Source organism: Peromyscus maniculatus, chromosome 5, assembly GCF_049852395.1.
Source record: "Peromyscus maniculatus bairdii isolate BWxNUB_F1_BW_parent chromosome 5, HU_Pman_BW_mat_3.1, whole genome shotgun sequence".
Taxonomy (NCBI): Eukaryota; Metazoa; Chordata; class Mammalia; order Rodentia; family Cricetidae; genus Peromyscus; species Peromyscus maniculatus.
In genome coordinates this window covers 112025791-112167189 of record NC_134856.1, presented here as the reverse complement: position 1 = coordinate 112167189, position 141399 = coordinate 112025791, and the positions used below count along the sequence as shown (strand labels likewise).

General features: G+C 43.7%; 1 protein-coding gene and 2 long non-coding RNA genes across 5 annotated transcripts; 1 reads left to right on the top strand and 2 right to left on the bottom strand.

The window, feature by feature from the left end:
• Positions 1-31304: 31304 nt before the first annotated feature.
• Dusp22 (dual specificity phosphatase 22) lies at positions 31305-89750 on the bottom strand. 3 transcript variants are annotated; one of them, XM_006972289.4, is made up of 8 exons: positions 89592-89750; positions 79988-80021; positions 75239-75321; positions 51453-51502; positions 37589-37663; positions 34615-34786; positions 33744-33816; positions 31305-31841 (listed from the first exon to the last, which is right to left on the bottom strand). In XM_006972289.4, the coding sequence occupies exons 1-8, from the start codon at positions 89610-89612 to the stop codon at positions 31795-31797; spliced, it is 555 nt and encodes a 184-aa protein (XP_006972351.1). In that variant the 5' UTR covers positions 89613-89750; the 3' UTR covers positions 31305-31794. The 3 variants fall into 3 exon arrangements, with proteins under 3 accessions (XP_006972351.1, XP_006972350.1, XP_076429234.1); XM_006972288.3 differs by having other exon boundaries at positions 31305-33816; XM_076573119.1 differs by lacking the exon at positions 89592-89750 and adding an exon at positions 89487-89510 and having other exon boundaries at positions 31305-33816.
• On the bottom strand, positions 43809-51442 carry LOC143273449 (uncharacterized). The gene is made up of 2 exons (XR_013051542.1): positions 45070-51442; positions 43809-44000 (listed from the first exon to the last, which is right to left on the bottom strand). It is a non-coding gene; the product is annotated as an uncharacterized LOC143273449 (long non-coding RNA).
• LOC121829568 (uncharacterized) lies at positions 72478-84236 on the top strand. The gene is made up of 3 exons (XR_013051541.1): positions 72478-73632; positions 76524-77143; positions 83989-84236. It is a non-coding gene; the product is annotated as an uncharacterized LOC121829568 (long non-coding RNA).
• Positions 89751-141399: the final 51649 nt, after the last annotated feature.

Below are 141399 nucleotides of genomic sequence, written 5' to 3'. Positions count from 1 at the left end.
CCTCAGAGGACCAGCTGTGAGTAGTCTTATGAATCCTCTTCAGCAGATGCACACTACTGGATCGGGAACAGTCATAGTGCAATGTAGCCCCTGGTAGTGTGATCAGCTGAAAAAATAGATTCTTCTAAGTGGCATGTGGGCATGCACAGAGGGAATGAGCTGCACAGAGGAAATTAACATGTTGAATTTTAATACTTCATTTGTATAAACTTTTAATTTTATAGCACCTTTTTTTATTGAGCAGGTTCATACTCCTTCCTACTTTTTATCTTGGAATCTATAATGAATGGTCACTTGTGCATTGGCTTATTTACTTCTATCATTTATAAACCGTAAATCAACATTTTCACCATAGAAACTTTCTGGTTCCTTCAAAGTTTTTTTTTTCCCCATTGAAAATCAAGTACAAATCCCCCCAACAAAGTTAAGTTTCAGGATGTGTTCATTCTGACTCCTGTCTTGGATGGCCACTCACTCCATCAGTATGCATTCAGTGGGTGCTAATGCATAAGCCTAGAGGAGTTTTCAGAACACAGTTTGTCCCTGAAGACCCAGCAGAGGTGGCACTATCTTTGACATGAGTGTTGTCAGCCTTTAGTGGCCAGACAGATGCATTCAACAAACCACTGTAGCTTCATCCTCAGGACTCAGGTACCCTGGGGGCATCTGTTATCAAATGAAACTTGAAAATGACAGAGAGCTGTCTGCTGGCTTTTCCATCTGTCCAGCAGGGGAAGACATCTCAACATGCCACAATATTCCAAGAAACTTAACTTTCCGGGGCATGCAGACTCGCTATGGTAGCAGCCCTTTAAAAGATAAATAAGCAGGTGCCTGCACTCTTAGATTTCAGGATCCTGCTTACCTTTCATACTTCCTTCTCTTCTCCTTGATGCCATGAATTATCTTTTGCAAGGGCTAGTAAGCACCTCTCTTTGTTGGCCGTGCCCCTGCTTTTCAGAGGCCCCTTGCCCTGTGTGGGGCTTAGCATTGTTTCACAGGTCAGTGAGATAGTCTACCATATTCAGCTGCCTTCTGCAGAGGTAGTTCTTGCAAAAAACATAGTCCTAAAATTGGTGGCACTGCTGCTGGGACTCCAAAGCTCCATATCTTTGAGGTCTGCCTCCCTCGGTTATAGCACTCTGAGGTCTAAAGCTCAAGCTAGAATGGCCACCTGCTTGGAACACTGTGATGTTCTCCTGAGGTTCTGTGATTTCTCTCAGCTCTTTAGCTCCTGGGAGGTACAAGAGGAGACAATGAGGTATGGCCAAGACCCAGGGTTGTCCAAAAGAGTATGCTGACAGTGACTCAGCTTGGTACTAGGTACATATCACTCATCTCCAAAAGGTGTCATTCTCTAGAAAAGTACCAAGCAGGGAAGGAGTGGAGATGATTGAAAGAACCAAAGAAAACATCAGAAAGACTTCTCTTCTGAACTTCGGACTCTCAGGATTTCAATATAATATATGAAGGAAAAGAACATTCCCAGTTGAGACTAACATGGTGGAAAATATTAAAGTATGACGGGGGATGTTAGTAGAAGAGTAAACTGTCTGAGGTAGGCATAGGAACTGAGGAACTGGAAATGGAAGACCATGGAGGAACTCCAAACTTTTAAGGCACTTGTTTCGGACAGGACATTAGTTCTTCAACATCACAGTGATAGGAAACACTCAGGGGCCAGCTCAGACTCTGGGATTCAGCCAGTAGACGTGGGATCTGTGTCTCTATTGGACAGTAAGGGGACAGGAGTGTGGGAAGTTGTCTCAGGTGGTCTAGGGACCACATACTTCAAACAACACAGTTGGAAAAGAAGTGGCAAGTTTGTGGTTATAAGTGGAATTGTAGGGAGGCAAATTTGCAAAACAAGCCTGGATAGAGGTGCAAACTTTGGGAAGTTAGGACATGCTGTGTGGAGGCCCACAAAGGGTTCCTAGTGAGATCTGAGCTTGCTTTACCCAGCAGGGCTGCATTAGAGGACTGCTTGACCACGTTTGTGGATTCTAGGTGATTGGAAAGGGTCTGCACTTGGCTGTGATAGGGGGAGGTCTTTTGCTCCACCCCTTGGCAGTCCTTTAAAATGCCCTTTAGAAGAGACAGACGGGGCTGGTGGATAAGGATCCAGTCCCTCCCGAGGCTATCCTGTGTTTCTATCTGTTTCTCTCCCCTCTATCATTCTATCTAAATCTCACATCCCTCACTCCTCAAGAGTACCCTGGGGTAAAATGTGGGAGCCAGTCTCCCAGCTGGGCACCCACAATGCTGAAGGAGGACAAGCCTGGGATTCAGAGGGCAAAAGTAAGGGGAGGCAGGACATTAAGGATGTTGAGTGCTGGGGACTGTGGTGTCATTACCAGAGGAAGGAAATAGTGACAAAGATGATATTTAGGATGGAAGACTGGAAGCACGAAAGTTAATATTGATTGTCAGCCCAATGAGATGGAGAAAGAATTACCATGCAAACAATCTGTGAAGAAATTTCTAGATGGGGGTTAATTGAGATGTCAAGACCCATCTTGACTGTGAATGGCATCATTCCATGGGCTGAGCAAAAAGGAGAAAGGAAGCCCAGACTTAACAGGCATATTACTCTGCTCCCTGGCTGCTGCTATAATGTGACCAGCTGCCTCAAGCTCTTGCCATCATGACTTCCCAGAATACCCTGAAACTGTGAGCCTGGACACAGACATCTAGGATGCATCTGCACACACAGAGAGAACGCGAGGATGGTGAAGTATCTTGAACACAGTGGATACTGTGGTGAGCAGCCAGCTTCTCTATTTTTTTGCCTCTGACTGGTTAGGTCGGGGCCAGGGGGAGGTCAGGAGGAACTAGGTCCCGTATGACCATGGACACCGATCACTTCCCCCCACCCCTGCAGGTCTATTCATCATGGCTTTGGAGACTCTCAGGGTGGGAACAGCGAAGGTCACTTCCTTTTGGAGCTTGTACCAGGCTCCTGTGCACAGGAAGGAAATACTGCCTGTCTGGAAGGCACAAGTGCAGCAGCCTGAAGAAAGGAAAACTGATCCTCTTTGGGTGTACAGGGTGTGGGCCACAGGCTGAGGAGTCTTCCTAGGAAGAGAGTGACTTGAGCATTCTTGCCCTGAGTTGGCTTTGAGACATTGAGCTCTGGAAAGGGAACCTGGAGTTGGTGCTCAGCCTGGGGTCTGGTTCCATCACCGAGAAAAGGTCTTGGGAGGCAGGAGGATGCCATGTACCAGCTTTAACCACTTTGGATCTTGGATCAGGCTTGGCATCAACCTGCACAAGGATCAACCTGGTAGCTTGTCTGAGGATACGGGGCTTTCTTCACAGAACTTCAGTGATTTCTCATATAACTGAACATTATAATTCCATCCTAGAGAGTCCAGTGAGGTGAAGGGGGGTTGGTCAACCTCTTCAATGTCAAAAGAACCATCTGGGGAGTGAGGGTAGCCTCTGCCAGCCACATGCCTCATTAAGAAATCCCCCCACATGAACAATAAAGAAAAACACACCCACTCTCATTGTCCATAACTTCTTTGGAATGCTGCCTGCCCCCTGCCTTCCTTCAGACCTTTACTCAAAGGCCACTTCCGAGGGAGTCTTTAGGGGTTCCCAGCACTCACACACTGCTTTATCCACAAAACCCTGGTTGCTGGTCACATTCTGCCTCAGTCACTCTAAGCATGCTCCGCAGTCACTTCCTCTGACCAGAACACAGAGGTCTTTGATTTTCTTGTCCTTTGGAGTCATCTCCAACTAGAATGTGGAGATGTGGAAGGGTTGTTTTCTGAATGAATGAGCAAGTGACTGGTCATTGAAAAGAGACAGCAAATTCACATGCATTAATATGAGAGGAGATGATAACCATGTGGCTGAAAGGGGCATTTTTCTTTCAGTGTCTTCAAAGACACTCATCCCAGCACTGGCTGAGGTGACACTAAGAGGTACTTTAAATACCGAATCGTGGGGGACAACTAAATATGCATCGGCACATCTGCACAAGCTGGAAACTTATACTTATGAAAATTTTCGTTAATTTTGGGGAAAAGCTTATGATTCGAGGTGAAGGGAAGACAGCAGATGCAAAATTGCATGCATGATGTGATCTTAACTCTGAGAAAAAGATATGGCAGTTAGGGAAATCCCCAACATGTTACCGACATGGTTGGGGGTCACACAGTATTTATATAATTTTTTTTGTCTTTCCCCTCCCCAAGTTTAACGCTCTTTGAGGATAAGCACACAATGTCATTAAGCCTATAAAGATATTTCTTCAGAGCAGAAAATTAGTTCTCAGCAAGCTTAACTAATCAGGTTGATTTACAGGGAGCCCAAGGGCAGCTTCTCTACCTTTGTTTTAACAGAACCCTCTTCTATGGCAACCTGTTTCTCTTCCTTTTTGTTCGATAGTTGATTCCTGAAACACGTCAAGATGCCATGATTCTATCTTCATCTGAGTGTCTTTTTCTGGATTTCTTGAAATCTGGCTTGGGCTGAGCCTACTGTCCTGCTCTGTGCTAGGTGTTAGGGGAAACACAGATGCAGTAGAGCGTGGTTCCTGTCCGGAGCACACTCTCACATGAGTGGCTCTTCTGCTCTTTACCTTGGAGGAACTGTATTTACCAAAACCACCAGTGACATTCTTCTGGCAAAATCCCAGTGGCCTCATCCCTTTTCTAAGCCTTTAGACCTCTTAGTGCTTCTGCCAAGGTGGTCATCCCCTCATGACATCTCTCCACTGTGGTCACTGGGGTGTTTTGCACCCTCAACTGCGCTCACGTCATGATCCACCGAGCACCAAACATCCTCTCCTCCTTCTCAGACCTCTAGGCCTCACTAGATAGCCCAGTAGGTCCCAGGGAGCTGACTCAGTACCTGAAGGATTGCCATCTCCACCATGCTGTCTTCACGTCTGTTGACCTTCGCTGCTCATCATTGTCCCACAGAACCTCACTTCTGCCTCTTGCCTCCAGCCATCCCACCTCCTGGAGATTCAATGCTCTCTGCAGAGCACAAGGCAGGCCTCTCACCACCCAGCTCAGGCTCTACCACAGCTTCCTTTTTCTGGATGGTGCTGCCTAGCCTACTCACCTTTAAGGGTCACCTGAAGTTAACATTTATAGAGCATGTCGTATCTATGGGTACTCTGAAAAATATTTGCTAGCCAAATTGAATTTTTTTCTTTTGAAAATTTATTGTATAGAATAATGGATTCCATTATAGATTTATATATATATATATATATATATATATATATGTCATTTTACCTTGCCAGTCCACTAACCTCTTCCCATTCCCTCATCTTCTGCTTTCATGTGATCATAACATATGTTTGCTCATTTGTGTAATCTTGCAAATGATTTAAAAGCATATACTATATTGTCTTCCTTCCTTCTCCTAATTAACCTCTCTTGTTCACTCCCTTTAGACTTCTTCCACCTTCTCACAGTATCCCCTCTTCTTCTATCCATATATAGTTATTAATATTACTTAGACTGAGCATATGAGAGAAAATTATGTTATCTCTCTTTCTGAGTCTGGCTTAGTTTGCTTAACATGATACTTTACAGCTCCAGTCACTTTCCAGCAAATGACAGAATTGCATTGTTCTTTCTGGCTGAATAAAATTCTCTCTCTCTCTCTCTCTCTCTCTCTCTCTCTCTCTCTCTCTCCATATATATATATATATATAATATTATTGTTAATAAACTTTCTATTTATTTGGCAAAATGTATGATATAATTAACTTCAAAGGAGGAAAATTTTGTTTTGGATCCTGAGTCAGTTCATAGCTCCTGGCCCTGTTTCTTTGGTTCTAAGATAGCAAAGCATGCCATGTAAGAGTTCTGTAGGGGAAGGCAGCCCTATCACGATAGCTGGGAAGCACAGAGACAAAGACTTCTGCGTCAATAGCCCCTTCGAGTGGTTGTAACTATAAGTGGCCCAACTTCCCTCCTCTAGACCCCACCTGCTCCCTTCCAATAGCTGGTGACCAAGCCTTTACACATGGGCTTTGGGAGACATTCCAGACCTCAGCATTTATGGTGCATGGTAGTGTGTGCATGTACTGTGGAGCAGCTGAATTAAACTGGCTCATCCGCATTTCCTCACTTGTTTACTTATTTACCAAGAACACTTCTCTACTCTTCAGCAATTTTCAAGTATGTAATTCGTTGTCTTTAACTGTAGTCACCGTGTAGCTCCCATGAGTTTGCTCTTCTTTTCTGACTGACATTTTGTGTTCTTTAACTAACATCTCCCCAGTTCCTCCCCACCCACGGCCCCAGGCTCTGGTAACCACTCTTCTGCTCTTTGCTCCTGACTTGGATGTCTTTGGCTTCTGCACATAATGTGACTGCAGTGTTACCCTTCTGTGCCTGGTCTGTTTCACAACATGATGGCGTCCACATTCATCCCTGCTGTTACAAACAGAAGGACTTCATTCTCCTATGAGCCCACCTTGTATTAACCCTATTTATCACACTGTGCAATAGGACACAAAATCCCCCCCCCCCCCGTAAGCGAAATTCTGTATCCCTTCACCTACATTTCCCTCTCCCCTGAATCTTTGTATCCACCATCTGCTTCTAAGAGTGTTAAATTTATCTGTCTATCCTTGGGCATTTGTTTTAACATGATGGCCCCCAGATTCATCCACATCATCACACATGGCCAGATTTCTTTCCCTTTGAAGGTTATATATTATTCTATCATGTATGTTCATTGTGTTCCTCATCCAGTCCTCTATTGGTGGACACATAATTTGACTCCATATCTTGGCTATTGTACATGCTGAAAACATACATAGGAGTGTACCTATCTCTCTGTCATGTTCATTTAATTTTTGGATATATATTAAATAACAAGATTGTTGACTCTTACATACTTTAATTTTTTTCTTTTTTGAGGAATTTCCATTTTAGTTTCCATAATGGTTGTACTAACTTAACTTCCCACCATCAGTGGGCCAGGGGGTCTTTTTCTCCTGTGGGCATTCTTCTTATTTTCTTAAAAATTTCTTTATTTATATTTTATGCATGTGAGTGTTTGCTTACATGCATCATGTGAACCATGTACATGCCTGGTGGCCTACAGAGGCCAGAAGAGGGCGTCAGATCTTCTGAAATTACAGTTACAGGTGGTTGTAAGTGTAGGATGGATGCTGGGACCTAACCCCTGGTTTTTTGTAGGGCAGCCAGCCAGCCAGTGCTCTTAACCACTGAGGGATCACTCCAGCCCCAGGAATTCTTTTAAATCTTTGATCTGTGTATTTTTCTTGCTATATCTTATCCCACCCCTCTGGGAAGTTCCAAGAGCAAGGATCATACTTTTTATTTATTTTTTTAAAGCAGACTTAAAATAGTATCATGCACTGAGAAAACTACTTGCCAAAAAAGAAAAAAAAAAGGTAAAAAGTTGTGTACTGTTTTTAAAATTCTGCTTTATTGTATTTTAATTAGCATACAAAATAATGGGTTTCATTATAACATCTCCATGCATGTATATCAACATACCCCCCACATCATTCACTCACCACTACCTCTTTTGCGCATCACACCTCATCCCACTAGTTGTCCTCCTTCCCTCGTGTGTGTGTGTGTGTGTGTGTGTGTGTGTGTGTGTGTGTGTGAAATCTAGATTCTACATATGAGAGAAAATATGCAGTATTTGTCTTTTTGAGTCTTCTATTTTAAGAGAGGATCTCTAGTTTCATTCATTTTCCCACAAATAATGTATTTAGTTTTTGTTTATGGCTGAATGAAACCCCATTGTGTCTTGCTGACAAGCTTCAAGGCTGGCTCCACACTATACCTGTTATGAATAATGCAGCAAAGAAACATGAATGTGAAGTATTTTTATGGTATGGTGACTTAGACTCCTTCAGGTGCCTACCCCAGGGTAGAACAGCTAGATTATATAATGGTTACATTTTCCTTTTTCAGAACTGCATACTCATTTCTACAGTGCCAGTTCCAGTTTACGTGTCTACCAGCAATGTATAGCGGTTTCTCTCTCCTCACAGCCTCAGCACTATCTGGTGGTGTTTTTTTGATTACAGCTATTCAGTGGGGCGAGAGAGACTCCCAATGGAGCTTTGTCTTGCCTCTAGGAGATGGCTAAAGCTGTGGACAACTGACATGGACCTCCCAGTCCTCTGCTCTTCTTTGAGAACCAACCTTCAACCCATTGCCCACTCATCAAATGGGTAGTTTGTTTCTTTCTTGATCTTTTCTCCTTTGGTGTTTGTTGTTTCCTTACAGATTCTAGATATTAATCTGTGTCAGATGCTTAGCTGACAGAGATGTCCTGTTGCTCTGTGGCGGCCTCTTCACTCTATTCTTTCCTTTGCTGTGGGGGAGCTTTTAATTCAAGCCCACTTATCAATCCTTGGGCATATTTCCTGTGCAACCCCAGGCCTTTGTGGAAAAATCCTTGCCTGTGCCTCTATCTAGAGTGGTTCCCTCTAAAAAATTTTCAGGTCTACATTAAGATCTTTGAATTGTTTTATTATATCATTGTTGTTGTTGTTATTATTATTATTATTACTATTGGTACAGAGAGACAGCAGACCTAGTTTCATTCTTATACATGTGGCTCACTCATTCTCTTTTGCACAGTTTGTTGAAGAGGCTGTCTTTTCTCCACTATACGTTTTTTGCACTGTTTTGATGGTCAAGTGGCTGTAGCCCTGTGGATGAACAAGGCTAATTTTAATATGTTCTTTTGGTTTCATTATCATACAGTGGCTCCACTTGGGTACCTTCTCTTTTTCTGCTTTTACTCCCAACACCAATCCAGAGGTTTAGGTGATGCTTAGCTTCTTCCAGGACTTCAGAACATCCCAAATTATTTTGATGACTTTAACTGTGAGTGTGTGGTGTATGTGTGTGTGTGTGTGTGTGTGTGTGTGTGTGTGTGTGTGTGTGTGTGTGACAAGATTTTGGTATGTAGCCCAGGCTGGCCTCATTGAACTCATGGTGATCTTTCTGCCTCAGCCTTTTGAGGACCACTGTGCACGGCTCTCGTTTGGTTTTGAGGGGAGCAGATCAGATTTTTTTTTTTAACGGCTGGTCCCTCTGGCGGTTTTGGGTCCTCTCTTGTCATCTGTGCAGCCAAAGCTTTTGATACCACTAGTCAGCGATTTTGCAGAATGCCTCTCCATTGCCTGATGTTTGTTCTGGTTCCGTTGAGGTCAGTGCACTTTTGACCAAAATCCCACAGAAGGGATGCTGTGTTCTCAGTGCATCCCGGCCATGGACATGTGACAGTAACGGGGTCATTAGTGTCACTGTCAACCTTCAGAGTCCAATTAGGGTTATAACTGAAGGGTTTCCCCACTGATCAGTGATGGGTTTTTCTTTCTAATCGGTCTCTCTCTTGGGAGAGATAAGTCCAGACTATGCAAATACAGTCTTTCCCGCGTGCTGTGCCTAGTGATTCAGTGACTGTGGGTGGCCTGCCTAGAGTTATTACTGTCACATGCAACGGTGATTTTGTCCTTTTCTCGTCTGTACTTCCACAAGCAGGAATGCTTCATTTTCCTACTTGCTTATTCATTCAATTGCATGTCAGTTGGGACTCACGGCCATTTATTTTCCTCCCTGGGTTGGACTATAGTGCTCTAATAGTTTGTTGTTCAAATTACACCAGTTTGACCCTGATTGGCTCTGCAGCCTCTTGACATGGCCCTTCCTTTCTGAAACCCTTCCTGATCCCCTGGCTGCAAAAAACATCTCAGGCTCATCACATATTCTCTCCCTTTCAAGCCCTGGCATCAACCACTCCTCCCTAAAAACCATCCTGTGTTGGAGCTTTTTTAACATCATCATTGGTTTCTGTCATTACCTTCTGTAGGAAATGCTGAGCACCAAAGGGCAAGGAGCTGGCTGTTGGGACCCAACCACAATCCACACACCACCTAGAGCAGCTCCCACACGGCCTAGCAGCTCCCAGAGTACTTACTGAGACCAGCCACTCCCATCTCCTTTAGTGGCTTTTGATCACTCAGCAAGAAGTTCTGGAGAATGGCCAGAGAAAGGACCGTGAGGCAATTCCAGCTCCTGCCAGCCTGTGGAGCCTGGAGCTAGGAGTCAGACCTCTGTCCTCATTTTTTCTAAAATTAGCTCTTAAGGAAACAGGATCCAGGACAGGGCAAGCCACTCACACAGCTGAGTGCAGTGCAGGGAGCCAGAAGACAGGACATCCACCTCAGCAGTGGCACTAGTGGACACAAATGTGTAAGAATTTGTCAGCATGTGTTTACCAAATACATGCACAAATAACTGAGGGCCAGATAGGGAAGCGCTCAGCAGGCTGGGGACAATAAATGCTGGAGCAGGCTGGCTGCGTGTTAAAGCGAAGCACCTGAAAACAGCATCTCGTGTTTTGTCGCTTGGCAAAACCCTCTAAGCAGGTGAGTGAGCTTTTCTCAGATTGCTCTGATCCCTTCTCTCCTATTGCTGTCATTGCATCGCTGACACTCGGAGATGTTCTGCTGGAGTCACAAAAATCCCTGCAGTGTGGCACAGCAAAGTGTGAATAAATTCATATTGTCTGAGAAAAAGCCATAGGTTTCATAAAATCATCCAGTGCTCCTCCGAGTCACTCTGGAGTACAAGAACTCGGGGACCTATGGAGACTCGGGGATACCTTTGGAAGCTTGTGGGAAATCAGGGGGTTACCTTTAGAAGCTTATAGGAAATCAGGGGGTTACCTCTGGAAGCCTGTGGGGAATCGGGGGGGGGGGGTTACCTCTGGAAACCTGTGGGGAACGGGGGGGGGGGGGAAGCGGTTACCTCTGGAAGCTTATGGGAAACCAGGCTTTGAAGGTGCAGCCTGCTCTACTGTCCACTGCGCTTCTTCTGTCCTCGTCTGTTTAACATGATGCTAACACGGTCCTGCCATACACTCCTTTATTAAGTGGAGACACCATAAGTAGCAGCCCGTGGGACAGATGAAACCCTTCTCCCTCGGTCCCAACAGGCTTTGCACTTTTTCTTGTGAATGCCAGGCAAGCGCTCTCCCACTGAGCCACACCCCAGCCCATTTGTTTCCACAGCAATGTGATCTTGAGGAACTTCTACACTACCAGCTCAGACCCAGGGGTGGGATGGTATCGCTTTTGCTTGGCCTGGTTCTTGCCAATGGGAGCTCCTCCTGGCCAGCTCTTCACCTTCAGTGAGCACACCTTCCCTGATGGTTCTACAGAGAGAGAGGCCAGGGACTCATCAAGCTTGACCCAAGGGGACGGGGACGGACGGGAAGGGCCCACAGGGGAGCGAGAGAGGCTTGTGGGGTGGAAAGGAGCTGCAGAGGGGAGAGGGTGCTGCCTTTGAGGAACCGAAAGAGTCGCAGGCTGTGCCGGTGGGCAAGCGGGCAAGCGCCGAGGAGGTGGGGCTCAGTGGGTACTGCTGCAAGAGGCTGGCGCAAGGGAAGGCACTCGGATGCCTTTCAAGGGAATGGAAGCCTGCGTGGGCTCCGGGCCTGGCTGGTTTAGGACGTAAAGGTGATAATCTAGTGTCGGTGCGGCCACCGCCATGCAGGAGCTGTCGAGAGAGGGATGCTGCTCTTCACTGCCACAGCTGCTGCTGTCCCTGCCGCTGCCACCACTGTCACCTCTGCTTCTGCGGCCTCTGCCAGTAAACTAAATGCTTTTCTCTCCTTCCCCTGTTTCTGCTGTCTGTCGCTGGCATTCCTGATGGCATTCTGAGGCTGCCCGCTGGTCCTAGCTTCCTGCTGTGGCGTCTGCCCTCTGATGCAATGGCCACTGCCCACCAGCTCTCTGTCCTCGGCACTGATCTCTACTCAAGAAACTCTAAGAAAAGTCCTTTATCTGGGATCCTGTTGCATGTCTGAAGACTAGATCCTAGACACCCCTTAACTCTACCGATAATTTACAGGGAAGGTGCTTCGACCCAGGTAAGGGGACCTTGTCTCCTGGCCTTAGGAAGCCCCACTTTGGAGGCCTCAAGTGACTAGAAGGCAGTGACTCCATGTAAGCCTGTGTTACCTCCAGCACATGAGCCTGGGCTTCATGGAAAGTTGGTTTCGGCCCCAAGTCTTCACTTCCTCAGCAAGCAGGTGCCAAATATCCGTGCCATGCTAGGACCAGCCCCTCAGAGCTTGCATCTGAGTGAGCGGAGGTGTCTCAAAATCTGCACATCTGTTTATCCCTGTTGTAATGTTAAGTATTAAAATGTAAACTGAAGTAATCCTTAGACTCGACAGAGACAGCAGCCTCACATGGGCACCTGTGAGGTGTCATGTGTCCCAAGAGAAGGCTCTATAGGGAGATGGCTTCTAAAGGCCTGCAGGTGGCTGTGGAGTCTTCCCCAGGGACAAAAGTGGCTCAATCTAAGTATCCTTCTTCAGTGGAGCTGTGAGGTCCAGTTTTAAGCAAACAATCCCCAAATGAACTATTCAAGCCAAGAGAAATCAATCCTTATGTTTGAAATGCTCACAATAACTGTTTGATATTGACTCTGTCTCACAGGATAGGGGTGGGAGCTTAACTTGCCACACACACACACACACACACATGCGCACATACACACACATATATACATTCACACACATGCTCACAGATGCATACACACACACACATACACACACACACACACACACACACACACACACACACACACACAGTCTGCTGTGTGTAGAGGTTCAGAGCCCATGGACTTAGGAAAGCCCCACATTCACTGCATGAATGATCTGTTCAACAGCATTTACAACAGGCCTCTTTTGGGAGGTTGGCACTGATAAGGAAATCACCATCCCTACCTCCCAACACTGAGTTTTTCTGCCCCCTTCAGCATGGTAATGTACCATACAAGAAGAGTTTCTTTGCTTCCACACAGATGAAGGTTTGTGGGGCAACAAAGAATGCATCTGGGGATGAAAGAGAGAGTTCTGAAAAGCTCAGCCCTGGGGAAGAGGGAGCCAGTAGGCTTCCTGTGAGACAGGACTCCAGACCAAGGGCCAGCTCAAGTGTTAGCTGGGGGAGGGAGGCATCTACGTGGGCATGGCATTCTAAAGAGAGAGCAGAAGTTCCAGCATGGAGGCTGGAGCCCTGGAGCTCAGCAGGACGGGCTCCAGGCACTGCTCCATCATGCCACAATGCAGCCTGGTGTCCTGTCCTAAGCAGCCTGTGTCAAGGGACTGAAGGCCTGTGACAAGCACAAGCCAACTCATTTAGATAATTACCTGCGGACTTTGGGGTTTGTAACTGAATTTCTCAGGGACCCAATAGTCTGCACTGTGGAGCCAGGCCTCATGAAGGGGCGGTGGCATGCAGTCTCATTCCTGCTTTAACCTACCCCAGGCCTTGAGACCCACCACTCCAGTGGCTTTGATCTACACCTCCTATGTTAACCTTTATATGTGCACTTATAAACTAGCTATGGCTTTCTTTTGCTTGTTTGGAAGAGTCTATGGACATTCGCTGGGCTTGGTGGTACATGTCTGTAATGCCAGGGGCCATGGTAGGGGACCCTGACCTTGAAGCCAGCCATAGCTATAAAGTGAGGCTTATCTCAAAACACAACACAAAACACCGAACATGAACAGGAAAGGTTATAGAGAATATATTTGAAATTGACAGTAATTGTACTTATACATTATACACATTTACTTTTACAAAAAGAGCAAACATGACAAAATATGATCGGTGATTAAAGTAGGATCCTGACTGTAATAGTATACGTTACAGATTTTATATTTCCTTTCATCAAAACAAGCAAATGAAGGGGCTGGATGACTCAGTGGTTCAGAATACTGGCTGTTTATACAGAGGACATGGGTTTGGTTCCCAACACACACATGATGGCTCAAACTGTCCATAACTCCAATCTCAGGGGACCTGATTCCCTCTCCTGGTCTCTAAGGAAACCAGGTATACATGTGGTATGCATACACACACAGAGGTAAAAACACTCTACACATTTAAAAAAAAAAATCCAGTAGAGCTTGAGAACCCAGATGGCAGACAGTGTGGGCCCCCAGCTGCTCTATTGACTTTCTGGAGACAAGACAGCACACAGACCTCCTCAGCCACTCCTCTGAGATGTCCTGGGGCCCCTTCCATGGGCAGGCGAACCACAAATGTCTGCGCTATGATGCAGGATCTCACGGGTAGCTTCTGCATCAGGGCTCTGGTAGAGTCCTTGCTCTGTCATGCTTAACTAAGTGACCCTGAGCAGGTTTCCTGTTGGTTGGAGAGGAGACATAGCTGGAGAACTGGACTGGATGATTTAAGGTCTGAAGTCCTCAGCCTGCAGTGGGCAGGAAGAAGTGGGAAGAGGCACTGTCTTCCTGTCTTCCTCCGCGGTCATGCTCTCCTTCTGATGAGACGAAAAGGAGACCAGTCTCTTTCCCTTTCCAGAGATAAGGAAAACATCTCCCAGGACAGGGACAAGAGTTCAAAAACTGCACTCTGAATGCTCTGTAGAGGAGTGATCACTCCAGCTAATTGGCATACATGGCGCCTCATCTACCTACTACTTTTAAGTCTACAGTACATTAACTATAGTCACATGATATGTGATCAATCTCTTGAACTCCATGGTATGTACATATTTCAAAACATCTCAAACACAATATTTTGGTCAAATTAAAAACAAACAAACAAATGAAATCATAGGTTAAAGTGCGCTGTGCTCTTCAGTAGGAGAGATACGTTTATAAACACAGGACAGTGTATCCTCTTACTTGGCAGCTTGGGAACCAACTTCAGGCAAGGGCTGGAGCCAGATGGGAGTTTGCCAATTTTGAATGACCCCCCCCCCCAGTTGTACTTTAGGTCAATGTAGGCCTCTTCCAAAGCTGGCAAAAACATTTCCTGAGTGCTAGAGTTGCACCTAAAAATAATAGTAACCCAAACCCTCTTATCTTCAAAATCAAATGTCTCCAGAGAAGAAAGGCACCCTGGAAGGAAGATTAAGAAGCAGAATACATGGCTGGCTTCATCTATGAATTTGGGTGAGGTCAGGAGACAGGAACCAGGCTTTGGGGGGAGGTTTAAAGGTAATAGTCTTCCTATAGGGCTGAGGCGGGTTCTGGCTTAGAGATCCATTTAGTCTCCATTGGCAGTAAAGGCTTCCAAGGAGACAGGCTGCCCCTATCAGTCACAGAGGGACAGAGTTCTTGAGGGAATAGAGTAACTGCAGAAAACAGGGCCTCCTTCATGGGGCTCTCAGAGATTCACCCACCCGCAGACTCTGGAGGGAGAAGAGAGGCGCTGAGGATTCTCAGACCGACCCCACCCACCAACACCTGTGGCCTGTCCTCAATCAAAATGCAGTTTCCTAGCAAAAGTATAGAGGGAAGGAGGAAGGAGGGAGCCGAGCTGCATTTCTGTTTTTCAGCTAGAAGGGAGTGAGAAGGAGCATGGAGAGGAGAGGGAGGGGACAAGCCTGTTGGGCTCTGTTGTCACACACTAATCGCAGTCTCATTCTGTCCTGTGTTTCTGGAGGACAGTTAAATGTGCAGCTCCTGTCTGGAAAATTACCTGAAGGAGAAAGTGCCACTTTCCCAAGAAGGGTGCGGGCCAGCGCCCACCCAAACAACAGTCCCTCCTTGACTCTTACTTCCTGTGTTGTGGTATACCTCCTCTCTCTTTCCACTCATGTAGGTACCAGGTCAGGGACCAGCTGGCCCACCCGCACGCTGAAGAAGATGCCACGCTACAGCCAACACCTGCTGGAAGAATCCGTGATGCTAGAAAAATGGCTCCAACCTCAAAGAGAGTACATATCGAGCAGATACTGGTTGTGAATCCACACAACCATTATAATGACACAGAATTAGACATGTGGACACAGAGTGCCAACGTGCACTGGTGAGTGAGAATGGCCTGCCATAGGACAGTGTCCGTTGACAGTATCTGTGTGCACCTGTCCATCTGTATCCGTCTGTCCAAGCAGTGCTTGGTAAGCTGCTGGGGGAAGACTGACGAGATGTTGAGGTTGCTTCTCTCTCAGGAAGGCTGGAGAAAGTGCTTGCTTTCTCCTTGTGTTTCATTTGCACACGTGCTGCTCGGACAATACACACCTGCTATTTTTAGTTTTAGAAAAGGTGTTGATTTGAAGATGGAGCATTAGGTCATTACACCCCCCCCACCCCCCCACCCCCCCCCACCCCCCCGCCCACTGTGCAGCCAGCCCAAGGAGGCCTGAAAGTTCCTGAAACCACAGCTGGAATGTTTTTCTATGTTTGACAGAATTGTATATTTTAAGTTGTGTGTGTGTGTGTGTGTGTGTGTGTGTGTGTGTGTGTGTGTGTGTGTAGATACATGAGTATAGGTGCTCTCAAATCCTCTTGAGCTGGAGTTACAGGCAGTTGTGAAAACCACCTGATAATGGGTCTTGGCAACAGAACTCAGGTCCTCTGCTTTTATCCACAGAGTCATATCTCCAGGCCAGAATTACAGCTCCTTTTTTTCTGATTTTTAATGATGTGGATTATAATTTTATTTTTCAGCCTGGTCTATGGGGATGTAAATATGATTCAATATGTTTTACATGTATGTCAAATGCACCTTTAAATAAGAATACTGCTTTTTTAGTTGTTGTTTTAAAATCTTACATTTTAATGAAGGCTTTTGCCCCCATTTTTTCCTTTTTATTTATTCATCTCTCATACAATACATACCCACTGCAGGTTCCCTTCCCTCAACTCCTCCACATCTTTTTAAAATCAAGAGTTTCTTTTGTATTGCTTCTTCCTTTGGAGTTTGGATTTAGAGAAAAATGGTTTCAGTTCAGACTCTGTGTCTTCAGGCTGTGTAAGTAGCTGGAGAAAGCTTTCTCAACAGAACACAGAGGCAGTGTGTGTGTGGCCAAGATGGACAGTGTGCATACTGCCTTCACTTATGTAGGAATGTATGTATGTACATGCATGTGTTAGCACAGGTAGCTGGTGTATGCAGTGTGTGTGTGTGTGTGTGTGTGTGTGTGTGTGTGTGTGTGTGTGTGAGAGAGAGAGAGAGAGAGACAGAGACAGAGACAGAGACAGAGAGAGACAGACAGAGACAGAGAGAGAGAGAGAGACAGACAGACAGACAGACAGACAGACAGACAGACACAGACAGAGAATTGCCCTCAGTTTACTTCCAGGATATGTTTTTCCCCCCTCTTTGTGGTGATGGGGTTAGAACTCAGGGCCTTGTATACATTAAGTAAATGGTCACCATTGAGTCAGACCCATTTCCAGCATTTGCACAGACAGGGCTTATTATTGCTGTGGACAGGGGAGGGGGATAAAGGTCATCCCCAATCCATGCTCTTTTGCTTCTCTGCAGCACATTTACGTGCCGGCTGCCTGTGTTTTCTTGTCACCACTGAGCCTCACAGGGCTGAGGTAGAGCTGCCCACTGGAGCAAAAGAGGGGTCAGGGCGAGGAGAAGCTGCCCAGGGTAGCCGAAAGGCTGCTGTTTACCCGTCAGATTCCCAAAGGTCCCTGTGCCGGGAGGGCGCAGCATTCTGACTCACACGCATCAGCCTCCTTTTATGTTAGTGAGCTCCAAACAGAGTACTTTGTTGCTAATTCATCATTGCATAAAGCCACAAAGAACTGGGAGATAGAAATCCACCTCTTGGCATCTCAGCCACCCTAGAGAGAAGACTGAAGCAGCCAGCAAGTCCCTGGTCTCAGATAAAAGAAATATTTTAATTCTGGCTGATTTCTTCTTGCTCGCAGAGGGTTTTATGCTCTGCCAAATGCTTGGTGATAAGAGCTTTAGTTTTGTTTTCTTAGATCTGTTTTCTTTCCAACTCCACCCCTGTGCAGACTTTATCTTTTCTCATTGAGAATAACATGAATCCAAAATTCTCACTGTTCCATGTCATCTTGGGGTTTTATCTGTACCAACCAATACTTGCTATTTTAATATTTTATTTTTAATAGTTTAATAATAAGATCTCAACCAGAAGACAGGAATTATTCATACCTCCCCCCACTCCCCCCTCTGGTGATGAGTATATACAATAGAATAATATGTCAAGGGATTCTAGAACTTACCCAAATGGCTTAAAGAGATTCATTTCCCAAGCATCTGTGTTTTAGACACACATCAGAATCAGACAGAACATCAATGCAATGACACTCAAGTCCACTCAACGGGAAGGTTAGCACCACGTCCCTCTACTTTACAGAAGTAGCCCTAGTGAGGACTGGGAACCCAGGGGAGGCTCTCCGCGAACCCAGTGCCGCTCACATTTGGCCAGGGAGTTCTCAGTACTGCTCTCATTTGGCTGTTCTTTGTACTCCTGAAATCAGCAGCAACCTGGCCTCTATAACAGATGCTAAGAGCATCCCCTAGCCCCGGTGTGACAAGCAAACACATCTCTACACATTGCCACATGTCCCCCCAGGGGGCAAGATCAGCCCCAGCAGGGAGTCACTGGTCCCACCCACTCATCATGAATCCAGTGAAGTACAAAACAAACAGAACTAGTCAAGGCCAAGGAAAGGCCTGCTGCTACAGGCCACAGCAGGGAAAATCTCGGCAACCTCACACGGGCGACAGGATGCAGGATGCCAGTCAGGGACACTGCACACCGGTGTGCTGTGTGACTCCATGGCAGTGCAATGTCCTTGAAAGGCAACTCCACGGGGACAGAGTTGGAGTTTGGCTGGGAAGGCAGGAGGATTGGAAACTAAGCGCAAGAGGGCAGGCCAGTCTTGCTAGGTGGATATGTTCAGAAATCAGACTCTGAAGATGGCCAAGCACCTTGGCAGACTTTTTGCAGTCACTGAATTTACACTTTAAATGGGTGAGGTTTCTGGTATTTAAAATCCTACTAACCAGTTTTTCTCTTTTAAGTGAGGAAAACAGGAGGTTGACCATAGAAGGAGAGGGTCAAAACTGGGACATCCTTCATGATGAACTGTCTCTGTTAACCAGGGGTCAGATTCCCTGTGTTGCTGTCAGCCCCAAAGACGGTTAAAAGCAGCTCACAATATTTTTGCTGGTCCAACAGCTGCAGTCTGTTAGCACCTGATGCAACCCAACGGGCTGTTTAATTAGCGCTGGCCTGCATCTTTCTATGGAAAATAGTGTGTATGCATGGCCACTCATGTTCAACATGGCCAGGACGGTGGCAAGCAACCAGCAGGGGTGTGTCTTACAGGCAGCCTGTATTCTCTGTTAGGATAGGAATTAACTCAAACTAGTGATCCAGTCTATCGTGTACCACATGATATCTGAAGAGGAAAAAGGGTTAGAAGCCATGCAGAATTCCCCATTCCCCATTCAAACCTCGCCGTAGCCAGACAAAACCAAAACCAAACCCCAAACATGGTTGTTTTCTCTTTCTCTGTCCTTTGGTTTAAATGGCAGCTGCTGTCATTATTCAAAGAAACTCTGGGGACTCTCCCTATAAACGGTGCAGCACAGGTCGTCTTGGAGAATGTTAGCTGTTGTCAAAATTATTATAAAAACATTCAAGGTGGGTGAGTGATAGCTGGGATGCTAGTGGAGTGTGTGTGTGTGTGTGTGTGTGTGTGTGTGTGTGTGTGTGTGTGTGTGTGTGTTTCTCCTGGGAGGCCTTCTCCTAGCCTCCTTATAGACACTAACTTGATTGAAGACACATAAGAGGGAAGTTCCCCATAAGAGAGAACACTAAGTATTTTTAGCTTATTCGGCCTGATCCCTAAACAAAGTGAGAATGAGTTAGCAATTGGGGCTTAGAGTTTTTTTTCCCCCCCAAGACCTCACTTTGGTAAACTTTAAGGTTTTTTTTTTTAAAAAAAAGGTAACCAAGGAAAATTCATTTCGTCCCTTTAGTTGGAAGCTATTGTGGACATTGAAGAAAAGAGTAAGTCAGAAAGCTCTAACAGTCACACAAAGAAAGACACTTTCTTCTTTTGCTGTCTATCTGATATGTTACTAAAACTGAGGAAGGCGGGCCCCACAGCTCTGCAAACTGAGGCCCACAGCTCTGGGTCTGTTTGAGGAGGAGGAGGCAGCCAGAGAGGCACAGAGCCCACCTGGTGTCTGCACCACTTCAGAAAAAGCCGATGCAGTAAGACACATTCCTCATTAGGCCTGATTAGGAAATCTAGAGTTAGAGGAGGACATCGGCTAAGTCACCAGATCCCATCAGCTTCCTGGGAACATGCCATGAAGGTGTTCTTTCTTATTTTCATTGATCAGCAGCTGCTATGTGTTCTGGTGGAAGATCTACCTCAACTCCCCTCCCATATCTCTTCCCCCAAACCTACCTCTTCAAAGCCTGCCAAACACAGCTCCTCCCTCAGAGAGGCTCAAGCCACTCCACAGGGTATATAAGCTGCATCCCAGAAAATAGACATGTGGTTCTTCTGGTCTCTCCTCCTGGTCTCCCCTCTGAGGGGCCGGAAAATCACCCGGGAATGTTTTACCCATTAAACCTGGGCTTTTCCAATTCGGTCTGATTTGGTTTAATTTGAATTGCTGCGTCGCAGAGAGGCCTTCAGGGTGCAAAGACTTAACACTATGATTTCCACACAGCAGGGCTTCTCCCTTGCATTGCCTGAAAATGCGTGCCTCAATTTCCTGCTGATGGCTGTTTTCTTGGGCAGGATTCAAATGGTTTAGAAGCAAAGGTCTCATAAAACACAGAAACATCATGAGACTCCTAACTGTAAGCTTTAGAGGTCACATTGGGAAGTTTCACATGGACAGTTAGTTATCAAGTGCCACATTCCCTTCATGGATTCCTGCCTTCTGCACTGAGTGGACCCCCACAGGGGGCAGAGGTGCATGCTGGGTGCTCAGGCACTGGCATAACATTAGCAAGAGCCATCCCAGAGAAGTGTCAGGGGCAGATTCTCCATTCTTAGCCATTTTCTCTTTAAAACCGTTCATGTCATAACTCACCTTGAGACACTGCTCCTTTTCTTACCCAAGAATTTCTCTAAACAAGTCATTCTTTTTCAGGGACTCAAGGTTTTTGTTTTTGAGCAAAACAATGTCACCTCTGAGGTAGGAGGACATTCACTGTGGTTTTACAATTATTTTCAGTTAAATTTGATGGCTTTGCATTAGATAGTATAGCTTTCATTTCTGAAAACATAGTCAGGGCATTGTTCTCTCTGACAGTGTGGGGGTAGTCCAGCAGGCATCCTGGAGCTGGGGCTACTATCTGACTGACCCAAGTCCCATTCCGTCTTCCCTGTCTGAGTAGCTCCTCGGCCTTGGATCTCACCCACACCCTGCACGAGTGATCAGTGGCTTCATCTGCTGTGTGTGTTTATTGACTTGGAGATCGTAGGTGTAACTGTGTGGTGCTCACAGGCCTGTTGGAGAAAAGGACCAATCAATACGTGCGAATGTGCTCCACAAATGGAAAAGTTAACCGATCATACAGAATGGACCAAACGAAATTAGTTTTCTCAGTCTCAAAATGGAATTCTTTTATTTTAGAAAATTAAAAAAAAAAATTAGAGTCTCAGAAAGAAGTTGATGGCAGGAAACTCAGAATTCAGGCTTTTTCTCAAAGACCCCTGGGTGAAACACACTGCGCACAGCTCTGTCTGCGGGGGGCCTGTGACCCTGCTGTGTGACAGAGCAGAACTCAGGGCGTTCCTAAAGGAAAAGCTGCTTCAAGGAACGCTGGGAACTGGCACAGTGACCTCTGTTCCCAGCTAACTTCATAGCAACAGGCTCTTCTGAGGATTAAGCGCAGACTGTGAGAGAGGCAAGGAATGAACACAACCCGGAAGCTGAGGCGATCACAAAGTAAGCGCAAGGTGCCAAGAGGAATGTCAAAGGTCTGGTAGGAACTCAGCCAGAAGTTAGGGAAGCCAGAGTGGGGTTGTTAAAATGGAGCCCATGGCCCTGGGCTTCCCTCTGACCCTAGCTGTAGCCCTGGGCCTCCGCTGATTAATAAATAAACCATCTGAGGGGATCTGGTGGGCTGGAATCAGTGCACAGCGGGGCACCATTCACCTTAACTGACAATAGGTAAAGGGAGGTGGGCCGCGGAGCTCTGGAATTCCTTCTCAAGCTCCTCTCACGTCCCAGGCCATTCTAAGTAGTGGCTAAGACCCAGGCCCTGCCTTCACAGGCATGAAGGCTTTGGGAAGGCTGGTGGTATCCTACACCATAGATGTCAATAGATGTCAATTCCAGACTTAGGAACTCAGCTATTTCTGGGGCGGGAGTGATAGTCTAGATAAATTATATCCTCACAGAATGATTCTAAATGTGAGCCTGCAATGTTCAAGGGAATATAGACATTTTAAGCCACAGCAATAGGAATTCTTTGACCAAGAGAAAGGACCAAGGGCCAGCCTTCCTTCCTGTGAGACCTAGACATTTCTATGCCTGCTCTCTTCACTGAGGGGAGGGCACTGGAGCCCTGCACAGGGCAACGGCAGTGTTCTCACCAAGGTCTCCGTAATAACCAACGTAATATTCAGTTGTCTCTGAGGAAGGGTCAGGAAAATGAAAGAAAGGGCATGTGAAAGAGTCAGAGAATTTTCATTTCTCTCTGTAGAAACAGTGCAAGGGAACCAGCTGGTCAAATCCTAGGTGTCTGAGAGCTCTAATAAAAGCAAATGAAAACAGAAAGATGGCCATTCCAGAAAATCCCGTGAAAGGGGGTTAACAGGAAAGTAATACATATGCACAAGGAGTTTCTTTTGTTTTTCATGAAGGAGCCTGTGAGGAGAGGTGTGGCAGGTACATCTGACATCCTGCGGTGTGACAGTTATCAGTGATCACAAGTGAAACCAAGGATAAGGGACACAAAAGAAATGCCCACAATTCACAGCAGGCAGGTGGCGCCGAGCCCTACAGTTGCCTCCCTTCTTGCCTGTGGGTCACAGTCACTTCCGAACAGGCCCACAGGCAGTGCCCAAGATGTTGAGCTCTCCCTTCTGCATGAGGTCCACTCTCAGGATGCCCTTGGCCCTTCTTCCAAGTTCCCCACCTCCATGCTCAGTACGTGTCCGAAGACAGGCCCGGGAGGGCCTCGTGCTTACATCCTGAGCTTAGTGTGTCCTCATGAAATACTCTGCAGTCAGACTGATCAAAAAGTCGGTCTCTCTTGTGGCAGACTGCACCTGGCGTGACTTGGAGTGATGACTGAGACAGTGGACTGCCCGATCCCCTACTCTGTGGAGGGGAGAACTTCCTCGGAAGATGCATTCTGGTTCACAGCAGATGTGCTGACACTGCTTACCCCATGCACTTCCCCTGGAGCGTGTCACCACTCCAGAGAGGGTACAAGAAAAAGCACAGGTTGGAGGGGCCTAAGACAAGAATGCTTCTAGAATGCATTTCATCTGAAGATGAAAGCAGTTACAGGAAAAGCTCCAATGAGCACGTTCTGGAGCAAATGTATAGCAGACCAGAACCCCACCCCAGATCACTTTTAACTGTTAGTTGTTCGACTCCAAGGGGTTTCTTGGAAGCTGGCAGCAATCAAGACTGTTATCAAATCCCTGACTCCATCCAGGAAACTGCTAATCCCACCCAGACCAAGCAGACAGGAGGGCACCAGACAGTGAGCTTCTGTCCATCCAGCTCTTCCCCCTCACTGCACTTCTCAAGGGGTATCCTGTGGACACCTCTCCATGGGGGCCAGAGCTTACCAGGTTCTGGGGACACCGTCTCCTAGCTCTTCCCCTTGGCCGCAGGGGTGGAAGGTTCTAGCTGCGGGTAGGTTCTAGCTGCAGGTAGGTTCTAGCTGCAGCAGCCCTTGCTTCCTTTGGCTTGGTAACCGTCCCTTCATTTGAGTTCTCTGAGGGGAACTGTTTTCTGGTAAGAGTCTCCAAGTTTCTACAATCCGTTCCTTACCTTGCAGTAACCATGGAGCACGGGCTGCAGAAATCTTGTTTGGTCATCTGGAGCCAAGCAAGCCCTCTCTCCCTGCACGCACGCACGCAGGAGGCATCCTTTGCAGCTGGATATTGCTAGCAAGAGTCAGCTTCTTCCCCTAGATGGTGTTGGCATCTTAAATGGACTAGACCAGTGGTTCTCAACCTTGTTAATGCGGCAACTCTTTACTATAGTTCCTCATTGTTGTGATGACCCTCAACCATACAATTATTTCATTGCTACTTCATAACTGTAATCTTGCTACTATTATGAATCGTAATGTAAATGTCTGATGTGTAGGACATCTGATATGTGACCCCTGTGAAAGTTGTTTGATCCCCAAAGGGCTATGATCCACAGGTTGAGAACCACTGGACTGGGGGTACCTCTAGCCAGCAAGTCTCACTGCTTGCATTCTAGTCCTGACTTCATTGTTTTCTGGCTGTGACACTAGAATTAAATTTAATTTGTTACATGAGGATAATAGTAAGGCCCATCTCACAAGACTGCCATGACGATATTTCAGAAGAAAAGGCTCGGAGGGTACACATTTAATGCTCAATGATAGCTGGCCATTATTCAGTGACTTTCCTGCCCTCTAGAGGGGAGGTGTCTGGGGATGAGAAAATTCACATATGCAAATGCTACCTAGGAAGCTGGTTCTGACCACATCATTGTTCCAGTAGACCGGGCATCATCCAGCCCCTCTCTTCTCTCAGGGAATTTCTGTTGCAGCAGGCTATAGTAGAAGTTCCTCACATGGATGGGTGGACTCCTCTGGGACTCCCCCAAGTGTTCCAGAGAACTGGATCAAACTGGGCCTCAGCCAAGCCTTCCTGGCCTGTGATTCCCAGGCCTATCTGGTCAACCCCAAGAGTCTCAGTCCATCTGCTAGGGAAGCACTTTCACTATGCTGTATCATCGCCTGGACCGATGCCTCTCACTCCTGGGCAGGTAGATGACTGGAGGGGCTCCGAATGCCCAGAACAGGGCATTCTGTAGGACGGCAATGACTAGAAAGCTGTGAGGCCATTTTAGGCCACCCCACCCCACAATGTCAGACAGAGCTGAATCTGCAAACAACCAACACCCACAGCTCAGCAGACTTCCCCTCTCCTCACACCTCTGTCTTCTCTCTGCCACCACCTCAGTATGGCTTCACACAAGACCAAGGAGGATCCTAACCTTGGGGCCCTGACACATGACAGGGTTCTTTCTAAACTCGAGGTCTGAGGGAAATGTGTACCCTTTGGGCTTGGAGCCATGAAGGACACGCCCTTTGCAAAGCAGAAAGTAGCATTTCTCTGATGCACATATACAGCTTTTTGACTATCATTTTCCATTTTCCAACATGGCTTCCCACTGGTGTTCTGGGTTTCCTCAGGACAAAGCGTTTCAGCAGAAAGTCTGGTTCCTGTTTAGACCGTCTTAGCAGCTCCTGGGGATAAGAGCTGGGGCTGAGAGCAGAGCATACAATGCTAGAGGATTCTGAGAGGTAAGACAGTCAGATGTCCTGTTTCTGACATGTTCCATGCACATGGAGTTTATAATTAAGATGTGTGCTGAGCACCAAGTAGCGGCTCTTGTACATTTTTTTTTTTTTTTTTTGGTTCTTTGCGCCAGTCAGCATGGTTCCCCAGAATGACCCAAAGGGCATTATTTCTTGAAGGAACTGTCCCAGTAAGACCCTTCCCCAGGCCCTGATACCATGTTTAAAAACAGACTTTTGCACATGGGTATGTCCAAGAACGGTCCACTCCAAATACCTCTTGCAGCAACCCAGCCTGTAAGTCAACAGCCAAGACCTCTCACAATTAGAATATTGAACTGCCCATACTTTCAGACACCTGCTGAAATAGTTCTTTTGGTGACCAGATTCTAATATGGAACTAAAAGCTTCAGGAAAATTAACTGTGAGCTACTAACTCTTATGATCAATAGTTTGCATAGAGACCTGGAGCCAAAATAAACCTCAACTTGCAGATGTTCAAACATGTACTGGCAGGTCTTTCCCATGATGGAAAGATGTGGGCTCGGTGCTCAGCACTCAGAGCACTATCAGATGTTTCCTGCAGCCCTCTGAATCTGAGCTACAAAAAGAGACAACACCAATTGGTGATTCAGTGTCACTGTGACACTGAAATACTCTCACCCTGTTACTTGGCATCACCAGTCTCAAGGTCTTGAGCTAATACAGGGAGTCAAAAAAGCAAAGTGGCCAGTCCTCAGGGCATGAGATGGTGCCCATGTGTAACACTGCCCATGTCCTTGGTTGTGTTCCGATGCCACAGAATCAGGAGATGCCACTGAATGGAAGAGGGAAAGAAGTTTCCAAGTAAAAAGTCAAGGGCACATTTCTTGTTTCTCCCTTTCTCTAGCAATAAGGGAAGCGGAACCACCCTTTGCAGTCTTGGTGATTTCTTGTTAAGTACGTATATAAATACCAGAGTGTTGAAAGCACATTCTTAATAAAATTATTAATAACTCAGGCTCAGGATGGGAGGAGCCAGCTGATGTGGGATGGCAAGGGTGTGACTCTCTGTGTGTTCCCTATTTCTATGACCCTCAGAGGTTGGCATGCAAAGTGACAGTTGGTGACCAGCTCTGGCTGTAGGATATGGGCTCACATGCTTCCTAGGCTATTGACAGGTACCAACCAATTGAGGGCCTGAATGTCCAGGTATTTGAGCTTGATATGTCCTAAACATGGCACATGTTACTCCCCTAGATGTTAAGGATTTCTTTGAAATGAATAAACAAACAAAAATGCACCAATAAAAACAAATACCTTGAGAGTGTGCATGTGTGCCCCCAACCCCATCAACCGAATTCATCTGTGGATAAATAATAGGTTTTCTGCCAAGACAGAAATGAGAAAGAATCATTGCTCAGTAAACTAAAAAGCCACTAGTAGGAGCTTTTCCTGGGGAAAAGTGCAAATGCTAAAGTTTCAGGTTGCAACTGAGAAATGACGGACTGTCGAAAGCTATGGTAGAGTATGTGGCATGAACTTGGTGATCTGCCTGCAACCTATCAGAGATGTCTTGCTGGAACAAGCAGCCTTGTCTGGCAAGGGAAGATGGAGCCTTCAGTAAATTGCAGGTCTTCCCTTCTCCAACCCAATCTACAGTATTGGCTACAACAACAGCACTCTGGCCAGGGTACACAGCCAGGTCCGGGCAAGGGCCCCAGCTCTCAAGTTCACATTCCGACTCTCCATTCTTACTGCACAGGCCTGTCCTAATTTGTTTCCTGTTTGCTGTGATAAACAGCACAACCAAAAGCAGCTTGGGGAGGAGAGGGTTTATGTCATCTTACAGCTGTTGTCCATCATCCTGGGAAGTCCGGACAGGAACTCGAGGTAGGTATCAGGAGGCAGGAACTGAAGCACAGGCAACCAAGGAATGTTCCTTGCTCACTGGCTTGCTCTGTTTACTTTCTTATACACCCAGGGCCATGTGTCCAGGGCTTGCATCACCCATAGTGAACTGGGCCCTCCCACATTAATCAGGAAAATGCCCCAGAGAATTACTTATGGGATAATCTGGTGGAAGAGTTTTCTCAAACTTTCTTCCCAGATGACGTCATCTTGTGTGACACTGACAAAAAAGTAACTAGCACAGTGGCCCAAGGACTAAGTTGATCTCCCAGGAGTTCTGACAATGGGAGATAGTTGGCCAGGAGACAAAGTCAATCTTTAGAAAGCCAGTACTTCCTTCTCAATAATTAGAAACTTGGAGACTGACTTGTACATGAAGGTGGATGATTCTGGTTCCTGGGACTGTGTTCTGGGAGGGTGGACAAGCTTGAGTATTTAGTGTGCAAAGCTGTTTGTACCAATGGTGGCAGCAAGCTCCTAGGGAGCAGACAGGCCACTAAGTCCTCACTTCCTCCACACAGTCACTCAATTCTTGTCTCTCCTAGTCTCCCTCAACTCCAGTCTACTTGCTTGCTTGGTGGTGCTCATCACCATTAGCATGACCTGGCTCGGGGTGCCCACCTTCTCTCATCTGGATGGCGATCACAGCTGCCTCCTCATGGGCCTCTAATCCATTCTCAACAACACCTGAGTGAGAAATGAAATTCTCTAGATTGAGTGACGGATGGCAGACAGATGGAATGCTGTAGACCCAGAGCTGAAATCATCTTGGGCTCTCTTTAGTCCCCAAAGTAGCCAGGTATCACCCACCTCTACATCTGGCGTCATTCTATCAGGCCAAAACATCTGGATTAAATGATTTAGCAGATCAGTAGCTTCCATCAAACTCAGATACCATCTGAGAGCTACAGCAGTGATCTCCCCACTTCACTGAAACCTGTACATCTGGTGTTGCTGATGGGTTTGGTATCTGCGCTAATTTGACCTTCATTTTTTAACTATAAAAAATCATTAATGTAACTGACTCCATGGTGGAACATGTCATTCAGGACAACCTGAACCTGTTCTTGAGCCATGAACAACAGACTATTTCATATTTCATTTGTGTGGGGCAAAGGCTTTTTTTGTTGTGTGGACACTGGAGAGCCTTCCACATGCACACAGACCACACACCTGCTTAGTCAGCACCGTTCTATGAGTTCCTGCAGTGTCCAGGGGATGCATCTCCAGCCCTGAGCTCCTTGTGATGCTCTCAGCTCCGGACTAAGCCACAGAAGGTGAGAAAAGGCCGGTGAGAAGTGTGGGGGCAGAGGGGCAGCTGGCTGCCACTACAGGTTGACTGCTTTTAACCTAAAACATGTGAAAGTCAATGGTCCCAGATCCAACTTTGTTGAGCACTGGTATTTTCCACAAATGGAAAATCCTGTATTTGATATCTCAAGGAAAAAGCAACATCAAAATACAGATGTGCTGACAATAATGTATAAGGAAATTACCTCCAGACTCTGCACGTCATGTCTCTGTGCTCGAGGTACATATGAAGCTAATTATTTTAGGTTTATGGAGGGCCCTGTCCCTATGACAGCTCATGATGCTCATGAAAATGTTCTACTCAGTAAACCACCCCAAATCCCAACCAGTTCCAGTCCCCGGCATTTCAGGTAAGGGATGCGAGCCTATACCAGCGCTGGACTGGCCAGGCCAGGCCTTTCACAGCCTGGTCTATAGTTCCTCACCATTGCCTTTGCTTTGTTGCTCTCTAATCACTGGGGGTGGCTTCTGGCTCCCAATACTGACTTCTCACACCTTCAGGTTACTGGGGGTGGCTTGTGGCTCCCAATATTGACTTCTTACACCTTCAGGTTTATTCACATGTGCAGTCCCAGCTTGGGCTCTCCTTTCTTCACATCAAACTGACACTATGACTTAGGTGTCAGGTCTCAAATGAGGCCTCTCTATTTTCAAGATGCTTCCTCCCCCTTAACACTTCTGTCCCCTAAAATGGGATTAGTGTTTCTACTTCTGCATGGCACCAGAGGCAGCTGCTCTGGGTCCACCCTGTTGTGAAATAATCTTTTTTTGTATGCTATAAAGATGTATCGTTCTGACTGGCTTAATAAAGAGCTGAACAGCCAATAGCTAGGCAGGATTTTCAGGCACATAGGATGCTGGGAAGAAGGAGGGAGTCGCCAGCCAGCCAGAGAGGAAGCAGCATGGACAGTACACAGTAAAGGTAATAAAGCCACTAGACTAAAAAGTAGATTGATAAAAATGGGTTAATTTAAGTTGTAAGAGCTAGTTAGTAACAAGCTTAAGCTATAGGCTGAGCTTTTATAATTAATAGTAAGTCTTCATGTCATTATTTGAAAGCTAGTGGTGCCGATGAGAAGGTCTGATTACACTGCTTGGCCATCACTACCCCAGCCTACTGTCCTGGGGCCCATTTGTGATGAAGACAGATGCATCAGATCAACCAAGGAATAAGGTGAATTCTGTTTCTGCTGTGGGATAATGTTTTTGTACACTGGTTTAATAAAACGCTGATTGGCCTGTAGCAAGGCAGGTGGTATAGGTGGGATAAACAGACAAGGAGAATTCTGGGAAGAGGAAGGCTGAGTCAGGAGATGCCAGCCCACCGTCCAGGGAGCAGCATGTAATGGCACACAGGTAAAGCTGGAACATGTGGGAACATGTGTTAACAGAAATGGGCTGAGTTTAAATGCAAGAGCTAGTCAGTGGTAGGCCTGAGCTAATGGCCAAGCAGTTTTAATTAATATAAGCTCCTGAGTGATTATTTTATAAGCAGCTGTGGGGTCTGTGGGGCTGGGCAGGACCGGAGAAAACTTAAGCTACATGTTTCCCCTTATGGATAGTGATGCTAAGTTACAGGCTGCAATAGATCTGTGTTTGCAGAAAACTAGCCGGAGAACTGCACTGGACCATGAGCCACCTAATCTTACAAGCCAAAGTCCCAAGTCTGTGTGTAGATCCCAGGTCTCATCTTCACTATCTTGTACTACCTACAAGTACTTGGTTTGGTCATGAAGAGAAGGTGTTTGGGCCTATAGTCTAACCACATCAATGCCATCCTAAACAGGGAGCTTACAGACAAAAGATAACTGCTACCCAGGAACTTACCATGAGGGTGGGTGCAAGCTTCAGGTTCGGGCCTTCAGTGAGTGAAATGTTTCCTTTTCTAAGTTTAGAAAGTGTAGGAGTGGTGGGTGTGAGCATCAGATGTGGTTACATGGTTAGAAATAGGCAGGAAGGGACATTAGGCTACAAGTGGTATTGGCTCAGGTGGACTGGGTTTGTGGCCAAAGAATCTGTTTTCCTGCGGTACTTTCTTACCTTATTTAGGCACAACAGTTCTCCTGAGATGGTGCTGGGGCCTGGCTTCTGCTGCCTCAGTGTCCCCTAGTCTCACAGCTGGTTTGGGAGACAGGTCCAAGGCTCTCCATATCACCTGCCTTTCCTCCAAGCTAACCCTCACCAGATTTAGACAAGGAGAATTTAGTGGCTAGCTTTAAATTTCTCTGTGAGTTCTGAGTTCCTTCATACTAAGAAGTGGAAATGGATTTGGAATGAGTTTGTGGACTGCCTGGACAGCGTATCCCTGTGGTACATGCAACTAAGCCCAGAGGATCAAAACTCCATCTTCATTCTGCAGGGAGTTTCACTTCTGTGTCTGAATTTCTTCACACTCACAAATGATGAGGTTTTCTTTTTGGTGCTGGAGATAATAGACAGAAGGTAAAGGCTTTACTCTGAGCTACACCTCCAGTCCCAACAATCCTAAGACATATTTATCTTTTAGTCATCATTGTGTTATGTGCCCCCCCTTTTCTTTGAGACAGAATTTCTCTGTGTAGTTTTGGTGCCTGACCTGGATCTCACTCTGTAGACCAGGCTGGCCTTGAACTCACAGAGATCTGCCTGGCTCTGCCTCCCGAGTGGTGGGATTAAAGGTGCGTGCCATTATTGCCCAGCTCTATGTGCCCTTCTTAACATGTGCTATCTGCCTTCTGGAGGGAAATATGTCTTTTGGGCCAAGACCAGGTGCACTGTGATCCTCCACAGAGAAACAGACATGACCTTCACATGTCACATAAGAATACACTGCACATGATGTTAGACTTGGTTGACTTGCTCTTTATTAATGGAAGTGAGTAGCTTTTGGTAGTTCTACCATGGAGAACAACAACCATGGGTAACACACACTGAGAGATGTCTCTTGGGCTGGAGAACTTAACAGGAGGGTAGAGTTCGCACTACACACTTCTTAGGTGCCAGCTTTCCTCCCTGGGTAGTGTTCAGGACAAGTAGTTACTATTACAAAACAGAACAAGTAGTGTGATAGAGCTCTGGAGAGTGTTCTACAAGCATCCGTTGGGTCGAAGGAACAACCACAGCAGTGGAGTTAAGGCAAAGATATTTTCTCTTGCTACAGAATCTCCATAGTTCTTAATGTATTCCAACATGATTATACATGCATTCAATTTAAAAGGAAAACAAACAAGTTTACAAATTACTACTGGACACTTAAAAATAAACATTATGTCACTTTTCTTTTTGGCAGCACCAGACTGAACTTTGCATTATTTCAGAAACTTCAGGTACATTACAGTCTTCTGAGAAAGGCCCAGTACTTCAGAATTCCCGGGGCGGCTGTGGAGAAAGAACGTTACTGGCAACAAAAGTTAAGACAGTTGAGCACCTAGGGAATCTAAGGAGCTGTCCCACGTGTGCACACACATCCGAGCTTCCCTCACTGCCCTACTGCTTTGTTTTCCTCTTTCTCTCTCCAGTGCCAGGACCTCACTCTGCTCTGCAGCCCGCTAGCAGCCTCCTGCCTGCTTTTCTAGCCAGCACAGTTATGCTCCTTCTTAAAGGCAGGCTATTATAGCTGAAGATGTGAGTTCATGGACACCTTTCTCACTATACACACAGGGCCTCCATACGTGGAGAATTGGCAACCCCACTTTCCCTGGGCCCCAAAGGGCCCAAATTTGACATGCTCTACACACACAGGAAGATAGCCCTTCTTATCCGGGGGCTCTTTTTGTGATGGAATTCAGAAAAACCTGCTTACAGCATCTTTTTAGGGAGAGGTTGAGTGTATTTTTCATTCATATGGCTTAAGACATGTGAGTTGGCATGAAGGACTGGAGGTGCCTGCTGCCACAAACTTCAAGCTGAGGAGTTCTCATGGCCAGAATCTGGGGTTTGACCTACTGGAAAACCTCATGGGAGCCCAAATTGAAGATTTTAAATAGCTCAATGACATAAATGTCTTTCTCTTTGGTTTCAAAATCAAAAGCAACATGATTAACATTTTCAACTAAGAAGCAGAATTGACAGGAATACCAAAGAAACACTAGCCTTAAATAAGAAAGAGAGAAATAAATCTAATGAGGTAGCTGAGGTCAAAGATCAAGTCCACAGCCTACACCAGTGAGCTCAGGAAATGCTCAGGCATTTTTCAACACAAACTGCTGTGGTGTTTAATAACTGTTCTTTCTTTCCAATCCCTGCAGGTACATACAAACCTGAGATTTAGTCCCTGCAACATGAGGCCCTTCAGAGGCTGGAGTGTGTAAAAGCAAACAGGAAGCAGGCTAGACCTCTAGTGCAGGGCTACTGTGGCTCAGGTCCTCCTTGTCCCCATGGAACTTACATGATGCTGGTCCCACACAGAGCAGGCACCAAGTGGAACTCAGGGATATGACTGGCTGGCAAGTGGAGTACATCTTGAGGCAGCAGAGAGGCTAGGGTCTGATATACCTAGCAGGCCCGAGGCAATTCTCACAAGTCCCCTCCCCTGTCCCTACATACATAATTTTTGGTAGGGATATGTCACCCTTCCTCTGGGGAGTCCTGTCCCTTCCTCCTCTGCATCATCTCAGGTTCTGAAACACCACTGCTTCCAGCTGCTCATACCCTGAGTTCTCACTGATCACAGGTATAGGCTGTGACTTGGTGAGTAGCTTTTCAAGGTTAAGTTCAAATGACTTCCATGTGGAGTTGAACAAAAATGTGGCCGTCCCAATTTTGTCAGCAGGGGATTTATAACTTTCAGCACCACAAACATTCAGTTCTCACGTGCCGAGACAACATTACACGTATACCCTTTCACAATGCATACATTTGTAGGCACATAGGCACACTCTTACACACATGCATGCACATACACACTCTTACACGCATACAATTAATACACTGCAGCCCAGCGGCATCCCAGGCACAGCAAGCTCAGGTGAGGCCAAGATTGGGTGAAGATGGGCAGAGTGAAAAGGCCTTGAGCAGGGCAGGGAAGGGTTGCTGGGGAAGGAGCCCTGAGTGGTCCACCTCGCTGTGATCTCCTTCTGTAGTCCTCAGAGGCAGTAGCCAGCACACCAGGCACACCAGCCTGTGGGCAACCCAGAAGACCCGCAGCAGGAAGGAAAACACCAGCGCTCTGTTAGGTCTCTGTCGTGTAGTTATTGTAGGTCAGAGGAGACAGGGCTGAAAAGCTGCTCCACCGCCTGGTGCTAGGCCGGGGCTCCATGCGCCCTTGCTCTTTATATTTACCCAGAATACTTTTGGCTTCTTCTGCATCCCGCAAGGGGTTTTCTCCATATTCTTCTTTCAGCCACTGCCGATACTGGAAAAGTTGGAAACAAATCTCCAATGTCACCCACACCCACACATGAATTCCCAGTGACTTTCACTTCTTAAGCAATGGTGAAGTTTTCACATGGAAGCATGGAAATCAAGGGCATCAGGCGATCGCAGCTTTGCGGTTGACAGCCAATGGCAGGCAAGAGAAACAGCTGTCCCTTCAACGATCTGGGTTCAACACTTGAAAAATCTGCTGAACTATCCATCTACTTAGCAGACTTGGAGCAGTTAGTGTCTGCTGCTAAGGAATCTAAAATGGATGCAAGAAAAATGTGTTCTTGTGCCATCTGCCTGTGACAGCAAGGACTGACGAAAAGAGTCCAGGGAGGAAACAGGAAGAGTTCAGGTTTGCAATTCAGAACCATCTCATAGAAGGTGATCCCGTTTACTCCAGCCAAGAACCTAATACTCGAGTTCCCATAATTAGTATAAGAACTACCCCCTTCCACTGTCACCTGGTTGATCGTAACTTTAATAGCTTAAAGTCTGAGATGAAGTCAAAGTGAGAAAGAAAAACAAGAAGAAAGTAGGCCAAACCAGGAAATGGTCACTACACCCAGAGGGAGAGCAACCCGCTGGTATGGAGAACCAGGCGCCGCACAGCGGCAAAGCTGCGGCACAGGAGCACAAACACGCAGGAAGACTCTCAGGGATGGAGGGGGAAACCTTGGACCTGATAACTTCTGTGGGCCTTTCAGTTCCAAGCACCTCAATACTCAAAGTGCAAGGCATGGCCCGGGGTGGCTGTCTGCATCTGAAAAGTTCCCTAAAGACCACTCACCTGGTGCACTTCATATTTCTCAAATTCCTGCAGCTGCCTTTGGAAGCCCAGGTTGGGGTTGGCACAGGACCTCCCTGCTCGAACGGTGTGCAAGGCATCTTCCCAACCAAAGTCGGTGACAGTCATGATGTATGCAATCACCAGTGTCACACTCCTGGAGACCCCAGCCAGGCTGCAGAACCAAGACAGCTACATGTTGCAAGGACAGTCTGAGGACTACAGATCCACCACTCCACCCATCCAAAGGACCTCATTCTGGAAAGTCTGTCTTCCTTGAGGTTTTCATGGAAGCAGGCAAGGACTTACTATACCAAGAACTTTGCGTGACTCCAGCTCTAGTGGAGTGGAACCATTCTAGAGGCATTTTAGCCCAACAGTCTATAGTTTTTCTATAGCATATGGCCTGGATATTTTCCATTTCTTTGGCAATAATGTAACTGCAGCACAGTGAGTGGCTTAGGGCTTCCAACCCTATGCAACAATTCCACTCAAAACCTGAAGGCTTCATGGCTTTATTAGCTACCATATATAACGGGCAAGTCTGACTTTCAAAGCTCATGAAAAGTCTGGGAATGCAGCTCAATGGTAGATCACTTGGCTAGTATCCTCAAGGTCTGGGTACGCATCTTCAAAATGGACTACAGAAGCCTTTTCCAAACCTTAGCTTCTAGATTTGTTTTGATCTAACCAAGCAGAGCATATGGCGGGCAGACTGAACACTCCTTGCTCCAAAGCAATCGCCAGGGTACATGCAAGCACCAGTGGTTGGTTGGTTGGCCCTGTCAAGGGGTTAATTTTGGATGCATATGTAAGTTAAGACACAAGACTGGGCTTCCTCAGAGTGCTCTATCAATGACTAAACATAGGGAAGCTTAGAGAATGTTCTTGTTTTTTGAAAAATTTCAGATATACACAAATATATTAAACAGGAATTCTTAGAATATCAGGCCTAGAATAGTCTAACAACAACAATAATAAACCCTCCTCTTAAGCACTAGCTCATCATCAGGGCTTTTTATTAGGAACTGCAAGGGAATTTTAAACAAATATATCCTCTTAGGCTACAATTCTTGATATGAATTCAACAGAAGCCTGGAGAGTCCCTAGGACTGGGGTTTCAGAATCTCTATCAACTGCCTCCAATTGCACACCCAAGGCACTTTAACCCAAATGTAAGGGGAGGTTGAAACAATTATCACTTCTATTGGTTATGCTACCTACTTTCTAAAACAGTAAGCAATAAAAAAATACTGCACATTATTTAATATATAAACATAAATCTGTGTAAATCTGCAAAACACCATTCTTAAAGCTACGGAAACATCTCATGTCCTTTTTCTGCTTTCGTGGACTACTGGCCCACAGCTTGTGGATGTGGTTTCTCTGTCTACTGTATTCTGGCAGGGCCACCACCAGCTTAAGCACCAAGAGTTACCACTTCACACTGTTTGTGCTGCGGGGGTTGTCGGGAAAGAGGAGGGACCTGCTTCTATTCAGTCAAAGACTTACACTTTCAGTTAATTAATAGCACACATCATTCAAGACCAGGGATATGATCAATCTCTGCTTTAACTATGCAGAACCACGGCTCCAAATGTTGCAAGCTATTATTATTACTGCCAATGGTAATACTGATCCAGAACACACCAGGTGAAAATCAGATCACTATACAGACACTACACTTAAGCATGCTGGCTTGTCTTTCTTGTCAGTGTGTGTGTGTCTGCATGCATGTGCAGGTGACCTTTCTGATCATGGGTCACTGGTCTCAGGGCTCACTGTGGACACCGGAATCCATGGTGTTCAAGGTCTCATAAAGGGCAGGGTACTCGGTGCCGTCTGTGTATTTCCTCCCAAACATTTTCAGGCATCTCTAGGTGACACCGAGCACACAACAATGCAAGTGCCAGCTGCTGCTGTTGTCCCATATTGTTTAGGAAATAAGGACAAGAAAAACGAGTGCATGTTTCATATAGACACACTTTTCCTAGATATTTCTGAGTCATGGCTGAAATCATGGATTTGGAACCAATGGATATAGAGCACTGACTTTCCATTTATGATACAAAGTACAGCAGACTGAAGGTGGGTCCCTGTAAATAAAATATCTAATTCTAAGTCTGCTTGGATCAGTTTAAAGAACTAGAGGCAAACACACACAACAAAAGCCCCAACCTCAAAGGGGAAAGGAATTATTTTGGTGTTATAGAAATGTATCTCTACACAGTCACAGTTGCTACCAGAGTCGGCAGGAGGAAGCAGGGCTTTGAAATGGCCACCTTGGGGGTCTTGTGTGAGTCTAGCAGGACCAGCTGACACATAGGTGCTGTTTTAATAAAATGTCAAGCTAGTAATGACAGTGTTTTGTGTCTACTAATCTTGACAACAACCTCTAGAAATCCTAAAGCAAAAACAAAAGCAAAACCGGTCAGTTTTCTTTCAGCACAAGGAAATGAGGACTAGTACAGAGCAGCGCAGCAGTACGTATGCATTGGAGAGTCAGAATCTACAGTGCTGTTAGCACATGCACTAATTAACCGCACAGAGAAAGGCCCTCATAGGCTCATATACTGAAATTCTTGGTCCCCAGTTGGTGGAACAGTTTGAGAAGGATTAGGAAGTATGGCCTTGTTGGAGGAGGTGTCACTGGGGATGACAATGACTCTGTCTGGGCTCTGAAGTTTCAAAAGCCCAGACCGTTCGAGTTAGCTCTCTGCCTCATGCTTGTGGATCCAGTTAGGAATTTCCAGCTACTGCTCCAGCAGCATACCTGCCTGCCTGCTGTCATGCTCCTTACCAGGATGGTCACGAACTCTTAACTTTCTGGAACCATAAACCCCCAGATAAATGCTTTATTTTGTAAGTTGCATTGGTCATGGTATATTATTACAGCATTAGAAAAGCAACTAAGTTAAAAAGACACCAATTATAAATCAAACTTATGACAACATTATAGAGAAAGAGTCAAACTTACCAGTGCACAAGACAGCCCTCACCCTGGAGTCGGCACTCATGAATGAATTTAATACTTTCTTTAAAATGTCTTGTCCTATGCAGAAAAAAAGTGAGAAGTGACATTTACTATTTAACATCTGATGAAAAGAAACATCTTCTGGGATTTACTAAGATGTCTTAGAGCAATGCTTGTCAACTTTTCTAACGTAGACCCTTTAATAGAGTTCCTCATATTGTGGTGACCCCAAACACAAAATTATTTTCATGCTACTTCATAACTGTAATTTTGCTACTGTTACGAATTATAATGTAAATATCTATGTTTTCTGATGGTCTTAGGTGACCCCTGTGAGAGGGTCTTTCAACCCCAAAGGGGTTGTGACCCACAGTAGAGTCTGCCCCATCTAGAGCCAGGCCATCCTGGGATCAGCACAGCTTCAGCCGTAGTGGATCACAGGCATACTGAGGCTTAGAAGGCCTCCAATCATCAGAATTTTCCAGAATTGATATTCAAGCCACCCCTGAATCATATGGGGTTCCTACTGACTGATATACAGAGTTCTTGCTTAAGCTCTTATGTTCATTCTGCCCCTCACACTGGCTGTGAACACTGTACAGCCTCAGAGCTCAGATGAGGAAGGCATCTCTGTTATGTGGTCTTCCCAAGTTCTAGAAGCTGGCTTATTTCTGACACCCTGGAGAGCTTGGAGGCACTGGCTGTAATCATCTCCCTAGAGACCTCGCTGGTCATTCTTGTCACTGGAGCTGTGGGGAAAGGAGAGTTCAGTTTCAACTGTTCTGCCACTCTGTATGGCCTTCAAAGCATGACTTAGAAAGCAAGAATGATGGCTCACAGAGGAGATAAGGTAAAATATCAGAAAGCTTTGCAAACTCTGCAGTTCGCAATGATGGTGAATGTTGTAGTTCGTTCTTCTGACCCTACCTTTTGGGTCACTTCTTTTCTGGGCATTTATTCAGCATACAACTATTCAGGAGATCCACCATCAGGTTCCCGGCAGTGTGCCTGCCTTGAACCACATGGACAGAGATCTGCACTGGAGCACAGGCCAAGTACAGGTTGTGAGGTGTAGGCCCAGAACCTTTCAGCAGGTGTATTTTACCTTCAAGTGGTTTCTAAAGCACTGAAATACCCAAAGCTGCCTATGTGCCCAATTCATTTCTCTATAAACACTGAGTACTGGCCATTTTCCAGGGATTATGACAGCCTGTGAGACAACTGTTAAGGAATAATTTTCCCTGCAGAATGACGGGGCAAATGAAATTTGGTTACTGCTACAGAAGAACTCAGTGGGGTTATGCTGGCAAGAGGCAGTGTGGTTGTTTGAATAGGAACGGCCCCATAGACTCATGTGTTGCATGCTTTGGCCCATAAGGAATGGTACTATTTAGGAGGTGTGCCCTTGTTAGAATAGGTATGGCCTGATTGGAGGAAGTATGTCATTGTGGAAGTGAGTTTTGAGGGCTAATATATACTCAAGCCACACCCAGTGCGAGAGTTTACTTCCTGTTGCCTGCAGATTAAGATGTAGAACTCTCAGCTCTGTCTCCAGCACCAAGTCTGCCTGTATGCTACCATGCTTCTCACCATGATGATAATGTACTAAACCTCTGAAACTGTAAGCCAGCCCAATTAAATGTTTTCTTTATAAGAGCTGTTATGGTCATGGTGTCTCTTCACAGCAATAGAAACCCAAACAAGACAGAAGTTAGAACCAGGGACTGGGGTATTGTGATAGGCCAGATGATGTTTTTGTTTGGAAGTATGTGGACTTTGGCAGTTTGAATTAGAAAAACAGATGAATGATTTAAGTAGGGCCTAATGGGCCATACTAGAAGAAGCATGGAAGACAGTGGTGCTGAGGGTGACTTGAACTGTGGGGACCTGGCTCAAGAGGTTTCAGAGGATCAGAATTTTAGTAAATGGCCTAGAGACTCATCTTGTGATATTTTAGTGAAGAATATGGTTGCCTTTTGCCATTGTCCGAAAAGTCTGCTTGAGGCTAAATGAGGAGTTTTGAATTAATTCCATAGGCAGAGAAAAATCTCAAAACAGCCTAGTAATGACTCCACTGTACAGTTATTAGCATTCACTCTTATGAAGATTTGTAATGAAAAGGAACAAGCTGAGCAAGGAAAAATACAAAATGTACAATATGAGGAGAAAAGGAGCACCAGAAAGTGGAATGGAGTTAAATCCTGTGTTCATGGAAATAAACAGATTTAAGAAAAACCTGATGTTAAATGGAATAAAGAGAGTGGAGACCTCAGGGCAAGATCACATCCAGCTAAGCTTCCAATGTGTGAAAAGGAATTAAAGAACAGTTTAGGTACAGACATAGTGGTACATGCCTTTAATTCCAGAACTCAGGAGACAGAGGCATGCAGATCTATGAGTTTCAGTTCAGCTTGGTCTACAGAGCAAGTTGCAGAACAGCCAAGTTTAGGCAGTGAAGGAAACCACTGAAAAAAGAAAGCTGATGAAGATGTAATTGAACAAGAAGACCATGTTTCAGCCCTAGGAAGCAGCAGAACTTGGCAAGCTTTAAAGTCAAGAACAGAAGAAAGGGTTTATGGAATCTCCTTCCAAAACTAAGGAAAGCTGCTGAAGCCAGGCATGTGGCAGGGGTTTCCCCACATGGAGGCCCAGAGAGGCCATTGTGTGAAGCTGTGAAAGTGAAGCCTGGAATGCCTTGGAGACCTCAAAATGTGGGAGATGCCAGAATCATGGGATACTTGCCAAGGAGAGCTGCTAGCAGGGAGTTGATCTAGCCCAAGAGAAAGAAGTGTGTTGTAGTCAACAAAGTTGAAAGGAGTTGGAGATCAGAAGAGTGCTTTGACGTCAGACATGGAGATGCAGAGTTTGGAGTTTGCCCAGCTGGCTTTCGGTCTTTGGTCCAGTATTTCTGTACTATCCTCCCTTTCCTCCATTTTGGAACAGTAATGTAAATCCTACGCCATCATATATTAGAAATACATGATCTGTTTTTTATTTTGATTTTACAAAGGACTACAGTTAAGAGATTACATGAGTCTCAGAAGAGACTTTGGATTTAAACACATTTGAGACTGTTACAAACTATGAGGAGTTTTGAAGTTGGACTGAATGCATTTTTGCATTATGTTATGGCTACAAGCCTATGGGGGCCAGGGAGTGGAATGTGGTGGTTTGAATGGGTATGGCCCCCACAGACTCATGTGTTTGAATGCCTGGCCCATAGGGAGTGGCACTATTAGGAGGTATGACGTTGTTGGAGGAAGTGTGTCACTGTGGAGGCAGGCTTTAAGGACTCATATATGCTCAAGCCATGTCCACTGTGAGAGTTCATTTCCTGTTGTCTGCAGATCAAGATGTACCAGCACCAAGTCTGCTTACATGCCACCATGCTTCACGCCATGATGATAATGGACTACACCTCTGAAACTGTAAGCCAGCCTAATTAAATGTTTCCTTTATAAGAGTTGTTGTGGTCACGGTGTCTCTTCACAGCAACAGAAACCCTAAGACAAGTAGAAAACCTTTTTTTTAAAAAGAGTATTAGGGAGTTTATTAGGATATAAACTGGGAAGAACAACTCACTAAACAGGATAAAGCAAAATCGCTGCAGAGTCCTGAAAGGCTGATGGCCAGTCCCATGCTGCTCCTGCTGCCCGAGTCAATCCACACTGCACTGTCCAAGCCCACAAGGGAGAGAAGAGAGTGAGGTGTATGTGCCCCTCAGGTCTTAAGTTAGCCCTGAGGCCACACCCTAGGGGCTGGTACCTTAAGATCATAAATGAAATAGGTACCCACTAAATCTCCCCTTTTTGTCTGAATAAGGAAGTTCTAACCTAATACAAAACTATACAATAGGACTGATTATCAAGTATTGTCCAGGAGAGGGGAAAGGCAGTAACATAAACAAAAATAGAAATACAACCAACAAGAACAACATCAAACAAGAAACATAGACTAAATGTCCAGAAATATCCAGACCATAGGTAAATGGCAAACTACAGAGATTACTCCAAGAGTGTCCTATCCTGAAGATTCTAACTCTGGTACCTAAAATGTTCTTAGACACAAGAGGATTGTAACTGTAACTGTCTAGTCTTCAACCCCATCAAGGACCTGAGAAGGAAAATAATGTTACCTGAGTAAACAAGAAGCACAAGCAAGCAACTTCTGAAAAATTGCAAGAACTAACAGAGACAGCTGGTAGCCTGGACAGTCACCTAATGTTTCTCAGCACCTCTGGGGCATCCATTTTGGCTACAGGCCTAGAATAGCTACCAGACCATTTTCAGAAGCAGGAATTTTAAAAGACAAGAAACATTTTTAATGAGATGAATGTACGTACAATGCACATACCTATGCCTGCCAACAATTACATGAGTCACAGCAGTAGAGATTCCAAGTATACCAATCTAAGGACACCAGATTGCTATAGAAGTCTCTAGCATAGCATAGCATAGCATAGCATGGCATGGCATGGCACGGCATGGCATGGCATGGCACAGCACAGCACAGCATAGCATAGCATACATAGCACAGCATAGCGGACGTGTTTCTGATAATTTCCCCAGGGAAAAAACTCCTAGATATAAACACAGGGCTCAGAGAACTGCAGCATTGTTCTCAAACGGCCAAAAGCAGGCACAAATATGTCCCTGCTAAAACCATACAGCCAGCAACACTAGTACTCAGAAGTCCAGTGCATGATCAGGTGGGAAGTGTCGGTACAGGAGCAATCTGACAGCTGGTGGGGAAGTGTCTGTAGGCATGGTGCATGTGTTGGAGGGCTGAAGCAGAAGGTAGAGCCTCCCAAGCTACAGGTCAAACCAGGTACCTGGAGCTGACCAGGACATCCCTGACACAGCTCTGATACCACAGCAAAACAGGCTAGGTACACTGATTCAGTTTTGAACAGCCAAGTGCTCAGGTTCTGAGAATACTCGGCTTCTACCAGCTGTGGCCACAGAGAAAGAACAAGAAAGCTAAGGGAGAGGATTTCTGCAAAAGTCTCTCTTTCTGAGCAAAGAAATGTGCTATGTCTAGCCTCCAACCAGAGAGCTACAAAAGTCATGCTAAGATCTGTAGTAGAAGCATAGAACTCCAGGGTCAAGTGCAGAATGGGAAGCCAGGTTTTCACAGGGTATCAGAGCTTTGCTGGCAGCCCTAGGAGTACCCCACTCAGGTTTCTCCACATCACCTCCCCTTGAGACACCATCAGAGATGGTCTACTTACAGCCAATTGAACTCTCATATCTGAGTCTAATTCAGGAATTAAAAAAGCCCAAGCCACCTCACTTAGGTCAGAAGTGTCCTGTGATGGCTAGTTTTATGCCAACTTGACACAGGCTAGAATCATTTTTGGAAAAGGGAACCTCAATTGAGAAACTGTCCTCACCAGATTGGCCTGTGGACAAACTTGTAGTGCATTTTCTTGACTAATGATTGATGTGGGAAGACCCAGCTCACTGTGGGCAGTGCCACATCTGGGCAGGTAGTCCTGTGTGGTATACAAAAGTAGGTTGAGCAAGCCATGAGGAAAGAGACAGTAAGCTATGTTCCTCCATGACCTCTGTATCAGTTCTGACCTGACTTCCCAGGATGATGTACAAGCTGTATGATGACATCAACCCTTTCCTCCCCAAGTTGCTTTTGGTCATGGTGTTTTATCACAGCAATAAAATCCCAACCAAGGCATAGACCCAAGCTACTAGGCTGCAATCTGCCTCATGGCTTATACAGAGGTGTCCATCCTCCTTTCAGTAAACAGGAGCTGGATTCCAGACCTCAGACTTGACAGGCTATCCAGACTCTAAAGTCCCTTCAGACCAGCTGAACATCAGGGGATGGCCATATGGCACATCTGTGGTAGAATATTATTTTAAGGTGTGTTACTTTTGTTTAGCTCTATGACGCTGTGTTACTGTGCCTGTCTAAAACATCTGTTGGTTTAATAAAGAGCTGAAAGGCCAATAGTGAGGCAGGAAAGAGAAATGGGTGGGGCTGGTAGGCAGAGAAGATAAACAGAAGGAGAAATCTGGGAAAGAAGGGAGGAGTAGCCAGAGAAGGAGGAGGACATCAGGGGCCAGCCACCCAGCTACACAACCACCAACAGAGTAAGGTAAGATTTACAGAAGTAAGAGAATGGGATTAGTCCAGAGGTAAAAGGTAGATGGGCTAATTTAAGAAAAGCTGACAAGAAACAAGTCAAGCTAAGGCCGGGCAATCATAATTAAGAATAAGCCTCTGTGTGATTTATTTGGGAGCTGGGTGGCGGGCCCCTGCAAAAGAGTCAAAACAACACACGTTCCTTTGTCCATCAGGCTGCTCACACTGTAGTTATCAGGAGTGTGCAGGAGTCCATCTCCCAGCTACAGGTCCTGCCTTTTGGTGGGCTCCTTTCTGGTTGGGAATCATTGGTCTATAAGCAGGAAAAGGAAAAGAGAACTAGAGCCACAAAAGAAAAACCAGAAAGCAATGAATGAGAGCACCCAGATGAAGAAGAAGCCACAGGCTGCCCCGGAACGTTCTACACTGAGCACAGTGGTACAAAGGCAGTGGAGCTCCTCTGAGTGCACACAGGACTGGGATTCCTCAGGAAGCGGTTAGTCTACAGCCTCCTTAAGATCTTGCTAAGAGGGCAGGCCAATTCCTCTATTGAGACCTCCCTGGGAGCAACTTCTTAAATTTGTTTCTCACACCTGCAGGTCACAAACTCCTAGGCTTCCTATGTACTGTGTGGTAGAACTTTGATTCAAGAGGCAACCTTGCCACGCTTGGGCTGAGCAATACCCAAACCTGTAACCAAGCCCAAACCTGTAAAGGAGCCTTGCAAGGCCTGGGGAGGTGGCACATGTATTCCCCCAAATAGCCTCTCCCTCCTTTGGTTTGCATGTCTGCATGTGATAGGTGCTAAATCAAAGATGGCACACAGGATGCTGTTAATGGCCACCACTATGCTGGGGGCAAGGACTATAGAGCCCCAGGGCAGGCATCTGTAATGGGGACACCAACTGTCTCAGTCTAAGTGCACAATGATGCCCAGAGAGATGATGTAGAACTCCACCATGAGACTTGACTCAGACACAAAATCCAGCCCAAGGCCAAGCCAGGCAGACATTCCTAGAAATGCCTTTTACAAGAAAGACCAGGAGGTGGGCTGGCCCAATGCTGCTCTGGTTTAAAACTGGGCGAGGCAGACAGAGGTGTGTGTGTGGGTTATTTCCAGGGAAAAAAATGACATAAATCCAAGCTCTGGTCATTAAAAACCCTCCTCCACAGTGGGAAATACCCACAGTCTGGGTTCTTTTACTTCAACTGCAGTCTGAAGCAGAAGCCCAGATCTGCAGCACCATCCCACCACATGCTGCTGTTTCCATGAACACAGTTCCCTCTTTGTACTCTCCATCTGGTTGGCAGTGAACCTGGACTTCCATACAGAGGTTTGTTACATGCAGAAGGAAGCATGCCCACAGGTGTAGGAGACTCACCCAACAGGGCCAGTAGCCCTAGGAGAACACCACAGGAGCAGTGGGGAGCTCTGGTGGAGAGATGTTCTTCATGTGGATTAAGCAGGGATCCCAGTGGGTACAAATTGTCCTCTTACTTCTCACTGACCAGTACCTCAACCACTCCTGTCCATTTCGGAGGCCAAGAGTGACCAGATGGGCCTTGCTGAACTTCTGAGAATTCAATAAAAGATGGTGGATGGAGCTTGTAAGCCATACCACATGATACTCTGATGTGAAGACTTCTTGCTGCTCTAAGACCCATGATCTTAGATGCCATGATCACCAGTGTGATGCGACAGAGTACTTCAGCACTTCACTTACTGGAGTCAGAGTCCAGTGACCTGGCCACCCGGAATGGTGGTGGGTCTTACTTCAAAGCCAGTGTTATCAAATGAGGTTGTGCTGATAGCAAAGGCCACAGACATATGATGCTTCTCCTCTCCAACTGAATCCAAGTGTGTGTAGAGAAAAATCCCAGCAATGGCAAGCAGCTTATGGTCCCCCCTCCTTTTTAAAGCAAAGGGATTGAGCACTCTATGCTGAGATATTCTTCCTGGGGCCAAGTTGGTCCAGATACCCCAGGCTCACCTGCCTATCTCTCAGCTAGAACTCTGAAGGCAATCCCCCAGCATTAAACACAGACAACTCACACTTGTAACAGTGACTCCCAAACTTGATGCCTGAGGAACTGTCCCCATTAAATAAGAACTAGAGGATGTGTATACCATACTTTTCATTTTGCTAGATAAATTAATTTAAAAAGATAGTTTAAAAAACAAACAAGAACCAGGCGGTGGGAGGCAGAGGCAGGCAGATCTTTGTGAGTTCGAGGCCAGCCTGGTCTACAGAGCAAGATCCAGGAAAGGTGCAAATCTATACAGAGAAACCCTGTCTCAAAAACAAACAAACAAACAAACAAACAAACAAACCTAAAAAAACAAAACAAAAAACCCAAGAAAACAAAAACATCTCTTTACCCTTTAACATGGCATCATTTCACACACACACACACACACACACACACACACACACACACACACACTCACACACACCAAAAAACAAGAAAACAGTTTAACTCAAGAGTAACAAGGACAGTCTCAGACCAGAAGACTCTTGCTTGAGGAGAATGATGGCTGTTGTAGCAAACAGTGATTATACCTTTTCCAGAGTTCTCCATCTATCCTGAGAGCAGGAGAGCATCACTGAGGGATGCAAAGACCTCAAGAACCATCCAGAAGCACAGCTACAGTGGTGCAAAGGCTCACTTACTTCTGATCTTGAAAAACTGCTCATTAACAATAGAAGTAGAAAAAAGGCAAATGAAAGAAAAATGAAAATACAGACAGTATCAGCTATAGATAGACAAGATGACAAGGAAGTGGACTAGGACCAAGGTGTTCCTGGACACCCTACAGAGCTCTGTGTAGTGCTCATGCTCACCTCTCCAAACCCTCAAGGAACACAGACACCTGCTTGGCTCTGAAGCCATGAACACTGGAGACTGCTGTACAGATGGAATGCTGCGGGGTCAGAGCCTATGTCAGAATTCCTTCAGACTTCACAGGAAAGGAAGGCAGAAAGATCAATTCAGTGCTGTCCAATTACAAACACCAACTTAATGGGTAATGAAACACAGAATAAGCAAATGCAAGTGAACACACATCTAAGCAGCTACTTTCAAAATGCATTAGCATTCCTTACTTGAATACAGAGAGAATACAACCTTATTTTACAAACACTAAAGAATTAACAAAATACCCAATTTCATAATCATTTCAATACTCTAAGTCTCCAAGGAGATGGACAGATTTATTAAATGAGAAGGCTAAAATGACTTGCTTTAGAGAACCCATAGAGAAAACAAATGCAAACGGGTTTCCAAACCTTTATGTACTAAGCCCCAGCATGGGCCACTTGACACACATGCACAGCGTGTACTTAACACCCACTCTAGCATATCTCTAATTATGACAACATCATGCAAAACATACCACACTAGGGTTGTGAGGTTATTGGGACACGAAGAACTTGAACTTTTATATTTCCTGACTTGGGCAGGCTAGGTGGCTGGGGGAACTAAGCTAAAATTTTGTGCTAATGTTATCTCAAACCAGGTTTCTACATTTTAAGTTCATGGAAGGTCAGATGGGGGAGATTTTCTAGGATTAAGGCCAAGACAGAAAACCAACTTTTCTGCAGTTCACGGCAATTGACTATCAGGTGACTGAAGTGTCAAAGGTCACACACTTCTTACTAAGCAGAATCAGCCAGAATTCCTGCTGTTCAGGGCTTTGCAGAGAAAGAAATATTTAATCTTTATCTTACCAGCTGGGAGTAAGCATTCTACCAGTGAGTATGTCCCCAGTCCAAGATTTAGGAAATAAAGCATTTCATCCAAAGTTGAAAATCATTTTAAAAACCGGCATCTAAGTTTCAAAGAGTGAGTAATACAGACTTCCAGGACTTGGTCTGTCACTGAAGAGAGGGGACAAGCATCAGAGCTAATGTGGTCAGATGGAAGACTGCCTGATGATAAGTGTCTGAGTTACTAATAGCAAGTTTTACAAACTACTCAAGTTTTCTCTTGCTTTTTTTCGCCTAAAACATTAAGAATATTCATCTAGTGGTTGGAGAGATTGCTCAGTGGTTAGAGCACTGACGTATCTTCTAAAAGAACAGGGTTCAATTTTCAGTGCCTACAAGACAGCTAACAACTTTAGTTCCATGGGATTCAAAACTATCTTTCTAGACTGGGAGCACTGCATGTACCTGGTATACAGACATACAAACAGGCAAAATACCCATACATATAATATTAAAATAAATAAAACTTTTCTAAAAAAAGATCTATGTTAAGAATAAATAAATTTAAATAAAAAAGATACTGATTGAATGGTATTGTAAAATAAAAATAAAAAAAAAGATACTGATCCATCCACATTAGTTGATGATATTGAATGGGAAGGTTCATTGTGAACTCCTCATATTTATTTAGTAAGTAGTAAAGACAGGAAACCCTAAATGAGTTAGATCATTCTGAAGTAAGCATTCCAACTGCTTCTATCATGGAATCACACTCACTGTTACAGTCTGAATACCTCTGCCAGTCATGTGTTTACTGGAACCTTCATTCCTAAATCTGGCAGTACTGGGAGACAGGCAAGGTATCAAGTATCTGGGTCATGGGCCTACTGAGAGCCTTCATGAATGTCTCAAGCACTTGCCACTCAAAGAGGCTTCCATCTCCCTACATACTAGCTCACTCCTTTCGTCTTTCCACCAGTATTAGGAAGCAGTACAAGTCTCTCAACAGACGTGGCCACTCAATCTTGGACTTCAAGCTTCCTGAACTGTGAGATAAAACTTACTTGTTTTCTGTATTATTACCCAGTCTCAGATGTTCTTTTATAGGAACAGAAAAAAGATGAAGACACTCAACCACCTTCACTGGCAGCAGATAAACAAAATTTGACCTATTTCAACTGTCATTCCTGTAACGCTGAAGACACTTACTGTAGTAGGAATAGATTCATACTTTTCAAAGTGCTTAGAGTTCAGAGATATGCTCAAGTACATGATTTTTGCCTCCTCAAATCCTAGAGATGGATGCTTTCATATGAGAGAATTTAAGTGCAGACTAGTTCAAATGACTTGCCCACAGTATGTGGGACTTCCTGACAGTTGTCTATAATCCAGGACTGTCAGTACTGGTATTAGATCACTGTTGTGGAAGTCAAAGACGGCACTTAGCTCCTAGAAAAGCTAAAATCTTACAGCTGCTCAAAGACCAGGGGCCACGTGCCTTGACAGCACATACCTAGGATAGGTTCCAGCTTGATTCCTGCCAATCAGGTATTGACACATTCAACAGCATGGTTGAATCGTGGTTAGAGAGGACAGCAAAGCAGTCTTTCCAAAAATAGTCACCAAAACAAGGGCAGAAGATTGCTGTGGGCTTCGGAGAAAGGCAGCGAGCGCCTCACTTCCTTCCGCAGGGACCATGCCCTTCCAACCACTTCTGTTTCTTGACACGACTGGTAACCAAGGAAGTTCTCTAAAGTTGCTGCTTCTCCTTCCAGGGTAGGCTACTACTTTGTTTTCCTAGTAAAGCTTGCCTCTCCCTCTCTCAATATGAAAGCCTCACCTCTCTTTGAAACATCAAGGGTCAGGGTAGACACAACCCTTGGCCTGGGCAGAACATGTCTGTACCAACTTCCCACTTTCTCCGTGCTTTCTTCTAACTATTCCCTCTGTCCCCTGTCCAGCTACCCATTGAACTGTAGACCTACCCTGTCCCTGCCCCTCCTGCAATAGGGAGGTCTTATAAAGTTACAGCCTGATCCATGATTTCTCTGTCCTCTGGCTGTGAAGACATAAGGATAGCTGACATTCCAGCATCTTCTAGAGAAGCCAGTCAGTTGGGACAGGAAACACAAGTGTGTATGTAGTCTGCCTCACTGACACAGATTTGTATGCACCAGCACTTGTGTACAATGGAAGATGAACCCTGTGATCTTTCAGACTCAAAACTACCATTTGAATCTGGGGCACTTCTGATAAAACAGTAACAACTAGTTCCAGGAGGACTGTCATGCTGGCCCCCAGTATCTAGGTCAGGACAGCCAGAGAATCAGAGGCCAGGCTCAGTGGGATGTGTAAAGTGATGGAGTTCCTAGCATCTCGGCCCGCAAAAGTCAAATGCAGGCCGGAGGATGCTAACATCTCTCCATGCTGGGCCTAATTTAGGACCACGGGTGCTTGTTATGCTTATAACCGGATCTCCAGTGCTCTACCCCATCCTATCAAGGCTGCACCACTGCTCAATGTGGACGCTGCCACTGAGGTGAGCTACAATTGTGAATCCCTCTTAAGTGGTTAAAATGGCAGAGAAGACCCTGTGAGACAGTTTGGTGGATAAAGATGCTTCTGCACAAGCCTGAAACCTAAATTAGATTCCTGGACCCAGAATAAAAGAAGAAAACTGACTCCTGGAAGTTATCCTTTGACCTCCCAAGTATACAGCATGGTACACACATGCCCCCACCCATGCACACAAGTCACACACACACACACACACACACACACACACACACACACACACACGCAAATGCATGTGCGCGAGTGCACATACACACTCACAAATACAATAAAGCATAGGCATATTTTGGAGGGAAAAACAATAAGCAGGACTAAAATGATGCCAGAGATGGATTCAGTTATGAAAACACAACAGTCTGGCCTTGGGTAAATGAGAAAGAGGAGGTCACTGTCAGTTAGGCTTGAGGTCTGTACTATCTGACAGGGAAAGCACATAAACTACATGTGAGCACAGATCGCCTGCACTGCAGCTGTCCAAACAGAGAGGAGCTCTCGGGGCAGAAAATATACACCAGACTGCTGGGACAGGATGCGGGCATGGGTATGAAGTAGCTTTAGAATTTTTAGATTTAACATGTATATTTTTAAATATAATAGCAATATTTTAGATATTAGGTTAATAAAATATTAGAATTAATGCTGCTGGTTTCTTTCCTTGGGTAATTGGTTGGTTCTCAAGTTCTTGTTTAAGACAGAGTCTCTTATTGGCCTAGGATCTCATCATGCATGCTAGACAATCTCTCCTGTGAGTTTCCAGAGATTTGCCAACACCTCCCATTTTCCATAGGCTCTGGGGATCAGCACTGAGGTCCTCAAGTTTGCAAGGCAAATACCTTATTGACTAACCCAGTTTCTCCATACTCTAGGTGTTCTTTGTATATATGTGTGTGCCTGTGCATGCACACAGCTACAAGTATGTGGAGGCCAGAGGTTCATGACCAGTGTTTTCTCTAGCATCCCCCACCTAATTTTTTGGGACAAAGTCTCTCCCTGACCCTGGGGCTCAATGACTTGGCTAGACTAGCTGAGCAATGAGCTCTGAGGATCAATTTATTATCTCTAGGTCCCTAGCACTGGGGTTATAGATGTGCTGTGCTGGTTTTCCATGGGTGCTGGGGTCCTGAACTCTGGTCCCTGGGTTTGCACAGCAGGCACTTTACTGACTGGGCCATCTCCCTAGACTTCAAGTCTTTTGAAAAAGAGCCTTCCTGTGGACACCCAGCCTTTGTGTTCACAGTAAGACTGGAAAATAACAAGGTGCCTCCACCTCGGTTTGCCCTGGCCCAGCCAGCTTTGACTTCTGCCGACTCACCCCGCCTCCTCAGGACAGTAGCTATGCAGAGACACTAGCAACTCCACGGACCCGCACAAGTGCTGACTTATTTGTCTTCAGAACCCTCTGTCGGCTTTCAGTCGGCTCAATGCTGATGAAATGCACACTGTACTTATTTTTCATTTCTCCAAATAATACAGAAAAAACTTACAGGTTTTGAGATGGTGAATCCGCTGCTGGAATACACAGGTATTGAACTCCCTGTAGAAAGATAAAAAATATACATATATATAAATAAAACTAAAAAAAATGGTGCACAGTAAAGTATTAAAAGGAACCATTTACTTAGGTCAAAAAACAAGAAAATAAAAAAGGAGAAGTTTTTATTCATCTTTTGTTGCCAAGGAACCAAGGAAACACTCTTTAATTCAGGTTCCTGATTCTTTTCCATAAGCATGTCAATATTCACACTTTGGTTTGTAAGCAACAAATATAACAAATTTAGACAAAACTTGAGGGACTAAAAACAGGAGTCAAGCACTTCAGAGTTAAAGTTCCCAACTCATCGTAACACTTGTTCTCATACTGTCTGTCTATGTTTCTTTAGGATCCTGAACATCCCAAAGGAGGCACTGTTAGTCAACACCTTCAAAAGGGCTGAAAACTAGGATGTGATGCCGTAGCTCTCTACATCCATTTTAGTATTGTAAGAATTACAGTTCTACTACTAGGCCTTTGAAACCTGAAAACAATGTTGCTTGCTTTGCAAAACAACACTACAAGCTTGTGTGGGAGTAATAAAACAACCTGCTTTTTGGATTTACTTCATGTCTTTCTGTAATTTTTGGTGTTGACCTGGTCACCCGGGAGGGTCAATGGAGCTGTAACTAGACAGCTATAGGGCAGGCATCTTGCCGTCCCCCCCTGACGCTTGGTGCAGACTCAGCATCCGGCCCTCTAGTTCTGGTAAGCTTACAGAAGGCAAGTTCTGAACTAGCACGAGGGACAGAGCCTGGCAGCTCCTGCTGTGCTGGTACAGGTGGAGGCAGAGCACATTCAACAGTTGTATAATGGGAAAGATGAGCTGGTCCTGGGACTCTAGCCTAGAACCCATTTCTCCAGCTCTTGTGAGCAAACTATGAGCCTCCAACTGCCTGTTAATCTGCCTCTTTCTGCTGAAACTGGCTCAGAGTGTGATATGTTGTCAGTAAATAAATACCTGAATGGTACAACCCCCTCCCTTCCCATCTGCTATTTTTGGGTGGGGAGCAGCATGAGGAAAAACTCAAAAATAAAAATCAATTTTCCTTCATCACTTGTGTGCAACTTTTGAAAAAATAATCAAATTATTTAATCATGAATTAAAAGAAAATCATTATATACAGCAGTTATTGCATCTTTCTGTACAGGCTTCTGAGTCTTGGGGAAGATGAGGTTTACCTCTGTTTATTCAAATAGGAGCATCTCACTGAGAGCAAACGGACTTTGCCGAGAGAGGAAGATCTGCTGCCAGGACAGGGAAGGAGGTGGTGGGCGCTCCCTGGTATGGACACTTGCCAGCCCTCCAGCCCTCCAGCCCTCCAGCCCTCCAGCCCTCCAGCCTCTCTTCAGGTTTCCCGGGCTCCAGAAGCTGTGCTATGCCGGGAACGCTGACCAGTTATTTTAAACACTTAAAGCTCTTCCAAACCTGGCGGCATATCATGGAGTGATTTGATGGGTAAGACACTAGAAAAGAAAGCACTTCTGCCAAAAAGAGTCCTTTCCTCCTCTCTTCCACTGAGATGACCAAGCCTGGTGTCGAATACACACACACCCATTGCTTCCTACGGCTAGATGGGAGTGCTCTTGAGTGAGATCTGGCAGTTAGGTGGTCAGGCCCAAAGCTTGTGAATTCCTTCTTCCCACATACTCCCTCCATCCCTGTGGCAGGCCATACTTCCAGAGGACAGGATTCTCAAGTGCACTACCGCTACCTCAGCCTGGCAACTCCAGTCAGGAAAGGGCTAAGTGGCCCCTCCAGGACAGCACAGAAACACCTGCCTCTCCCTCATGGTGACGAATAGCCACAACATTCTAGTAGAATCTATGTACTGAGATGATAAACAAAAATAGAGACAAGGAAGAGAATGGACAGAGGTTAGGCCAGGAGCATTTTGCCTACTAAAGCATATGCCTTGAACACTTGTTACCAGGGAGGTGGGAATCATTGTGCTTCCTGTATGCTATGCCAGATAGGGCCACATTTACCTCTGTGCTACCTGATGCACAGAAGGAAATGTGCTTGGGCCCACAAAGTAGAACCTGCCCAGTATTCAGGAAAACCTACAGCCATAGGAAGCCGGTGGAAGGCATTCATTCTCTCTGTGTGAGCCACAAGGATAAGGAAGTAACACGTCATTCTAGGCTCCTGGCCCTCACAGCTGAGATGGGCAGGTGGCAGCTTTAGCTTCCTCCTCATGTAACTCGTAAAGACGAACGTGTGGCTCTCAATTACATTTGACAAAGACAAGACGCTCCAGCGTCAAAGACTGTGCGTATAACCACAAGAACAGTTAAATTCCTGGAATGACGCCTGGGCTGTGGTGGGCATTCATTCCCAGTCTGCAGGCTGAGGATAAGTGCTAATCAGCTCCACAGAGATCACGGCAGGAGATGAATGCAGGGTGTGTATGTGCTGGCGAGTGCCATCAGGGAAGGAGGGGAGCTGGGTTTTAGGCCATGCAAAGAGCACATTGTCCACCTAGGCTCCAGTGACATTCAAACAGAACACAAGCCACTTCACTATGACCTACAATAAGAAATATGCAAATCTAGTCATGGAAGGAGTCAAAACGGTCAAAAAGGTTTAGCTGCTCACCCCAAGAGCGTCTATTTATCGTGACTTAGTCATTAACAAAGCACAGATATCTTTGAGGCCACAGAAGGCAGAACTACAGCTACCCAAAAAGGCGTCAGATGCCTGCACATGTGCACAGCTTTTAACAGTTAGTTACTAATTCAGAAAGCAGCATTGAGACCCCTGTGCCACCAGAAAGCTGGGCTGACTTAAAATCACCCTGTACTAATAAGCAGAACAGATATTCCCTCTCTATGATCTATACAGAGGATCATGCTCTGGAGAGCCTTGCAGAGACACAGATGAAGGGTAGGATGTATTTACTTACATTATGGAAAGGATAGTAAAAATTAGGTTAAAAAAACTTAGAAAACATCTCCAACAATCTAAAAAGAATCTACAAGGAATAAAAATAGCAACAGCATTTCTAGGAGTATAGCGTTTGCTACATATTTTCTGCCTCATGTTCCCTCTAATATTTTGAAACACATAAAAATAAAATTGGTTTTCTGTTCCTTGAAATAAAATTCTTACAAAATAAAGAAAAATAAAAATTGAGCACTTTCTATGGTGTTTCAATAGCGGCTGGTGGGAAGCCAGTTAACATTCATGGAGCTACTTAATATCAAGTCACAACTTTTCAAACCCAGAGCAGTTAGTTTCATGTTGCACTGAAACACAAACATTGTTAGTGAGCTGCCTGTGCATTAAGAGTCGCAGTTCCCATAGGAACAAAGGAAGAGCGCATTTCTTTGTCCTGTGCGGTCTTCTGAGCGGCCCAGCATCACCAGGAACGGCAGCAATACTGATGAGGCGGGCACCATAATCAAGAGACAAGGGAAGGGGCCAGCACTCTATGCCCACAGTAGGAGACGGCACAGGCTGCATATTTATCACGCCAGGAACCACATGGTGCAAAAGCCAACAAACTCAGGACAGGAGTAAGGGAGTTCTGAGGGATCTGCCCTGAGAAGCTTCCTGCTGAAATTCTTGTATTTGGGTTTTGAAATTACGTCAACAGACAACACAGGGCCGAGAAGAAAGTTCAGAGAGAAATGACATCAACAGACACCACACTGGGGCAGAAGAAAGTTCAGGAAGCATATCAGAGGCTTGATCTGAATAGCCAGGACTGTCAGAGTCTCAAAAGCTCCACCATTTTTCAGTTTTCTGTTTCAGCAAGTAGAATAACCACTAAAAGGTAGGTTTGTGCCTTTCTTTGGACTGAAACTAAAAATTACACTTAAAATGACAGAAAGGCACATACCTGAGAAGCAGGGCCAAGCTTCTGATCACAAAACCAGGAAAGAGGACCAACTCTTGCTTGTTTCAAGTACAATTTCTAAAACTACCCCCACCCCACACCCAGACATAGTAAGAGTCTGCTGAGAATCCAGGTGACCTGCTTTTCAAAAGATCCAGCTGTGCACAGCCATTCTCTTTCTCTCAAGGAAGCTAATGTGAAGCACTTACAAACAGAACCCCACCTCACCTGCACAGCAACATGGCTGGGCCCTGAGGGCACTACAGACCCACAGAGGATCTCCCTATACACAGGAGCTAAAGCTGTTCTTCTCACACGAGTGGCCTAGTGGATATCAGGCAGGGGAGGCAGGGATGTGGAGAAGCCTGGCCACAGCAAAGGGCATGTTGGAGACAACTACTCCAGAACATGGCAGGGAAGCAAAGATGGCAGCAGAGAGGGTGGAGGGGCCACACGTGGCTGACTAGATTACTGCACGTTATAGACATGTGGCAAAGTATGTACAAATACTCTGTACCTGTCTAAAAAACAAAGAACAAAACTGAATCCTTGTAGAAGTATTAAAAACAAATGAAAGAGAGTAAGTTCTGGAAGGGGCTAGAAATCCACACAATGGAAAAGTTATTTTAGCTGCCAATAAAAGATGTCACTATTAGAATTTAGTACCAGAGACAGGATGGGTGATCCAAGGGTCTCCCTCCTACAAATATGGCATATTTTCTTTGATAAACAAGCCCATTCAGATTTCCAGGAGGCCTGGTAAGCAGGTCTTTCCCAAACAAGCAAGTCCTAATGAAATAAGGATAGAATAAGCCTGTAACCCTACTAAGAACTAATTTCACCACAGTTCTCAACTACCAATTCTCTACTCCCAGGAAGAAAAAATAAAAATAAAAGCAAAATGAAAATTTGGACTGACCTCACTTGATTGGGAAGCCAGACCATGACTATGCACTGCTATGAGACCCACAAAGCCAGCTAGGTGCCCTGGTGTGTGCTTCTGATCTCAGTATTTAGTGGACAGAAGGACCAGAGTTCAAGGCCATTTTCAGCTACCTAGCTGGTATGAGGCTAGCCTGAGCTACATGAGACCCTGTCTCAAAACAGAAATAATCAAAACTCCAAAACCACATAGCAACAGTGTGTTCCACAGGTGGGAACAACCCACAGAACTGAGGCAGGAAAGGAAATAGTTTAGTTATCTGGGACCCTACTTGGTTTGGGTTATACACACCTGCACTCTCTAGGAATGCACTGGGCAGCCTAGAGCCATTACCTGTATGTATTATGTACACATAGTCCTCTCTAAATAAAGCATCTAGCAACACTGGATCCCCACCTGCACTGGACTACATGTACACTTCTTCTTTTGAACAACAGTATAAATTACTCTACCCCAGTACAATCAAATTTCGACACTGTCTATTCAAGTGTATCCCCATTGTGTCTAGTATGAAGAATATATACAGTAAAGCAAAATTGTGTATACTCAAGTATACTTTCAGGGAGAATCCTCTACTTACCATCTTGTGCCTATGCAAAATTGGGCATGCATATAATTAAAATCAGATGCATATGGGGACATGCACAGTAGAAAAATAGATAATCTATCATTCAATAGAGAACCTTGCAAACTACACCCACTAGGAACCAAAGTTGTTCTTCTCGTGAGTCCATAAAAGGAAGCCTTGAACGATAATCGGGGCCCTTGAGTATTTGTACCCACGTGGCCCTGCTCCCTTTCACTGTATTCTGATCTTTTCTGCTGTTTTGTTCTGAATAATTTCCTTGATACTTTTACAAATCTGTGTAAGCACTCACTTTCAATCCTTTGGATTAGAAGCCAAGAGCCTGGAAACACCCAAGACTCATACTGACCACCAGTATCAGCACCACAAAATAAAACATACATAATGCAAATTTACTCCCTTAAATTTATTTTATTATTATTATTATTTTGGCAGAACTGGAGATTGAGGCAAGGCCTTGAACATGCTAGGCAAATGATCCACTACCCAATCATTATTCCTAGCCCTCTTTTTATTTCCTATTTTGAAACAGGGTCCTACTAAGTTGCCAAGATCGGCCTTAAACTTTATCCTTCTGCCGCAGCCTCCCAGAGTAGCTATAGTTATAGGCCTGTGCCACCAGGTTTGTTTGTTTGTGTTTGTTTGTTTGTTTGTTTGAAGTGGAGATTCTCTATGCTACCCAGGCTGGCCTTGAACTTGTGCATTTAAGGGAAGCCCCTGTCTCATCTTCTAAATATCCATGACAACAGACGTAGCCACTGTACCAGGTACCACCCTGATCTTTCCCAAGTGAACACCTTCATAGTTGTAGATCGTCACCATCATCCATATTTGGAGCTTCCTCTTCTTCCCAAATCAGACTTGGTTCCCATAAATACCAACTCTTTTTCCTTCTCTATTCACCCCTGCAGATGATCATTCTCACCTCCGCTCTGGATCTGAGTACTTCTTCATTTCATCTAAACTGAAAGGTAAGAAAACCTTTGAAAACTGGATTCTTGGAGGCCACAGACTCAAGAGCTGACAACTGCTGACTTGAAACTCACATTCCAGGTGAGACGACTTTAGTCTCCATCATAAGGCCTCCTCTTAGCAAGGGTATCTATTCCAGAGAGGCACTGGAAACCGGCACCTCTATCGTGCCAAGTATGTATGCAAGCCAAATTCAGTGCCCGGTCCGTGAGTTTGGATCAATGTCTTTCTTCAATCTAAGAATTTACACATAGCCCATAACAGCTGAAAAATTCCTTTGTATTAAAAGGAAAAGTATAAGTCAAGGTTATATCCCAGGAAGAAGAATCTAAAAACACTCTAAATGTCACTTAACAAGGAATTAGAAATCAGTATAGAAAACAAAGAATAGGTAAGGTCTAGATTCTTGGTCACTTCCTTTTTAAATTTTTAGTATCATGGCAAAAATGTCAATGGAATCACTAAAGAAAATCACCACTGAAGATAAACAGGGCCTTGTAGTAACACTCCATAATGCATGCCTTAAGTCTAGATTCTGAACTGAAAAGACATTTTCTGAAAGTACCCATTTGCCACTGATTCTTCCTGCATGCTAAATTTAGGCAATATACTACAAATAACAACTTCCAAGAACACTGTGGTCCTTGGTGGGGTTGGGGGAGTGGGAAGGTCAGAGTGGAGAGGTAAGATTTAGCCTTGGGCTCGGTTTGTGAGCCACGATGCAAATCAGCAGCCTCTACACCTGCTGCTGCTTTCAGGTTAGTCAAATAACAACATACATTTGACTTGTCAGAGTGACAGAAGAGGACTCTGATGTTTATTTTTGTTCAAGGTATTTCAAAGAAAGACCAAAGTGGCCTCAGTTACAAGGGGTTTCCTCTGGCCCACACGGGACGGATTATAGGAAGGCAATGAGGGAGATCCAGGCTGCCCCACCTCCCCACCTCTTCCAGGTCTGCTTCAGTGTGAGGGTTAGTTGATGTACCAGCAGTGACTCAGAAAATCTGGGGCCAGTTTAACATGTGGCTCCAACCCAGGTATCCTGCAGTGTACCTTTGTGAAGAGTAGTGCCATCGAATCACGTCAAAAAGTGATTGTGAATGACTGCTTAGAAACTAGTAGGAGAACATCATTAAGGAAAACATTATTTTTGTAAAAGATACATTTTTATCTGACCATGTTTGCCTAAAAAATACTCAGTAGCACCTCTGAATCTGAAAAGTAAGGAAGATCCAACTTCAAGAACTGTGGTGTCCATAGCCCCAGCCTATCACAATCCGCTCCCTCCACCCCCAGCTTGGCCTGCTCAGGGCCACTGGATTGCATGAGTCCCTGCACTCTTCCCTTGAACTCTGTGGTTTACAGTCTCTGAGATTCCTTCTCCATAGGCTCCTCCCAATGGCCTTTTCTCAGCAGAACTTCAACATAGTGCTGAAGACTTACAAAGACTCCAGCTCTGTGTTCTGAGTGTCTCCGAGACCCCAGAATGCAGCCACCTGAGGCCAGCATGCCAGGCTTGGGTGGCTTTATCCCAAACTCTCACAGTGGGCACTGTTTTCTCAGTCTCTTGGCTCTTGCTCCTTGAAAATCAGCAGCAAAAGCCTTTAAGTGAGGAAAAAGATGCTTCAAAAGGTAGATGCACCTTTAGAGTTTTAACCCTGCGTGTCCTAAAGGCACAGTCCCTAAGCTGGCTATGAAACTTGGAGCTGGCTTTAGAATCTATGGTTCCATGCAGCCACACGGATGTCTTCATCTTAGAAGGCCTGAACCTTAACTTTCACTGCCTGATGCTAATTAATGGTCTCAACAAGACATACAGTGAACATGCTCATTAAGAATGAAATCTTGCCGGGCGGTGGTGGCACACGACTTTAATCCCAGCACTCAGAGGCAGAGCCAGGCGGATCTCTGTGAGTTTGAGGCCAGCCTGGTCTACAAAGCGAGATCCAGGACAGGCACCAAAACTACACAGAGAAACCATGTCTCAATAAACAAACAAACAAAACGAAACAAAACAAAAAGAAATGAAATATTTAGGCAGCCATTATAATGAAACTTCATGGATCTAGGTTTTCTGAAATTTCTATGAAACAAAATTTCACAGAAATGTCCTATTTCTCTGGCTCTTATAATCTTCCCACCTCTTCTCTGCTACGATCCCCAAGCTTCAGATGCAGATGTGTTGCCAATGTATCAGTTGGGGCTGAGTACCACATGGTCACTTGTTCTCTACATTTTGATGGGCTGTGGTTCTCTGTAATGGTCGCCATTTGTTGCCATGGCTTCCTAGAGAAGATACGAACAGGATGCCACCAACAGACATGATAACGTGGAAGGGGAAATCCCATGGGGCATCAACTCTAGACAAAGAGTTACAGGCAACTAAGGAATGATGAGAGCAGGAGAAATAGGTTTCTCCAGGACAGAGCCCTCAAATTGGTTATCCAATACCAAGTAGTCAGCCCTGAAATAATATACATTATACAGACTGAACAGGTTGCACTTCTATATTAAGGAATATGAATATACACATGTGGATACAAACATATATATGTATGTATATACAAAACAAACAATCAAAGAAATAGAGGCCATGAATTTTAAAAGGAGGATTATAGAAGGGTTGGAGAAAGAAAAGGGAAGGAGAAAATGATGTAATTATATTTTAATTTCAAAAAGAATGGAAAATCACAACGTAAGTATAAGGCAAAGCCATTCATCCATACATTCTCAGAAGCCATTAAACTGGGATAACACAGCTCAAGCTTCACGCCAGCTCGCCTCTGGAATCATGCCACGCCCACTCCTCTGAGCCCTGACAGTGAAGGCAAGGAGGGCAAACCGAGGCCTGTGTTTGCCTAGGGAGTCAGACCTGTTCCTTATACACAACCTATGCTACCATGCTCACAGCAGAGTTGAGACGCTTTAACAGAACCTCCGAACCCCAAGTGCTTACTCTCCTGGTCTTGACAGACAAACATGCACTGAGCCCTGGTCTAGGCAGACCCTTTTCCCACACCCATTCAGATTACATGAAGCTCATTTTCCTGGCTCACCTTCTTTTCCAATTTCATGGTATCTGACCCAGCATACTGCTATTTTAGAACTGCACCCTTCTTAAACAATAGCCACACTCCGTTCTCTTCCTTATTCTGCTCCTGAGTGGGAGAAGGGGGGTTTATAACATGAGGAAATGGGATCAAAATGTGAAAGACCCCAAAGGCCAGTACACAGTAGATGCTCAAAAAATGGCTGACACCAGGTGTGTGATTAGTGGCTGTCACTTGATGGAGATCCTACTTATCTGCTCGGCTACCAGCAAACAGCACCACACAGACTAGGAAGTGAACCAGCAGCTGTGTTCCCACAAGGGCTCCCTGCCCAGCCAGCCTCACTCTCTTGGTGGGACATGGCTGCCCCTTAGGCACAAGCATTCCAGAGGGAACAGTATGGAACAGCCAATGAGTTCTTAGAGTGCCTCGCCTGTGAAGGATGTGCAGTCAACGATGGTCTGGGTTACGGGATGTGTCACTCACTACCTCTGGTTTCAGGAGTGGATTCAAAGCCCTTTTTAAAAAGCATCCATGACACAATAGTCTGGCTCTCTGTTCCTTCTCTGGGCCACACCTTGGACATGTTTCAGGAGGTAAACATTGACTCTAATTGGGTGTTGCTCTTAAGGGCTAGCCAATTCCTTGAAGGTGGGGTTCAGCCTCCCAAAAGTAGAGGCCAAATTTAGCAACCACATGAGCAGGGCAAGAAGCTTTCAGATTAGAAAGGATTCAGGAGCTGGGCAGTTAGGGAGAAGTAAGGTGGGGGTGGCATTCTCTCATTTCTACACCACATGAAGAGCAGCATCCTTCTGCAATGTGGTCAAATGTGAATGCTGCCATGGTTGTCATGGTACCGCCTGAGGTTTACAACTGGTAGGAGCACCTGAAAGGGCACCTTGTCTCTTAGCTTAGGCACCAGGATCCTAGGGCCTCCTTTTGCTGGGGCAGTGCTTTACCATACCCCTCCCCTCTTACACTGTGAGCAGTTTGATAGGCTATTTTTATCTCGACAGCTGTATGCTCTAGCGCTGGACACAGACAGAAGCCCCAGGACACCTTGGGCAGAGCTCACATTGGGAAAGCCCCAGGGCAGATATCACTGTGGCCACTGAGGAGGCAGAGGGTCACCAGGATCTTAGGCAGTGTTAGAGACACTGGTTGTAACATCATTCATTGTTCATGCAGAAGCAGGAGGATCAGTTTCATCAGAAGAGACAGGGAATCTCAGGATAAAGAATAACAAAACAAAAAGAGATGTTCAAGAGACCGGCTCGTACTGGATTGGCCATGAGACATTCTTCTTGAGGGTAAAATTCACAACACAATGCAGCTGAAGTTCACTATCCTTAGTAAGTAACTAACTGCCTTTCCCTGGGACCACAGAGCTGGCTCTTTGGAAAAGGAGCTCTGATTTATGGAAATTAGGTTATATTTGCCACATCATGCTAGCAAGTTCCTAAGAGTGGGAGTCTCAATGTCTGGGCTTGGTTCTGTTCATCCAAGTGACCTCACCCCAGAATTACCGAGTGGCAAGGAAGATACCTGGTTCTCACCCATGTCTTCCTCGATCTGGCACTGGCTTTCTAGAAGAAACTTGGTTTCTAGAAGAACCAAGTGCCTCGTGGCTCATCTCACTTTAACTGCAAGAAAGTCTGGGGGAAGAAAAAGAAGTTCCAAGCCGGACTTGGTGGTACAGTCCTGTAACCCCAGCTACTTCCAAGGCTGAGGCAGGATCACAAGTTCAAGGCCTGACTGGACTAGAATAAATTCAAGTCTAGCCTGGGCTACTTAATGAGACTCTGCCTGAAAAGGGTTTGGATAAGTAATTTAGTGGGGGAGCACTTGTCTAGTTTGCAGAAGTCCTAGGTTAAATCCTTAGTAAGGCAAAAGAAGAAAATTGGAAGGAAAGGATAAAGGGAAGGAGAGAAGGAGGAAGAGAAAAGAGAGGTTTTAAGATGCTGGGCACACTGTGAGCCCAGCACTGTGAACCATCTACAGTTTGACTTTCTATAACTTTGACCCTGCACTGCTTTCTCTCCCATAGTGAGGTCAAGAGGTGGCCAACAGTTCGCCTGGTTTATGATCAAGGCTGGAAACTGACATCTGCTGTGGTTGTGGTAACAACTGACAGGAGACCAGCAATGTCTCAATGCATATGCAGGGCCAAATGCCTTCCTCCCCAACACACACAAGTCCCCAGAGCATCCCAGGGAGTCAGGCTACAGGGAGGGGAGAACATTTCCAAAGCATCCGGACACAGCTTGTTTGCCTGGTCTGCACTGAGTAACCAGCAGGCACTATTGCTTCACACTCACAATTTTAAATAACATTGCATCACTTCCCTTGCAGGTGTGGGTAGACACTGATCCACCTGGGTCACTACCTAGCAATGAATTAAGAGAACCTGAAAACAGCAGATTTGCTTAAACTACTCTTAAGTAAACCTGGATCCATGTAAACAATCATCTTTCCTATGTGATGAATAATCTGGTGCTCATAGTAACCTGGAACCCCGATTTAGCATTTCACCACTGAAGAGTTTCCACTTGCCACTCAAACTTCTGACTGTAGACTCTGAGGCCTCCTCCTAAAGAGCCTGCAACACATGGAGCCCTTGGGATAGATCCTGGCCTGCTCATCACAGTGCTCAGGGTGCCTGGTGTCTGCCAGCCATACTCTGTACTGTCCCAATCCAGAGCCAGAAACACACTTCCCTTTGCAGATGCTATTTGGTTACTTCCACCAAACAGAGCCAGTTTTCCCCTTTGAACACCTTGATAGACATCACGTGCCCATTAAATCCTGCCCCATCTGCTTTATAGGTAACACAACTCCTCTCTTTTGGTTGCTGTAACAGCCACATGGATAAGGGTCTCCTAAGGTGAGGGTCCATTACAAAGGAACTAGAGACTCTTAGCCTGAGGTAAAACAAAATGCAAATCCTACATCTGGTCCAGGTCAGAGTACCCTGTGGTGTACCTGCAGAGAACCCCAAAGACTAACCAGAAGAATGGAGGTCAACCAGAATGTACAAGGGGTTAATAGGAACGAGAGAGAGAGAGAGAGAGAGAGAGAGAGAGAGAGAGAGAGAGAGAGAGAGAGAGAGAGAGAGAGAGAGAGAGCTACCTCACAGTGTGAATAATTTGGGGACTTATGACATCCTCTGCTATGCGTCAAAAACCATAATATAATAAACATGACTTCCTGGTCATGTGTCTTGGTATTTTCTTATATGGTGTTATTCAGAACCAATGAAGTGGCTACATAGTTTTACAGAGAAGATGCTCAAATATTTGTGTCCAACCTCTACTCTCTCTGGAGGAATGGATGGACCTACATTTCTAACAACTTTGGAATAAAGCAGGAGCATGTTACCCAGAGCTCTAGGGTGTGCATATCCATCAGTGGCCCAAATGTCTGCTCCATGAAGTTATTGTGTAAGCTACCCTGACACCTCCCTTGCCCCACCTCATAACTAAACACTAGATAATTCCTTCCCACTCTACCTGAGAAATGACTTTGTAGTTTTTGAAATTGCTTATGAGGTGGCTGTAGGTTAATGGCTGTTAAAACTTTCTGGTAGATTATTCCTTCTCTTCTTTATGTAGCTGACCTCTTTGCTTTTATACATATCATGTGTATGTCTAATAATACTACTGTTAGTCCCTCCTTCTTTTGGGTCATTTTGCTTCAGAATCTTACCCTATTCTTTCATTTTCAACATTGCTGTATCATTTTGTGGAAGACTCACAGATCCAATTTGATCTGTTATTTCTAGAAAACAATTATGACTCCCTAGCATTCCAGCTCAAACAAATCCTTATTTCTAAGTAGGAATAAAGCAAGAGCTTCCAAGGGTCTCCAGGACATCTATCTCCTTCCTTCCATTCTATTTCTGCATTGACATTGACACTACAGAAAAGCAGTCTGCCCGAGTCACTGACTTGGTGCACAAATCTTGGGCAAGTCTTTAATTCCCACACAACTCTTAAGCCTGATGAACAACTGATCTACTCTGAGGTTGCTTTTCCAGCCTGGCCACCCTTGAAATCTGCTCTGTTGAACCTGTCATGTGGGCCTGGACACACCCTGCCTCCGCATGTCCATGTCACTACATGCACTGTTCTTTACTAGGAATCACACCTGAACTCAACAATCATCCTCACCATCACTACCTAGCAAACTGATTATCCTTTAGGACCAAATAAAACTGTTACCTTTTGGTCGGTACAATCTTGTCCACTGCCAAATCCTCCCGGTGTCTCGGGGCCCCTTACATCTGCTACACACTTGCAACTCAGTAACACTGTGAAGATTTATGTGCCTGCATCAATGTGGGACCCCTTCTTATTTCTCTTTGTATCTGCATTACCTACACATGGCAGGTTAGGGAGCAGAAGTACTACAGACAAGTCTGAAGAAGAGGGACAAGGTGCTTGCAGAAATCCTGGCGACACTGCCAGGAGACAAACACGAATCTCATTTTGGACGTTTAAATAACACCATTTCCCACGAGAATCAGTCTGGTATTGGGGCTCCAGTCTTCCTTCCAGTGCTCCATTTGCAAATAAGCTGCTAGCAGAAGATAAGTAGCAGAAAGGAGTCAATCTCTTCTCTACTTGGCTGCCCCCGTACAAGAAACCCAGACAGCTGGATTCAAGAAAGAGCAATTACTAGACAGTTTTCGATCCTTACAGTAATTATTTCTATTTGAGTCATATCTATTTAAGTCTGGAGTTGACTTCAAACAAATTTGCTTTAGCACACGAAAGGCACTGCAATCTCTGAGCAGAAGAGGTACCACTGATTTTTAGATGACATCTCGAAATTCTCCTAGAGAAGTGAGAAGCAGCTAAGGTTGCTAGAAATAACCATCAATCAGAAAATAATGCCAGGGCAAACAGGGGCTTGTTCCCAAAGGCATTGGGCCTCACAACCTGGGTATTTTGGTGCTTGTGCAATGCTAATAAGAAACAAAATCACCCAGGTTGGTGGAGACAGTAGCCATCTAATGAGGAACCCTGGCCCAGTGCTTTAAGCTGCAGCACTAGGTGAATCTGTGAATCCTGAAAGAACATAAATGTTTTCTTATGTCCAGTCAATCCAGTAGAAACACACTGCTTTAATGTTCAAAATAAAGCCTCTATCATTACAGACATGTCCTGGGCTAGCTTCTGCCTTTGAAGACTAAGACAACTTGAAGTGGATGATGTACTTTCTTTGTGTCTGCTGACCACAGACCACAAAGGATGTTGGATGCCACATATCACACACGAGTCCATGGCACACAGTGGTAAAAAGTGCAGAATCTTTTCAAGCTAAGCCTGAATGTGCATATGCAGTCCACCCGTTGTTATCACAGGTACTAAGAGCATGGCTTACTAACCTTCCTTCCCACCACAGGTTGCCTAAGACCACCTGCATGTCAGATATTTACATTACAATTCATAACAGTAGCAAACTAAAGGTTTGATGTAGCAATGAAATAATCTTATGGTTGGAGATCACCACAGCATGAGAAACTGTATTAGTTAGTGGGTCACAGCATTAAGAAAGTTGAGAACAACTGCTCTTATTGGAACAAATAAATTAAGGAGTAAGAGAACATAAAGAAAACAATATTCCATTCTTGGGAGTCTCGTATGATCCTTTCAGACCCTAAACATGTAATAGAAATATAATGCTAATTTTGAATTTTATACAAATGAGATCATATTGTAGATCTTTGCTACTATTTGTTTCTGTTTCTTAATGGGCTGTCTTTAAATACACAGACATCCCCTCTTTTGGAATTGGCTTCAAGTATTTTTTACATATGCATGGGCTGAGACTGGCTCCACTGCGATGCTATTACCAACAGTGTCATGACTTCAGTGCACCCACACATCTGCACACCTCTGTGTGTTTAAAAGGAATGGTTCTGGAGTGTCTTCTCCTTGGGCTAGGAGAACTGTGACTTACAGTTTCCACAACTTGGGATAGGCCTGCACATTCACATACACTCTGCCTGGTCAGTCTCTGTGTCCTAAACACACAGGGGTGCAGTAGTTAGCAGGCAAGAGAGGCAGAGGAGGAGGTAACACCTGAGTGGATGCTTGGGTAGCTTCTCACCCAGAACTCCAACTGCTGCCCTGAGTGTAACCTCAGTTACTATGACCTCACTGGAGGCTCCACAAAGTTTGAGATCATCTCTTTCAACCCCATGTGCCCACCTTAAACATGGCAAAGCTTCTGTGGACTGACTGCTACAAAGATGCATGATCTCTGATTGTCAAACACATGTTGTCACAGACAGACAAGTTTCATGTCCCAACCAAGGGCACACAGTGTAGACACTACAGAAATGGAAGGAAGCCTAAGATAGGGATTTAGCGGGACAGGAGAATAGACGAAGACGGAGAAGTACCACATGGTCTCTTTCTCTTGCACAGGGACGTGAGCATACAGCAGTGATTGCTGAAGGCTGGGCAAAGAGGCTGACTGCATCAGCACTCGCTCCATTCATGCATTATCATTCTGAACCACACGGGCAAGAAGAGGAGCAACAGAAGCATCATTTTCCCTTAAACTCTAAACACCATTTAACACTGGTTCTGGCTTGCTTCATATTTCAGAAGCCAACAAAACATCTTCTTAAGAGAAATTCTGAGGGACATAGGGCCAGAGGACCCAGGTTCCTTCAGGAGTCTAGCCATGGAGTCTAGCCTCACAGTCAAATAACAGGCCTGTCCCAACAGTGGCAGCGCCTCACCTGGTGAGTATTCATAGAGGCGTGTGAATGCAGACAGCATTGAGTCATGTAGATAACAACGTGTCAGAATAAACACAAGCAGTCAAGTAAAGCAAAACCACCAAATTAGATGCTGGGTAAGGATAGCTCAAAAGTACCTTTAGTGTGAAAGTAAATAAAAACAGAACCATTAAGAATAAACCTGGGTGGGCATGGTGGCACACGCCTGGAATCCCTGCACTTAGGAAACTGAGGCAGAATAAGGAATGTAAGCCAGCCTAGGATTCATAGAGAGAACCTATCACACAATGAATGAATGCCTGATGGTTATTATTTAATGCATACATATGAAAAGGGTTCAAAATACAAAACTCATATTTTAAACCAAAACATTCAAACCAAATTCCAGCTCATATAATCTACCTGTCAAACATGTAACATACATGCATGTAGATTTTGTTTCTCTACTGAGTTCATCAAAGCAAAATTAAAATCTTTGCTGTGCAGAAGTTGTGTGAGGGGATGAGAACACTTGTAAAGCATTTCTATTAATAGTGAAAAGTGGTTGTTTCCTGCAGGTGCTCTGTCAAATACATAGAACGAAAAATGAAACAAACTCTGAAATTTTTAAATCAGAAAGACAGGGTTCTGTTTCTTTTCTCAGGGGAAGGGAGAAACCTTTCATTGCTCAATATTACTTCCTCAGCATCTACAAACAATATTGAGTTTCTGATTGGAAAAAAATTACTATTTTTCACCTCTCCTCAATGCTGAAGCAATCTTTGGGTTCTGAAGACACCAAACTCATGCTACTCTCTCAAATAAGGAAACACTTCTTTTGTGTGTGTGTTTGCATGTATTTGTATATATGCTGGTGCACATGTCTGAGCATATCAGAAGTGGAGGTCAGAGGACAACCTCAGGTATTGTTCCTCAGGTGATGTCCACCATTTTTTGAGACAAGGTCTCTCTTTAGCCTGGAGCTTGCCAACATGACCAGGCTAGCTGGCCAGTGTGCTCCAGGGATCTGTCTGCCACCCGAGTGCTGGGATTACACACAGGTACCACCATGCCTGGTTTTAACATCAGTTCAGGGGATAAAACTCAATTCCTTTTGCAAGCATTTGATTGACTGCAAACACTTACTGTCACTGCAACCCAATAAGGAAACAATAAATGTAGACAATTCCCAGCCACTGCCCAAGCACAGAGTCAGATGAAGAGCTTTTATACCCTAAATATTGTAACTACAGATCTAGATTTTTTTATTTGAAATTAATCTATATTTTGATGGTTTCTGCCTATAAACACATTAGTAACATGTACTTCAATGACTGACACCAAAACACAGTCCTAAATGATTGTGTCCAAGAGAAAGACCCTTACCTTTATAGTGAGAAGACCTTAGAGTCTAACCCTGGCCAGGGTCCATTTTCTGACAGGTGGAGTCACCCAGGTAAGTTACATCATAAAAAGTAAGGATTGTGGAGCCTGCTTGCTAGGCTTGCAAGTCTTGGAGGATCAAAAAGATCCCAGGGAAGTAGCTGGGCCATGCAGAGGGGCTTATATTCTTGTTTTCTCTACCAGCTTTCTTCTGGCCATAACACCATAAACAGATCCTATGAATTCCTAGCTGTGGTGATATACTGTGTACCCTAATAAACTTGCTTGAGGATCAGAGGACAGAGCCAGCCACTAGATTAGACACAGAGCCAGGCAATGGTGGCACACACCCTTAATCCCAGCACTTGAGATCTCATGCCTTTGCTTGGGAAGCACACACGCCTTTCATCCCAGGAAGTAATATGGCAGGGCAGAGAAAGGTATATAAGGCGCAAGGAAACAGGAACTCACTCTCTTTAGGCCGAGGATTTCGTAGAGGTAAGAACTAGTGGCTGGCTGTTCTGCTTCTTTAATCTTTCAGTTTTCACCCTGATATCTGGCTCTGGGATTTTTATTAAAAGACCATTTAAGATTTGAACAACACCTAGTCATTGCTTAGAGCCATTCGAACACATGCTCGGTGCAGTAAGTGCAGATTCACGGGTGGAAGACAGACTCACTCTTGGGTCCTCAGGTCTACTGTCTACCTAACTTGTCACCCACCTAGAGCCACAGCTCTTCTCCCACTAGGCTGTGGTCACTGTGAATACTTACAAAATAATCAGAATAGAATCTTGTCTGTGCATTAAAGGTTCTGCCAAGGCAGATGGGGGAGGGGGTGATCACACTTTCAGTATCTTCAGTGCCTGTCCCTGGCCTGGCACATACTAGATGCTCAAGGAGCAAATATGCCATTGACTCCCAGCCTCCACGGGGAAGAGGTGTCTTGGAAGGAATAAGACTTTGACCAAAAAAATAAAAATAAAACAGAAATTTTGCTAAATGAAAAGGATAAAAAAACACAAGAGGGTAGTGAATACTGTTAAAGTATATACAATCAGGCATGGAACTATCACAATGAAATCCATTAGTTTGTACAATTAATACATGCTTAAACAATAAAACCGTGCTGGTGAGAGCTCCATAGGTACACACTTTCCTACTATGGAAAGACCTCTCAACACTGCCACAAGAAGCACCAGCCACGGCAACAAAGGACTGAGACAGGGAGCATGCTGGGAAAAAAGTCTCTAGCCTAGGACAGAAACACTAGCTTCTCATCAAACTACCAAAACCAGGCATCAGGCCCTGACGACTTGAGGCTTTTTCTTTTTCTAATGATGAAGTCAGGAGAGATCATCTGTGGGACCCAACCCAGTTCTGCTGGGATTTGTCAGACAAAAGGCGGTAGCTAGGCCAGGGGTGTGGCTCAGGGCTACAGCGCCTGCCTAGCATGAATTTGATTTCCAGCAACACACACATACATACACACACACACACACACACACACACACACACACACACACACACACGGCAAGGGTGGGTGTGGGTGGGCAGTAGGAACAGAAAGGGAATTATAGCTCTTTGGAATCCCAGAGGGAGTTGGGGTTACCCTAGTGAGTAATGTCCATAAGTTTATGTGCTGCTTTATTTTTAATTTGTGTGTGGAACATGTGTCCATGTTTGTGCATGGATACGTGTGTGCAAGTAGAGCCCAGAGATCAATGTCAGATGTCTCAATAACTCTTCACCTTCTTCTTTGAGACCAAGTTTCTAGTGAAGCTGGAGCTCATGGGCTCAGCTAAATTGGCTGGTAACAAGTTCCAGCTATCCTCCTGTCTCTGCCTTTCCAGTGCCAGCACTGCTGGACCTGGTATTTTAGGTGGACACTGGGGGAATCTAAATTCCAGTCTTCATGCTTACGAAGCTGGCACTGTGCTGACCCAGCCATCTCCTCAGCCCCTTCTAGATGTCTTTGAGGGTCTCCATTCTGCTCTGAGCCTGACCTGGTTCCAAAGTGATTTCAGGGTTACTTCTTCAGAGACGGGGCGCAGGGTTGGGGGTTAAGTAGCAACGAAGGCCCATTAAGGGAAAACTTCTGGTAAAGTGAACAGAATCTCTGGCCTGGGTAGAGACCTAACAGTCCAGTTGGTCTTGGCCAATTCCTTGGCCAAGGGACCACTCTCAGGAAGGCAGGCTCACCTTAGAAACAGGCAGAAGAATCAGTCCTTGAATGAGAGACTGTCCTCAGAATTCCTGTCCACAGCACAGTAGCTTACAGGGCCATAGCTGTACAGCTCTGTGCATCTTCCTGAATTACTTAGGAAGGCCATCTTCTCCTTGTCTTCCTTCTGTGTGTTCAAAGCTGCTTTCCCTGACACTGGGCTTCCTTCTCTAAAGCTGTGGTTGCTTGTCTGCCTTGTGTCTGACTTCCACTCCAGCACAATGGCGTGGCTTTTTTCCTTCTCTCTTCCATTCTCCTCCTCCAGGCAGTTACTGAGATTTGTAGTTTTCCTGAACTGGGATAGTTCTTGAGTTTCAATAAGCAAGCAAGCCAAGTGTCTTCATTCTGTTAAGACCTGCTCAGAAACTCTTCTGAGGGGCACAATTGGAGTTCCAGGTTTCTTTTCCTGGACTATCTTATTCCACGCACCAGAGGCCACACAAACCTTGTCTCATCAGAAACACTGATGACCACAGAAAGTGGCTCAGCCACTTTGAAGGCCTGAGATCAGTGGCTTCCCGTCTTTCCCTCCAGGCACTCTGACAGCAATGTTAGATACTTCAAGTGTTATTCTGGGAACTTTCTCCAAAATTAACCAAATAATGGCTAGTTATATGTAGTCATACTACATATAACTAAAATCATGAAAACACAAGCTCCTTATTTGGTTGGAAAATAAAATGTATAATGCATCACGACTAAGCAGGTTTTCATGTGACCTGTGGTGGATGTACTCGTCAGAAATTACAACAGAAAACAGACAGCTCCACTCAGAGAGGAGCTATGTTCAACAGGTACTACAACTACAGAGCCTTCCCTTCTACCTGCAGCAGATCTCACAGCCACAGAAGTAAAGCAGTGTGTAGAGGCGCGAGCTGTACATCGGCAGCCTCAGCTGGCAGGGTCTGGGCAGTCCTCTGGCCTTGGCGTGGCACAAGCTTGGGCATCCTTCGGCCACTCTGATAATATAGTCACACAAGACTGGGGCAGGCCATGCGTCACATCAACATGCATTCACTCAAGAGCTTTGCTCAGAGAGAATGAAAGTATAGGTCTACATTGCAACTTGTGAATGTTTATCCTCCCAACCTAACCAGGATTTTCTCGGGAGCCTATGGCATACTAAATTTCCTAAACATGTTTCCCCAAAGCAGTTTATCCTCAGAGAATTCTCAGATCTCCTCATCAATACTTGATGCATGTTCAATGATGGGACCACATGCTCTCACTTGGCTTTTCTTGCAATTAAAAGCTGGTCTAAAGACTAAAGTCCTTGACGACAATAGCTTCAATGCTTTAAAACTCTTGAGGTATTTATTTTATTTTTTTCTTTCATTTTTCTTTATTAAGAAATTTTCTACTCACTCCACATACTATCCACAGATCCCCCTCCTCCTTCCTCCCACCCCCCAGCCCTCTTTCGTGCTGGCTCTTGAGGTATTTATTGAGATGACTCAAGAAGTGTCCACACTATAGAGCCCCATCTAGGGCTCCCTGGCAGCCATGCTTCTGGAAGTCCTGCCTACATGTTGTGGGACTAAAATTTCTTGATCTGGGGAAGAGACCACCTCCTTACTTCCTGTCCACCCCAGAGAAAGGCTGCCTAGAGTAAGCTAGGGCATTTCATAAACATGCCTGGTTTTGAAGTTCTCAGAAAATGCAGTCTTGCCTCTTTCTTCTCCCACCCTCCCTCTACCCTCAGGTAGGGCTCCTCTCCTAAGCAGAAGATCTGCTCAGCCCACTTATGTAACGCAGTACACAATCCCACCCCCTATTTCATTCTGCTCCATTTCCTTTCAAGGACCAGGGCCAACAGAACACAGAGCTATGGAAGACCACACACCAATAACTTCCCAGCCTCTTCTCCAGATTGGTGAGGCCATGGATTCTGGAGCTGAGCTTGGAATTTCAGAGAGAAGATGGCTAGACAAAGTCCCCAAACCTCAACGAAAAAAATCAAACTTGAAAACCCACAGGAGCACTTATTATCAAGCTGAGGTAATAATAGTATCCGATGACTGTGGCAGAATCTTCTGAGGATTCTGCAAGCACAGGGTGGCAAACTGTGGGTGTAAGATGATGATGATGGGGAAACAATGAAAACTAACCGAGGAGCACAGTGACTTCTGTCTCTCCCTTCATTTCCCTCTGCTCTGTGTAAAGGCAAAAGCTGTCCCTACAGACAAAACACACAGAATGCACCGGACATGGAGTGTGTTACGAATGGAGGCCCACAGCTGCCTAGAGCTCTGAGGTTTCATGCAAACAGCGTCTTCTTTATACCTGGGTTACAATCCCACCTGCTTTGCTTTCCAGTCCAGCCACAGTTTCTGTGTATAGAAGGGAGGGGATTTGGACAGAATGGCTGGAGTTGTCTCACATCTACCACTTCAAGACCTGGTATGTGGACGGAAGTTAAAAGATTAAGAGCAGTGTTCATATGGCAATGTATTCCATTATAAGAGTAGACAATAGCAAGGTGGGTGAGGGTGGGAAGGACGGCTATGCGATTTATTAAAATAAAGGAAACCTCAAGCCTCATCTTGTGATTTAAGAGGAAGTCAGCCATGACCACTTGGCACGTTAACTTGTCTACATTTTAAACACAAACTATCACTAACAGATTAAAAAAAATGGAATAACTATTTTCAAAGTAAATGCCTGACTTGAAAATAAAAAAGTGTTCTGTCATCCTCATTGAAACTAAGGCAGCAAACACCCATGGGAACAGTGGAGGAAGTGTGAGCTTCCGCCTGGGAAGATGGAGTGGGCGGGATCTGGGCAGCAGTCATCAGCTGTGGCAGTCAGGCTTCAGAACTACGTCTCGGCCTCCATTCTCCTCTATCTGCTTTAGACAGATTTGTACTGGCTAAAACCTGGACGCTCCAAAGGCTGAGGAAAGTAAATAACTACTACCTAGTCTTGCATCATATGACTTTCAATGAAAACAGCTTAAACCAGGATTCTTCCTTTCAGAACAAGCACCCCTCCCTTCCCAATACCCCACCCTAAAATAGAAAAAACATGTATCACAACCACACAGGCATTGTTTTCTAAAAAGAGGTGAACCTGGGCTGTGTCACAGCAGAAACAGAAATAGATTTTGTCCTGAGCAACAGCTCAAACCGTCCATCAGGGTAAAATTGAAGATGTTTTTGGAATTAGTGTGCAAGCAGACACGCCCTGTTTACCCTAAACCTAAAACAACAGCTCTCTACTGATGGTGTCCATTCAGACCAGGCCTGGGAGAATCCCAGGGATGGTTTGCCTTCCTTTGTCCTTTATCTAACACAAATGGTAGTAGAACTTTTGTGGAAAGCATCAGGAAATGAATTGAATTAACTTGAATTCGTTAGCATCCTACTAAGATAGAAATCATTTTGAAAGCAGCAATACGTCTTACTTATTTAGCTGTTTACCTATAGTTCCAGCGATGGAACCTAGATCTTCATGTGTGCTAGGCTACACTACCACCAAGACACCCTCACAGCCTGAATTTTACTTTATTTTATTTTTTGACACAGGGTCTCACTTTATAGCCTAAGCCAGGCTGGAATTCACTCTGTAGCCCAGGTTGGCCTTGAATTCAAAGCCATCTTCTTTCCTGAGTGCTGGGAGTATAGGTATGAACCATCATAAATTATGTTTTAAATATCCTTCATATTCAAAAGGAAATGGAACATCAGTTTAGTTTCTGGCATTTAGAAAAAAAGCCAAGCAAGCAATACAGCAGGAGTACAACAAGGCCGTCTTCTCCATCAAGCCACAGGGTGATCTCAAGTGGGTAAATTTAACTTGAGTACAAAAATAATCCAGCCAGTGATCATAGGAACATACCCGTGCCATAATATCACTGCTTTTACTAATGTCATATATACATCTACAGAGTATAAACATGCACACACGCACGCGCGCACACACGCGCACACACACACACACACACACACACACACACACACACGCACACACGCACACACGCACACATGCACGCATGCACAGTTCTTACCTCCACCATGGGCCTGGCACTGTCGTGCACAGAAAGAATGTGCGTCACCTTGTTCCTGCTCAATTGTTCTGCATCTCTTGCATCTGCCATCAAAGATGAGAGACAGACATTTTAATAGTCTCTGTGAGTTCACCACTCTTAAAGTCTACGCAGAAAACAGCACATGGCTTGCAGTTTTTTTCTTAATACTTCATAAGTGACCATATCCAGAATACTCTAGATTAACAAATTTAGGTCTACTGCTTTTATGTATTTTGCCTTAATTTACTTCTGACTGATAAAACTTTTGAGCCCAAGTACAATACTCAGATTAAAAAATATTATAATTGGGAAGCTGTTAAAAGAAGGAAATGCAAGACATTATAATATAGTACACTAGTATGTTTTTACATGAGACACATATAATAAGTATATTTTTTTTAAACATAGTAAAAATGTTTACTTAGGTTAAAAGTAAAATCCAAGGACCCATTTGCTATAGGAGACAGAAGAACACACTGGACAGTTCTTACCCTGACAGCAGTAAAGCCTGAGATAGGACTATGGTTTACAATATCTATATCCTCATCACAGCAAAAATAAACAAACAAACAAAAATCCAGAACACTTTCCAGAAACTCCACACAGAATTACCAACTGGCTATTAAGTCATCTTCATAAGGAACTGAGACACCTCGTACTTCCTGCTGTAGTGGGGAGACTAATTTGGGGGTACTCTGAGTTAGAAATCTTGGCTAATCTACAACAGTCCAGCAAGAAAGAAGAAGGGCCACTCTTCTGAGTCCTTGGCCTTGGCCAAGCTCTTCAAAGGGATACAAGAGAAAAAGAACCAAAAGTAGGTATTCGATGATGGTGGTCCTCAAGAGTGTCTAGTGACATGGGAAAATGCCCAGGGCCTGTTGGGTAAGGGGATAATGGAGGCACCAAATTTAAGTACACTAGAAACTCAGTTTGTACACCACAAACATGTACAACCAGCAATGCATATGGTGGGGCAAGCAGTAATCACACTGATTAAGATGTGGAACAATGAGAGTGTCTCTTCTCTATAGTACACGTGCATGCGCGTCTAAGGGTTGATCATGCACAATCTCTCTAGGCAGCACATCTGAAAGACTAGTTCCGGGTTCCAGTCTAGTTCCAGGTCTATAGTCAAACTAGGTCACTTACATTCCCAACAAGCCCTGGGATAGAGCAAAAACTAAGAAACAATTTTCTAAATATTCAGCAATGTCGGGAAAAAGGTCTTTAAATGTAATATTAAAATGTTTGTTTTTAATTTTAGGATTTTCTTCATTGATTCAACCACCCTGAGCTTCAAATTCCAGTGTGCAAAGCAGCTTTCTACTTCACCAGTGATCTCAACCACAGCCCAGCACCACTATCATAAGTTGGGTAACATAGCTTAGAATCACTCTGTCCTACAGAATCTAGTGTAGAATGCCTTCCAAAGACTCATGTGTTAATGGCTTGATCTCAGTTTAGTGCTACTGGAAGGTGGTGGGTCCTTCAAGGGGTGATTTTTAAGTCACACAGGCCATGGCCTTGAAGAAGATAAGAGGACACTAGTCTCTTCCTCTGTCTTTTTTACTTCCCGCTGCCATGAGGTGAAAAGCACCTTGCCTGCCCCCCCACACACACACACATTGCTAACATGACATGCTGCCACAGTTCCAAAAGCAATGGATCAACTGACTATGGACTGAACCTCCTCAGCATGAAGCAAAGTGAGCCTTCCCTTTTTTAAAATTGATTACTCGGGCTGTTTGTTACAGAAACAAACGGCTGTCCATCACAAGCAGGAGGAGGAACTGTGAAGAAGAGCTGGTTGAGTGGCCCAGAGGATAAAGGCCCTTGCTTGGAAGGCCTGGCAGCCTGAGTTTAATCCCTGGAACCTGTGTAAAGGTAAGAGAACACTGAACCTCAAAGTTGATCCCTACACCAGTGCCGTGGCATGAGTGTACACCTGTACACACACACACACACACACACACACACACACACACACACACACACACACCCTTCTCAAATATATTAATCCTAAGTAAGGTTAAAAACAAAAGGAATGGTTTGGGGAACCCCCAGTCACCCACCCACACATCAAGGTGGAGCTTCCACTTTCCTCCTGTACATGCAGCTTAGACGAGCAGATAAAGCTGTAGCCTGTGGGGCCCACAGACTGCGATGGAGCGGGTTCACGACACTGCTGTTTCTCAGGGATCCTCCGGAGTCCGGGTTCACCAGGATTTAAATTTTAAGAAACACTTACTGGCAGATATCATCTGCAGAAAGTAATCTGAATCTCCGACATCTGACGTATGCACATGCAGTATTTCAATGGTGTGCAGCCCACTGCCCACTCCTGTCCCGGGCTTCATCTCCCGTCTCTACTAACCCCTCCATTTTCATCTCCTTTCTCTATGAGAGGAGACACTTGGTTTTCTGAACACGAGGATCTCCCACTACAACAAGATTTCAATTTTAGCAATCACTGTTGGACTTCACACAAAGTTGCCTCCCTGTAGTCAGGAATGTATCCACAGGTTCAACCAAACTTGGACCAAAGATGTTTGAAAAACTTCCGTTTGGACTGAACATATACAGACACTTGTTCTCTTTTTTTAGACTTAAGTTTTTATTAGCATATATTAATTGTACATAATGGGTTTCATTTTGACATTTTCTTCTTTCTTTTTTTCTTTTTTTTTTCTGAGACAAAGTTTCTATGTGTATCTTTGACTGTCCTGGAACTTGCTTTGTAGACCAGAGAGATCCACCTGCCTCTGACTCCCAAGTGCTGGGATTAAAGGTGTGTGCCACCACCACCTAGCCTCATTTTGACATTTTCAAACGTCTACAATGTGTCTTTATCATAATCACCCTGTGACCCTCTCTTTTTTTTTTTTTTATTGTTCCCTGAACAATACAGGACAACTCTCTCACAACACTGTGCTGTGTTAGGTAACCATCTAGAGATGGTTTACGTATAGAGAAGACAGCAGGGCTCTTTTTTTTTTATTATTAGAAAAAGATGTAATTACAGTGGTCAAACAGTTGTTAGGCTAAAAGGCACAGACCCCAGCCACTGCAGGACCACAGACCCACACATGGTCCTCAGCAGCAGCCAGGGTCTGATTGTCACCATGGTCCCAGGTGACAGCAAAGGCCACCCAGATTGGCACAGCTGGCCCCTGAACCCCAACTCAGCCCCAGGCTGCGGCCCAGACCACTGGAATCAGCATGGTCCTCAACGGCAACAGGAGCCATGGACAACACAGACCCTGGCTGCTGTAGGATCAGGGACCCAGACGTGGCCCTCGGCAGCAGTGCGGCCCAGACATCACCACGGCTCTGGGTGGCAAGCAGACCTCGCCATCAGCCTACTCTTCACTGCCTTCCCTGTGGCCCCAGGTAGCACGCAGGCCTCTAACATCAGCCTGCCCCTCATCGTCTTTATTTCTTCCTTTCTGTCTGTCCCCACAGCACATGACCATTCCACTTCTCTTTCTCTCCCATTTCTCCACCACATATTTGCTCATCATAATGCGGCCCACTTGCCCGGTGCCACAAGGCACAGGCAGGGCCATGGATGTCTTCCCGCCAGGCAGGGCCTTGAGGGCCCCTGCTGGCTAGATTCCATTTTAGCAGAACTGTATCGGGTGGGGCGTAGATTTGACCTTGAAGCCCCTGGCTGGCCTGCGGCTGGCCATGCCCCATCTTGACAACTGGGGTTCTATGAGGGTCCTGCATCACTTGAAATAGAGGACTTGATTTTGGTTTTTGGTTTCTGTGAGGGGTCCTGGAGCCAGCCCCGGGAAGATACTGAAGGACAATTTACTTAATGGTCTATTTTAAACTGTTGTTTAGCTTTATTGTGTTGTAATACACAATGGTGTCTCAGCCTTGTGGCTATGGTCAAGTAAAAGTATGACTCACACACTATAAGACTCACCCTTTCAAGAGGATACATGTACGTCAGTGGTACATTTAGAGTTGTGCAACTATGACCATAATTTATTTTTTATTACCCATGACATACATTTTATTAACAGCTTGCCATTTTAAATTGTGGTTTGGTGATAAAACTGTAAATCTGTGCATTAAGAGGCCCACTCTACCACACATGACCCAATGGGCTGCTGGGTCCCTGGAGGCAGGGAAGCCAGGCTGGGCCAGTGCTGCTGCCTTCTGTCTGCTGCATCAGAGTGTCAGCATGGCTGCACTACTCTGGGATTACTCTCTCCCATGAAGCTCAGCCATGGACGCGAGCATGCCCAGCATCCTTCATCAGTTTTGTTGGATAACAGTGGACCTTTGGTACTTACTGACCTCAAATCACTGGGTAAATTTGTAAATGGAACCTCACAACCATAGTCACTGTGGCAGTGAGCTGTGCATGTGTGCAAGTAGCTCACTAGCCATAAAAGCCTGTAAGTTTGAAACCAGATCTTCCTGGGCTCCTTCCAAAAGGTATCACCTGGGTAGTGTCAGACATGTCACAAACCAGTCTGATATTCTCAACCCACTGAACTCTGGAGGGCCAGGGGCTCAGATTTTCAATCTGGGAGGAGAAGAAAGTTCTGGAAATGGATGATGGATGATAGTTAAACAACCATGTGAAAAAAAACTTAAGAGTTTTTGACCTGTATATGGAGATGGTCACAATGGTACATTTTGTGATAGATATGTATTTACCACCATAAAAAAAACCAAACAAACAAACACACAAAAACCAGAGCTATCACTCACCTTTGAAGTTGCCAATGTACAGGCCAGGCAGGATCTGGAAGAGAGACACAAGCATGACTGTCACGGGATGCCAGTAGACAGTGGTGCTGCCTAAACAGGTGAGGCTCTCACGGGTTTCCCAGCCAGGCCCAGGGCCCCTCACCTACCATACCCAATTCCCAGCACTTCCCTGAGCACAGCTACTGAGGAAATTTACTCAAAGGGTTAGACTGTAACCTTTCAACTCCCTCCAGCTCCCTGAGCTTAGGGCCAGGATGGCATGGTGCTCTGGGCATTCAGAGAGAACATCACCCTTCTCCTCACTACACTTCCCTCACTGCCTTGGCAAACACACCCTCAATGCCAAGATCTTTGTACACAGTGTCCACTGCCAAGTGCCACTAAGCACCACAGTGTTCTGTGACCCTATTCAGTGATGCTATGGCAGCCCTGACTCTCTGCTGGACTAGAAAATTCCCCATGCACCCATGAAAGACTTCAAAGGGGTAAGATGCTATATGGAGACGGTCTTTTTCACAAACACCTGATGATTTTCAAAGTACCAAGCACATCCTTCTCAGTCTTTTGCAAAGACAGTGAAATCCATTACATAAATGCTCTGGAAAATAAAATTATGTCCAGTGACCTCCTTGCCTATTTCCAGTTGCTCTTGGCTTGTTGGTTCTGCACATACATAGATAGTGTAGCCATACAGTCCTCCTGTCCCCTGCCTCCTCAGGGTCAGCCTCTCAAGGTCCCTATTTTTATGAAGCAGAGAACAGGTACTTGCTGTGGGGATAGTCTTTCTGTATGCTGTGAATATGTGTTGCTACAACTGGTTAATAAAGAAGCTGCTCTGGCCTATGGCAAGTCAGGTTATTGCCAGGCAGGAAATCCAAGAGAGAGAAGGAAGAAGAAAGGCAGAGGTGGGAGAGACACCAGCCCACCGCCAAAGGAGCAACATGCCAGCACATTGGTAATGCCACGGAACACATGGCAAAACATACATTAATACAAATGGGTTAATTTAAGATGATAGAGCTAGCTAGCAAGAAACTTAAGCCATTGGTCATACAGTTTGTAATTAACATAAGCCTCTGAGTGATTATTTTATAAGTGGCTGTGGGACCACAGGGCCGGGTGGGACTGGAGAAAACTTTTGACTATAGGGTACCATAGCATTCCTGTTGTAAAATAATATAATGGTGCATGTTCACCTCAGAGATGGACCAAGGTGAGGTTCCCTGGCAGCTTTTGGCTGCCTGGAGCCTTTCCATCTCCATCTCCCATCCCTCAGGGTCTCCCATCTTTATTGGGATGTGACAACAAATACTAAAGGCCACCTGCAGAACATGGCTTTTTTGACTGAGTTACACATCCTGTGATACTGGACCAAAAAATGGCCACAGTCCATCACAATTCAACCATACAGAAATGGAGATGTTTACAATCAACGCTGAGAAGAAAGTTATACATCTTCAGGATAAAGCAACCATCACAGGCCTAACTGTATAGTGTAGGAATAAGACACAGGTGAATGGTCCTTAAGCAACAAATGCTCTGAAAATACCAAGAATCTGTAAAACAGTAGGCTATGATTGCATTAGTGGACTCAGGCCACATGTCCTTGCAGCTGTATTAACAGGTACACCAAAGTCAGCATCTGGGAATTGGATGATACTGAGAAGGTACCCATCAGTATGGGGCTGAGGATTAAGACCTGGAGGAGCTTTCTGCCAGGGCACAAGATTTACATTTCTTGCTAAAAGCTTTGTGAAGTTAAACAGGCCATAAAGAGGCTGGTACAACAAATACAAATTTTGGATTTTGGAAATTTTGTTCAATTGCTGTAAAATCATTAGTTCATATGTATATATGTATGTATAGATAATACTAGAAGGACTGAGCAGGTCATATTTACATATTTAGGTGTGTGCGCACACACACACACACACACACACACACACACACACACACACACACACATGCAACAGTAACAACTAAAGAAAAGGAGGCCATGAATTTGAGGCAGAATAAGGGAGGGAGCATGTATTTGGAGAGAGGGAGGAAACAAAGGAGGGAATTGATATAATTATAGTTTAACGTTTAAAATGTTGAAAAAAACTATCAACCTTAAAAAAAAAATAAGAATAGTGAATCTAAAAAAAAATTCAAGGTTGATTTACTCTATGGATGTTGAATCCGATACCAAGGGCTGACTACGTGTTTCCTAAATCTGATTGTTTCTGCCACAGGTAGACAAGTAAATGCGTCTTCAGTGAATAAACACATCAACAGGGTGGGGAGAAGCAAACAAGGAAAGGGGGGCATGAAAGTCACAGCTGGCAAAGCCTAAAGCGGGCTCAGCCAAGGATCAAGGGCTGTCCCTGTGCCCTGGGCGTCCCCCATGCCGGGGACAGTGACAGGCCATCTGCAGCACTAGGCCAGCCTGGAATAGAGCAGGGGCCCAGAGGAGGGGTAGAGCAGAGTATCAGAAAGAGTGGATAAAGATGCTGTTTGCTGAACAATGGAAGATGAGGATTTTACAGGCATTTCTAAACTGTAAGGAAAGAACAGAATGCGTCAGTCATTGTTGAACTTGGTTTTCTAGACAGGACAGTGAGCTAGACTTTGGTGAGCTGCACTACAGAGTCCCCACCCGTTTCTGTAGCTTGATTCTGGCTCTCTTCCACATACAATTGCAAAACAAAAGCAAGGAAGGCTGGTTCCCGACACATTGAAAAGTACTCGGGCAGACTTCCCAAGCGGTCAGCTTTTTAATTTAAACATGGCTCTCGGTAAGTCTGACTCACCTACTTGGCTGATACTGTTAGGGTCGGTAACCCTTGGGCACAGAGAAAGAGGGGGAGAAGTCAATCAACAGGAATGACTTTCCAGCAGAAAGATGGCTTGTAGAGGAGCCCGCAGAGCACAGGACAACACAGGAGGCCAGTGCGAACACCAACAGGGAGTAAGGACAGACATTACCCGGTCGGCAGCAAAGACAGGTCGGAAAAAAGTCTATCACGTGACCTGGATGTTTTACTTCTCTAGAAGAGTAAGTACAGCCTTGGTCCTGATCATCTTTGTCCTTTGGTCATCATCATCTGTCATCATCACCTGATCATCATCAGTCTTTGGCTGCTGGGTAGCCTTCCCCTATCATCTGCCCAGGGGGTCCTCCCAGAGAGGTCTCTTCTGGTCACAAACTCCTTAGCACATGCTCTCCTTTTGTCTATTCTGTTTTCTTTACCGCAGCTATCAGTACCCAGAGCTTTTCTTTCTTTACTTTTGGACTGATCTTGAAGAACCAGGCAGGAGTCTGTTCCATTTCTGCTGCTACAGCAGAGCACCAAAGACTGAGCAGTTTACAGAGGGAAGAGGTTTATTCTGCCTCGGTGTTCTGGAATCCCAGAGCATGGCCCCAGCACCTTGTCCAGCGTCAGGGCTTGTGGTGGGAAGGCAAGCTGGTGCATGTGGAAGAGAGACTGAATTACATCAGCTAAGCCACTCCTGGGAAGAAAGCCCAATCCACTGATAAGAGGGCTGCCTTGTGTCTCAGACGCCTCCTAAAGGACCCACCACCTCTCTGCACTGACATATTGAGGACCAGGGTTTAACATACACTTTTGTAGCCACAAACCATGTTCAAACCAAAGCAGGGCATACCCCTTTCCACCATGTGGACTTTAATAGGGAATGGGTAAGACAACAATACGAACCACAGAGGAACTGACTCTCTGGAAGCCCCTGGTCAGAAAGATGTTTGTCTGTCACCAGACAACATACAATGTAACAAAAGCAGAACCCTAAATGGCAGAAGCACTTTGGGATCACATGATCCCAGGGGTCCAAAGCTCCTCTTGATCAGTATCTTTACACCCATACATTACTCAGCTCTAACATCAGCCTCACAAAAGTGCAAAAATCTCAAATACTTTGCCTCAAAACATACTTATATGCAAATGAATTCTGCTTCGGAGGCAGGAACTGCTTGGAATTTATATTTAAACATTTCTTAGAATTTTAGGATGCCACAAAATCTGAGAACCCCATCCGAAAAGATGTAAGAGAGAAACTCCTGATCAAGCAGCTGGCACAAAGCAGAATTTCGAGTGGGCGTGGTATCTGGATTCTTCCAAGATCAAAGGACTTCTGGGTTCCAAACCCAAGGACATTTGAAAAACTGGTGGATTCCATGAACAGTGAAATATCACAGACATCTCAATGTCCTTTGGCCATGGATTTATGCAGTAATAAAAAGACATATCTAACTGTGGCCTGTGTATTCTTACAACACTGCCTTAAGCATCTGTTCTGTGAAATGTGAAATAAAAATGTAATGCTAAAGCAGAAAAGAGTAGGCATCGTAGTACATGCCTCTGGTCCCAGCTACCTGGGAGGCTAGGGCAGGAGGATCACAAGTTCAAGGCCAGCCTGGACCATGACAGCAAGGACCTGAATCAAAAAAAAAAAAAAAAAGGTTGGAGATGAAGCTCAGTGGTAGAGCACTTGCCTAGGATATGTGAGGACCTAAGTTCAATCCTTTTGACATTTAAAAAGGCTGGGTGGCAGTGGTGCACACCTTTAATCCCAGCATTCGGGAGGCAGAGCCAGGCAGATCTCTGTGAGTTCAAGGCCAGCCTGGTCTACAGAGCAAGATCCAGGATAGGCACCAAAACTACACTGAGAAACCCTGTCTCGGAAAAACCAATATAAAAAAGATTTGAAAAAAAATGAGTAAAGACAAGATTCGGGGGGTATAGGAGAACACTACTGTTACAGTGCTATATCCAACCACTAGCCCCAAACATGTTTACTTTCTAAACTGGTGTCCTCCAGGACTAGAACCAATGCCTAGGGGAGTGTCTTCCTGTTTCAGGACTTTTTACCCCACTACAGGCACCAGCACTTAGCCCTGCCAGCAACAGGTGTGGAGCAGTACAACTTAAACTGTGAATGGATGGATGCATGAATAACAAACATAGCCAAGGTACCTGGGGATGATGGAAACACTGTAACAGGACAAAGATGTGTGACTTCCAGCCCCTTCTTACATCGAAACAGTACTTCCCGCAGGGTTAAGTCCACTCCTGATAACTACCCAGTCCCCGATCAAATGAGAGTCAGAGGATTCTAAGACAAAGAACACTAGGCCAGAGGTTGGCAACTGGAAACAAGTTTGCCCCCAGGAGAAACATCAGGGACTGGAGATTTGGGCCTGTCCCAGTGTAGGGGAGGATGCGAATGCCATCCACTGGGTAGAGGCCTGGAAAGCCATTTGGCTCACTATGAGTCACAGAGGCTTGCATGGCAAACACATAAAAGTCCAGTGCAAACTGGGCAGTTGCTGAGGAAGTCTTCCCTACACTGGGGGCACGTATCTCCTTGGAACGGTAATCCTTCCTTCACTCCTTCGTCTTCTCACAGAGAAAGAGTCATCTAAAACAGATGTCAGTCATACCCAAGCCCGACGCATCCCTGTACTCATCAGTGGACAAATCCAAGAACACTAATCAATCACAGAGCTCATGTACACCTTCACAGTTTGTAAAAATGCCCCCCCCCCCCAAATTCTCTGTTGCTTCTCCCAAGAGTGTGAGTGGTAACTGGAGAGGCACTGTTCTACCCATTTTAGAGAAAACAGAGACTGGATTACGCCAACCACTGAAGGCCTTTTAGTTTTAAGTATCTATAAATCCAGGGAGAGAAAAATCAGGCTTTTTGACATCCCTGCTCTCTTAGCAACCGAGGGCTTCTCATGCAAAATACCAACGGACGCCATAGCAGGGTTCCCACGAAATGCCAGGACAATATCCTTGCCCAGCAGGCAAGGCACAGGAGGAGGAAGAGGCCACCAGACCAGTCAGGTGAATGCTCATGAACTAAACAATACTGGCAGTCACTGGAGGACAGACGTCAGAGGCAGAAGGTCCTCCTTTCCTGACCTACAATGGCACAGCTTCTGCCCACCTGTCATTATCATAGGCTGATCAAGGTAAAGGACACACAGAAGCATGTGGGGGCAGTGCTCTGTGATATCATGCCTAATAAAGACAGTGTTGTTGTGGCTTTGTTTTTAATGATGTATTGCAGTATTTAAGACTAGTATGAGACAGTGAAGACAGAGGTCTCCCTCTAAAAAAATGTGTTGGTCCAAACTCTTGAGAAAACTTTGGGTCAACTGGCTTTCAGAGACTGCACACAAAAAAGACATGGACATACAATGGTGTGCTGATGAGCAGAAACATTTACTAGGCTGGCCCCTCAGTCATACCATGAGGCTCTCTGCTTTGTGGTTGTGAGCCAGACCAACTGGCTCTGAGTCGAGGCTCTGCCACTCATCAGGTGGGTAACTCGACCAGCTCCTTGTGTGTACATGTATTTGTGTGCATGAACATATATATGCATATGTGTATGGGGGTATGTGAACATGTGTGGATATGCAGGGCAGAAGTGGCTAATTTTAATTTAATCATGAATTACTCTACACCTATTTTTTTGAGACAGGATCTCAATTTAGCTAGATTGTCTGACCAGCAAGCCCCAGGGATCCTTCCACCTCTCCAGGGCTGGGGTTCTAAGCACATGCGACCACGCCTGGCTTTTGGTACAGGTGCTGAGAATCAATCTCGGATCCTCAGGCCTGTGTAGTAAGAGCCTTTTTTACCAACTCCTGCCCCTGCTTCCTTAAGTTTCGTGTGCCTCGTGGGAAAAACAGGCATGGGATAAACAGCACTTCTTCACGGAGCTGGTGAAGAACAAGCAAGTTACTCCAGGGCAGCAAAGTACTACTAAAGAGCCCAGGCACCACAGACTCACTGGCGACTGCAATGCTGGCCAGCTCAGAACGTCGACTCGGGACTTACACAAAGACAGTGGGAGCTGCCTGCCTCTAACGCCTCCTTTGTCGATGTCAAACATGAAGGAAGAGAGTGACTTTGTTGTACAATGAATCCTAATCTCTGGTGGTCTGTTCTGGTTATTTTTACATATGCTTAGGATCTACTTGAGACAAACTGGCAGCCCTGGTCAAAAGAAAGAGATCTACTCTCCTCTTATCAATGGGAACTGGGATCCAAATCCAGTTCCACCACCTCTTGCATCAGGATGTAGTTGTCTTATCTAGACTCCTCAAATCTCCTTTCCCAATCTGCACAAAGAGGAAAACGGCTTCCTCAGAGCCGTGTTACAAGCTCAAAAAAGAATGGACCACTGCTTGCTCTCTGTTGCTATTTTTTCTCATCTTTAACTGGACAGAATACATAGGCCATTTCCCTTTTGTCCTCTGAATAACAGATAGGAAACTGGGATAAAGATCTACCATGAGGCCTAAACACTGCTAGTCCCTCACAGAGTCAGAGTGGAGCAGACACTGCTTAGTCTGTAATTCTTTGCCAAAGACGACCAATTTGTATAGGATGAGAAATTCCGCCCCAAGAACCTCAAATAAACACCTTCTAAGTGACACTTTTAAATTCTAAGGCATCACCCATTTTATTTATATTCTTATAATCACATCTCCAACATTAGCACCTTCTGCTGAATCTGTAAACAAACTGTTCTTTTCTTCTTTCCCCTGCTAGGGAAAAAAAGGGAACCCCATTTAAAGTTACACAGCAGTACACAGAAGAACTCTGGTTAAAGCTCTTGGTCACCTGCATCCAACAACTTACTTCATCACTGCCTTGACTTGTAATTCAGGTAATTCCCTCTGACTTCAGATTGAGCATGTTTACTCTAGTAGGGATCCACCTTTTAAAATGATATCTACTTTCCCCACACTCTGGAAATTATCTTTAGGGCCTTTAGTCTTGCACCTTGTAAGGCAGCCCACCACCACCACACACGCACAGACAGGTACAGAGACACAGTAATCTGTGTTGTGCAGTGGCCATCAGCCAGTGGTTCCTGAGCATTTAAAATGTATCAAGTACCTAATGAGAATTTAAGACTGCAGAAAGAAATACTGCATGAATAATTTTACTTATTGGTTACATGTTAAAATGCTTTAAATAAACTCAGTTTAATAAATATTTGTAAGATGATCATTTGTTCTAAATTTCAAAGAAATGTTACCAGAAAATTTTAAATGATGGGGTTCATGTCATATTTCTACCAGACCAGCAGTGGCCTACTGAGAAGGTCTGTGAAGGACTTCTCTGTCATCTGCACTGGCTTCCTCCCTCTGTCCCCAAAAGGACTACACCTGGCCCATATTCAGTACACAGTATGTGTTGAACCACTGAAGCATATAAATCTCTCTGTACCTATAGTTTTTCATTTCTTCACTGGAAATTGTTTCTGCACAAGATAGTTATGATAATAAAATAGCCAAGAAATCTATTACTTTGAAAGGTAAATAGCACAATGTGGATATGAATACTACCACTTTTGCTATGAAGTGTGAAATTAATATTCCTTGGGCAATCATTGCATACCTAAATCTACTCTTTCAATTATAATATAAAATACCTGAAACCAAGTGCAGAAAGGGCAGTGACCACTGGAACAAACTAGAAATACCAAAGCAAAGTGGAGGCACAGCCACAGTCAGTGGGAAAGCAAACCGAGCCTCCAAACCCAGGCTAATGTCTCCACTAGTCATAGAGCTGACGGATGCCCGCGCTAATGGGAACATAATAATGCAAGCACGCATTCAAGAGAGGGAGTTTCTGATCATTGGCAAAAAAAGAAATTTTCAGTGACTTAAATTCTAGTCACCAAAATACCTCAGTGAGATACTGGTTCACAGCATGCAGAAGCGTGGAGACTGTGGAAAGAGTTAAGGAGCACTAGTCCCCTACCTTCAATGGCTGCCTCAACATTCATTCTCATGGAAATAACTAAACCACTGCGGTGCCCTCACCCCAAAGCAGTAACCAATGTGAAAGGGTGAAGCAGAGGGAAGAAAACAGAGAAAGCAAGCCACACCATTATAGCCCATAAACATGGCAGAGAAGGTATACGGAGATGAGGTAGGGGCTGGGGGTGGGGCACAAGGCCAGAAGCTCACCAAACCCAAGAATATTTAAAAATACGTGTACAGAAGTACTTGTCTTAGTCCCAGGTATCTACACACATAGTAAGATTTCCCTTTAAACCAGCAAGTTCCTTAATCTTGAGGCTGACACAAATAGGAACCCCCCCCCCACCACCAGAGGACTGTCTATCACCATCCTCAGCCTAGAGGGTGGGGGTGAAGAAACTGGCCCAGAAGGTTTGCACCACCACAGGGTCAAGGAAAGATTTTCCAAATGGCCTAGTGCGCACAACAGCCAGCCAACAGGTAGCCCTGCGGAAGCCCCATAACCCAGGGTCAACCAGCTCCAGACACCAAAAGCCGGGTCAGTGCTAGGGTTTCCGTGAACTTCCCCACCAGAGCGGCTTATCTGTGCACGCGCACACAAATCTGGGGAAGAGAAGAGGAAATTACAGAAACCGCCCATCTGGCCCGGCTTCACCAATGCTGTGGGTGGCAGGCGTCAAGGGGCCCGGTCTCAAGGGAGGGGGGACAGACCACATCCAGCCCAGGTCCTGGCTCTCAAAGGGCAGACTGTGCGGACCGAGGCCCGGCGGCGGAAGCCGCAGAGGGAAGGGGCGGCCGGCCGGGCCCGGACGTTACCTGGCTCATCCCACTCCCCATGGCCGTGCCGCGCTCTCCGCTCCGTGCTCGCGGGAGGAGCCGGCGCGTGCATGGGCGAGCGGGCGGGGCGGCGGGAGGCGGCGCCAGGGCGGCGCTCGCCGCGCGCTCCGCCGGAGACACGGCATGGCCGGCCCGGGCTCGGCGCGCGTCGGGGACAGCGGCCCTAGCCCCCGCGGCCGGACGCCCGGCGCGCACGCGCACCTGAGCCCGCAGTTCAGTTCGCGCAAGCGCGCCGCGGGTGGAGGCGGGCGCCGCGGTAGGGGGGTACCCAAGTCCCCAAAGGCGTTTTCCCCTGGGGCTCCCTGATGCCAATTACCGGCAGTGTCTAGGGCCCTGACTCCCTGGGTGAATCAGGTGCTAAACAGAGTCTGGGCTCGGGGCTCCCCTGTCTGGGTTTTCTGAGCCAACAGTTTTAGGCGGCGGGGGATTCCTGTGGCCCTGCCCCACCCAACCCAGACCGAGAAGGAGCACGCTCTGGGAAAGGTGGGCTAGGTGACTCACCTCTGCAGAGATATGACCCTGGCCGGTCTAGGAGAGGAAGGCTGCTGGAGGCTGTAAATGGTCCAGGGTCTCCCCTTCAGGGAAATGTGTTGAGATGACTGCTCCCAGAAAGCCTCCCACCCCACCTACCTGTTTTGCGATTTTGTCTAGAGTAGGTTGCGTTCCAGCATGTACTAAAATTATTTGAGGTCCATCAATCATCCATCCTAAATTTTAAATTTCCTCTTAACAGGCGCAAAAATCCTTCAGTTAGAGCAGTGGTTCTCAACCTGGCGGTCGAACGACCCTTTCACAGGGGTTGCCTAGGACCATCAGAAAACACAGATGTTTACATTCGGATTCATAATTAGCAAGATTACAGTTATGAAGTAGCAAAGAAAATGATTTTATGATGGGGGTTTCACCACAACATGAGGAACTGTATTAAAGGGTTACAGCATTAGGGAGATTGAGAACCACTGAGCTAGAGGTTTCTCGTTTTCATATTGTGTTCTTGACGATGCTCTGCACTCCATAGATACTTAGAAAGTACTTGTTGAATGAAGACATGCCATGCTTCAAGCTGATGTGACAGGTCCGATTCTGCTGGCCCTGTATCATTTACCCCTCTGTCCACATGGGATCAGCCTCAGAGGCTGCACTGCTCTTTCTTCGGCTTCCTAGCTTGATCTTGCCCAGGGTCCTGTGCTGCTGACATCTCAATCCCCAAGTCTTTGCATAGCTTCTTTTGAGGTCTCGGAACAAAGGTCTTCTTAGAGACTCTTCTTTCGATTAAACCACCAAATTTATATGGGATACTTCAGGTAGATATAAAATGACTGCATCTTATTTTTTTCGTAGCACTATGATCAGAAATTACTAATTGCTTAATATTGACCTATCTCATAAGATAGCAACCTCCTGAAAAGGGCCTTTCTATCTTATTCACTAATTTGCCATATGGCCCGGGATAGCAAGTAGCACAAAATAAACATTTGTTAAATCAATTAATGGACTCTTGGCTGAGAAACCAGTAGGGAGGTTCTAAAAACAAACAAACAAAAACCAGGAAAAAGGAAATGCTGTTGAGTTGACCCAGCTGGTAAAGGTTCTTGCTACCAAGCCAGACGATCTGAGTTCAGTCGTTGGAAACCACATGGTGGAAAGAGAGAACCAAGTTCTGTGAGTTGTCCCTGACCACACCTGTGAGTGTACACACACACACACACACACACACACACTAGGCAAACATATGCAAAAATATTTTAAGAGTTTCTAGAGAGTGCTAAAAACTCGTGGGAAGAGCTCGTTGGCTCAGTCTTGTGGCATTTTTCTTCTTGTACACTCTCATCCCGGGCAATAAGAGGCATTGCCTCCCTTAATGTGCACTCGCTCTGTGGCTGCCTACAGGGTGAGACTGTGGCCTGCTTCTGCTCCTTGTTATGGGACTGTCCCTGTCCTGTCCCCCTCATGTCTTCTTCCTCCTGGTCCTGGGGGCAGCCTGCCCTCTTTCCCTCTGCACCATGCCACCATTATGCCGTCAGGGTCAGCATAGGCAATGGACTCCACTAGGGGAATCACATGACCACCCTCTATCCCCAACCCTTAGGAATACCTTGGGCAAGATGATGCACTTTCTCAGCATTTTCCTCCTTAGAATGGGTCCACTAGAATGAGTTTATGAAGACAACCAGACAATTGCTTACTCTCCTTCACTCTCTGCCGGTCATTGTTTCCAGTAGAAACTAATTCTCAAAGCACAATTAGTTCGTAAGTTGGTACACACGCATAAGTGACAAACACAAAACGTGTATTTTTTCTTCTGCCATCCACTTGGAATACTTCCTAGTGTGCCTATGCTTCTATTGTTGTTATTAATATTACTATGATTATAGCTTTGAGCATGAGCTCACCTGTCTCTTGACAGAGTTAGCACTTGCCTGCATTTGCCTTGGGTCTTTCTAGAATACTCACATGCCCAGAACTCATCTCAAATCCTTAAAGTTTATTTTTGAGAAGAGGCGGAAAAGATGATTAACATCAGAAATCAATAGAGTGTGATTCTTGGTGTGTGTGTGTGTGTGTGTGTGTGTGTGTGTGTGTGAGAGAGACAGAGAGAGAGACAGAGAGAGAGAGAGAGAGAGAGAGAGAGAGAGAGAGAGAGAGAGTTCCTTTATAAGAGTTGCTGTCTCTCTTCATCTCCTACCTTCATTCTAGAGCCTAAATCTCCCTTCCTCCATCATAGCATGATTAGTATCTGTTTTTGAATTCTTGCAGTTCTATGAGTTTTTCTCTCTGTAGCTTCTGATTATGAAAAAGAGGGAAAATCTAAACCAACCTAGTGTATTTCATATCCAATGTAGAATGTGTTTGTTTACTTGTGGTTTCCCTCATTCATAAAAGCTTTAAAGGCCAGAGTCAAGTGGATTTCCGCTCCATAAAAGGATTACATCCATAACCTTTCTTCCTACCATTTCCCCCGCCCTCAGCATTGCCAACATCATAGATGTGTGAAATATTCACGACACAATAAATGTCTTGTGACCAGCCCATATTTGTCATGACGTATAAAAGTCCACAAGCAGAAGTTCAAGAGAGCAAGTCAGATCATTGGGTATGCTAATGATAATTTCAGAGAATTCAGAGAAACCTCTACTCAAGTGAGTAGTTGTGCAATAGGCCTTGGCCCAAGCACTAAAAGGAAAAGAAAGGCAGACAGATACTAATTAGTGTGGAAAGAAGAAACAAGGCAGAGCCCAAAACTCCAGAAGCAAAAGCACAGATTGTTTTCTCTGTTTCTGCAGCTCTGTCCAGAGGAAAGATGCTCGGATGGCCACTTGAGGCCTCTGAGCCTACATGATAGCCTAGCCACAGGGTTGGCCTCTGTAGAGGATGACATCGTCCTTCAGAAGGCCACCTGTTTCCAGCCCTCAGTCAGCCTTCCCAATGTAGTTTCCTTCTTTCTGACAAGAGGCTTACAGAACTCAGCTCTCAGAACTTCAGGTATGTGCATCGTGATTCAGAGGAGAGGGGCAAGAGGCCTGGTGCCCAGGTGACTGGGTGGAGCGGTGAGAGGGGCTTGGGATCTAGGAGATTCTGTCAGGCTTTTATCTGAGAGTTACTAAAACCTGTGGACCTGTAAAGTACAGGAATATTGGCAAGACCAAGAAGGAATGAAACGGTGAGCAGATTATTAATCAATGTCCTGCAAAGACAGAACACTAGTTCCTAACAGTGGGTGGAAAATGATGCTTTTTTTTTTTTTAAACACACAAGTCATAGACTATATGACTGGTATTGTCATCACAACCAACCATTGCCAAAACTGTAGTTTCCTGAAGGCAGAGGCCAGTTGTTTATTTACTTATTGTTTTTGGTGTTGATGATGAAGCCAGGGCCTCCAACATATTCTACCACTGAGTTATACTGCCATTCCCAGGAAAAATTGTTGTTGAACTTGGCATCCAGCACACAAAATAGGTTCCTAATCTGAGAAAATGTATGTTAGATAAGGAAAGGAACACATCCAGGGTGATGTTAAATTTCTGTCTTGGATACTTTTCTATTGCTGTAATAAGACACTATGACCAACACAACTTATAAAAGAAAGTGTTTAATTTGGGGCTCACTGTAGCAGGAATCTTCCAAGTTCTTGCCAATTCCTCAGCTGGTCCTGTTTCCTCAGACTGGAAGCTTCTGTGTCCTCATCCCGAATGAATCTCAGCTGTACTGTGTTGCTCCATAGCCTGAAAGCTTGACCAGGCCACATGCTTAACCAGCCAAATGCCTCTAGTTTCTGGTCCTCACGCCTTATATATCTTTCTACTTTCTACCACCACTCCCTGGGATTAAAGGCTGGCTTTCTGGGATTAAAGGCGTGTCACCATGCTTGGCTATTTCCAATGTGGCCTTGAACTCACAGAGATCCAAAGGGATTTCTATCTCTGGAATGCTAGGATTAAAGGTGTGAGTGCCACCATTTTCTAGCCTTTGTATCTAGTGGCTGTCTGTTCTCTGACCCCAGATAAATTTATTAAGGTACACAATATTTTGGGGAACACAATACCACCACAGCTCACGGTTCCAGAATAGTGTCTATGACCTCATGGTACGCTGGGCGCAGGGCAGCAGGCAGGAAGGTGTGGCATGGGAGTAGAAGCTGGAAGCTTACATCTTGATCTACAAGCACAAGGCAGAGCAGACTAATTGGAATGGCCTGGCGTTTTTAAACCCAAAGCCTACCCCCAATGACACACTGCCTTTAACAAGGCCACACCTCCTTCCTGAACAGTTCCACCAATTGGGAACCAAGTATCCAAACACATGAGCCTATGGGGGCCTTTCTTGTTCAAACCTCCAGTCTGGGGAAATTTCCATTGGAGAAGGGAAGAAGCATAGCAAGGATGCTGTTCAGTTGTCCCAGGCATGAGTTTCACTAATCGTTCATGCATTTACACACCAGACACTCTGTCAACCCTGAAGCTCCCTGTCTTCCTCTTTCTGCTTCCCACCCTCCCTTTCCTCTTCCTTTTTACTTTCTTTTTGTCTGAGATGGCCCAAGTAAAAGACCCCCGCTCCATTATGAGGACATGGGGCTTTGGGCCAATGAAATGCTCCCCCCCCCCTATAACTTAGCCTAAGAAACGCCATTCTGAAGGAATCAGAAAAACAGGAGTTCACAGCCGTAGCCAGCCACCCGGCCTTGACAGAGATAACTATGGCCAGCCATCCAGCCTTGAGAGAGATAACTGTGGTCGGCGGCCTTGAGAGAAAGACAGTTGAGTCAAATCAGGATATTTTATGGCTGGCCCCCTGGCCTTGAGAAATAAGCAGCTGGCCTGGGCAAGGCCAAATCAGCCACACACATACGACCCCAAGTTCACCCTGGCCTTCTTTGAAACAACCAATAGGGACCCTGTAACTATGCTTCTCGCTTCTGTAACCGCGCCTCTGCCCCTGGGATCCCATAAAAAGTCCCCCTTGCCCTAGGAAAGGGCGCAAGTCCTCCAAGAGACTTCGCCCCAGGTACCTGGTCTAAATAAACCCTCTTGCTTTTGCATCTGATCTGTGGTTTCGGTGTGTTCCTTGGGTTTGGGGTCTCTCCCGGAGGAAGATCTCCCCTGGGGGTCTTTCACAAGATTGGAGAAAGTTTGTGTAGTCCAAGCTAACCTCCAAGTTTCTCTATAGCCGAGGCTCTCTTCAAATTCATAATTTTCCTGCCTCTGCCTCCCAAGTGCTGGGAGGATGCCTCCCAAGTGGAGAACACTCAACTCTACCATTTTCCCCCTAGAGCAATATCAGTTCTAGAGCCATAGAGTGATGGCTGTATGATCTACTAGTGACCAAACTCCTATAGACTTGCATTCTAAAAAGACAGATACAATGTGACTCTAGTAGAGAAAGGGGGAGAGTCAGCAAGGAGAAGGAGAGTAGGGGGAGGCATTAGAAAGGTAGGGGAGAGAGAAGAGGAGGGGGCCGACTGGGGAGGAGATTGCTAATTCTGCAAGGGTGCCGTCCTACAGTGCTGGGCTCCACTCTTTGGTGCACTGCTGATGTGTCAGATCCCACGGTTTTCTGGAGTTCCACTCCTTGATAGTCTGTCGTCTGAGCTTTGGATGAGAAACTTAGGCCTAGTCACTTCCATCTTAGATATTGTTTGTGGTTATTTTCCCTGCAGGGAATGGTTTGACCCAAGTCCTTCTCTATGCCTGCCCAGAAGGGTTCTGCAACAATGAACTTGTTTCTTTAAAATGTATAATGTGTAAACAAAACCATTTTATGGCTGGTAACTATGCCCAAACAACTAGCAATATCTGAACCAATGACGTCTTCTTAGCCCCTGTAGAATATTTGACTTTATCTTGGTATTTGGCAGGACAGAACTGACATAAGATCCAACTTGAACCTTGCTTTACTACCCGCCCCCCCATCTGCTACCACTCCAGCTCACTTGGAGTGGAGACACAACCAGGAGGCTTATCAACTCTGCCTTTCTTTAGTACTCTAGGCACAGTCTTCAGACCTTCATCAAACCCTATTCAAACTGACCATAGACACTGCATTGTGAAGGAGAGTGGGATACTCTCTAAGTGTTCCTGGTCAGAGGACTCCATCCATTGGAACATACTGTATCTGCACAGGCAGCCACCTCTCTGAGGCTCACTTCTGCTTCTTCACATGTCCAGAGAGGCCAGAGGCTAGCCCAGAAGTACAGACAGCAAAGGGTGCCTTGGCTCAGGGTGGTTCTGCGAAGTGGTTCTGGCTGCCTTAGCTACCTTGCACTTGTCTACTGATATAATTTTTGGAACTCCTCCCAAAAGAAGGGCTTGAGCTTTGTTTTGCTCATTTATAAAAATTATTTACTCTATATGAAACCAAAATTGAATTGGAAATGAAGGCACAAACACAGCCTGGATGGGGCTAGAGGGAGGAGGAGGGGCTTTCCTGAGATAATGGAATGTCCCAAGAGAAATTTCACTCACCGTGACGGGGAAGTCCATTTAGCATGAAATAACACTGTTGCTATTGAAATTCTGTCTTGGGTTTTACCTTTGTTAATAGTTATCATTGTTTTGACTAGTCAGTCATCATTGAAGTCCTATAAGTTTGAGAAACTTATCACACAGTGAACTTACCTCAGGTTGATGATGGACCTCAGGTTGATGATGGGCCAAAAGTCCATTAACCACACTTAGAATATTTTTTAACAGAGAACTGCCTGTTAACTTCAAGGATAGGACCCAAAAGACACAATCTCACCCAGAGCAACCACCTAGCACCAGTAATTCATGTTTCCTGGAAATGACCTCCCATCACTAAAGTTCTAGTTGCTCTGGATTTTTCATAGCTTTGTCACGCCTCCATAACCTTTATCCAGACACCAACCAGCACAAGGAAAGCTGGTACCTAGAGAATTAATTAAGCAAGGGAGGCCTGAGGTATTCCTGAGTCACACGAGATTATTGTTGATTTGTCTTACACTTCCACAAGGACCTGAGTGGACTGTGGCAAAGACCTCCTATTTGTCTTGCACATCTTGTGTCACTTAACAGACTAGAACATTCATATTTGGTTTAGTAATAGCCCCAACTCCCCTTCTACTTCACTGGAATGTACAAGAGAATATTTCCTTCATCTTATATGTTACGAAAGGGTCTCTGGTGGTGATTTTTCTCAAATGAAATTACATCCTGTCTCCAAGATGATGTAAGATCTCTGTCTCTACAGACACAAAACCTGCGACTTTGAAGTAGCAGTTCTCCTTCATGCTTTCCAAGGGATTGAAGAGCAGCCTAATGGCAGGGTGGGATGCAGGTATAGAATGGGTGGCAGGAAGATGGCCTGGTATATAATTTAGGTGGTATGCTGCATCTCTCCCCATCACAGTGCTTTTACAAATGAGCATAATGTAAGAAGGATCGTTGCTGTTTCGTAGTGTCCATAACTACTAAGCAAACAGCTGCAGGCTCTTGGCGTTGCTGATATTTCCTCACACCATGGCAGGCAGCTGCTTCTCGCTACAAAGGGAAGTTTAGTTTTCTGTTGATTGATAGCAACTCGAGCACTTGAGGGCCTGTAGAGGTGTTGATTTCAAAGTCTGCAGTTGTGTATCTGAGCACCATAGAGCAACAGAAGCAAATGTCTAATGAAGTGGTGTGCAGAGCTAACATTTTAAACAGGACACCTGTCATCTAGTCATTTGTTAAATGTAGTAGTTCCGCATAAGTAATCCCTTACCACTCTCTTTGTATTTCTTTCAAGATATATATACATGTGCTTTATATGGATATTTATAATATATGTAAATGTGGTTTTTGTTTGCAAGGTTACCCCTATTATTTTAAACTTAGTAATATTTCTTGATGTCTGGTTTATCAGCTGCAAAAGGAAATAATTTGGCTCTTTGACTTGATAGAGGGTGTGTGTCATGTGAGGTGACTTATTTGTTCTTCCTTGGTAAACATTTTCCTGATTTTCAAACTGAAAATCCAATATCCCAGGAACCACTTTGGTCCTGAGCAATACAGGGCAGCTGGTTTCCTTATGTCTACGGTGTGTTTTGGTGAAATGGGGATTATCTTTAAATGAGAAACAAAACAATCATTTAAGCACTTTCCTTTTCATTTAAGAAAATCTTACCTGTAAAATGCATTTTCCTCTCTGTATCTTCAAGTCTCATAGTGTTGTACTTTAAACAACCTGGCATTTTCCTCTCTGTATCTTCAAGTCTCATAGTGTTGTACTTTAAACCACCAGGTCCTTATAGTTACCATTTTAGTGCCTAACAGTATCATAAGATTGCTATCATTTTCTCCTACTAATGAATTAAAAAAAATTAAGATCTAGGAAGCCAAGCAAATGACCAAGGCAGCATTCACACACAGGCCTGTTTGCCTAAGAGCCACCAGTCAAGAATGCAGTCCGTGAGGGCCAGTCACTAACTAGGTAAGGAAGCCTGAGAAAAGGACAGTTCCAAAAGGAGTGACATCTCTACCAAAGCCTGCTCACAAGAGAGACTCTGTGCCTCTGGGGTCTAAGTATGGAGTATCAAGCATGGAGGCAGGAGAAGGATGGAAGGGAGGCCTGGACATGTCCTCAGTGCTCCCAAACTCAATTCCAGAAACCTTGCAAAGACTTGGATTATAGAATGAACACCTTGAGACCAAGGTAGGACCTTGGTTCTGAAGGGAAAGTAATCAGTGAGAAAACCAGTACAGAAAAGCCATGAGGGCCTTCAATCAAGATGGACAGCAGGGGTCGGGCAGAAGGGCAGGGGCTGAAGAAGATAAGGCAGGAGACTCACTAGGTATGGAGACTAATTGGAAGTAGGAAGTGAGAGTGAGAAGGAGCCAATGGTGACTCTGGGTTCCTAGCTTGGGGAAACTGTATGGATAGTGGCCCTCTCTTCCCTCCCCCTGCCCCCCATCCTACTCCCCTCAGCCCACCCCCCATTCCCTCCTCCAACAAGGTAAGGGCTCCCACAGGGAGTCAGCAGAGCCTGGTACATTCAGTTGAGGTAGGTCCAAGCCCCTCCCCCTGCATCAAGGCTGTGCAAGGTGTCCCACCATAGGTAGTAGACTCCAAAAAGCCATCTCATGCACCAGGGAAAGATCCTGATTCCACTGACATGCATACCCCTGTTCACAACCACACAAACACAAGTTAATAAATAAATGTAATAAAATATTTTAAAAATAAATGCTAAATGAACTATATATCTCCTCTTGAGCCTATTAGAGTACACAGAAATACCCTGTTCAAGGACAGAAAGGACCTTCTGAGATAGATAGTGCATCAAATGCATTCTCAACTTCTGATATTCCCCATTTATGGTGGATATATTGGGATATGACCTCCTTACAATTCTAGAATCATCTTTAACTTAGGACTCTTCGGATTTATTTCTCTATAAGTAGAAAATTTCAATGATGTTGTAAAAATAGATCTTCAAGTTTGTGCATGAGAATCTTTTAAAATTGATCTTGCAAAGTTCATAGGTTTCTCTCATATAATACATAAAATATGTATTATTCTGTAAATATATACTGGGGACATTTTTTGACCAATAATATACCCACACAGATGTTACTGGGAGGGAATTTGGGGAGGATTAGGAACCATCTCTCAAAGAAGCTGTGTCTCCCAAAGACTGTCAGATAGCCAAGGTTAGGATAATCACAAGTACCACACATTCAAATTAAGATGGATTGTTCCAAGTTAAGATATTATAAGCCCATTCTCAGGTCATTCATTCATCATACATGGGTAACATCAAATTATCTTTTCAAAGTATGGCATCATATGCTTTACTTTATCGATATTTACTATTGTTTTGAAATTACAATATTCAATCAGGCAAAGAGGAAGCCTCCTGTGTGACATGATGATATGCTCTACAGTGGCACTGGGGAACTTTGCCTTCAAGCAGGTCTCATCATATCAGGGCTCAGCTGGGGACATTGGAAAGCACTGCATCTGCACAGATTCTTCACTCAACATATCAGCTTCCCTGCCAGCCTGTGGGACACCATCATTACCTCTTCCTTGTTGACCATCACATTCACCTCTTTCTCTGACCTGCTTATTTCCCAACACTTATGTCAGTACTGTATAAAGTTTAGAATGTTAATCATGTGTTTTAAAATGAGGAAAACAGCATACTGTGACCTAGCCATGGTGGTATGTACTCATTGCTCACACATAAGGGATGAAATAATCGCTTGGGGGCATTCAAAATATAATGATTTTACTATAAGCTACTTAACAAAAGAAGTTGCCATTGAATTTAATGGGTTTTTTTTTGTTTTTGTTTTGTTTTGTTTGCTTTGCTTGCAACATGTCAGGAATTAAAAGAGAAACATTGGAGAAGAAGATTGAGAGCCAGAATTTGGATGGACATCTCTGTGCAGACCAGCATGCACATCATGGAAACCCAGGAAGAAAATAGGAGAGAGTTACTTAAAGGATCAGTGACTAAGATGCCCCAAAATATAAGAAAGATATGAATACACAAGCCCCAAATTGTAACTGGAAGCTTTTCTCCCTGCCTGCCAGTACCCAAATAACCAGTCAGGGGCTTAATATTAATTACAAACTGTTTGGTCTATGGCTCAGGCTTATTGCTGGCTAGCTCTTATATCTTAAATTAACCCATTTCTATTAATCTATACTTTGCCACATGGCTGTGGCATTACCAGTCTACTGGCATCTTGTTTCTTGGCTGGCCTGACTCCACCTTTCTCCCTGTCTCTCTCTTGGATTTCCCACCTGGCTATAACCTGCCTTACCACAGGCCAGAGGAGCTTCTTTATTAACCAATGGTAGCAACACATATTTATAGCATGCAGAAAGACCATCCCACAGCACAAAATAAATCTCATTAGGAGGAATTCAAAGAGACCTATGACAAACTATTGAGAGTCAAGAGGAAGAAAATGTTGAAAACTGTAGACATCACCAAACACATGCAAGGGATACTCACTAAGAATTTCTGTGTACATTCTTCCAAAATTCTGTATAGCACGAGGAATTGATATTCCAACTACTGGAAAGGAAGAAAAAAGTTGACTGAGAAGTCTGCATTTGACAAAACTATTCTTAAAGAGCAGAAGGTGAGACAAAGGCTTTGTGAGAAACAAAAGCCAGAAGATCTGCTACTGTGTGTTCCCTGGCAGGAAACACTAACTGAAGTCCTTTAAGAAAGATGAAAGAATGTTAGGCAGAACTCGAGACCATTAGAGGAAATAAATCTTCCTGCTAGAATTCATTTACATGGAAAATTGTAAAAGCAAGTACAAGTTAATTTTGCTTTTTAAACTCCCCTTTCCATTTTCTGTTCAGTCCAAGAGGCAAGCACACAGAAAAACATTGTGTGGACTTGTTCTCAAGTATGCACACTTTGTAACATCAGCAACTTAAAGGTGGAGCCACAGCTGTATAGAAACAGAAATTTTGTATGCTTTAGGGCTTAAACAGGTATGAATCCAAATCCAACTGTTAGAAAGCTGAGTAAGATCCATGGTAGCCCCAAAATATAACTACAGCATTTATGTACAAAATAAAAACAAAAATACCAAATAACCAAAAAGAAGGCAAGAAACAAACCCCATAAGCCCCATAGAAAATAATTGAAAAAAGGCTAAAAATAAGTCTTTGTTTAGAAAATTCTTTAATGTAATGGACTTATTTCTTTAATGCCAAGACAGGCAGTAGGATCCAATTATATGCTATCTACACTTTAGATTCAAATAAATGAAAAATACTGATAATAAAACAATGAAACACATGTGCCATGTAAGTAATAACCAAAGAGATCTAGAAGAAGTATACTGATAACATACAAAACAGATTTTAAAAATTTTTGAGGCAAAAAGAGAATTTCATATTAATAACAGTTTGTACCTGGCAACAATCTTAAACATTCCTGGGGGGGAGCGTGGTCTCCAAATATGTGATGCAAACAGGAGCTTCTGTGAGGAAGAAATGATAGTTCTACAGTAATAACACACTTCAATAATAAAGATACGACATTCAGACAAAAGGTTCAAACATCACTGTGAATTCAGCAGATCCAACAGCTGACATATAAAATACTTCACAACAGTAGAGTACATATTTTCCTCAAAAGCATGTGTGACATTTTCTAAGATAGACTGTATGTTATGTCACCAAAATATTTTCTATATATTTAAAAATATCTGTATCCAGCAAAATGTCCCCTCTGGACACACTAGAGGTTAGAAATCAATAAAACGAGTGCTGAGGGTCTAGCTCAATGGCACCATTCTTGCCTACCTCATGAGAGGCCCTGGTTTGACCCTGAGCGCTGTTCCTCACTCCATCAAAAACAAAAGGAAAACTGAAAACTAAACAAGTATGTGGAAATTAAACTGCACACTCTGAAAAAACAATGAATCAGGGAAGAAATGACAAGGGCAGTTAGAATATAACATTGAAGTTTACAGGATGTAGTGAAAATACTGCTGAACAGAAATTTATAGCTATAAATGCTTACATTAAGAAAGATCTCAAATCAACAACCTAAATTTATACTTTAAGGAACTAGAAAAAGAAGAACAAACTAACCCCAAAGCCAGCAGAAGGAAGGAAATAATAAAGATTACAGTAGAGATAAACAAAATAGAGAATAGAAAAACAATAGAGAAAAATCAGGGAAGCCAAAAGTTGGCTCTTCAAAAAGATCAACAAAAGCCAATAAAACTTTAACTAGATTGATTAAGAACAAAAGAATGTAGACTCAGATTACTAAAATCAGAAATGACAGCAGGGTCACTACTGCCAATTCTGCAGAAAGATAAAAGATTATAAAAGAGAAGTATGAACAAGACATCAACAGGTTGGATAACCTAGATGAATGGACAAACACCCACAGACACAAAGCCTTCCAAGAATGAATCATGAAGAAACTCTATAATGTGATAAGATTGAACCAGCATTCAAATACCTCCCATTGAAGAAATGCCTAGGGTGGCTTCATTGACATAGTCTACCAAATATTTAAAGAAATGCCACCAATCATCCTCTAACCCCTCAGGAACATTGGGAAAGGATACTAATTCATTTTAAGATGCCACTATTTTATGAATTCCAGATCCAGACAACACTATAAGAAAACTATATAATATCTATTATAAAGACAGATATGAATAGTCTTAGCAAAGTTCTATCCAAACAAATTTAATAGCACTGTTGAAGGATTACACAACATGACCAAATAGGATCTAAGAGTTAGAACTACCATATAAACAACAATATATAAAAGTCAACATACAGAGTCTGGAAAGATTGCTCAATGGTTAAGAGCACTTGCTGTTCTTACAGACAGCCTGGGTTTGGTTCCCAGCACCCACCTAGTGGCTCACAATCACCTATAACTCCAGTTCCAGAGGATCCAATACCTTCTTCCTTAGACAGCAGATATGCACATGGTGCACTCACACATTTTTAAGAAAGTAAACAAACATTATACACTAAAATAAGCAACCTAAAATGGAAATCAAGTGAATAAATTCATTATTGATAATATTGAAAGGCATAAAAAATAATCGGTAACTTAACCAAGGAGATTAAAGACGTGTAAATAAAATTACAAAACACTGCTGAAGTGTGTGTGTGTGTGTGTGTGTGTGTGTGTGTGTGTGTATATATATATGGAAAGATACCCCATGTTTATGGGCTATGACTTAATATTGTTATGATACATTTTATCCCTCCAAAAGGCCTATGCTAAAGACTTAAGCACCAGCTGGTGGTGCTGCTGAGAGCTGATTGTATTCTGAAGGTGACAGTTTTATCCATCAATGAGTTAATCTGTTGGTGAGTTCATTGTTAGGGCATAGACTTGGCTCTAGGAAGTAGGTCACTGGGCCCTACCTTTGAATGTATCTCTTGTCACCGATTCCTTCTTCTTTCCGTCTCTCTCTGCTTCCTGGACAAATAAGGTGAGCAGCTTTGTTCTGCCCATGCTCTCTGCACCATGTTGTTCTTTCTCATGACAGGCCTATAACAACTGGACCATGGGTTAAAACCTCTGGAAACACGGGCCAAAATAAATCTTCCCTCCTTTAGGTTTTTCTTGTTATTGTTGGTTTTGGGTATTTTGCAGTTGGCTGGGCCCTCCTGTATCAGTTATCAGTCAAGAAAATTCCCCACAGACTTGCCTATAGGCAATCTGATGGAGGCATTTTCTCAATTGAGGTTCATCCCAGACAACTCTAGCTTGTGTCAAGTTGACAATAAAACAAGACAAACAAGCAAACAAAAACCAACAAGGACATAGACATATCTACCAGTGAAGTAGAACAGGGAGACCTGAAATAAAATTTCATAGGAGGTAAAGAATATTAACCTCCTATGAAATATTAATCAATTACGTAGTTAGTACTTATTGTCAACTTGAAAGTATCTAGGAGACAAACATCTGGGCATGTCTATGAGGAAGTTTTGCAGTTGGGTCAGTTGGGAAGACCCACCTTCAACGTGGGTGGTACCATTCTGTGGGCTGTGGTGTCAGACTGAATGCAAAGGAGAAAGCAAGTTGAGGGCGAGCATTCAAGTCTCTCTGCCTCCTGACTGCAGGCCAGTGTGACCAGGCACTTCACTTTCTTGCTGCCATGCCTTTCCCATCATGTGGACTGTGGTGCCCAGTTAGTGATGCTGCTTTGAGTTTTGGAACCTTTGGGTTGTAGTGCTGACTTAGAGGAACTGGATTACTGGGTGGCTTTGGAGTCTACATATCTACCATATTTCTTTTCTGGTGTCTGCTTACTGATTCACCCAGATGTGAGCCTCAAACCCTGACACCATAGCTGAGAACTACTCCTGTCTCTGTGCCTTTATCATCATGATGGAATGCACTATCAAACTGTGACCCAAAGTAAGTCCATCCTCTCCTTTAAGTTGTTTATCAGACATCTGATTTTAACAATGAAACAAATAGCTAATACAATGATATGCTTCCAAAACTTAAAACCTACCATTGGTCCATCACTACTAACTGAATGGCATACTTTATTTAGATTTTATTAGGCTTTTCATGAATGTCTTGTCTTTGTTCCAGGATCATGTAAACAATACCATCAACACTTTTAGCTGCCTCTTCTGAGAAAATTTCAGAGTTTGTTTTGATAACCTTGACAACTGGGAGACCTATTGGTCAGGTATTTTGTACACTGTTCCTCAATTTGGGTTTCTCTGATATTTACTTGTGGTTATATTGGGTTTATAGAATCTGAAGAGTAGAACATAGGGGTGAAGTGTCATTCTCATTGTATCATCCTGGGATTACTTTCTTTCAACATGACTCATCACTGATGATTTTGACCTTGGCAACTGGACAGACAAGTGTTTTCCAGTTTCCCCATAGTAATATTGTCCCTCCTTTTCCCTAAGTGCTACTTATTGGGAGCAAGGGAGTAGAAAGAAAGGAATACAATCACATGTCCCAGAAGGCAAAGCATCTATGAGAGATGTTCAGACTTTATTTATGGCAACCTTGATAACTGGGAGACAAATTTATTAGGTATTTGTAGATTGTTCCCTGATTTGGGTTTCTCTGATATTTACTTGTGATTGTATTGCGTTCACAGGGTGAATAATTTGTAGTCCTTTGGTATTAAACATTTGGTTATATTTTCTTTTTTCTCCTTTCTTTCCCTCCCTTCTTTACCCCCCCTCTTTTTTGTTGAAGAGTGTTTTGAAATCATGACAGCATGGAGCGCAGTCACTTCTGTTCAGTCACACCCCCTTTCAGAGTTATGACATACGTGAATACCTATAATCATTTCTATACCTATCCATGTGTTCTTAGCTGAACATAAGTTCACGCTGGTGTCTCCAACTCATATCCACATTACATAGTTCACACTAACTAGTCTACAGGGAGATATCACTTTGAAATTCCCCCAATATCAGTTTCATGCATTTGACTTTACATTTAAGATGCCATCAAAACAGCACCATGAAGCCGGGTGGTGGTGGCGCACGCCTTTAATCTCAGCACTCGGGAGGCAGAGGCAGGCGGATCTCTGTAAGTTCAAGGCCAGCCTGGTTTGTAGACCGAGTTCCAGGAAAGGCGAAAAACTACACAGAGAAACCCTGTCTCAAAAAACCAACCAACCAACCAACCAACCAACCAACCAACCAACCAAACAAACAAACAAACAAAAAAAAAAAACCAGCACCATGAGCATCAGCTTTCTGTCAGAGGTTTCCACAACTTCCTCCATTGCAGAATGCTCACTAGTATGTCTATTTTAAAAGGTTATTCTTCAGTGTATTAGTAACAACTTCTCAGACGTAGGTATAGCTGATACACAATAACCTGTAGATTCTTGAAAGGTACAATTTTCCATTTTGACATATGTCTATACCTATGTGTGTGTATAAGTATGTGTATAGTCTTGAAGCCATCTCTACAGCCCTGGAAATGAATAAATATGTACATACTCTCCAACTTTTCTCATAGCATTTCTTTTTAAAAGATTTATTTTATTTTTAACTATGTGTATATCAGTTCAGGAATGGGTATATATGCATATAAGTATATGTGCCCACAGAACTGGAGAGATCATTGGATCCCATGAAGCTGGAGTTACAAATGGTTGTGGACTGAATACTGTGGGTGCTGGGAACAGAACTCGGATCTTCTGCAAGAGCCATATGCACTCAAACATTGAGCCATTTTTTTCAAGCCTCAGCATGCTACATTTTATTTTATTAATATATTTATTTTATTTTACACGTATGAGTGTTTTGCTTGCATCTATGTTACCATGTGTGTTCCTGGTGTCAATGGAGATCAGAAAAGGGCATTTGATTTTCTGGAACTGGAGTTACAAGATGGTTGTAATCTGTCATGTGAGCACAGGGAAATAAATCCTGAGTCCTCTGTAAAAGCAGCAAGTGCTCTTAACTGCTGAACCATTTCTCCAGTCCAGTATGCTACGCTTTAAATCCCTCTCTTCCTGCTGCACCCTGCCCAATTCCCATCCTCAGGTGACTCCTGAAAGGTCATGCAAAGTAACAGTTTTAAAACAGCAGAAAAATAAGCTAAGGAGATGAGCAGAGAGCTTAGAGAGAAGAAAAACACTTAATCTATAGTTTCATAATGAGAAATCTTCAAGAATATTGGGACAGATGGAAAATTTAATTGTGACTTTTGTGTTGGCTCAAACATCTGAGTTGGTTCTTGAAAAAGCAATTACAAATATATATATATATACATATATACATATATATATATATATACACACAAAAGATACAAGAAGTAAACTAATACATTGAAGGAGGAAATATTCAGGAGTTGTAGACTTCAATATCTCATTAAAATGATGGATGTACCAATCAGACAGAAGGTGACTTTGCAGACAGTGGACTTGAATAACATGAAAAGCCAATTAAATCCAACAGTCATACAAAGCACCGAGCAAATACAGAATATGCTTTTCTTCTCAAGTATACATGGAATATTCTCCAAGATAGACCATGTCTACTCCAACCACAGTGGAATGAAGCTAGAAACCCAGAGCAGGGTGGAATAATGGAGAAATGACAAGTGTGTGAAAATTAATCACCTGTTTTTAAATTACAACAGAGTCAAAGAAGAAATCAGAAGAGAAATGGGAAAATAATCAGAAGTGGTTGAAGACGGAAGCAGAACACAGCAAAGGCACAGCTTACAGGCAACTCTACAGCTCCACGTGCCTGTTAAAACATCAATGAACGAAGCACCTTTACATCTTGAGGATATATATACACCACAAGAAGAGAAAACTAAGCCTGTGTCTGCAGAGCTAGAGGGAGGAAGGAACTAGCAAGATTAGAGCGGCGATAAGTGAAACTGAGAACAGAAAAACAGAGCCAATAAACTCTATAGTTGGTTGACTTTTCGGCAAAATTAGTGTGTATTGAGGCCAAAAAGGGAAAAATAGCAGACACGAATTAATGAAGTCAGAATCGAGAGTAGAGAAATTAGTACCAGTTTTGCAGAAATTAAATATTATACATGAATACCAGGAACAGTGTGCACCAACAAATCAGATAAGTTAATTAAATGAAATGGACACATTCCTAGAAACAAAAATTATCCAAACTGACATACAAAGAAATAGGAAATTGCTACAAATTTGTCACCAGAGATTGAATCAACAGTGAGAAACCTCTCAATAAAGTGTCCAAGACCACACAGCTTCACTAGTGAATTCTATTACATGTTTAAGAATAATCAATACCAATTCTTTACAAACGCTTACAAAATAAGGAGGAAGGGAAGAGGAGAAAGAGGAATTCAGCATTACATAGTGAAACTAGAAAACACAAGGTAATTACAGACAGCTATCTTTCAAAACTGCAGATGCAACAATCTAATGCTAACAAATGAAATCATATGACATATTAGAAGGAATACACATTGAATCAGAGGGCAAAAGTGGTTGAAAAATATTTAAAGTAATCACTATATTAAATTTATTAAGTTAGTAGAACATGAAGGAGGTGGTGGAGGAGACAGGCAGTGTGAGAAATAGGAACAGCTTAATGAGATGTATGTATGACCATCACTTTCCATGCCCACTAAAAGACTAAAATTAACAGGACGAAGGAAAAAGAACACATGATCATCTCATTTGGTGCAAAAGGGAATTAGTAAAATTCAACATGGTTTCAAGATTAAAAATAACTCAGCAAACTAGAGTTTGTATAGACCTTCTTGAGTATATTAAGAGGCATATGTGGAAAATGCAGATGAATCCAGTTCAATAGTGAAAGACTGAAAAGCTTTCCCTTCTAGATTTACCTGTTTCCCTTCAAGACAGGATGTCTGCTTTCACCTCTGTATTCAACATCATAGACTCTAGTCAGAGAAATCAGACAAAAGAAAAAAGGAAATCAGAAGGAAGAAGTGAACCATTGCCAGGCAGCTGACACATACAGTTAAAGCTTTGAAGAATCTACTAGAACACAAGTTTTCTTTTTCAAGATTATTGCAGCTACTGTGGGCCACTTGAAATTCTCTATAATTTTCAGTATCAGCTTTTCCATGTCCTCTGTAGAGGCATAGTTGGAGTTTACAAGATCAATATGTCCCCCCCTTTTGTGTCTCTCTGTCTCTGTTTCTCTCTCTCTCTCTCTCTCTCTCTCTCTCTCTCTCTCTCTCTCTCTCTCTCTCTCTCTCTCTTTCTCCCCTCTCCCCACCAATAAAGCTCTAAAAAGGTAAAAAAAAGATCAATATGCAAAAATGAGGTATGTTTCTACATTCTAGCAAAGAACAATCAAAACCACCACATTAAAAAAAAACAATTCAGTTTACAAACATATCATTACAATACAATTGCCTGCCAATAAATTTAACCAAAGAGATAAAATACTTGTATGAAAACTACAAACATTTTTTTGAAAAAGTACAAAGACATCTTGTGCTCATGGGTTAAAAAAATGTAATATTGCGAAGACGTTAATACCAACACAAGTTTATGTACCCATTCCTTTCTGTATTCCAACAGCCTCCACTGAGAACATGGAAAAGCTAATACCGAGACTTACAGAGAATTTCAAGTAGCCCACCGTATCCAATGTAATCTTGGAAAAGAAAAACCTATCTTAACTTGAAGGAAGAAACATGTATTTTATCTCTTCGTTTGAGGAATTGCAAATCCTCCTTGTTATGGGCTCAGCCCACAGAGCCATAGAAACTAATGTCAAGGACCAAGACACAGAGAGCTTGGGCGGGAAGCAAAAGTGGGTACCACCTTCAAAGGCTCTTCAGCATGACCTATCTCTGCCAGTACCAGTCATATCTCTTATCTTAAAGGTCCTATGACTCTCTAAAACAGCACTGCCACCTGGGGATTAAGTATTCCAACACATGAGCCTGTGAGGGACATTTCACATCCAAACCATAACAGAGGACTTCCTACTTCCTACGTAAAACTTCCATCAAAGATGCCATCAGCAGAACGAGGTTGTACTGATATAGGGATAAACATACAGGCTTGCAGAGAAGAAGTGAGGATCCCAAGTTAAATCCATCATCTGCGGCCAATTGCTTTTGACACAGGTGCCAGTTTCATTCAATGGGAGGAAAACACTTTCTTTCACAAAGAGGCTAGGACAAGTGCAGCAAGGAAAAGAACTTAGATTCTGGCTCCTGTGCATCCAACTTGACTGCTATGGATGGACAAACTGAATGAAGAGCTCCAACCACTGAACTCTTAGAAACACTGAGGTGTTTTATGGAATTGAAAATAAATGAAATGACAGATACCTGTAGAAGTCACAATACCAAAAGTACATTGTGGATTTTGAGTAATTATGATGTCCCATGTGAGTTCATAAACTGTGTGCATCACCTGTGGAAGGATTTTGATAATGGTGGACCCTGGGAATATATGGAAAATCTTTTACCTTCCTCTAAATTTTTCTGTGAACCTAAAACTTTGAAGGAGGAGGAGGAGAATAGTGAACTGCAGAGATGACTCAGTGGTTAAGAATGCTTGTTGTTCTTGCATAAGACCTGGGTGCAATTCCCAATACTAGTTGGCAGCTCACAATTGTCTGTAACTCCAGTTCTAGGGCTCCAGTTCTGACACTGTCTTTTGGCCACCTTGGGCACAAGACACATAGTATACACGTATTCATGAAGGCAAAACACTCACACATAAAATACAGATAAATAAGTCTTTTAAAATATCAAAGAAAATAAAAATAAGTCTTGAAATAAAAACTTAGAACTCAACTATATATTTTTGTCAGAAAGAAAAAGACAAAAAGCCCAGTGAGTTTTTTTTTTATAAGGCAAAGGGATGTTTCTCAAAAGAAGATATATAAATGGGCAATAAGGTCATGAGTCATTAACATTTACACCACTAATCACTAGGAACATGCTAATCAAATCTGTAATAAATGATTGCTGGTGAGGACATGGGTAATCCTGAATCTATATACATTGCTGATGAGAATTTAAATGCTACAACTATAGTGGAAAAGTGTGATGTTCCTACAAGGTTAAATGTACAATTATCCCAGAATTTGGCAATTAAGTTTCCAGACATGGACCACAAAGAACTGAAAACATTGGGTCAGACATTCAGATCCCAGTGTTTATTATAAGCCCTGTAATAAACCTCATGTCCATCAAAACACGGTCTAGCAATACAATGGAACATTATTCAGTCTTCCAAATGAATTCTTATACATGCTATAATATGAATGAATCTTGAGAGTTTTCTCAACCAATAAAGCCCCTTATGAGTTTAAACTTGTCAGTGTTTACCTACAGTGTAAAAATCAGTAGAGTCAGAAAGTAGAATTGTGGTTTCCAGGGACCGGAATATGGAGGGAAAGAGGAGTTTGTGCTAGTGGGTACAGGATTTCAGTTCAAGAAGTTGGGAAAGCCTGACATTGGATGATGCTGACAGTAGCAGTACAACTCTGTGAAGGTAACTAATGCTGCCAACCTTTACTCTTACCAGTGCTTATGACGGCAGATTTTATATCCTGAGTATTTTACAGCAAAAGAAATTTAAATCTGGGGCTGGAGAGTTGGCTCAGCAGTAAAGAGCACTTGCTGTTCTTCCTAATGACATGGCTTCAATTCCCAGTACTCGTGGCAGTTTATGACCATCTGTAACTCCAGTCCCAGGAGAGCTGGTGCTCTCTTCTGACCTCTGCAGGCAAAACACTCATTCATACCCATAAAATAATAAAATATATAAATCTCAATATTTTTCCTCAAATCTGGTCGTACCATACACTCCTATAATCCAAACAATCAAGACAAGAAGAATGTAATTTCTAAGCCAGCCTATAAAATGTACCCTGTCTCAAAAAATAAGCAAGCAAACAAACAATATTTAAAAATCCTTTGCTACTGCCTTTTGGATACCTGATTAAAACAAAGCAGAGATGTGAGTTCAATGCTTTTTTTTTAATCACTAAAAAAGTAGTTAATTTGTGCTTGTGCTGTGTTTCCTGCATTAAAATGAAAGTGTCTGAAGCCAAGTGTGCTAGGTAACACATGCCTGCAATCCCCGCTCCAAGGAGGCAGAGGCAGAATCACTCATATAGTGAGGAGAAAAAAGGGGCCACTCTCAAGCCTGGACAAGTTACTTGTATAAATCTGCTGTGCCAACATCTTATCTACATCTCTTGCCTCCCCTACAGCAATTATCCCTTGGAACAATTGTCTTCCAAGTGACTATAGCTGGCTCGATGACATTCTGGTTTACACGAAAGCTTGAACAGCAAATGTGAGTAGGCAAAATTCTCTCTAAAGATAAATCCCAGGGTCACCACAGTTCTCATCAGAATGTGAGCTCAGTTTTGTTCAATCTTCCATTACAAGAATCCTAGAATAGCATATAGCACACTAAAAATGTTGAGAGATTTGTGGTGTGTTGTTTTGTTCTGAGACAAGGTCTCATATGGTCCAGACTGGTCTCATACTGGTAGATCATAGCTGAGGATGACCTTGAGCCTTCGATCTTCCCACCTCTATCTCTGAATGCTGGGTATGTGCTATCATGCCTGGTTTTACCTACTGCTGGGTATTAAACTCATGACCTTGTGCATGCTAGTCAAGCATCCTACCAAGTGAGATAATGCCCCTACTTCCTCCTCACCAGTAACCCCATTGAGAGAATTCTAGCTTATTTATGTATGTATGTATGTATGTATGTATGTATGTATGTATGTATGTATGTATGTATGTATTTATTGCTTTTTTAATGATTGAGATTTTCACACATACATATGATACGTTTTGATCAAGTCCACCTTCCACTTCCTCTCTGCCTAAGGAGACATTTTGACATTTGGACAAGGAACATGCAAACATCATAAATCAAGAGAGATCCTAGTGTCTACAAGTGGAAAAGGAGAGGAAGTAAAGGAGGAAGCTGCCTGTCTATAGAGGCCCTGGGTCTCCAGCATCACTCAACACTACTAGTGCCCACCCTGGCCTGGTGGGATGGTACTTACTGAGGTGAGATTAAGTGACTTTCACAAATCTGCATCTAGTATTTCTTGGATTTCAGATTTTGGTGCCCTAGGACAAAACCTCAGTGGTCAAGTCAGGTCACAGCTGTGGTCTTGTCACACTGTACTACAGGACTTGTGACCACCCTGTCCCTCCTGCTCCTGCTTCAGCCAGGAAAAGAAACTCTTCATTTTGTGAAGTTGTAAAAGGAACTTTTGTCTTTTCCACTGTATCCGCCCCCTCAGTACATGTGGCTAATTCTGCTGCTTACTAAGGGACGGGGCTGCCCTGTAAGGCCACTGCTCCCCTTCCGCTTTGGTGCGTAACTCCCCTCTTCTCTGTCTCTCCCACCCTCCTCTCTCTAGTCATTTTTTTAAACAGGAAGCACCTGTCCTCCCCCTCCATGGTGAACGTAAGACCAAGGAGCCAGGTGCTGTCCTTGCTGTGGGAGGCTACAGCTGTCTTGCCTGTGAACAGTGGCTTTGCGTGAATTCCCTTCAGATCTTTTGGCCCCTGTATCCAAGTCAAGAGTTTGATTCATTGGATCTGATTTTTGCATTTGTTTTTCAACTAATTTATAAAGCCTCTACAGGAAAGGGAGATGATGAATTTGCATTCTCAAACCCAAACCACAACAGTGGGTTTGATGTTCCTTAAGAATGGAAGATATTTAAAAGTAAACAAATAGAAAACCAGTTTATATCCTTCTGTAATGAGCTTTCCCCTGGCTGAAATCAGGTATGACAGGTTCAGTTTTAGAGAAGGAAGAGATTTTTACTGATTCTTTCCGATGCTGGGGTCTATAGGAGCCTAATTGCTGCCCGAAACTATGTAAGAGGTAAGACTGATGAGTTGCTGAGTGGTGATAAAGGTGTCACCTTTTTACAGGCAAACACAGGCTTTCCCACAAACGCATGGCCTTTCCACTTCATCTTGGGCAATGTCACAGCATCCTTATCTGGGATTGGGTAATTTACAAGAAAAAGAGGTTCATTTTGCTCACAGTTCTGGAGGTTTCTGGAGGTTCAGCATGTATGCCTGCTTGGTTTCTAGTGAGGGCCCCAAGGTGCTGTAACTCATAATGGAAGCACAAATGGACACATACAAGAGGAGGTTATTTGTAACAATCCACTTTTGAGATCACTATTTTGTTCCTGCAAGGATTGATTCAGTCATACGAGAATGGCATTAATCACTCTTAACAAAGGACTTAATCACCTCTTACGGGCCTCACGGTCCAGTACTGCCTCATGAGCGACCAGTTTCTACTTGAGTCTTGGCAGTGACAAACCACATCCAAAACTAATCCAAAGCTGTTTCTAGCAGTGGTAAATAGAGCTCAGAGGAGATCTGACCAGACAAGATCCAGGAACAAGAGCAGGCACAAGGACTGAGAGAAGGCAGGAGAGCCATGCTCGGCCACTTGCTTACACAGGCTTCTGTCCAAGTCTAACTTACACGTAGTGAAGGGCACAGTGCTCGGGGTTACAGGTTTCTTGTGTGTACACTAACACATACATCTCTGACCAGCTAGAAGGGCATTTCTAGGACCACTTCTAAAGGGCTTGTTCACCCCTTATGCTCACACAAAGATCTCTTAGAGGTCCATCCCAGAACCCATCCTCCAAACCCATAGATGTATTTAAAAAAAAAAAATAAGGAATAATTTTATAGCAACAACATTTAGTTCTATTCTGATATTTTTTGCTAGCATTTAAGTTACAAGATTAATCTTTAAATCATGTCCACTTTATCAGTTTTAGAAGTACCTTTATAATTTAAACAGCTGAATAACTAATTGCCTAAGTGTAAACAATTCTGTATCTTGGGAAATGTATTCTTTCTGTCTGTGTAAAGCACTGGCAGCCTCTTAAGGGGCAAAAAAATAAATAAATAAATAAATAAATAAATAAATAAATAAATAAATAAATAAATGGAAGTTTCCTTTTCCTCACTATGATAAAATCAAAATTGGAACTATTTCATCATGGGGAGATTTCTTATAATTAGTCAACCAAAAGCAGTCAGAGGGAGATCAAGTTAATTTTTAAAAGGGAACTGTTTCAGGAAGTATGATTTTTTTTTCTAGAATACCTTCAGTGCTTTAGAGGGAAAAAAATGTGTCAACTTTCCTAATAGGCATGCTACAGTAACACCGGTGGGATGTGGGTGCTGAAATTTTTCCCAAAGGCTTTTATCCACCAGGAATTTTGTTTTACTTATTTTAATTTTAAAGTAAACTTTACTATTAAAAAGCTTGAAAATAAGTTAAAAACATCACACACCAAAATTATAGAGACTCTAAAGTCTATACAACTCAAAGAACTTCTCTACACAGTAAGAATATGCACTCAGGAAGGATGCTATGGAGCTCCACATTAGATTTACATTTTCTGGATTAAATATATTTTATGGACGATAAATATATAAATATATTTTATGAATGATTTTTCTTTAAAAGATGATTACCTTAAATTTTAAAGAAGACAACATCAATGACTTCTTCCCTTTAGAAGGCATCATAAGACATGAACAAGATGAAATCTAGGGAAAATGCACATTTGTCAGAGTTTGTGTTTTATAATATTAAATATAACTTGACACTAAATATAATACATTTATACGAATGTGATACAAATATTTCTGTAAATATCTGTTAAGTGTGAATAATTTAACATAGCATGTCACGGCTCCCCTTCCACTATGCCTCCTCACGCTGCCTACATGGCTGTCCACACAAATGTCCATCTGTCTTTTCTATCAGGCATCCACTGAGCAATCAGACTGCAAATGCCAGTTTCAACACAGCACTCATTTGCCAAACCAGAGCTACAAGCACAAATCAGGTCAACCCATCACCACCCAAGAACAGTGTAAATATGATCAACAGATGATTTGATGTGTGAACACCAGGCCCAACTGCAGATTGGACCAGAACCAGCGCCTGGGTGACTAAACCATGAGTGGTCCTAATAGAAACTTGGTTTGGGTCCGACTCTAAGCTCTGAAAGAACGTGAGCCCTTAGGCACTGTACACATGCAACGTTAGTGACGACTGAAGATTGATATTCCCCAGAACAGGAAGTTGGGGGTCCCCTGCCTCCAGTTGATAGAGAGTTGTTGAGCCTCTTGTAAAATGAGGAAGGGCTGATTGTCGGATTAGGCTGATTTGAGCTCTTAAATGCCACCGTTTTCCATGAGATACTTTCCTCAGACTTCAAGGTTGTAACTAGGAGGAAGCAAACTCTAAAGCATCCTTTTTGTCGGGTCTGTCTGTTCCTGACTGATGTCAGAACTTTTAAAGGGATGTGAGACTCTGTAAGAACCCCTAAAAGTCACTGAAAAGTCAAAAACAATGTCATCCCATCGTCAGTTCCCTCTCGTCTGCTCTGGAGAAAACGCAGGCCCGCAGCAGGAGCATGCCTTCTGTCTGTCCATCACACGCAGCTAACACAGTGGTGGGTCAGTGTTTAGTGCCAAGTTTCACTGCCTTCTAGGAACTTCATTTCATTTCATTCTGCAGTTAATATCCTTTTAGTTTCTTTTTAAAGCCAAAAGGTAGGGTTCACTTGGTGAACCTCTCTTTCCCAGAAATTTCACTTTTAGTTGGTTATCATCATTTGTGCATTGACTCAGAACGCATGTAATGAGTGTTCATTCAGGGCTCAGAGATTGGAGTAAACCAGCATTAGTCATGGGCCCTGACAGAGTTGGAGGCCAGATCTTTCCTAGGCAGGAGTCTCTCCCATCCCAGTCTTGAGTCGATGGACTAGAGGCCACCTCAACCTCCACTTTAGCTTGCTTTAGTAGAGTGGAATAGGACTGAGGTTGAGGGGACAGGGACAAAATTGGTCATTTACCCTTCTTAGGAATTTAGAATAGAAAGTGAGAGGAGGTTTGTCTCTTCCCATATAAAATGTTTTTGTCAAAGCTGTGTTCTATCAAGCAGGGAATTGAGCAGAAGTAGAGAATGAAGAACCCTGACAAGAAGAAAGGAGACAACTGGGGTGAAACAGCTTCCTCCCCCTCCCTTCCTTTACTCTCTCTCCCTCCTCATCTTCCCTCCTTCCCTCTCCCGCCTTCTTTCTCCTCCTTATCCTCTTCTCAGAACTGGGGATATAATCCAGGGTCTTGTCCCTCCCTTGGCCAGTGAGATGGCTGAATACATTTCTGGTTTTCCTCCACACTCCAGCTGAGGCGTGGTACTGTGCTGAGTCCTGTGGAAATGCTGCCAAGGACTTTTCTGAGCTACTTGTTGCCCCTGTGTCTCACAAGTCCTTACCTTGGCTACAGTTGGCTCCAGTAGACGCCTTTGGTGTTCACAATCAAAGCCTGTCCTTGCCCACACACAGGCAAATCAGTAGTAAGTAGGATGGAAAAGAACACTGAAATATTTCATGGTATGGTGAGGTACAGGGAGGAGCTCCGTGGAGTGGATGTTGACCCTGTGACTAAGTTGGTGAAGGAGGAATGGCGGGACCTTGGACAGGTTCTTCACCACTTTTTCCCTAGGTTCCTCATCTAGAAGGACCTTTAAAAGAACTTTGAAGTGTTTATTCCCCAGAAGAGGAACTTGAGGCCCAGAGAGGTAAAAACTGTCTGCAAGGTCACACAGCTAGTTCATGGCAGAACTGAAAGTACACTCGGTGTCTCTAATCTGCCACTGTACTTCAGCCTGGCCTGGGATACCTGCTGCCTCAAAAGCAGCACCCATCGCCTCCGCAGAACCAGGGTGTCCCTACTCAGCTTCCTTACTCTGTACAAATTCTCAATTTGGCTGCCACTCAGGACATCTCATGGTGCTGCTTTGTTAGGGACCAGCCCGACCTGTCAAAAAGTCCTTGAAAGGAGTAAGGATTAAGAAATAATCGATATGAAAAACAGAAATGTAGATGAAGAAAAAGACAAAGACACAGGATAGCTTTGGGAGGGCTCTGGGTCAATACCACAGTCACCTCTAGTTTAATCCTAATAGGCTTTTTAATCCACCAGCAAGGGGGGAGGCAAAAGACCTCCTTCTTTTAAGGTCAAGGCACAAAATACAAACAAGTATAGAACCTTCCTTAATTTTCAAAACACTTGGTAACCATGCCTTATGGCAAAGCATCTTGTAATTAGGCCTTGAAGTATAAGACACCTGGTAACCATACATTCGGGCAACACATCCTATTACTCAGTCTTGCAGGGCAAAGCAAACTCAGACTCCCTGACCCTGAGTCATGGTGGAATAAGGCCTAACTATGGAGTCTCTGTGGGCCCCTGTCACTGCCTCCAACTGGCCTCTGCCAGACCCAGATGCTGTTCAGAGATAGTGCCCAGAGCTACCATGTCATGGAGGTCCCCGTGTGACGTTACCAAGGTGATCCGTAGAAATGCCAATTGGTTTTATTAATGACTGAAACGAGATTAGTCTCTGACTTTTCTAGTCATACGGATAAATGTAGAGCCAGTCATCCCCAAACTGATGAGCAAAAGTGTTCCCTCAAATGCAAGGCTGTAAGGCACAACCTGGTAGGACCTGGGGGAGACTTGAAGTCAATAAGGCAATTAACTTTCTAATCAAAAGATGCACAGTGAAAGTTAAAAAAAAAAAAAGAGGTGGGCTGAGGATGAGGCTCGGTGATGGAGTACTTGCCTAGTGTACACAAAGCCCTGGGTTTGATTCCCAATACTGAAATGAGGAGAAAAAAGCAAACCAATATGTATGATGTTTATAACTGCAGTGCTAGGAAGGCCAAGGAGCAAGGATGGTGGGTTTGAGGTCAGCATGGGCTACACAATGAGACTGTGTCTCAAAAATAACAACAAACCAATAAGCAAAACACCCAGACTCAAACAGAAGAAACAAGACCATGAGCAAAGGACCCAGGGTAAGAGTGACCATTCTAAATGTCGGGTGGGGAGAAGCAGGGATTAAGAAAGGCAGTCCAGTAAAATAGCATTCAGTTATTGTAGCCCTGGCTTTTATGTTGGTGGGAGGGTTTATGGGTCTTTTTATGTGATTAGAAACAAGTAAATGAGAACAATTAATGAAAATAGGTCATGTATGGATCCAAAGTGAAAACCAGTTATGGACCAAAGAAAATGAATAACTCAATTTTGTGTAACTGAAGCCTATGGATAAAAAGAACTAGGCAAAGAAAAGATAATTGTGGTATCCATATGATATCTTTATAATTTTTCTTAAGCTACCAATTAATTATTTCATGATATTCTAAGTCTTTGAGGGTTTTGTTAGTATGTTACATGTTGAGACAGTCACTTTGCCACAGGTAGAAATGAACTGTCCTTAATTTGCTTCATATCTGAGCTAAGCTACTGATGCAAATTCATGAGTCACAGCCTTGATTTATAGAGAGCGACAATACCTGGTTTACCATTCTAAAACTAGACTAAACTTGGACTTCCTGTGTGTGGCTTACAGTATTAGACTGATATGCTCAAATTGCTTTAGTTTCAGTTATGAAATAATTAAAAACAGGCTTTTCAGCCCCTTCAATGTTTTTATTAGTATAAGGAGATAATGTGTCTAAGATGTTCTGAAACAGGATTAGAAAGCGAGAGGTGAGGTCTGAACAGCAACAGATCTGCCTGTTAGAGTTGTACAATTAAGAGCTGGCTGATGCTTACTGTGGTTAAATAAGAACCCACATTCCACAATCCACCCTAGAGATCACAGCTTGCTTAGAAATAGGAATGCACACAAGGTGAATCTGGGAAGAAATTAACATTTGGGGGCTCTAGGTAAAGGGAATATGGGAACTTTAGGTGATGGGGATGTGGGGACTGTAGGCACTAGTTTTGAAGCTTTTGTGTAAGTCTGAAATCATTTTGGTATAACAGGGTATAGGTAATCATTGAGATGAACTGCTATGACAAGCACTGCCATGTGGAGAGAGCAAAGTGGGCAGTTCCTTTGAGGGGGTTAGATTTTCTCACTTCAGTTTGAATACAAGTTAGCAAAGTATGTTTGTTGGTGGTGGTGATTTTTTTAAAGGTACGTTAGGGGTATCCCCTGTGGTGGTTTGAATGATATGTCCCCCATAGTCTGGGGGCATTTGCTTGGCCCCCAGGTGGTGATGATGTATGGGGAGGCTTAGGAAGTGAGACATTGTTGGAAGAGGTGTGTCACTGGAGACTGGAGGCAGGGTTTGAGAGTTTGCAGAATCGCTCCATTTAGAGTTCTCTCTCTGCTTCGTGCTTGCCCCTCAAGATGTGAACCATCAGCTTCAGCTTCAGCTGCCATACCTGCTGGTTGCCACCATGCTCATCCCTCTGGAACTGCAAGTGACCCCTTCCTTCTATAAGGTGCCTTGGTCATGGAGTTTTACCACAGCAGTAGAAAAGTAACTAATGTATTCCCTTTAAATAACAGAACTGAGACCTCTCTTGCAAGAATAAGAAGATAATTACCTTCTGTATGTATTCAGTTACTCTGAATGAAAAGATGTGCGATCTTGACTTTGTTCTCTGTGAAAGTGGTTCTCCATCAACACATGAAACATTTTATTCAAAAAGAGAGGAAAGAAACTTGCAATTAACTTTCAGCAAAGAAGTAGCATTTCTCTTATGAACAATTCTAATGAGGAAGGAAGTGTGGAACTTCATAGTCTCAATTCTGTTGAAGTTATGAATCATCACAGCTTTACTAACAATTACATTATATTTTAGGAGTGCTTTCCAGTGTTCTGGGCCAGGCCAATTGGTGAAATGTGATGCTTCTCTTCTTTTACCCATGAGACCGTGCAAAGTGGATTCATTATCTCAGCAGAATAATATCTCTCCTTCTTTCATTTCTGTTTCTTCATAGTGAAATTTTAGAGAGGATTCAAGAGGTCGGTTTTGTGGCAGGAAGCCATAATAAACTAACCTAAACAGATCTGTAATATGGAACATTTTTGCTTTCCCTTTTTTTCACTGTCCAGAAGACGAGCATAACTAATAAATGAGTGAATGACATGGAGAAAAAGAAATTCAAATAAGCTTTTTTATTTTAACACGTGTGCTGGATATAAGCTGCGAAAACTGATGGAAGAAATAGAAATCTGAAGGCTGAATAAATTGCAGAAAGAAAACCCTTCCCCCCACCAAAAAAGAAAAAAAGATCAGATTGAAGTTACTTCACTAGCAAATTCTTAATATTTCAAATAGACCTAGCAAGAACCTCTCATAAACTCTTTCAAAAAAAGGATTATTAGGGAGTACTTCCCAACTGGTTCCAGGAAGCAAGTGTTACAGACATCAACACCAGGCCACATACCACAGAAAAGAAAAATACAAGCCCATATCCATTATGAATATAGACACACAAGCCCCCAATGAACTACTGAGTCTAGTAACATAAAAAAGGTATTCATTTCGACTGGGCGGTGGTGGCACATGCCTTTAATCCCAGCACTCGGGAGGCAGAGGCAGGCGGATCTCTGTGAATTCAAGGCCAGTCTGGTCTACAGAGGACATCCAGGACAGGCACACAGAGAAACCCTGTCTTAAATGAAAACAAAACCAACCAAACAAAAAAAGATATTCATTTCAAAGAACTGTGGGCAACTGAGTAAAGCTGGGAGATGTGTCCTTCCCAGGGAGGAGCACACCAATTGTTTGTCTACTGCCAAACAAATGGTCATCCTTGAAAACATACATGCAACACACATACAAGTAACATCATATGGAATTTTATATATATATATGTGTGTGTGTGTGTGTGTGTGTGTATACACATGTATGTGTATATATACATATATGTTCCTAAGTATGTATATATATATACACATACATATGTATTCCTAAATATAAGCTGTTGAGTCCATATAATGTCCAACATATGTATATACAAATACATATATGCATGTATAACAATTAATGAAAAAAGAGACCATGAATTTGAAGGAGAGTAGGGAGGGGCATATGGGAGCATTTGGAGGGAAGAAAGGGAAAAGAGAAATGTTGTAATTAAAATACAATCTCAAAAATAAGCACAAAAAGAATTTCAATTTAAAAATTCAGTTTCTTTTGTCACAAATAAAAAGTGTTAATTTAAGAGGAATTTTGATGGAATATGAAATTATTTTGCTATTGAAAAAATCAGTTAGTAGACTAGGGGTTATAGAACAACAAAACCCTAAGTCCTTCTAGAAATTGGGCATTTTACAAAATCTAATAATTTTCCCAATAACTGCCCACCCCCCAAAAAAAAACTAAGAAAGGAAGGGTTTTTTCTCAAATAGCCCAACACAGAGTGTCTGTATGATCAGGAATAAGACAAGACAAGAATATTCAATCTCACAGTGTACTGAAGGATCAAACTAGGATAGATTTTTAAAAAAGGAGGAAAAACCATCAAAATGGAAAATAGTAAAACTATCTCTATTTGTAGATTATTGGTCTTATATGTAGAATCCTGAGAAATCTACAAAATAAACCATTATAATTAGCAAATTAATTACATAGTACATGATCAATACATAGAAACAAATCTGCTCTATATACTCTCAACGAACAACCTAAAAATAAAATTAAGATGGAATCTCAGTTATAGTATTGTTAAAAAGAATAGGATACTTGAGGCATACTTTTAACAACAACAGCACAAGGTGTTTAGACTGAAATAAAAAGTGCAAAAGATCACTAAAGACTTAGCAAAGATTTATATCAATGGAAAGCCACCCCATTATCACAGAAGGAAATACTTAATAGTTGTTGTTAAGATGACAAACATACCTCAATTTTACCTGCATAGTCAATACAATCCTTTTCAGAGTTCTGGTGCATATTTCATAGACGTTGAAAAGCTGATCTCAAAAAAATAAAAAAAAAAAAAACAAGAAAATTCAAAAGATCTAGAAAATCCAGAGCACTCTTGAGAAATAAAGATGGAGGACTCACACATCCTGGTTTGAAAGCCTGTCACGAAGTTACAGTGAGCAGTGGAGTGTGGTACTAGCATGCTGCTAAGGATGTAAATATAGAAAAGAGTGGAGAGCTCATAAATAAACTCTCATTTGAGGTCAATTGATTTTGGCATGGTTTCCAAGATAACTCAAGGGGGAAAAAATCTTTAATAAATAGTCTGGAATAACTGACTGCCAAGTATCAATAAATGAAACTGGACTTCCTTTTTGTGTAAGAATTAACTTACAGTCATAAACATTGTCATATGAGCTGAAACTATACAATCTTAGGAGAAATAAAATGAATATTTTATTTATTTATTTTATGTGCATGAAGATATGTATGTACACCTGAATTCACCTGAATGTATGTATGTGCACCACACACCTGCCTGGTGCTTGAGGAGGCCAGAAGAGGGCATTTGATCTCCTAGAACTGGAGTTATGGATGGTTGTGTGTCACCACGTGGGTGCTGAAAATCAAAGCTGTGTACTCTACAAGAGCAGCAAGTGCTCTAAACCACTGAGCCTTTTTCCAGCCCCAGAAGGACTATCTATGGATAGATGGATGGATGGATGGATGGATGGATGGATGGATGGATGGATGGATACACATATACACATGTTAGGTAAGATTCATAAACATAAGTGATAAAAGAACAAAATTAATCATGTTTGGCCAGAACTGAAAATGAATTGGCCCAGACTGGTCTCAGACTCACAGTTCTCTTGACATGACTTTGTAGGTGTGTGACCATGCTTGGCTAAAATCGAGAGGTTGTTCTGCAAAGACCTCATCCATTGTGAATACAGAAACAAAAGCCTGATACAAGTTACTGAGTCCAATGGAATAAAAAAAAGTGTTAATTCAAGAGGAATTTCCTAAAGCATATGAAATTATTTTACAATTGAAAAATCAATTAATAAGATGAAAAAAGCTACAGAATGAGATTTCAAAATGTTTATAAACCAAAGGTTTCAGCATGACTTGCATTCAGAATAAATATAAAATACAACTCAATATTAAAGAGAGAAACCATTTTTACAACAAAAACCAAAACCAAGCAAATAATATTTTCAGACATTTTCCCAAAGATAATGTGTAACTAGCTGACAAATATATGAAAAAAAATCATGAGCCATTAAGATAAATGAAAACCCCCAAAGACATAATACTTCCTACCTCTTAGGATAGCTGTAAACAATAAGACAAATAATGACAAGCTTTAAAAAGCATGTAGAAATATGAATACTTTTGGTTTTTTGTGGCAATGTAAAATGGTGAAGCCACTTTGGCAAACAGGCGGGTAGAAGCTCACAATATCAAGCAGTATTTTCCTGACTTAGAACTTAGACAGCATCTTTAACAAATGGTGATGGGAAAAATGGATATTAATCAATTCCAAGTTTAGATTGGAAACTCAGAAACTTCCAGAAGAAAGAATAAGGGGTACCTTCAAGATGCAGGCCCAGATTAGTGAAGCTCTCAAACATCATCAGAGAAGTTTCTTTGTTCAATGGATTATGATTAACGCAGAAACTCACAACTGGTCACAGAGACCAAGTGTCAGTGCAATGCTCAGCCATAAGTGGGACATCTATATCACGCCCTTCCCCCAAGGCTCAGGGATCTTCATGGAAGAAGGGGAGTAAATATTTTAAGAGCTAGGGGTCTAGGAGGATCAGAACAAAATAGTATCTTCTAGATGTGACAAGACCGCTGCACTCCAGAACTCTAAGTACCCGTGGTTGCTTGCCCAAGAGCTGAACAAGATGGAGCCCATCAACAGTCTATGGTGGAGTAGAAAGTAGTTTACTCCTAATTGCAGAGCTGTGGGAAGCTGATGATTGCTGAGGGAGTGTCAGTATTCTTTTTGGGTGTGGCTCCTGGAAGGCTGACCACTCTCTAGTGGAAGGTCCCACAGTACAAAATTCGAGTCAATAGGTTATGCTTTTAAAAATGGATATAAAGTTAGGGGTGGTAGGGACTTGGGGTGGACCAGGGAGGAGTTGACAGGAGGAGTTGGTGTGAATATGATCAAAATACGGTGTATGGATTTCTCAAAGAATTAATAAAATATTTTAAATTTAAAAAGAAATTCTTAGGCATATGTCTGAAAGAAATGAAAATGTATGTAATGTACATGAATGTTAATAACATCTTTCATAATAGAACAGAGGCTTACCCAAATGTACATCAACTGATAAATGGATAAAATGTGATAGATTCACATAATAGAATACTATTCAGTCATAAACAAAATGAAGGTCTAATAATATGCTAAACATGGTGAACTCTGAAGACTTTGTGCTGAGTGAAGGAAATCAGTCATAAAAGGCCACATACTATATAAAACATGTACCAAAGATGTTTAGAATAAGCAAATCCAGAGATACAGAAAATAATGACTAATCGTCAGTGACTGGAAAGGGGAGAAATTAGGGGCTGAATGGTAATTGATATGAAATGTACTGAGGGATTAAAGTAAAGTAGCCTAAACTATGCCGTGGTGGTAGCTACACAACAATTTGCGTATGATAACCACCGAGTTTCATGCTTTCAAAAGGTGATTTATGGTATGCAAATAATATCTCCAAATTATTGTATAAAATGTCTGTCCTCTTTCTGTTTTGCTTCTCTATCATGCTGGACCTTAAATGTGAATTTCTTGAATTATTCCATGTTCCATAATGACTACTCTATTATGGAGCTTTTTCTCCTCCTCCTCTTCCTCCTTCCTCAAGTTTTTACTCCTAATAGCTGGAGGAAACTCAAGTTCCTCTCTACTCAGTAGTAAATGTTGCAAACCTTGTCCCCGTGAAGCAGTTGCCTGCTCCTTCCTGTCCCTTGATCGGTCCTAATAGGCTAACATGCTTTCAAGGACCGGAATATATGCTTGAATGTCACACACATGGCAGAGTGACATTCAAAGGTGAGAACGTGAAGATGACTCAACACAAGTGGGAAAGGCAGCATGAATATCACCTTCCTAAGCCGGTGTCACCCTGGGTGGCACCTAACCTGTGGTGGATGTGGGAGAGCGTGGGTTGCTATGTGGTTGGGGGGTGGGGGGTGTGAAATGTAAGAGAGAGACAAACTCAGAAGCTCTGGAACCCCCAGAAGAAGAATCACAGCCATATTTTGTCTACTTTTTCATTTTGGTGGGAAGAGATAGTTCAGATTTTTAAAAAGGAAAGGAAAAGAAATTCCTCTCTTGAAATTATTTTTATTCAAAGCCCTGAAGCAGAGCAGCCAGAAGTAAGACAGAATTTCAAGCTGCTTCTCAACCATCTCGTATTCATTCCGAATCGTGAATGGCAGACGTAAGACCTCTCAGAATGAAAAAACTGACCGAGGTAGTCTCTCCTAATGGAATGACTGCATTTCAGAGCAACAGTTGGGCTTATGCCCTCCCAGTTCCTGAGCTTACAAATGCCAAGAACACTGCATCACCTCCCCTAATGACATTTCACAAAACTCTCAGAAAGGAGAGCTTAAAGAGACAGAGAAAAATAAAGCACAAAGTCTGTATGGCTTTCTGCTCATTGCTAAGTAACCCAGAGAACTCTTTAATTATTTAAGGCTTTGCTCAGTGTAAATGTGTATATGAATTTGTATGTGTGTATATGTATTTAGCACATAGGCATGACATACATATATTCTAAATTGAATATATATATATATATATATATATATATTAGATTGAATCATTTGGATTTGTTGATATTTGTCCATTTTAACTTAGAAAATATTTTCATATGGCTCAATTCAAAATTCCTACACAATCTGAAAGTCTGCATGAGGTGAGTCTGAAAATCTGATAATTCCAAACAAGTACCCAAGTAGTTAAATTTCCATATTTCTCACAGTGAGGCTGCTCATGGTAGAACATTTGTCCTATTTGGTATACTTTCCTATTGTCAGATCATCTCAGCCAGTCACAGGCATGTGATTTCAAGGGCTGTTTTAGATTTATCACCATCTCAGAAAGTGGCAAGGCTGTGGGAAAGGGAAGAGTTATGAGTAGTGATAAAATGGCTTAAATAATGATTTTCTTTTACATACATTTTAAAAAGGGGTAAAATCAAGTCACATATGATAACAAGGTACACATACCTTCAATTCCAGCCCTTGGGAGGCTGAGGCAGAAGGATCATGAATTTGATGACAGCTTTGGTTACATAGCGAGACTCCCATCTAAAAAATATGTGTAAAATAAAACTCTTGTATAAATATACAATGAACACACATTATATTTTTAAGTTAAATTTATTATTTGACTGTAGCTGGACTTATCTCCAGTTCTGCCTGGGCCCGCAGCCACTCAGACCCAAATAAATACTCACAGGCTAATATTATTTAAAACTGCTAGGCCATTAGCTCAGGCTTACCACTGACTAGCTCTTACACTCAGCCCATTTCTGTTAATCTATATGTCTCCACATATTATATGGCTTTTCCTGTTGCCTTTACATGCTGCTCCCTGGACAGCAGGCTGGCGTCTCCTGACTCAGCCTTCCTGTTCCCAGAATTCTCCTCTCTCTTTGTCCCACCTATACTTCCTGCTTGGCTACTGGCCAATCAACACTTTATTTATTAACCAATCAGAGCAACACATTCACAGCATGCAGATATCCACAGCATTTGACAATGTCACCAATCTACCTAACATGTTCTGATTGCTCTCACCCCATTCTCTCTTATCTCCCTCTTACCACTATCACTTCCCTCATTCACACACCCCCCCCCCCCCCCCCCCCCCCCCCCCCCGCACACACAAGTCCCTTTCTCATATCCATGTCTTTTTGTTTTGTTTTGTGATCCACTGGACTTAACTGGGGACATCCACTTGACCATGGGTGTGGAAGTATCCACTGAAGAATGGTGAGATCACCAGCAGGCACACAGTTGAAGACAATGACCTAGCCTTCTGCAGGCCTGGTGCTAGCAACCAGAGCTGCTGTGAAGGTTACGATTGTAATGTCTGTGTCATGTCCAGAAGGTAGCATTTTATAGCTTTTCTCCCAATCATCTGGACATTAAATTCTTTCTGCCCCATCTTCTGAGATGTTCTCCAAGCCTTAGAAGGGGTGGTACAAATATCCTCTCTAGGGCTGCACATTTAACAGTCACTTATTCTCAGCATTTTGAGCAGCCATGAGTGTCTGCATTCATCCACTTCCATTCATTATGGAGGAAAGATTATCTGATCAAGGCTGAGAGTATCACTTGTCTATGAGTATAAACATGAATGTTTAAAAGATGATGTGATACCATGTCAACTTAACAAAGTAACAGTATTAAGTTCTCTCCTACAGTCGATGATCTCTTCAGCCATAGGTTTTGACCAGGTTTACAATTCTAGGTATTCATTCTCTCCTATGCAGTAGAGGTCAAATCCAGTCACACAGTGGCTGGTTAGCCTCATAAGAATTGTGCCACTACTGTACCAGTGGGCTCTTCTTGCCTAGCAGGTTGGTATGGCATGCAAGGCAAGGTCCACACTCAGGTAAAGTCTTACATGTTTTCTAACTTAGCAGCCTGCCTGACAATGTCTGCTGCTACATTCATTAGTCAGCAGGGAGGAAGAGAGATTTTATTTCCTTCTCTTTGAAAAGGAAAAGTAGCTATTATAATCAACTCAATGAAGAACTCCAAGAACTCTATATATGTATGGAGGGAATTAGGAATTATAACATGATTTCACAAAGTTTTAAAAGTTTTCTTTCACATGTTGGATACAAGTATAAGGAAATTCTCTAAGGCTTTGGGAAGGATTCTGGCAAGGGCTGATAAAAGGGTCATACTCAAGGGCTAAGGGATTACAGAAAGGGCCATATTTATAAGGCAAGAACACAGAGAAAATTGTATTCAGTTAAAATTGAAACCATGAGAGGTGTGGAATAAACATTTTAGTTTAGTAGAAAACAGAATAGGAGTCATAAAAATAACCCACAGCTGCTGTCTCACAACCCAGAAGTTGCTTTATGTCTGTCTGTCTGCCTGGTTGACATGCAAGGCTGTCAAAAGTTGACTGAGATGGTAAGAAAGAGTCCTTAACATTGCTAAAATAAGTTCATCCTGAGGATTTGCATAGAAATTGTAGGTACTACCTGCTTCTGCAAAAATAATAATTCTCTATTGGCCCACTATCGGTTTCCTCCACCACTGCCAACAATATAGAGAAAACTATGACATACTATCTCTATTCCTCTCAGAAGATAAGGGCCAACGCCCCAGAGTGGTCAAGAACTCATCTGAGTTCTCCAGGCACCAGACAAGCCAGACAGATACAGTGGCCCCTTCTTTTGGTAGTTTCACAGTAAGGATGCTCTGGCTATATCTGATGAAATGTGAGTTCTAGGGCCTAGAAATACTAAAGCACTTGGAATTCTCATGTCACTCTTCATTCTCACAGGTCTTCCCCACACAGCTTTCATCTCTCACTGAAGGATAAATTACTCCTAAAATAAAAACATTCCTGTGTACCTTTCATTTAGTTAAAATTTTTTAATGAGCATATTTGTTCTAGATACATTGTTGTTGCTATGATAAAACACTGACCAAAACCACCTTGAGTAGGAAAGGGTTTATTTTAGCTTAGGAATCTGCAAGCAGGCCCTGAGTTGTGGAGGAGTGCTGCTTACTGGCTTGCTTTCCTTAGCTTGCTCAACCTGCTTTGTTATAGAATCCAGGACCACCTGCCCAGGGATGGCACCACCCACAGTGGGATGGCCCCTTCCATATCAATAATTAATCAAGAAAATGCCCCATAGACCTATCTGGTGAAGGCAATTCCTTGATTAAAGTTCCCTCTCTTTTTTTTCAGGTGACTCAGTTTGTGTTAAGACGACAAGAAACTAACTAGGAAAACTGAAGGGACTCTAGCCGGCCCGAGCATGGCAGGCATGGTTCCCCATCCCGAGCATGGCAGGCACGGTTCTGACCGGCTTTTCCTTCTCCCCCATTCCCTCTGCCTTGCTAGAAACCGTTAGATTACATTCCTAAAGCTAGCTACCGAGGTCTGCTAACTCATTAGGCCACTTCCTCCTCCTGAGGCTGACCACCAAGGTCCAGCTATCAGGGCATCGAAGTCCAGCATCCAAAGCCCTCTTTGGCTCACCTAATTGACAATCCCAATTAAAATCAGACATCTCATCCTACCATGGGATTTCTCCTTTTGCTTTTGTGAACCGCCATTTGCCTATGGGTCTCATCTGTCTCCTCTCTATGCAGAGGCAGTCCTTTGTTCCCCTTTGGGACAAATATCCCTGCCCCCTCTCCCTTGTTCCTTTCCCCCCTCTCCTTCATCCTCTTCCTGCCCTTTGTTCCTCTGGGGTAAATAAATCTCCTTTGCACTGAGAATTTGGTCTTGGGGCTCTGGAGCCAATACTGATCCCTTTAAAAACATTTTGATGAAAATAGCAAAACATTTAAAAAAATTAATAGTACCTCTGGCCATCCAGCAAATTTATTTTAAAAAAATTCAAAATTTGTGGTGGCAAACACTTTTAATTCTAGCACTCAGGAGGCAGAAACAGGAAGATCTCTGTGAATTTGAGGACAGCCTGGCCTACATAGCGAGTCTCAGGTTAGCCAGGGCAACACAGTGACTCAACAAATAAACAAATAATAAAGATATGGAAAAGAGAGCAAACATTTTATGAAAACAATATGCTTAAATTGACTTATTAAGATTTCAGTTTGGATTCTTAATTTTTCTATTTACATATAAAATGTCTTTACAAAACAATTCAATAAAATATTATCTCATGCATTATCAATATATCATTAACATTTTTCAAGCAGTAAAATATGGCTTACAATAAACTCTAGCAGCTGCGTGGTTTCTCTGGTGTTTGGAAAGCTGTAAGATACTTTACAACTTTTTATATGGTATCAAATTTAAATTGTATGCTATTTAAGCACTCAAGGTACATATATAATGTTAAAATGAAGATTAAAATTCTTCCCAGCAGTATTGATAGATGTTCAAGCATTGATATTTTTTTTGTTTACCATCAAATCACCCATCTCAAGAACAGTGTGTCATCCCAAGTCCTCCTGTTAGAAATGAGGATGGGATGGGCAGGAACACACCGCAGCATGTTCACAGTGGCACCTAGGATAGGTGTTTATCCAACGCTGTGTTCAAGAGAAATGGTATCTGTATTTTGTTCTATGCTGAAACCCCAGTTCAGGGTTGTATTGTGTGTCAGAACTTTTCCTGGGAAGATGCAACACACAAGTCTACTCACCCCCGATAGGAAACTCAGACCAAAGTTCAGACACCAAAAAAGTCCAACCTGGTGAGCCAATGGGCTTCATTGGGGGTTATTTACAGGAATGGGGGGGGGTTACTCACAAGACCAGAAATGACTCAGAGACAGTTGCATCACCAAAGCCCACCCCAGCATGGGTAAACCTGGGGACCTGGAGTCCAGTGCAGAGCCTGCAGACAGCTCAACGGGTTGGGGAGTGACTCTGGTCTTCAAGTCAGAGTCTCTTCCGGGCAGCTCAGCTGATCTCTGCTTCTCCCAGGCGCTGGTCTGGTCTCAGAGTCTCCTTTGCAGGTTGTGTACTCTCTCAGCCTTTTATTGCTTCCTCTGGCACAGATGGGCCTGGTGAATCTGGTCACTTTCAGGGACTCCCAGAAACTATTTTGAGTTGTTTACCTGCTGCTGAAAGAGCTTCCCTGCAGGATGGGAATTTTCAGTATCAGAGGACACGGTTACACAAGATGCTGAAACATTGGAACCAGAAGCATAAAAAAATAATGCAGAAGTCAAGCCAGTAACCTTCTAGAAGTTTCTAGAAGCACCGAAGTGTCACAGGAACGTGTGATTTGCTACCTTGAACAGTTATGCCTGAAGCCTGAGGGATCTGTAGTCCAACGATAATAGGAATGGGGATGGATTGGCTAGGGGTCCAAGAAAATTACCAAGAAAGAAAAGCCTAAGAGTGGTGGGATCTGGGATGACAGGACAGCATCGCCTTGGGCTTTGTGTGGCTTGCACGGAACCAGCAGCAAACAGGCTTCTTGTGCTCCATCAGAACCAGTAGGTCTGAAATGAGCTTGCCTCTTGGGCACGAGCACAGCCTTGGAACGGGGAGTGGATATGGAGGTGGACCGCGTGCCTATGCCATGAGGAGAAAAAACATTCAGATCGAACGAAGCCAGCTCCAGCCTCAGGAGAGCCAGACAGTTGCACTTTCTGTCCACGTGGCTTCTGGGGCAGAAACAAAGCTTCCACATGACTCTTAACAGTTCTTTCCAGAACACTCTTCTCCTCCCTACTGTGAATCGGATTCTCTATCACCCCGGTTTCCCAGGATCTGGTGTGAATACGCCATGATGGTGAAAATCTGGATGGATGAAGTTGGCCCTGTGGTTATCCTTCAAGGATTTGGTTTTCTAACCTGGCTTTGTAGACCCCACTCATCTCTTGTTACATTAGATTTATGAATAATTTGACCTCTCACTGTCCGTTCTCCCCAGTAGGAAGTTCTTTCTGTAAAGTGACTTAACCACACCTCTTCACACTTGTCAATGTGTGGGTGGGTGCCCTGTTTTCTTGGTCAGTTTGCACAAGGTAAGTTTCTTTTCTGCCCTTTGATGTCAGGGGGAAAAAAAATAAACCGAGAAATGAGGCTCAGAGACAGAGACAGATGGCATCCACAAGGAGACAAAGAGAGACAGCCCATGCCTGAGACAGACAGAAAGAGAAAGAGATATAAAGAGAAACAAAGAGCTAGAGAGAGTGAGAGGGTGAGAGCGAGAGGTCACCGAGAGAGGAGACAGGGAGCTGTTGGAGGGAAACCAACTCATTCTAGGAAAGTTTCTAAACTCTTTCCTTTCTTTTAATTTTTCTTTCTGAATGGGAAGATATTTCTGTTCACTTATCAAAGGTTTGTAGGGGGAGCTATTATTTTCAGACTTAGCCGGGTTGGCTGGAGACTTGGGTAGCGTGCCCCGGCTCCCAGGCTGATCCAAGCTCCTCACCTTCTTGCTTCTATGCAGGCACCATCCATGGCAAAGGTTTCAGCTCCACAGAAATAGGAAAGGCGAGGGAAAAGAGACAGAAGTGCTTTGGAGCAAGCAACAAATTCCAGGTGCTCGGACTCTGCCTGTGTCTGCAGAGGGAGAGACCATCTTTACCTCCTCCCCTTTCCTCCCCTCCATAGATACACATGTCTCCCTGCAGCATTGGATTCCCAGGGAACCCTACAGTTTACAACAGGTGCTTTCTTTTCAAACATTCTTAATTGGTATATAAAATGATGGGTTTTGTTATAACATTTACAAACGCTTATTAGTGTTTTGCTAATATTCACAAGACCCAGGACACGGTTCTTTTCCTCTTACCCTCATCTTGCTGGTTCTTTGCTCTCCATGAAGTAAGTGGGTGTGTGTTGATATAGAAATATATATATATATATATATATATATATATATATATATATATATCACATACATGTCAAGATTCCACATATGAGAGATGTAATGTTTGTCTTCTGAGTTGGACTTATTTTGTTCACATGATCATTTCCAATTCCATATATTTTCTTGTTAATGGTATGATTTTATTCTTTATCATTGATTGAAACTGTATTGCATGCAATGCCCATTTTCTTTTTCTATTCTTCTGTTGACAGCCATCTAGCCTGATTCCATATTTTTGCTATTGCTACAGGCACTGTTTTTCTTGTTACCATCATTATAAAGATTCCTGGACCAGTAGAGGTAGAGCCTAGTGGCCTCACATTTTCTAAACACATGAGGCCCTGGGTCCAACTCCAGTGCCATCAAAAAGAGCAGAGGCAAAGTCCAAAAGAATGAATGCAACTTCTAGCAGCTGACAGTGTGGTCCTAAGAGAACTTACATAAGAACAACCTATTCACTGCGCACAGTGAGTTCAAGTCTCAAGTTTCCCTTCCAAGCCTTTCTCTCTCTCTCTCTCTCTCTCTCTCTCTCTCTCTCTCTCTCTCTCTCTCTCTCTCTCTCTCTCTTGTTTTTGTTTTCTCTGTGTACCTTTGTGCCTTTCCTGGAACTCACTCTGTAGTCCAGGCTGGCCTCAAACTCACAGAGATCTTCCTGCCTCTGCCTCCCAAGTGCTGGGATTAAAGGCTTCCGTGAACACCACCTGGCCCAAGCCTTTCTATTAGGGCAACACAGACTACAGAGCCATTCCTCATGGGTCAATGTTCAGCTCTATATGGCACCATTTAACTTTAAGAAAGAAATTTACCAGCCAAGTGGTGGTAGCACATGCTTTTGATCGCAGCACTCAGGATTCAGAGGCACGTGGATTTCTGAGTTTGAGGCCAGCTTGGTCTACAGAGCAATTTCCAAGACAGCTAAGGCTACACAGAGAAACCCTGTCTCAAAAAACAAAAAACAAAAAAAAGAAAAGAAGAAAGAAAGAGAAAAAAAGAAGGAAAGAGAGAGGTTAAAAAGTAATTTACCTCTTAGCTTCCTTATATGAGAAGCTGAAGCCATGCTTGTTTACCATGCCTGTCTCACAAAGCACAAGCTTTAAAACAAAATGATGGGAAAGACAAAGTTCCCCACTTGGCTCCTTATTTTTAGCATTGTTGTTGCTGCTGTTATTATTCGTATTAAGCCTTGTCTAATGCTGTCTGTACTACTGCTAGTCAGCTTTTTATCACTGGGACAGAATACCTGAGCTAACAGAAATGTTTAATTTGGCCCAGGGGTTCAGTTCATGGTTGCTTGGCACTATTGGCAACACAGCACGTAGCAGGGAGTATGTAAGAGAAGAAGAAGCTTACGGTGGCAGAGAAGGGGGGAAGAGGAGGAGGGGGAGGAGGAGGAGGGAAAGGAGGAGGCACTGGGTGGGTATGGACTCCCACAGCCTCCTTTGAGGACACCTCTAGTGACTTGAAGACTTCCTACTAGAACCTTCCTAAAGATCTTGCCACCTTCCAATGGCGCTATGGGCCTTTCATGTGTCTTTGTGGGGAACAGTCCAGGCTCAAGATACCAACCACTATTTCCCCAGGTTGGATACCTCCTGGTGTGCCCAGTGGCATTGTGGTGATTCTATGGAATAAGGGCTGCTCTGGCCACTGCCTGAATAAGGTCAAAAGAGGAAGAGGGCTACCCTCAGCTCTCTCCTCTCCCCACCCACCCTGTGTGCTCTTTGCTGGAGCAGCAGTGACTGGGACATGCATCAGAGTTCTTCAGTCATCTGAGCTTAGTGCAGAGAAGGGAAGTGATGCGTCTGGTTCTCTTGGACTAAGATGACCTCAGTACTGGTCCTTGCTGAGGGTTTTGTGCATGGCTCATACTTATGGGCACCTGCATTTGTTCCCTACAGCTGTCCTAATAAATCACCACAGACTTGGGGCCTTAAAGCCAAAGCCACATTCATTCTCCGGCTTCACAGTTTTGGAGATCAGAAACTTGAAAAGAAGACGTTGAAAAGTCCCCACTCTCTCCCACTTTCTGCTGGTGGCTGGCAAGTCTTGGTGTTCCGTGCCTAATAGATGTGTCACTCAAGCTTCGACCTTGGTTATCATGTGGCCTTTCTCTGAGCATCTGTGTCCTCTTCTCACTAGGACATCAGTCATTGTCCTATTCCAGCATGACCTCATCTGAACTTTACTGATTACAATGGCAATGACCCTGTTTCCAAATAAGGTCGCATACTAGAGGTTAGAATGTCAACATGCCATTTTAGGGGAGAGGATTCAGCTCCTAATAATATAGTCTACACAAAATGGAGCTCATGATCTGCCCTTTTTAGATCACAGGCAGTTGAGGTCAGCAGCCATCGTAGTGTGCAGTGAATGGCAGCCTTTCTTACTACTGTGGGGGCCCTGATCTGGGTAGAGGAGGCCAGGCACAAGGCATTAGGCCTGCAAGGGGGCCTCATCTTAACAGGAAAAGGTCTTTTCTCAAAGGAAGCTAGTGTATGTATAATCTGGGAGACTGAAAGCTTCTTGACATTTAAAGCAACACCTTTCTGTATATGAAGGAAGATGGAGAGGAACGAATACTATTCCAGTAATGGATATACTTGAACATTTATTGGAGCATAACCACTAATTCACTGAGTATCCCTGATCAACTCTATGGCTCTGAAAAAATAAAAAGGTATTGACAAATGATGTCCCTGGGGCCCCTGGTAGGAGCATGACTCTGGATTGTAATAAGTTTCTCATAGTCTCATGTTGCTCTCATTAAAAAAAAAAAAAAAAAAAAAAAAAAAGACCTCAGGAATCTTGTCTGTTCATTCAACAAAAGTTGCTTTCCTGCATCATGACTTGATTTTTTTCATATTCATTGTTATTTTGAGATATAAAATTGATGCGTGTTGATAATGTAAAGATTGGAAAATTATGGGAAAATAAATTTAAAATAGCATAAAATCAATAGGATTAAGTAGTTATTGCCATTTGACAGTGAGTAAATGTTCTCACCATGGTAACCTTTAGCATGACTTCAGCCACCCTCAAAGGGCACCAAGGAACCACAAATTGCAGACCCAAACCAAAGAGGAAGCATGGACAGGGTAGCCTGGAGAATCTGTGTGGCAGTCACTATTGGCCTACCCAGCTGTCAGTTTCCTGCTCTTACCTCTGTTCTAGCCGTAAGCACTGAGACTGTTCATCTTCTCTCTTGCCTTCTGGATGGCTGTGTGAAGAGACAAAAGAAATGAATCAAGCATCTCCGTGATAATTCTTGTTATTTTACTAAAAGAAACAGAAAACATGGCATCACCTTTTCTTATCTCTTGCCAACAATACCTGGAGTGACAACAGAATGCTTCTCTATTGGATGTTAGAAAAGACTGTTGTGGCTGAATTGTACCCCCATAAGATTCATCTGTTGGAATTTTAATGCTGGTACCTTATGATAGAATTGTGTTTAGAGTCTTTTAAAAAGTAATTAAGTTAAAATACATATATTAGGCTGGACCGTAATCTAATCTGGCTGGTGTAAGAAGAAATAAGGAAGTGACGGAAGACCCAGTGAGAACACAGTTAGAAGATAGACACCATGAACCAAGAAAAAAGGCCTCAGAGGTCACCAGCCCTGCTTGCTCTGGGATTGTGGACTGCAGCCCTCAGCCCTGTTGAGAAATGAATTTTTGTTTAGTTAATTTTTGTCATTTATGTTTTCTTGTGGCAGCCTTGCCTAATGAATAGAAATGGCTAATTACTTAAGTTGCTGATAGCAGTGTCCTGTTGCTTTCAGTTGAAAGCATTCTGAATAATTTCCAATTCTTTAGGAATGTGTGTGTGTGTGTGTGTGTGTGTGTGTGTGTGTGTGTGTGTGTGTGTGTGTGTCTATGTGTTCGGAGTGTGAATGGGACTTTAAGATCCATGTAAGATTTTTAAATTATCCCATGTTCAAACAAATAAATGCTCTAGGTTTTTGGTTTTGACTATGCAGTAGCTAGGTTTCCCTCTGCAGTGTCAACACAGCTATTTCACAAAAAAAAATTCTCAATAGTCTTCACAAGAGTCCTTCAAAATACTATAATGAAAGGACATTACCTTAATTAAACCAAAAAGGCACTTATCCCTGCCACTGAATAAATAAACTACAAACTTAATAGGGATACTACAGTCCAGGCATCTCAAAGTCAAAAGTTATAACATTTGATAGTTGTTAACAATGTGCGTGTGTGTAATTATCGGCTTTCCAATGTCCTTAGGTCATCATCTTTCTGAATTCTGATTTGACCATGGGGAAGATGGGTGCTGACAGCTCTGGTCTTGGCAAGGGTACTGCAGACCAAAGTCCTTCTGCAGCCGCCAGACACTTCACAGGATGGTCCTCAGCAGTCCTTAGCTGCAGAGATTGTCACCTCTTAAAAGCTGTGCCCTATAGTAAAATATCGGATCACAGGTCCTGAAAAAAAAAAAAAAGGCAGGGGGTTTCAAAAATGGTTATGCTGGAGTTGAAGGTCAGTTAGATAACTAATTTAAAGAAATGCAAGTCAAAATGCCAAAGCACTATGGCTAGTGACAAAACATTGGCAACCAACACATGGGTAAACTCAGGATCTGTGAGGTTTACCGCATAGTCATTGTACAATTGGCAACAAGATAAACCCATACATCACTGGGGCTGAAAAGAAGAAATTCACCCAGAGGGTGGATGGTTTTCTTTTTCTTCCTTTGTGTGTGTGTGTGTGTGTGTGTGTGTAAAGGTATACATGTGTGTGCAAATGCATGCAGAGGCCAGGAGAGAAGCTCTGATATGATTCCTCAGGTGCCAACTACATTTCTTTATGTTTTTTGAGATAGTCTCTCATTGGAACTCACCAAGTATGGATGGTCCATCAGTGAGTCTCAAGGGATCCATCCGCTCTGCCTCCTCAGCCCCGGGATCATAAGTTCATACTACTATACCCAGGAGAGAAGTTGGGCAAACATTTTGCAGTTATTAAGTAGAATGTAGAGATATGAGGAAGGGTTTAATTTATCTCTCAATATTGTAAAAATAGGTTAAGAATGTGGTATCTAAAGTGAATGGAGTTTAAATTGGGATTCAAGGTGTCCTTCGTCTGGATTCAACACAAAACACCAGGACCAACTTGTCAACTGCTGACTGCTGGAGCTACCGACTTGGAAAGTGGGTCCTGACAGGCTGTGAGAAGTCCACAAATATCAGTTCACATGGCTTGAAGCACACAGCGCTTAAGGGGTCAGCTTCATGTACCACACATGTGAAGGGTTTCAGTTTGACTTTAGAGAGCTTTTAAACCTGAGGGACAACGTCAACCACACACACACAGGTGAGTTTCATTGTTAAAACCATTGAAACTGGTTTGGATTCACACACCCCTCCCACAGGCTGCCAGAGTCCCTGTCCACATTTAGATATCATGGGAGGGTACAATCCTGCAACTTGGTCCCCTGGTTTTTGTAGCAGAATTGTGTACCTTCCCTTGATTCCCTTCCAAAACACCCACCACCAAAAGAAGGTTTCCCCGAGCAGGGGGTGCTAAGATGGCCCAGCTCTGGGGTTCACCGAGGTCTTCACACACTGAGAACAAGAAACCACTCCTTTGAAAAATGTTTGTTTCCAGGGGCACATTATTTAAATTCTATTCTGACTTACATCAGTAACTAAAGAAATCATGTCTCCTCAATCCAGAGGGTGAAGAGCATTTTCCAACAGAGACCAAAAGAGGATTAATAGACTAGAAAAAAAAAAGCCAAAAAACAAAAACATGTAATTTGAGTTCTTCTGGGTAAACAAAGGCCCTTGTTCAAAAAGTTTGACCACTTTTAAGCTGAAATAAGTATGACGCTGAATAAATACCAGGTTTGTTGTAAAGTACATTGAGTTTAAAAAATATTTACAAGATGTAGTTTGCTGTTGCTGTTTGCTTTGTGTTTTTCATGTTTTCCTTGCTCCTTTCTGCTATTGCCTGGTTACTGCCTTTCCTTCCCCATCCCTCCATCATTGTTCAGACCCTTGACTGTGTTTTCCACCATCTTTCTTCCAGGGGAAGCTGGTTATGTTCAGGTATCACTGGCTGAAACAAAACATAAAAGTTATTCTTTTTCCAGGGTCTAATCTAGGAGAGAATGTATCATTTTCTGCTGACAAATGAGATATAAAAGGAAGTTTGCTGGGGGTGACTCAGAAATACTCTCCTCCATGATAAGGGAGATGGGTACCAGAGGAGAAAGGCCAGATCAGAGCCACCAACTTCCATATTAAACCACAACAGAGTCAGTTCTCACTGGCATCGTGAAGTCAGATGTCTGTCTCTCAAGACTTCTTAAGTAAATAGAATTGTCCCTATATTTTAAGCCATGTTTTTATGTTACTTGTAGCCAAAATTAAAAAAAAATCATCTTAATGTATATACAGGCTTAAAAACAGATGGAAAATGTATCAAATAGAAAAAGTTAGAGTAAGTCATAGTAAGCATGGTTATATAACTATGACTTCAAACATTGATTACAACAAGAATTGAACAGCAGCCCTCTCCAGGGAGACTCAGAGTGCTTGCCTTGAAGAAGTCCAATTTTAGCCAGGGGGTGGATGCTGTGGATATCGTTCTGTATAAATAAAACACTGATTGGCCAGTGGCCAGGCAGGAAGTAGGCAGGACAAGGAGAGGAGAATTCTGGGAAGTGGAAGGCTGAGTGAGGGAGACACTGCCAGCTGCAGCCATGACAAGCAGCATGTGAAGATGCTGGTAAGCCATGAGCCACGTGGCAAGGTATAGATTTATGGAAATGGATTAATATAAGATATAAGAACAGTTAGCAAGAGGCCTGCCATGGCCATACAGTCTGTAAGCAATATAAGTCTCTGTGTGTTTACTTGGTTGGGTCTGAGCTGCTGCAGGACTGGCAGGTTAGAGAGATTTGTCCTGACTGTGGGCCAGGCAGGGCCAGAAAATCTCTAGCTACAGGTGGAGGTCCTGCAGGGTCTGGGATAGAAGCTTAATGCTGTTGGAGGGAAGCTGGAAGGGAAACTGAGGCCGGGTGATGTGAAGCTTTGTGATTCATTCTCGATAACTATGATTTTATCCTCTCAGTAACAGGGCATGAGGACATGTGTGTTTAGAACAATGTCAGTATTTACATTTCTATGTAATGAAGAATCTCACTGGCCATTGTTCCCAGCTCTTGGCAGGGAACTCCTAGCTCCTAAGGAGTGTGAGTGCCTTGGATCGTTGTGACAGACTCTGATCGCTAATCAGGCAATTCCTTGGGATTGGTCATGCTGGAAAGACCACCTGTGTAGTTAGAGTTTGGGGCCTTTGAGCCTGACTGCTGTACATGTGGGGGCATCTCAAAACCCAGTTCAACTACATGGCCAGTGGTTCAATCAATCATAACTGCTAATGAACTACTGTAAAAGCTCTATACATGAAGATGTGGCAGGACTCACTGGTCAACATGATGATGCAATAGGTAGCCGGTGACACATCTTGAGCACACAAAAGCCAAAGTTCAAGGGACCTGGGTTATGGAATCTCAAACCCTGGGACTGGAATGGCTTCTCTGCAGCCCAAGTCTATAGATTGACTGTTGCTTCAAACAAACATAAGAAACAAAACACTTCATATTTGGCCACAATGGACACAAAGGATTGAAGTGAAGAAACCCAAGAGAAAGACTAGAAGATCAATACCATCCTGTGTGTAGCCCTTGAAGGTAGCTCACTGTTACTCCATGAAGCCTCATCACAGTGCATTCCATCACAGCCAAGGCACAAACATTCCTCCCATAGTCCAAATTTATGTTTTTAGAGTAAATTATAACAACTGTCATCTAATGAGCAAGAATGAATAAGGTGCCAAACAACCTTGGGAGTCAGGGTTCATTTTGATAATGATTCTTCTTGAAGGTGCTTTTCTTTTTGTGAGTCATGCCACGGTGAGCTAAGGGTCTGGGTCGAGCATCTTTGCAAGAGCTTT

Coding starts and splice junctions, on each gene's coding strand:
- Dusp22 (XM_006972288.3), bottom strand. CDS start 89,612: ATGGGGAGTGGGATGAGCCAG. Junction 75,322..79,987: donor GTACATTGGCAACTTCAAAG/GTGAGTGATAGC, acceptor CTTTGATGGCAG/ATGCAAGAGATGCAGAACAA. Junction 34,787..37,588: donor GAGGGCTGTCTTGTGCACTG/GTAAGTTTGACT, acceptor TTGGTTCTGCAG/CCTGGCTGGGGTCTCCAGGA.